This window comes from Falco peregrinus, chromosome Z, assembly GCF_023634155.1.
Source record: "Falco peregrinus isolate bFalPer1 chromosome Z, bFalPer1.pri, whole genome shotgun sequence".
Taxonomy (NCBI): Eukaryota; Metazoa; Chordata; class Aves; order Falconiformes; family Falconidae; genus Falco; species Falco peregrinus.
Window position 1 is genome coordinate 41,392,143 of NC_073739.1, and position 143,744 is coordinate 41,535,886.

At 40.8% G+C, this 143,744-nt stretch overlaps 4 protein-coding genes across 14 annotated transcripts in view; 3 read left to right on the forward strand and 1 right to left on the reverse strand.

The window, feature by feature from the left end:
- Positions 1–674: 674 nt before the first annotated feature.
- On the forward strand, positions 675–43,083 carry TUT7 (terminal uridylyl transferase 7). 6 transcript variants are annotated; one of them, XM_055790278.1, is made up of 29 exons: positions 675–772; positions 3,291–3,823; positions 8,284–8,456; positions 8,995–9,111; positions 10,121–10,298; positions 10,734–10,822; positions 11,846–11,897; positions 13,672–13,741; positions 14,610–14,736; positions 15,460–15,579; positions 16,564–16,695; positions 17,439–17,619; positions 17,993–19,128; positions 19,254–19,404; positions 20,100–20,186; positions 21,037–21,137; positions 21,642–21,699; positions 22,387–22,490; positions 23,435–23,524; positions 23,616–23,729; positions 23,832–23,909; positions 24,547–24,724; positions 25,436–25,483; positions 25,602–25,693; positions 26,128–26,243; positions 38,620–38,945; positions 40,769–40,845; positions 41,017–41,080; positions 42,142–43,083. In XM_055790278.1, exons 2-29 carry the CDS (start codon positions 3,328–3,330, stop codon positions 42,213–42,215), a joined length of 4,629 nt encoding a protein of 1,542 aa, XP_055646253.1. In that variant the 5' UTR covers positions 675–772; positions 3,291–3,327; the 3' UTR covers positions 42,216–43,083. The 6 variants fall into 6 exon arrangements, 5 of the variants coding, with proteins under 5 accessions (XP_055646253.1, XP_055646254.1, XP_055646255.1 ...); XM_055790279.1 differs by having other exon boundaries at positions 682–772; positions 3,284–3,823; XM_055790281.1 differs by lacking the exon at positions 675–772 and adding an exon at positions 7,234–7,365 and having other exon boundaries at positions 3,712–3,823.
- Positions 43,084–46,210: 3,127 nt separating this feature from the next.
- ISCA1 (iron-sulfur cluster assembly 1) lies at positions 46,211–52,982 on the forward strand. Its single transcript, XM_055790282.1, has 4 exons — positions 46,211–46,371; positions 47,980–48,033; positions 49,740–49,845; positions 52,548–52,982. The coding sequence occupies exons 1-4, from the start codon at positions 46,291–46,293 to the stop codon at positions 52,694–52,696; spliced, it is 390 nt and encodes a 129-aa protein (XP_055646257.1). The 5' UTR covers positions 46,211–46,290; the 3' UTR covers positions 52,697–52,982.
- A 35,069-nt stretch (positions 52,983–88,051) lies between these two features.
- Positions 88,052–120,831, forward strand: GOLM1 (golgi membrane protein 1). Of its 5 annotated transcripts, none has more exons than XM_055790288.1 (11): positions 88,052–88,293; positions 88,787–89,108; positions 95,271–95,447; positions 97,471–97,650; positions 103,553–103,607; positions 104,640–104,742; positions 111,398–111,536; positions 115,183–115,312; positions 116,550–116,834; positions 118,866–118,979; positions 119,306–120,831. In XM_055790288.1, exons 3-11 carry the CDS (start codon positions 95,319–95,321, stop codon positions 119,353–119,355), a joined length of 1,185 nt encoding a protein of 394 aa, XP_055646263.1. In that variant the 5' UTR covers positions 88,052–88,293; positions 88,787–89,108; positions 95,271–95,318; the 3' UTR covers positions 119,356–120,831. The 5 variants fall into 5 exon arrangements, with proteins under 5 accessions (XP_055646263.1, XP_055646260.1, XP_055646262.1 ...); XM_055790285.1 differs by having other exon boundaries at positions 95,326–95,447; XM_055790287.1 differs by having other exon boundaries at positions 88,787–88,848.
- A 481-nt stretch (positions 120,832–121,312) lies between these two features.
- The window catches only part of NAA35 (N-alpha-acetyltransferase 35, NatC auxiliary subunit), a 28,689-nt gene continuing 6,257 nt past the window's right edge, over positions 121,313–143,744 (reverse strand). For both annotated transcript variants that reach the window (XM_055790283.1, XM_055790284.1), the window contains exons 6-23: positions 143,270–143,437; positions 142,381–142,447; positions 141,572–141,615; positions 140,927–140,977; positions 140,039–140,122; positions 138,150–138,264; positions 137,599–137,777; positions 136,644–136,703; positions 135,565–135,671; positions 135,269–135,335; positions 133,890–133,988; positions 131,903–132,081; positions 130,010–130,146; positions 128,094–128,161; positions 127,715–127,855; positions 125,870–125,992; positions 124,377–124,457; positions 121,313–123,907 (exon numbers count right to left, since the gene is read on the reverse strand). In XM_055790283.1, coding sequence (XP_055646258.1) covers positions 123,848–123,907; positions 124,377–124,457; positions 125,870–125,992; positions 127,715–127,855; positions 128,094–128,161; positions 130,010–130,146; positions 131,903–132,081; positions 133,890–133,988; positions 135,269–135,335; positions 135,565–135,671; positions 136,644–136,703; positions 137,599–137,777; positions 138,150–138,264; positions 140,039–140,122; positions 140,927–140,977; positions 141,572–141,615; positions 142,381–142,447; positions 143,270–143,437 — 1,830 coding nt within the window. In that variant the 3' untranslated portion in view covers positions 121,313–123,847. The remainder of the gene's footprint in view (positions 123,908–124,376; positions 124,458–125,869; positions 125,993–127,714; positions 127,856–128,093; positions 128,162–130,009; positions 130,147–131,902; positions 132,082–133,889; positions 133,989–135,268; positions 135,336–135,564; positions 135,672–136,643; positions 136,704–137,598; positions 137,778–138,149; positions 138,265–140,038; positions 140,123–140,926; positions 140,978–141,571; positions 141,616–142,380; positions 142,448–143,269; positions 143,438–143,744) is intronic.

Here is a 143,744-nt window from a genome sequence, read left to right on the forward strand (position 1 = left end):
AGTATTCACAAAATACACTGGTTACTTAATCCAATAGTAAGAGGAGTACAAGCTTTTCCTCTAGAGGAAGCCAGGTCTGTGTCTGCTTCCCCACCTGCCCCGCCTTTTCCCACTTGCTGTAATTCGTGTGCTTGTCTATGGTGAATCAATTGCTCTGAACGTTAGTTAGCCGCTTCCACCGGGGCGGCTGGTGTGACACGGGGCTGGGCCCGGCACCCAGCGGCGCCCCAGCGGGCGGGGCGGGCGAGGGTCGCTCCGCAGCAGCCGCTCGCACCGCGCCGCGCCGCCTCCGCCATCGCTCACGCCGAACCCGTGCGTTCACCGCTGCGCTCCCGGGAGGGCCGCAGCGCACGAAGCAGCCTCACCAGCGTAGCCGGGCTCCACGGGACGCTGCTCGCCGCGTTCTCCCAGCTACGGCGAGGCGCTTCCCGCACCCCCCGAGGGACCCGCGCTGGCAGGGCCGGCCGCGGCATCACGCCCCCACCGCCGGCAGCCCGCCTGCCCGCCGACCCGCGCTGGGGATGGGGCTGCTGCGGGCCCCGCTCCCCGCGGGCGGACGCCGGCTCGGGCCCCTCCCGCCCGGCCAGCCCCGGCATGAGGCTTCCCCCGCCGGTCACGAAGGCCGGGCCGGGCCCACCACGCCCCGGCGGCGGGCGGGGCCGCGCTCCGGCTGCCGGAAGACCCGGGCGGATCGGCCGAGCGAAGGGATCGGAGTCGTTTCCGCCGCCGCACAATGGCCGGGTGACGGTGGCAGGCGGGCCTTCGGCAGCCGGTGAGTGCCCTTCTCTCGGCAGGTGGGGGCCAGGCGAGCCTGTCCCCGGCAGCCGGCGGCGCTCCCCGGCGTCCTCCCCCCTTCGCCTGGGCCTGGATCGCGGCCCGCCCGCTCCTGCGCCCGCGGGCTGTCGGGCTGCGCGGGGCGGGGGGCTGGTGTGCCGCAGTCCGGGCCGCGGCCCTGCAGCGGCCGCCTGGCTGCCCTTCCCTAGGCCGTTCCCTAGGGATAGTGCGGGGGGAGGCGGGAGCGGGGCGGGGGCCTCCGTCAGCCGGGGCGAGCGCCGAAGGAGGGGGCCGGGCGCTGCCGCGTGGGAGCAGGGCAGCCCCGGCCCGGGCAGCGCGTTTCCTGCGCGGCGGTGACGGAGGCGGGTGCCGTCACGCCGCCGCGGGGGTCCCGCCGGCGCGTTGGCCGGCGCTGCGGACCCTCGGGGTGCCGCAGGGCGCCGTGCGGGGTCCCGCCGCTGCCGCAGGCATTCCCCGCCAGGCAGAGCCCCCCGCCGCCGGGAGCCCCGCGGGGCGCCTGTCGCAGCCCGGGTGGTGGCGGGCCGGGGGCGCCGCGTCCGGGAGCGGCTCTGGAACGGGCTGGGCTTAGGCTGCTCTGAGACTCGGGTTTGACGAAGTTTCCCTCCTGGAATAGGAAGCAAGTTCACTCTGAGCGTTTGAAACTTCTTTCGGCTCGGCCGGAACGCTGCGGTGCCACGGCCGTGCGGCGTTCGGGCTCCTGAACTCGGTCTTCAGGACAGGAGCCCTGCCTGCTTTGTCACCCCTGCAAGAGCAGAAAACCTCTTCTCCTTAAGTGGGCCATAAACACCAAAAGCCTCAAGCCTATAGAAAGCAGCCACTGAGGTCCCCGAGGGTGCCTTTGGGGCTTGCAGAACTTTAAAAGAGATTTTAAGAAAATCAGGTAGCCTGTTTGCATATTCAAGGCAACAGAAGGGCATTTCCTGCAGTTTAAGTGCTTCTTGTAAATGCCCTACAGCCTTCACTGCACCCTTAAGCTCGGATATGCCTTTTGAAAGAGATAACCTTTTTGGGTTGGTTGTATGTGGCTGTATTTAGATCATACGATATTCAGTGTTGTGACCGCTGCTGCTTACTTGTGTTTAGCTGGATTCTTCCAGCTAACCCCCCCTTTCACAATCCACACGGGTTTATGCTAACATTGGAGTTACAGCTCCCTGGAAATGCTTTACACTACGAACATGGATGTGACTGGGGCAGGAGGGGCGCATTGGTACCCCAGATCTTTTGGAGAATAAGAGAATACTAAAATAGTTTGAAATACGAGTGCTTGATACTGAGTAACATGAGACCTCAGAATGCTGGTCTAAGTAAAACATTCGGAGTGCACTGGGAGTGCAGCATTGTTTCTTAATCATTGTATGATATTTGCCTGACAGACAGATTGCTACTCAGCTTTTACATCTCTATCTCTGATCACAATTTTCATTCTTAACAAGGTGAACGGTGTCTACTGTGCAGGAAGGGGAACATTCAGATGATGTAGAACGGTTTTGGGGCCATCCTTGTTATTGCTTCCTACATATTCTACATACTACAGAGTCCCCTCAGTCATTCTTTCAAAGCTTTCCTATACTGAGTGGAGACTCTGATGTGGACTTTGAATAGTTACTTGTCCTTATGCCCCGGTTTCAGCAGGCACAGAGTTAATTTTCTTCTTAGTAGCAGGCACGGTGCTGTGGTTTTGATTTGGTGTGAGAACAATGTTGATGGCACACGGATGGTTTTGGTTGTTGCTGGCTGATGTCTATACCAAGTCAAGGAGTTTTTGGTTTCTCAGGCCTTGCCAGCGAGAGGGCTGGAGGGGCACAAGAAGCTGGGAGGGGACACAGCTGACCCAAACTAGCCAAAGAGATATTCCACTCGATAGAACATAACATCATGCTAAGTATATAAACCGGGGCGAGCTGGCCAAGGCCAACCAATTGCTGCTTGAGGACTGGCTGAGCATTGACCAGCAGAAGGTGAACAAATTGTATTGTTCATCACTTGGTCTTTTCCCTTCTCCCCTTTGGATTTTTTTTCCTCTCCCCTTCTCCCTCCTTTTCATTACAGTTGTTGTTGTTACTATTATTATTATTATTGGGGTTTATTTATTTTCTTTTATTTCAATTATTAAACTGTTCTTGTCTGAACCCTCCAGTTTTATCTTTTCTAATTATTCTTCCCATCCCTTGGCAGGGGGTTGGGGGTGGGGGGGCAGTGGTGAGTGAGTGGCTGCATGGTACTAAGTTGCCATCTGGGGTTAAACTGCGACACCTTAATGTCCAAAAAAGACATAGGCTGTGTCTGCATTTTGTGATCCACCCATAGGTGTTAGACATTTTAAGAGAAGAAACCTAGCTGAGTTTGGTTGGAGCAAATTTTGCTTTCAACCAAGACTTGCTTGCCTTTATGGTATGCTGAACTAGGGCTTTGATTGTTGAGTTTTCCATAACAAACAATAACCAGTGTTTATCACTTGATGAATTTTAAAATACAACTTTTAAAGTTTTTAGTTTCTAGGTGGAATCGCTAAATTGAACAGCAATAACTATGGGAGAAGCTGCAAAACCTTGTTTTGCCAAACAAGGTAAAGAACAGGAAATTCCACATCAAGAAGAATTAAAAGGAAGTCCCTTGCAGAAAGTCTACCAAGTCATGGATGAATACGGAAATGGACGTAGCAATAAAAAGGATACTAGCCTGCAGAAGAAAAAGGGAACACCGGTTTATTGCGGAAACAGTACCAGGCGAGGGCTACATAGTTTTTTGAATAGCCCATATTCACTCAAAAACATGACTTGCAGTCAAGGGTCAAAGTCAAATGATACCCAAAGAGACCAAATGAAGAAGTGGGTATCTGATGACCATCATGGTACTTCTGACAGTTGGAGAGAGTACAAATCTGTTGCCTGGTTTCCTATGCATAGCAGGACAAGAAAGGACTCTTTGCATGAAGTTGAAGGTGCAGGAAACAGAAATGTAAGACGACAAGTTCAGGAAGACTTAATGAGTGAAGACGTGCCAGACACTCAGAAAGGAAACTCTGGTAATCAACATGCTTGGTTTTACGTAGCTGTCCAGTAAAGTAGCTTTATCTGTTACTGAAAAGTGAAATTTCAAGATTCACTGTTAAAGCAAAAAAAATCATTTTTGTTCTGTCCATATTGCAAACTATTGACTATACTGTAGCACTCTAAACAAGTTGTTACAGCAAATGATACAGAACTTGCTTTATAAATTTTGTTGCCTTTGTAAGTTAGTTTATGAGTGGTAGGAGTCAGTAGGTTTGCAACATCTGTGTAGTGTCCCTGTTTGCAGTTTTCTAGCTACAATTTGACTGAATATGTCAGGCTGGTAAGGGGTGTTTCAGTTAAGTTGATAACATGGTAAGATTTTTGAGTTGTGAGGTCTGTAACAACGTATCTTAATGAAGATTGAAAAGAATGCTCCATAGGTACTGCCAGAACTTAGTACTAGCAACAGTAATACAGCAGTACCACAAAACTAATTGTCCATGCATATTGAACTTCTCTATGGGCAATTGCTACTAATAATGAGACTAGAAGCCCTATGTATTGAAATGCAAGGGAGAACAGGCTAAAGGAGGATAAAGTGATCAGTGTCCTAAGATCTTCATTGCATGCGAGTACTAGAAGGAAATGTAAGTAGATCAAAGCAGAAAGAGGAAACTTTAAAGAAGAGAATAATTAGACAAACTAAGAAAGACTAAGGTGCAGATGAGGTGCTGCTAACATGGAACAACTGCCTGTTAACAAGAGGTCTGTCTTGTTTTAGTTCAGACTGAGGACCAAAGACAGTATTGCTCTGGCTACCCCCCAGCTGAGAAGTAAAGTTATTGCTGGTTGATGCCAGAAAATCCAGGAGTTAAATGTCCTTTCCCTTGATATTAGCTGTCACTAAAAAGGTAAACTGTGAGCAGGTGCCCAGTGTTTCTCACTGTTAGAAGTAAGTTGCACACTTAAGCTCAACCTCAGATGAGGAGAGAACAGAGTAGAATGCTTTTACAAGTTTTGTTCTTGAATTTGCTGGCTATAATGAACTTTTTTCTGTGAAACTTCAGGAACTCACTGAAGTAGGTTTTTTGGAACCACTGGCAAGCATACTTGCGAATTTATTCAGAAGTGAGCTACTGGCATATAGCAAAGGGCAAGTGCCTCTTAAAAATGGAATTAAAAAATGGTATGCAACTTTAATCTTGGGGAAACCATTCTCAAGCAAATAATGTAACCTGCTATAAGTATTTGAAAGGCAGCAAAGAGATAAGTAGCAGTAAACATAGTTTTATCAAGAAAAAAGTATGCCAAGTCCTTCTAAATAATTTCTTTAACATAGTGATCAATCCCCTGTAGACATGGGAGAAGCAGTTAGTAGATACTGCTAATAGTAGTACTGTAGTACTTTAGACACTGTTGTGTGACAGTTCTGTAAGTAAACTAGAGAAAAATTCTCTAGATAGAATTAATACAAGAGACTTGCAGAGATGATTAGATAATTATACTCAGAAAACGCTTACCAGAGATTTTGTCAAAATTATAGGAAGCATTGAGCAAGCATCTATGGGGATTCTGCTCTGTTCAATTCTACTGTTTGTTACACTGATGATGAGTGGACAGCATGGTTTTTAATTGTGTGCTCTTAAATTTTAAGATGCTATGGAGCTGGTAGGAATGGAATGCAGGAAAGCAGGAAGGTCAATTAATGTAACTTTGCACAATTGGAGAAATGACCTACGTATAGCATGAAATACAAAAGACACATGCAAATGCCATTGTTTAAGGAGGAATGTCAACTGTAAAAATAAAGAAGGAAAAGTTATTACAAAGTAGGATATCTGGCTTACAGCCTCATCTGTTGGAAAGATGCGTTGGGTCTGGCTAAGCCCCACAGCAGCCCTCAGTGCTGTGCTTGTGTCCATAGCTGTAAAGGCGGTGATAACACACCAGTGCTTTGGCTGCTGCTGAGCTGTGCTTGCACAGCATCAAGGCTGCCTCTCCAACCTCTACTACCACCACCAGCAGGCTGGGGGTGGGCAAGATCTTGGGGGGGACGCACAGCCAGGACAGCTGACCCAAAGTGAGCAATAGGATATTCCATACCATATGATGTCTGCTCAGATACAAAAGCTAAGAGAAAGGAGGAGGAAGGCAGGACATTCATTATTTACAATGTTTGTCTTCCAGAGCAACCACTATATAAGTGGCTAAACATGACCTGCTGATAAGTAGAGAATAACATCTTTTGTTTTCCTTTGCTTCTGCATGCACAATTTTTGCTGTTGCTTCATTAAACTACCTTTATCTTCACCCACCAAGCTGGGTTTTTTCCCCATCTTATTTTCTCACCACCCTGTTCTGCCGAGGAAGGGACCGATAGAGTGGCTTGGTGGTCACCTGGCATCCAGCCAAGATCAACCTACCACAGAGACACAAAGCAATGGGCCTAAAATTGAGCAAGAAAGGTTCAGATGAGGATTAAAGGGAAAGTTTTTAATGGTAAAGCTAGGGAAGTACTGGAGAGGTTGTCTAGGCAGCTCACGTAGTAGGTACCTGAAGGCCTGTAAGAACAGGTTGTGTGAGCATTGCTCAGGGCTGACCAAAGTTTATTTCATCCTGCTGCAAAGCACAGGTATGGCATAGCTTGCCTTCTTGAGGTCCCTTCAAAATCTCTAATTCTATGTTAAGTAGCAAACAATTACTGAAAATGTTTCTTTTAGCATTTCCTTTTACTTGAAATCGTCTGTGCAGTTGTCCCTTTCCTTTATGCCCTTTTACTGTAGCTCATAAGGAAGTTTACGGAATCTCCGAGACACTGATTTTTCTGCAGGAGCTTAAAATTTAACTTGCCTTTATTTAGTCATTAACCTATAATTAGATTGTCAGTGCTGTAAGTACTAAATATCGGAAGTATTGATTCACTTTGTAATTTTTAAGTTACTTAGTGTTAACAGAAATAATTGGTTAGTAGGTAGTTGTCACATGCTTTCCTACAAAGATATTCATTTAATACACACTTTTCTCCAAGTTCTATCTACACTGACCAGTAAAAATGTAGTCAAACAACTGTGGCTGGTTTTAGGATTTTGAACAGGATAGTGTGAAACATGGAAGGGATATGTAAAGCTCAGAAACTCAGACTTGTTTCTGCTCTTCAGAGCTTCCTTTGGAGTACTGTCCCTGCAACCTATTAAACCTTAGTGCTGTTTATTCCAGAATAAACTTGTGCTGCTGCTGAAAGAAATAGTAACATTCTTGTCCTGGTCCTGTTTATACCACCAGCACGTGCAGGTTGATCATTGAACTGGTTTCAACAACTGGTTGAAAATAGACAACCAGGTTGTTTCCCTTTGCCAATTACTAGAGACAAAAATAGTGGTCATGGAAAAGAAACTTTGTAAATGTATTTGGTAAAGCAGTTTTGATTTTTTTTTTTCCTAAGTGATTATTACAAATGAAAACATGCTATAATAAGGGGTTTGGAGCCTAAGGAAGTTGCATAAACTTTCTTGGAAGCAGGGAACTTTGGAAATTCTATGTATCTGGACATCCTGTATAGCTGTTCAGGTGAAAGGTAAGGTGTGACCTGAAGTAATGTGTGAAAATCTGTCCTGTGTATATTCATTCCTGAGGTGATTTTTACAGGTATTCTTTGGACCAGTAGCAATTTCTGCTTCAAAATGATGGCAGAGTAGAAGTGATATTTACATTAATTTGTTCCAGAACTGTTGCTGTAAACATGCAAGCTTTCTAAGCCTGTTTATTCTGCCAGTTTTACAGTTTTATTAAGCAATGTCTGAAGATACTTAACAAGTTCGTTATTTATTGACTTGTGTAGCCAATAGGGCTGGGTCTATTTAATAATGTGAAGGCAATACTGATCTATATTCTGATTTAATTGGAAGGCAAGTGACATTAACAGACAATTACTGCTGGTGATAATAAATTGTTCTGTGTCAGTTAAGATGTGGCAGTGCTACATCATAGTGCTGTTAGCTCTTACAAATCATTAAGATTGATCTACACTCACCAATTCTGTGATATTCATAGTGGTCTGTAGATCAGTTCACTTTCTAGCTTGTTCATCTACCTAAGCCTGACCAGGCATCCTGAAATCTTTGGATGTATTCTACCTGTTCGTTATAATGACATGCAGGTATGTCTCAACTAGGCAGTAAAACCTATTGCCTTTAGTTTTAAATTTTTGCCAAAAGAATTGTTTATCAAAGCTATCTAAATAACATCAATGCCTTCAATAGGACAGATTAGTGGTTTTTTTAGTAGTTTGAAACAAAGGTATTAGGTTATGACACAAGTACATGCTTTTGCTATTTTTAGACTTGCACAGAACAGATGATGAAACCATGCAGGAAAGATGATTTGTATCTTTAGGCTCCCACATTAGTGGAATGGTAATTAAAGAAAAAAAATCAAAATGCTGTGTGGTATCCTGAAGTTACTTGACATATTTGCTCTCATGACTCTTTATAAGAAATGAAGTTTAGGAAACCAAGAAGACTGAGAAGAACTAGAAAAGATGAGTGTGATCAAGATGAAGTGGATGGTCCAGTCATAGATGAATCTGTGCTGTCGGCAAAAGAACTTCTAGGGTTGCAGCAAGCTGAAGAACGATTGAAGCGAGACAGCATTTATAGACTGAAGAAGGTGCCACTGTCTTTACTTGTATAGACCTCTCCTTTTGTCTGTGAATACAATATAGAGGGTACACTTTGAGCAATTTCTGTAAGTAAGAAGTCCAGTTATAGAATTGACTTAATGTACAAAGTGGGTGCTGCTAATTGTCAAGAGAAGGCAGGTTATCCTTTGGAGTTTTTTTACTCTGGTAAATCTTAGTTTGGCAGCAATTTAAGCACAAGAAATGGCTGCTCCTTTAGTTAGCAGTATCATCAGATCACTAGATACTGAAGCAGTGAACCAAAAAAAAGTTTTATTGTATGTTTGTTCGGTTAATATATTCTTTCATGGGCACTGGGTATTTTTTACTGTAAAAGACAAGGCCTTGGGCTTGACTGACCCGATACAACCATTCTTCTGGCATTGTATTTGATATGTGAAGTTAGGAAAGCTAAAGTGAGTATTTCTAGATTTCAGAGTATTACGCATTCAACTTAGCAAAGGTATTGAATGAAATGAAGGTGATATCTTTCTGTATTTTAGAGGTTTTTTACTATCTTTATTTTAGCAGCCTCGAAGCTACCCATCAGCAAAATACACCTGCAAATTATGTGATGTTTTGATTGAGTCTGTGGCTTTTGCTCATAAGCATATTAAAGAGAAAAGACACAAGAAAAGCCTAAAGGTGAGTTAAGGACAAGAAAAAATATAAAATGCAGATTTATGAAACTGTCCTTACCCTACTAATAACAATGAAACTGCACTGCTTCTAAAATCATTACTCATTTAGTTTCTGCTGTGTTTGAATCTTATTAAAAATACCACTACTTGGTGATAGTGGTAGAAAGAGTAAACTCGTGACCAGGACTTTGCTTCACCCTCGGCTTCGGTATTTAATTTGTACTTGTTCATGCCTATTATTATTAAAAGAAGTCCTCATTTAAAGGATAACTCAGTAATATTCGGTTACTGTTGACTGAAGTATGATAAAAAATTTGTTCCAACTGACTCTTCTGTTTTGCTGTTCTGTAATTCTTGTAGACTAGTTGTGTATTCTTCTTAGAGTATATTTCATTGGCCTATTTCAACACTGAAGAGTTTTGATCAAGTCTAGAGCAATGAGGGGGTAGCAATAAGCAAATACAGTTGGTATAGCATATTAGAAATTATAATACATATGTTAGGGTAAAGATGTAAATTCAGAAATAGTGTAAAAGTTAAGAAGCTGTGCAGTATTACAGACTTGTTTATCTGTAAGGAAAATAGGTTTGTTTTGAACAATAACATGAAAATAACTTCCAGCATAATCTCAATTTTACTTTCTTGTTTTAATTAAATATCTTCTGTACCTTCTATTTAATCACCTTGAAGTGGACATAACTATTTGTCTTCTGTAGGTGTTCTGTTTCTTCCTCTTTAAATCCTGCTGTTTCCCAGTAAACAGATGATGAAAGAATTGGTGACTTTTTTTAATGTTCCAAATACATGTATATATATACACATTACTGAAGCCTCCTGGAATATCTGATTTTTTATACCTGTCACAATGTCATACTCGGTGTTCTTGCTTCGAATGACTTCCATTATCTGGAAAACCTGTGGTGGTGTTACTTGTGTTGAGTTGCAGGCATTAATTCTAGCACATTAAGCAACTCAAGAAAATCATTAAAACATCAGTCTTACTATCTTTAAAGGAAAAGCAAGAAGAACAGCTGCTGACTGCTCTGCCTCCTGCAACACCTTCCCAGATACAAGCGATTGGTGTTGCTATTGAAAATGTAGTGCAGGAGTTTGGCTTAAATAAGGAAGATCTAGAAGAAAGGCTCAGCATTAAAACAGTGATGGAAAATTTACTGCATCAGAAATTGCCAGGTATTATTTACAATTTGTTTTGGATGCTAGATATGCCAACTTCATGAGCTGTTTGGGGTTTTTTAAAGTGAAAATCTTGGCTAGCGAAGTTCTAAAACAGTGTATTTTGTTTCTAGTTTGTTGAATGACATGTGACAGTATAACCCTGTATCAGAGAATTAAATTACAATGGTGCTCATGACCCAAATGGACCTGTCGTAAAAGGTGAAGATGAACAGGACATGGGCATTTGACCTTCATGAAAGCCTTTACAAACAACAGCATGAAAGGCAGGATTTACTAACACAGTTCTGTGCTGTCAGAATACCCTTCTTCATTTCCTGTGGTTCTCAAAACTAGATGTAGGTTTAAGATCTAGTGACAATGGTGTGAAGTAGCTACTGCACATTTAAAATCAGGTATAGAGTAAATGCAGTATAATTCTTTTTGTTACAGAGTGCTCATTAAGATTGTATGGCTCCTCCTATAGCAGATTTGGTTTCAAAACTTCAGACATAAACATAGATATCCAGTTTCCTGCCAATGTAAGTAAGACCCTTTTATTAAGTAGGTCTAAATGGGTTTGAATGTTTGCAACTTTATGTAGATGATTGTTTAAATATAACTTGCAGTGTGGTGGTAGCACTTTTTATGAAAATGCATAAGGTAAAACAGAGCTAGCACATTAAAATGGTCTTAAAATAATATTCCTGGCTTCATACAGCAGTAGTGGTCAGGCAGTACAATACAGCTTTCTGTTTTATTGAATCTTTCTTCTGAAAAAAACACTCCAAACATCTGTATTCCTAGAAGTCCCATGAGGCAGGTCATTATTTAGCTTCTCTTATATCTGGAATAAATAGCACTTCCATGGTCTTGTTTCTGTATCGATATATGCACATTGGAGTTCGATTGCTAGGTTATTTTTCAGCCATGAACCCATCATGTCATTTCTATGTGAAGTAATTTAAAGTCTTGATTTGTATAGAAACAACTAGCATAACAACTTTGTGCTTGAACATGGAAAAGAAAGACTGTGAAGAAATTTTGATTCCGTACTCTAACTTATTCCTGCTGTAGTTGAATTGGCAGTCTTAGTTAGAATTTTGCATTTCCTCTAAGAAACAAAGATGGCAATGTTGCAGAGAAAAAAAGAATTATTCAAGTGCATATAACTTAGCAAAGCTATGATTCCAATCTTTGACATAAGGTAGATCCACTGTCAGAAGGCAGTCATATTTAAGCACAGTGAAACAGTATTTATGGTGGTGTGTTTTTCTCACAACAAAGTCTGTGATAGAGGTAAAAATAGCGTTACTTACAATTACTTCAGGATTTTATGTTTTTCTTAAAAATAAGCAGTTTGTGTTTCTTTTGATACAATTTAGGGATAGCCAAGGACTAAGAAGTTTTTTCTCAGATGCTGTAACTTTGTTTCCTTCTTGCTGCCTTCTCTGGAAGACAACAAAAGTGGCCTAATGGACGATGTTTTAAATTGTATTGTTTTTAATTGTGGGAAATCACCACTTTGACAGCTATGAAAACAGCTTTATTACTTGTATTGACAGATGACTCAACCAGATGTTCTCCTGCTTGTGCAAGAAAGTCTCCAGAACAGTGGTAAGAAAAAGTTGCTGCTTTCTCGATTGCATTAAACTGTTACTGCTTAGTATTGTTGAATTCCAACTCTGAACAGGTAAACCACATGCTCTTCTTTTTTTAGAAAGAAGTCAGACTTAAAAATACTGCAGGAAATAATACATTGACAGAACTATTTGATATTCAGTTTTATGATTATTGAAGTCCCATCATTTGTGTTGATATGAGAAATTCCTATTGGAAGGTTTTCTTCTACATTATAAGTGAAGATGTCATTAAACTTAAGGTAGACTGTGCTGCCTTTCTTCCCCAAGACTACTCTATTAGCTATGTATAGTACAGAAAGTAGCCTAAGTTCTTCTAACGTGATCAGAAACTTGGTAACATACTGTCAGGTTGTGGTCTCTCTTTGTATAATTATGGGCACATGCCCGTTAGTACAGTGAGACCATGTACAGATGGCTGCACACAGACACATGGGTTTTTTTCAGGTAATGAATACAACTCTATGCATTAATACAGGCAAGTAAAGTTTAAGACCTTTAAAAAAGAATGCACTTAAACAAATTCAATCACGTGCAGGCAAAAAAAATGAAAAGATGGAAAGCAAACTCTGTCTTTTTAAATGCAGATTGCAAAAAAATAGCTTTATTACTCTCTTGCCTTGCTTTATGCCTGCAGTTGGGAAATCAGACTGTATGGTTCCAAACGTGTATATAAAACGTGCATATATTTACTGACCTACATTTTTCTCATTGCCACCCCCACACCCATTGTATGTGCTGCTTCTGCTCTGGTCAAATGACCATTATTGTCTTTGAGAATGGGGTTATTGTTCAACCAGACTAGGAGAATGAAGACCCAGATCCCATAAGAAGTTAGGATCGCTAACATGTCTTGAAAGCAAGCAATTAACATTTAATGCAAAGCCTTTTTCTGTGTGTCAGAAGATAAAGGCACAGAGCATTAGGTGTTTGAGGTACCCCAGTGGTAGAAACAAGATGTTTTTCAAAGTAGCAAAGTGTTCAGCTGGTTAGGTAACATCAAGAAGACCTTGTCATTTCAGGATTTCTGACTTGAATATCTAAAATTGTTTCATAGTTTCCTTTCTACCTGGCTGAGTGAAACAATAAGGCCTCAAAAAAAAAAAAAGGCCAGTTTGGATCAGTAAACTTCGTTTGGCGAAGACTGCAGTGGCATCTCTACTTTTTAGAGTTAAGATAAAAATGTAGCTGAATTGTATTTGGAATACTATATAAAGAGTAAGAGGAAAATATAAAAAATTAAGCATCGCAAGAAGACATTACATTGTGCCAGTAAGCCTGTTCTGTGCTTACACAGAGCATTTTTAGATTGCCAGGGAAAATAAACTTCGATATTTTCTTTATGTGTAGTACTGACATAACGTTCTGTGTCTTTCATCTCTTACACTAATTTTTTTTTTTATAGATGTTATTGGTCTGTCTGTATGCCTGGATTACTGAAGCCAGCACTTCAACAAAATATACCTACTTAATTATACATACAGTGTATATGAATTTTGAGAAGTTCCTTTTTTCTCGAGTATTTTCTTACCAGTGCTTATCATAGAGTATAGACCATACTCATCACATGAAAAACTTGTTTTAAAAGTGACAGGATTAATTTATCAGATGTACTGTTATTTGTCTCAAAATTAGTCATTATATTAAGAAGTTGAGGTTCTAGCTATACTTCTCTAGTTGCATCCAGTTCAACATATTTTTTGTCACCACCATGCTTAACGTGGCTTCTTCTTTTTCTTTCTCCCACCTAGAATCCTTTACGGAAGTTGATGCAGATTTCCATGCTAGAATACCAGTGGTGGTGTGCAGAGAAAAGCAAAGGTCTCGGTTGTCACTTTGTGTGTTCTAATAGTATATAGCAATGTAAATTATATGTACCAGCATCAGAAAAATGACGTTTCTGTACTAAATTATTACATATCCATGGATCTTGAAACAAACTAACTCATGGGCAAGTCATTCCTAGCCTAGAATAAGAGGGTAAGGGTTGTTCTGTCCTCAGCTGTGTATTTCTCAATCCCTTCGACCATTATGGCTTCCAGCATGTACCCTTACCCACCCTTCCATTTGGGATAACTGCTTAATGCAGAAACTTTCCTTCCTTATAGGTAGTGTAGATACCATATTAAATTATGGATTTCTGTAAGGGCAAGATCAGCTTGCTTAGCGTCACTAGTATTTTGAGAACAAATGAAAGATGTTTTATTTTGCCCATTTAATGGATATCACTTAAGATAAATGAAAAATTCTATAAGCAGCCAGTGATACAGAAAACTTACCAGTTATTTGCTGCTACCTGGATCATTCAGTATTTGAAAATATTTCTTGTGTTGTGGAAACAGCATAGAAACTAGTTTTCTTATGGGAATGGTATGGGAAGATGGTTTTGATTCATGAAGGAAGTTGGTACTATAACTTTTTTAGTTCAGTGAATTAATGTGGTTAGAAACAAATACTTAAATTGTATTTGGAAACACTTTTACAGAGAATTATGATGCCTATCTTTTAAACCTAACCATAAATAAAATTGGTTTTCCACTCTTCTTTTAATGTAGATACGGTATCTTTGAGAGGCTGTTAAGTCTTTCCTTACAGCCTTCTGCTACACAGTTTTGTGAGATGTTACCTGACCTATGGCTGTTCTTACAAAACCTTCAAGATCTTTTACTTTGTTCTTTTTGGGTTTTAGTGGCCTTATTTGTAAAGTGAGTGCAAGGAATGAGAATGCTTGTCTGACAACAAACCATTTGGCTACACTTGGAAAACTGGAACCTACTGTAGTACCTTTAGTGGTTGCCTTCAGGTACTGGGCAAAGGTAAGTCTCATTTGGATTCCCCCAGCTTTAAGTAAATATTGAATCAACATTGATATTATGCTGGTAAGACTGTAGGTGTGGTTTAGGAAAAGTTGGAAAAAGGATATATAATCTTTTTTATAACTTGTAAATTTTATAAGTGATACAACTATCATTTGTGTTTTAAAAAGTTCCACTGAACTTCAGAAGTGGAATTTTGAGCTTCAGCCAGTGTTGTGCAGACCATAACTATCCTGCTCTGTTACCAAACAAGTCAGAGGGATGTATGTGAAATGGAATTACCAGTTTCCTGTAAACTTAATCAATCATGAAAAACATGAAAGGAAAAAGCTGCTTTGTTGCTATATGTAGATGAAAACTCTTGCAAATTGAAATAGCTTGCTTCAAAACTTTGTGTGCCTGCAATTAAAATAGGATTTGAGAAAAAGATTGAAAAACTTTTTACTTTTATTATAGCTATGTAAAATGAGTTGTCATTCTTTGCAAATGTGCTGTATGCTCTCTGCATCCTATGGTTCTTACACTGAAAATGCTATGGTAGTAACATCAGTCCAATAAATACACAAGCCTTCACAAAAAAGTCCATCTCATAAGAACTTAAAGATGTCTGAGTTTCTGTACTTAATATGACAGACTTCTGAACAGTAATGAAAAGAGTATTTTTCACAGTATCACTTGAAACCTTAATGACTTATTGACCTTAATGACACATTATTTTTACAGTTGTGCTGTGTTGATCGTCCTGAAGAGGGAGGCTTGTCACCTTATGTGTTTGCTTTAATGGTTATTTTCTTCCTACAACAGAGGAAAGAGCCTTTTCTACCTGTCTATTTGGGATCATGGGTATGTATTAATACACTGAATAGTATGAATGAGAGGACCAATCACTTGTGGTGTGTAACCTGTCAGCTTCTTGCTATTCTGAGCAAGCCATAAGCCAGACATTTCTGCAGGAATTCAGAAAGGAGCAATGCAGCCACACTACACCTAATGTTTGTATGCTTGGCTGTAAGCATGTGACTCACAGTCCTAGTCCTGGAATTAAGTGCTCTGTTGCCCCTTTTGTGAGTAAGGAGAGCTGGGCATTAAGTAAGGCATTTCATAGCAATGTACTTCGTCATTTCTTCAGCCTTTTTTTCAGGGTTATGAGAACTGTGAATTCACATATTACATCCTAAAACAACATCTTGGATTTTAACATCTAATTCTTCAAAATGTAGACCATAGTTGGGGAGCACACTGGTGTGATATCTGCCAGAAGTATCAGACTAGGGGTTTAGCGCATGTATTTCTTGGGTGTAGAAGCTGAAATGCATCTTAATATCAGAAACTGTATTACAGGCACAAATCCAGAACCCAGTTCTCTAGGACATCGTTCAGGTGTTATATTCATGATGCCCGTTTTTCTTCTTAGTCACCTATTATATTTAGTGTGCATGTTCCAGTTTCCATAACCAATTACATGGGCCTTGCAGTTAATAATTTCCTTCAGTATGTGACTGACTCATTCCCAAAGCCTCTCCACACTCTGCACTGAATGAGAGAAATGCCCTATACTACTATATGGCTGTATAATTAAAAAATACACATTTATGCTTGTGTTATGTGCAAAGACAAGGTTCAATACATATGAACACCCTTCGAGAAGCACTAAACTCCTGAAAGCTTTTTGTAAAGAAGAATAGGAAGAAGAGAGAAGCAGATTAGGGCATATTCTAGGCCTGGAACAGCTATTTTTGAACTCAGTAGTAATTTGGCCTACTACTATGGTGGGGGTGAGATTTAAAGTTCACATGATGTTTAGCTGTATGTTTCTGTTTCCTTTAGATTGGAGGATTCTCATTAAACAAATTAACTAATTTCCAGCTGAAAGAAGTTGAGAATGATTCTGTGGTTTGGGAGCATAACCCAACTGATGATCCTGATTTGCCACAAGAAACTTACCCTAGAAGGGGCAAGGTCTGAACTATTTAATTTACTTCTGTAGTAGTCTAGCAATCATTGCTGTTCTTGAAAAAAGAATCTTCTTCTACTTTAGTTTTGTGTTTGTTGCAAAACCGTGAGCTGAACGGAGAGATTGCATGACCGCTTGATACAAGGTTTACTATGCTTACATCTTGATGCTAAGATGCTAGCAGGAGACATTTCCAAATTTTTTATAAGATCCTGGGTTTAAATCTGTTAGAAGAGAATATAGCTTATAGACTTGAAGCAATTTTATCTCTGAATAAAGCTAAGCATATGAGAAATATTTCCTCTTAGCTTTGAACTGTTCTTACAAATTATTTTATAACAAATTGGCAAGAAACATACTATTATATGATTGCATATTATTATGACAGTTAACAATACTTACTGGGTTCTGCTAAAAAATAGGCTATATCACCTCTTCTGTCCCTTTAGATTAGATGTGATATTTTCTTGGAAATTTATAAACTATGGCACAAAGACTTAATTAAGCAGTTCTTATTAATCATTGTTTCTGTACATTACCATTGCTGCAGTCTTTCATTTTGAATTTTTATAATCTGAGTTGATACTATCTCTTCCAACTTCTTAATTGCAGTTTTTATTGCAATTGCGAGACTATAGAAGCAACTATATATTTTGTAATATTACACTACAGGTGAAATATGAGGAAGTGCAACAGCTAAACACCTGTGCATTAAATACTATTTCATCCTTTCTTCTGCAATTGACAGGTTCCCTTAGTGTTTGGTTCAGGACAGCAGTGTTCAGCACCTGCTGGTCAGCTATGGCTAGAACTACTTCGTTTCTATGCCTTGGAGTTCAATATGGCTGATTTGGTTATTAGCATACGACTCAAAGAAACAGTGTCTCGTGAATTGAAGGACTGGCCTAAAAAGCGCATTGCTGTAGAAGGTATATATATCAGCAAACTTCAAAGAACTCTTACTTCAGTTTTCTAGGGTACTGTCTTGGCTATTGGCATTGGGTGTAATAACTACTATGGAATTTTTCAATATTGGACTTGATTCCAAATAATATAGTAGAATATGTTTTGAAAAAAAATATCAATTTAAGTAATATTTCTCTTGGGTATTTTTTTAGTGTTATCAAAAGCAATTAAATGGATTTAAAAATAGTCTTCAGTGCAATTAATAGATATTATGTCCCTACACAATGTTTTAGAGTAACTAACAGTAGTATATTCAAATTTTGTAAGAATGTTAAGTGTATTTTTTTTAAAAAAAGTTAACTGCTGCACTGCTGGCTCACTTCTTCTTTCTACTAGACCCATATTCAGTCAAAAGGAATGTGGCAAGAACTCTGAACAGCCAGCTAGTGTATGAGTATATTCTTCACTGCCTGAGAGCAACTTACAAGTACTTTGCCTTGCCTCACAAAAAAAGTGCAAAATTGAGCAAGAAGTCCCCTCCAAATGCCGGTGAGGAGAAATCCCAAATGCTAGACCATGGAAAAAATGCTGTAAAGCATGAAAATTCTGAGTTGCAGAACTTGGATGGTAGAACAAACACAGCAGTAGTGGAAGACTGCATAACAGAGACCACAAGTATGACCCAGGTACATACAGCTGGTCCTTCAAAACTATGTGATGGCTCAGAATGTCTCACAGAAGAAGAACTGGCTGTTGATATAAGTCATTTGGGAATTGCCCATGAAGATTCAGACTGTATAATTGAGGAATTTATTTCTGGAGATAATGAGGATTTTAAACCAATTTGTGAAGAGTCAGAGAGTGGAAATGAAGAGGAGGAAGAGGAGGAAGATGACCATGAACACCAAAAAAGATGGACTAGTATCTTGGCTAGTGAGCATGGAATAGGTGAAGACAGTGATAGTGGAGATCTCCCTGTCACAGTGAGTGAGCATGACATAGAGACATGTAGCACTTCAGATTTAGAAGGTTTTCAAAATTCTGCACTTACAGAGAGTGATGAGTTTGGCTTAGAGTGCAGTGGTATAATGGATGACAAGATTGACATTGATGAGGAGAGCACTGAAGGTACTGATGAACTGGATGAATCCCCAGAGAAATTCCAACGTTCAGCACAGACACAAATATCCCAGATGATTAACTGGGATAAAAAGGAGGAAGAGGAAGGAGAACCAAGTCATCTAAACCAGAGAGAATGTGGTATTATGATAAGAGCTGGAGATGAACTGGGTGACACATACACTGGATCTGGAGACGATGATGCACTGTCAGAGGAGGAAGATTTTTCCATCCTAAATAAATATGAGAACAAACATTTCAAAAAAAATGTGGACGGACCTCTGAGGATCCATTTGAGTCAAGAAGATCTTACTGAGAAGGGAAGCCTTTTTGAAGAGAACACAGTGATAGAGCAGTGCTTAGAATCTGAACTTTTTTATGAATTCAGTAAATCAGCTTTTACAAAGGGCAAGGTAAGCAAGCTGTATCAGAACATAATCATACTGCTTTCATTCTGTTATCAGTTCTATGAAAGTGTTGCTCAAACTCATTTAAGTATTATAGTTTTTAAAACCAGTCTTGCTTTGTGTCCATTCAGTCTCCTACAGTTGTATGTACCTTGTGCAAACGGGAAGGTCATTTAAAGAGGGATTGTCCAGAAGACCTGAAAAAAATTGAGCTTGACCCACTGCCAGCACTGACACCCAAATTTTCAGTTATTCTAGATCAAGTTTGTGTCCAATGTTACCGTAAGTTGTTTTTTTTTTCTTTGACTATTTTGCGGTAGAAAAAGAATTGCAAAAAATAGTTAAATAAACACAGGCTTATGGTGTTAAAAAGGGGGGTGGTTTATTTGGTACACTGCATCCAACTCTTAGATACAATTCCAAGATTTATATGGGCTTTAATAGGACTGAGTAGCTTGTACCTAGAGAAGTACAAAATGCTTAGGCTTATCTTCCACATAGTGTCTGTCTGATTACTTATTTAGGCATCTTAATATACTTTCTAAGAGTTTAATTTTGGGTGGGCTTTTTGACTGATTTTCGTATTTCTACCTACTTTGAATTTTGTTACTGTTCCTTACCTTGTAAACAAAGACTTCAGGGCTCTAGAAAAAATGGCGTCAAAATACTGTTTGGTAACACTTCTCCACTTTTGCTCTTTTCAGAGTGACCCTCCTTTCTTTCTCACCATTTCTGACCAGACAAAATGCATTATTTGTCTAATTAATGTTTTTCTTTGAACAGGTATTTCTCTTCTACTTCCTCCTTGCTCTCTTGCCTTCACATGTGAATCTTCTCTTGCTTTTTATCTTCTCTCCCTGCCCCCCACCCCACCCCCCTGCTGTAAACCCCTCACTTTTCTAATTTGAATCTTTGCTGTTGACTCTTCCTGCAGATCAGTTTGCCTAATTTTTTATGTCGTCTGGTTTTTTTTTAAGATGATTTTGCTACAAATATTGTAGAAGACGAGGCTCGGGAATTTATAAGGCAAAACTTGGAAAACTTCATTAGACAGTATTTCCCAGGTAACTAGGCAGTTCTGGCTTTACATTTATACTTTGGTGTGCTCATACTTGAGTATTGTCCAAGAAAATTTATCATACCAGCATAATAAACACTTGAGTTTTGAACATTTAGCATATATTGTTGCTCAGCATTGCTATACTTCATTAATTAATTTCTATTTTAAGTCTTTTAAGGCTTTGGTGTAAGTCTTTTTTTACTTATTCATATATACAGCACAGTAGGAAGGAACAGTGGCAAGTTAAGGAGAAAACAATCAAAGTAGTAGTGGAATGGGTTTTTAATTGTTATTTTAGCCTTATTCATTAGCCATACTTTTTGTTGTTGTAAATGCTCTTACAAACAACAAATTTTGCTTAGTCATTCTTACTGAAACTTAATGGGTTTGGAATATTTTAAAATACAGGCATAACATCTCATGTCTCTGCAGAACCTAGCTATTTGAATGTTTTTTTCCTGTTTCTGGAGTTCTTAGCTGTAACACCTGGACTTCAGTGCATAGGCTTTTGAAATTAGCAAAAGAGTTGTTGGGGCAGATATCCCTTATACTGAAAATCTCTGTAGAGAGCAGTCTTTTTTTTTTTTTTAAATCAGATTTCAGCTCAGACCTGCATGCTGATGATTTATTTACTGGAAAACCCAAGTTGTATATGGATCTGTCAAACTGCTCATTTGAACCAATACAAGTAGAGCTTCTTTCCTTGTCAGAAAAGTTGATAAGAAAGTAAGTTTAGATGTACCATAGAAAGATAGTAATGTTTTCAAGCCTGTATTAAAAGACATGCAGTAGTTTGAAGCTACATACAATTTGAGATTCTGTGATAGTGTTATAACCCATCACATCTTTTACAGGAACCAAGCTGAATTTGTTTGGGTCTTCAAAAAATGGTTTTGGCTTCAAACAAAGTGACCTTGATATCTGTATGACGATAGATAGGCTGGAAACTGCTGAGGTAGATTGAAAAGATTTTTTTTTTTTTAAATAAATTAAAAATGTTATGGTTACATTGTGTATATAGTGTAACATCTATTATTTTATAAACACAAATAGGTGCCACAAAGGCAGATTATTTTAGGGGGTTTTGCTGTTTTAGGCATGAGTTTAAGAACTGCTCTCAGTAGCCATTTTTGTTCTGAGTTTTGCACTGCCATTACTTCTAGCATTGGCTGTGCAGATAAATAGCATGCTTTGTAGCATAAACAACTAGGAATGGGGGACAGTGGAAAAGGACACCAATCTCCTTTCATGCCTAGTATAAACTTTCTAAAAGCCTATGTTAAGATACTACCTAGTGTTGATTTTACAAGTGCTATGTGAATACCAGAAATTGTTTCAAAATAATTCTGTGTAATATGAAAACCGATTATACAGCTTTAAGCTTAATGGCAAGTCATAAAAGGTTTGCCTAAAACACTTAGAGTAGATACAACTTTCAACTTTTTTTTTAATGTCTTAGGGACTTGACTGCATCAGAATCATTGAAGATTTAGCAAAAATTCTCAAGAAGCAGTCAGGTAACTCTTGAAAATTAAAAGAAGCGGTTCTGTTTATGTGACTTCACTTGCTGTAGTGAGAATGATCTAGGGCACTGTAGATGAAAATCATTAAGATTAAACTGTACTGAAGAGCTTAATGCAAGAGTGATTTATATGTTGTGAACATGTGGATTTATTTTTCTTTGCATATGTGGGTTTATGAGGTTATAATATTACAGGATCACATCTGAATTGGACAGATAGAATATTTATAACCTACATGCATAAGAACAAATCTTAAGTTAAACATTGACGCTTCAAGTTAGTAGTTATGCTGTTTTTCTATGTTCAGTGCCCAATAAATTCATATAAAAGATAGACTGATTCAAATTTGCAATGGAAAATTACAATTTTATAGTGCTTGTTTTGGTGTCTCACATGAATTTAATATAATTGGAGTGAACTATCAAAGACCTCTTAAGCTTATTTCCTGTGACATTTAGACTGATCTTTGTTTTATTGGGGGGGCTAAATGTATGTTTGTATATATTATGTTTAGCAGATTCAACATGTTTGATAAATGCCTAAAATCAATAATGAAGTACAATTTTGGTATCAACTAAGATTTTATTTTGTAGCCTTTTTACTACAGTCTGGGTTTATCTGTAGGGCATTTGATAGTCACGACTGTTTGCAGTCATTCAGTAATCAAACATTTCATCCTAGGTTTAAGAAATATCTTGCCTATAACAACTGCTAAAGTCCCAATTGTCAAATTTTTCCATGTCAGAAGTGGTCTTGAAGTAGACATCAGTTTATATAATACTCTGGTAAGGTTATCTCCTTTTTTTATTTTTTTGTTAACAGAGAAATGTGGGTCTGCTTCTTGAGATTGAAGTGATTGTTTTGTTGAGGTTCAATAATCAATTGTTTCCAATTACCTTTTTTTTAATTTGACTATGAGTGGAGTCAGTTGCACAATTGTGACTTTAGAGTTGTCACTTCCCTAAGAATATATATTGTTCCTCAGTAATAGTAAGAAATAGTGGTTTAGGTGTTTTAAGTCTCTTTGTAAATGAGAGAGACAAAATAGAACTTCAGCTTTCCCACACTCCACTTGCCATCACAGCTCTTGCTTAGCACTGAGACCTAGAATAGTGATTTTGAGCTCAGCTTGCCTGAACTGGAACATGTACAAAAAAACCCCACAAGTTCTTGGCTAAATATTTTAAAAACAAGTTTAGGGTTTTTTTTTAATGTCTCTGAACTTCAAAAGCCAGTTCCTTGGAACACCTAAGGAAAGTAAGTTTTAGAGCCAAGTAATCCTGAAGTTCTTGTATGAGCTCAATGGGAGTCTAGAAGAAGACACCTCAACCACTAAGCAAGTCTGAAAGTTTTTCTCTTCAAGTTATGCATCCGTGCGAGTCAGTTGATAGGTCTCAACATTTCTGGGCTGAAATCTCTTAGTTATATGACCAAATATTTAAAAAATGCAGTATAAGATAATGCGTCCCTTGCGGAAGTACTGTTCTGTGAAGGCTGCTTGTAACACTTCTTCACAGATTAAGGATGTTGATCAGGTTTTTAACAGAGCAGGTGATAACCAACCTCATTTGCTAAATGCTTCCTTTCTCAGTATACATTCTACTATGCAGGACTTCACTTCTGCATTTCTAAGCACACAGCTAGAGGTTTTTGGTTTTCACGTTTTCAGATTATTCCTTCATTACTTCAGAGCTCTTGTATCTTCAGTGTGACTTCCTTATTTTTATAGGCCTTGCATAACACAAGACTCCTGTCGTCATATGCAGCCATTGATCCTAGAGTGAAATACCTGTGTTACACAATGAAAGTCTTTACGAAGGTAAGTATATCTCAGATGTTCTAGAAGTAGTAGTGCCTGCAGCAAGGCATGATAACCATAAAAGATACAAACGGAGTGTTTCTTTTTCTAGATATGTGACATTGGGGATGCATCTCGAGGTAGCCTTTCTTCTTATGCATATACTCTTATGGTGCTTTATTTTCTTCAACAGAGAAATCCACCTGTCATCCCTGTTCTTCAAGAGGTACAGTATGTTGAGAAACAAGTTATCTGTACACAGTATTGACCAGAATGTCAGTGCTGAATCTGAAGGGCTCTTGTAATGACTTTAATATTATGCTTTTAGATCTACAAAGAACCAAAGAAACCTGAAATTTTAGTTGATGGCTGGAATGTTTATTTCTTCGATAAGATAGAGGAGTTGGTGAGTAAATCAGGTTAATTTGAAATGGTGTTACCAGTAGATTTGCAAATGAAAAATAATTCCTTTTAAGAAACATTGTCCTCAGATACGGTGTCTGAATATAGAAACTGAAGTGGAGTAGCTATTGCTTTGAAAATCCTAATCCCATGCTGTAAAGCTTTAAGAATGTCGTCGGTTGTAATTAAACTGTGGGGAAAAAAAATCTGTAAAATCTGAAAAAATAGATTAAAAAAATTATTTTAAGATCTTAGTGAAGATTAATTGCTGTATGTGTCACATTACTGGGTGGAGATAACTCCTCCAAATACCAGCTGCATTTCTAGTTATAGCTGATTGATCCTGTTTAATGATTTTATGTTAAATAGGCACATAAAGGGAATTAATAGTTTTTTTATATAACAGGTAAAACCTGAAGGTCGAAGTTTTATTAATTCTTCACTTTGTAATATTTTTAAAAATATTACACAATTTTAAAATCAATATTGGATTATTAATACCCATTATGAATGGAAGTATTCTGGTGTAATTCAGTTGTGCTTCTTTATAAAACAGACTTACATTGTTTGAGTTTCCTAGTTATGAAAATTATTCTGTTTAATGTAAGTACTGGAAATAAAAATGTTTCTGTAATTTTCAGTCATCTGTTTGGCCAGACTGTGGCAAAAACACAGAATCTGTTGGGCAGCTGTGGCTGGGACTTCTCCGTTTCTACACAGAAGAATTTGATTTTAAAGAGCATGTTATCTGCATTAGGAGAAAAAATCTGCTTACAACTTTCAAGAAACAGTGGACCTCCAAATACATTGTAATTGAAGGTATAAGCACATGAAGTACTTGAATATGTGGCATTTCCTTAATGCCCACATGAAAAATTTGATCTTTCGACAAGACTTATTTATTTTTCTGCTACTAGATTATCAGTTATTTGCTCATGTTTTGAAATAATCGCAAAATTCCCATTGAGTCTCAGTAGGGCTAAAAATTATTCTTGGGTTCTTTTTCTCTCCTAAAAAGAAGCTGCAAAGCAGACTTCCTACTTTTCATGATGACAGTAACTGACAGAAAAATAGATTTAACCAGATCATTTGGAAAAGAAATCAGCTGTAATGCAACTGAGGTTTCTCATAAATACTAATTTTAGCTGTGTCCATATTTCCATGACCAATTTAACCCTGCATATGATTACACTGTTAAGTAATGCCATGGTCTTTAACAAGAAAATGCAGTGATGTGTTTTAGAAATGTTCCTTAAACCATTTTCTAGCCCATATGACTTCCATGGAAATGATTTCCACTCTCTTGCCTGCACATTCAACTTATTCTTTTACAATACTTCAGTCAGTTCAGAGCTGCACAGCTGTGTTCCCGCGTCCATGGTGTTAACTTATTTTCAATAAATTTGCAAAAGTTTGATTTCAGTATCTTAAATCTACATTGGGAATGGCTGCCTTGGGTTGTTCAGGGCAAAATCAGCAATGTATTCATACACATGGACTTGAGTAATGCTTGTAATGCTTTTTGTACAGACCCCTTCGATTTGAACCACAATCTTGGAGCTGGATTGTCAAGGAAAAGTAAGTCCTCTGTTAACAAAGCTGGTTACAAAGTGAAGAGCTTGTCTTAGATCTTGGTTTACTGGCTTGTCTGATGTTTGGATAATGTTTTCCCTTTTTTTTTTTTTTTCTTCCCCAGTGACAAATTTTATAATGAAGGCTTTTATCAATGGTAGAAGGGTATTTGGTACTCCTGTAAAAATATTTCCCAAAGAATATCCATCAAAAATGGTAAGTTGTTTCTAGGAGCAGTATGTGCATGCTGTGGGGTGTGTATACCTTACCACTTGCAGGGGTATGGTTGCACTCTTTTTAAGCACTTCTCTCAAATTTCAACAGTATTCAAAATCCTTACAGGAGTTATTGCTTCATGTTGTTTGCATGTAATATGTGGTGGCATGCAGAATACTTGTACTGGCTTACACATTTTAGTCCCTATCAAAACTGGCTTACCATTTCTTAAAACTGCAGCTTTAAAAATATCTTGCAGACACAGGCTGCCTGTAAAAGGAGGCCAGTGGCCAGTTAAATCTCATCAGGTCTTTCAGGAGTTCAGCTATGTGCACCAGGTTTATTCTTCTCTGTAACTCTTCTTGCTGTTTTAACACTTGCTTGATTCCCAAGTGTACGGGTTTTCACTTTTAAATGAACGATTTCTTCTTCAGGAATACTTTTTTGATCCAGAGGTATTAACAGAAGGAGAATTGGCACCAAACGATAGATGCTGCAGAAGCTGTGGTAAAATTGGCCATTTCATGAAAGATTGTCCCATGAGAAGAAAGTGAGTATAGTTTTGGCATCTGTGTGGAACTTCTTAGGTTTGTTTAGTAGAAAGATTAGGATGGTAATGCTAAAGCAAAACTAGATGCTGCAGGTTTTCTTTAAAGTGTATCACTACCAGTTTTGGCAGTGCTAGATGGTGTTAGTTTTTTACAATTTTGGTCTGTGTTGAGTCATGACATAACTTTTAAGAATCATCTGTAGTGGTTTTTAACAGAATCTCTTCATAGAAGGCTGCAAAACTACTTTAAGGTAGTAATGCTGATTCTGCACTTCATTATGTAGGAAGCAACAGTCAAAGAGAATCTAAATGCAGAGCTGAATAGCTGTGTGCTGTGAAAATCACTCGTGAGAGCATTTATGTATTTTCACTTAATAACTTCTACTTCATCAAGACACGTTTTTGGCATGAACTGTTTAGAGCGATGCAATTCATGTCAAAAATTGTTTTCTGTCAAAGATTCATTGTCAAACGACAGTGTCACAGCATTGTTTTTCTACAGCACACGCATATGAGAACAATGTCCTGTTTTACATCCAAGAGATTTCCTGATCCTGAGTAACTAGATGCCCAAAATTCAGCAACTGTCATCTTGTAACAAGTGAATGCTAAGCTGATCTTTCTGCTTTTCATATTATGAATGGTTTAAACTTAAAACTGATCCACTGATTATTTTTTTCCTAGTTAAGACAAAGCTCTTGAAAGACTTCATGTCTAAAATAGTGAAAATTGGCAAATAAAACTTCAAGAGGACAAAATCTTGAAAGCCTTTGTGCTTACTTGTAAGGTGAATGGAAAAATCTAACCTTTGTTTAGAGTATGTTAAAAGCTGTAACTAAAACTCACCTGCACTATTATTTAAGTGGGTAAAAAGCTACTTACATCAGATCAGATGAAGTAGCCTTTCTACTACACAACAGAAGATGGTGAACTTACATTGTTGAGACTGAATTTGGGAATTTATTCAACTTCAGCAAATGCAAATATAGTAGCTGATGACAGTTTGAAAATAAAGAATGCTGAAGATTATGTTAGTCTACTCAATGTCTGAGCTGCTGTCTCAGATGCAATGGATTTCTAATCTTATTCTGGAGTGAAACCCCAGTTCATGTGGTCCCCATGTTACCAAAATCTTGGAATGAAGAACTTATCGACACCAATGTGATGTAGATAAGCAGACACTTCTTTATTAACGGCCGGGTGCGTGAGTGAGTCCTCTCACGATCAACGCACACCATGGTTCAAAATCATACACCTCATATAGAACTCCTTCATACATATTCATTAAATATTCCTGCATAATCATAAGATTTCCCATAAATCATTAACATACTCTCCTCCCATATCCGATTCTGTGCAGTAAAGCTTAGAAAGGTCCGGAAATGGTTCTGGGGTACGATTTGGGTAGGTGGTATATGAGTCGGTGGTCTTGATCTCCCCCTGCTGGAATTACCTTTCACTTAAGGTAACTGTTTCTTGGCCGGCAACTATGGGTTGCTTCACTGGGCTCTCCCCAGTTCACACTAATGCTCATTTTGACATTTTAGTACATTCTCCTAGGTTACATATAAACAATCATCTCAAATCTTAAGTCTGTTATCTAAGTTCTAAACATTCCTACTAGGTGGTTCTGACCAATACCTCCGGCCTTAGTACGGGGCTGTACAGAGGATTTTTATCACAGCTTTTACTATAGAAGTTTCATTAAAATATATTTCTTATCCCTCTATATTTCTATTATATGATTGATTTTATAAAATCAAATAATCAATCAAATAAAGTCAATCAATCTTAACTTATTAGCAAATCTATAACATTTCCCCCCTTTGAAAGTGTTGAAAATTATTATTTCAATACTTTCACATTATTTACGTATCATTTGTTTCAACATATTTTGGTGGTGGGCTATACCTTGGTGGACTAGTTGGTACTTCTCTCCTGATCATACGATTGACTGCAATTCTATTGTTAAACTGCTTCTTCAAACATGCATATACTAGCATGATCATCAAAAAGACAATCAGTAACAAAAACAAAGTTTTGATTATGGATTGTATCCAAGAGCTCAAGTTCCATCCTAATTTGTTAAAAATTTTCCCTAACCAGTCTTCTGACATACCTTCTTGAATTGATTCTGTTTCTTTTTCAATTTTATCTTATCATGTTCCACATCTTGTGTGACATTTGGAATGTGGATACAACAGTGGTCCAGTTTATCTTTGAAATATCCACATACTCCATGTTCTTTAAGTAGGAGCATATCTAATGCCATTCTATTTTGTAAAGTCATTCTGGAGATCGCCTATAATTGTATATTCAATTCCTTAAACCCCTTTTTGGTAACGTTTGCTAATTTTTCCACTTGACCAGTTAACTTATAGAGCCATGCTCTGTTTCTATAGGAAGCTATAGGATTTAAAAGTGATTCAAGTGCCCAGCCAATTTTCACTCCTGTAGATGGTTCATTCCAAATATCATCATTTGTCTCAGATCTCTTTGTTCATTTCAGTTCTAAATTTTCTAGGGATCCTCTAAAAGGTGATTTCTTCCAAATTGGACACAATGTTGGCATGCCTAACGTAATTTGTTTCACTTTACCATCTAATGGTAGATGAGTTGTCCAGGTTGCATCTCTCAATGCCCAAATCAGATGTCCTGGACTTTGAATAGTAGATTTTCTACAACTAAACATACTTCCTTTTCTGGGTGTATAGGCGCTAGTTAGATTAAGAATATTCTTAAGACCTCGACAAAAACAGCCATATTTTAAAACAGCGGCCAAAGGAGGGATTCTTTGAATTAAGGCTATATTGCTACAATCATACACTTTTTCACATTTCCACCATGACACTATTTTATTTTCCTTCTCTCCCAATGAAGTTGATCTATCATTGACCCAGGGTAATACTAAAAAAACTTTTCCATCCCAGGTAAAACACCAAGAAGTTTTTGCCATATACTGAAAATGGGAATATAAGGTCATAGACCAAACTGAATCCCAAACTATTTCCTTTTCCTGTAGGGTTCAATTCTTTCTCACATTTTGTCTCGGTTATCCATACACTGGTGTTTGTTGTAGCCATTTTAGGGTAGTAACACCATCCCTTGTTCCCTAAATCTCCATATAATCCCGGTTTTGCTACAAATCATCCTTTACATTCCCAAATGGTTGAATATACTGGTGATTCTTCCCCAGCTTTAACCTTTTGCAATTCCCAAGTTTCCCTAGGTTCTTGTTTACAATTCATTGTCCCATTTTCATAGTCCAATTTGGTCAGATTCATGGTTAAGATTCCCCATGGAATAGATTCACCTACTGCCCTCGGTATTGGTAAACAAGCAGTGATCTGCATAACATTTTATAAATTGGCAAATCCTTTAATCAATACTACCATCAAATTTTCCTCAGCCATTTGTTTGGGAATGTCAATCACTTGTTCTGTTTCTACTTGTCTTTTGTTCCTGTCCACCAAGTCAGCCCATGATCCCACCAACACTACCGACCAAAATAAAATCCAATGTGAAAAATTAGACATGTTTCGGTGTCAATTTTAAAGTCTCTGGGTCATGATTGACAATTTTCCATGAAATGGGTGCTTTCTTCACGCGAATATAATGTATCCAAGCATCTGATTCTGCTATCTTGATAGCTGTAAAAGTGGTTAACAGTACCTGAAAAGGTCCTTTCCAACGTTCCTGTAAAGGTTCGGAGGTCCAGGTCGTCACATAGACATAATGTTCTGGTTGGAAATCATGCACTGAATTTTCCAGGGATAAAGGTCTATTCCAAATTACTGCACTCTGAATTGCAGCCAAAGTTTTTCCTAGAGAAAACAAATAGTTATATACATCCTGCTTTCCTTTTACATATATGTTTGGATTTGGTTCTGGAGACTCATATGGTTTTCCATATAATAATTCATAAAGACTGACTGAGGTTCCACTCTTCGGCTGTACCCTGATTCATAATGCCAATAAAAGTGCCTGAGGCCACTTTGGACTGGTTTCTTGACAAATTTTACTTATTTGTCATTTCAAAGTTTGATTCATCCTTTCCACTTGCCCACTAGATTGTGGTCTCCAAGACACATGTAAATCCCAATTAATACCCAGTATTTTGCTAACACTTTGGACTACTTCAGCAACAAAGTGTGGACCTCTGTCAGAAGAAATTCCAATAGGAACTCCAAATCTCGGAATTATTTCTTGTAATAACCACTTCACCACTTCTTTTGTTTGTGTGGTGCGACAGGGAAGGGCTTCTGGCCATCCTGTAAAAATATCAACCCCTACCAGGAGGTACCGGTACCCATTTTGTCTGGGTAGCTCTGAGAAATCTACTTGCCAATAATATCCAGGTTGTGTACCAGATTTCAGTCTACCCATTTGAACCTTTTTCTTAATCATTGGATTATTCTTCAAACATACTTCACACTTTGCAGTTACCATTTTAGCTATTCCAAACATCTTAACTGATATTACTTGTTTTCGTAAAGATGTTACTAAGGCTTCTGCCCCCCAGTGACATTCTTGATGTCCCGTTTGAATTATCTCTCTCATCAAAAGAGGTGGAATTACTACCTGTCCATTAGGAGTTATCCACCATCCAGCTAAGTTTTTCTTAGCATTTAATAACTGACTCAATTTGTCATCTTCCTCTAAATATCTCGGTTTTTCCCTAGGAAGGGTTACTGTTTTAAAAGGAATTATTGCCATTTGCAATGCTTGTTTCTTTGCTACCTTTTTTGCTGTTTTATCAGCTAAATTATTCCCAGCTATTATTTTTGTCTTCTCAATCTGATGTGCCTTACAGTGCATGATTGCTACTTGATCTGGCTTTTGAACTGCTTGCAATAATCGTAAAATTTCTGTTTGATATTTAATGTTTGATCCTTGAGAGGACAATAACCCCCTCTCTTTCCACAAAGCTCCATGGACATGCACTACCCCAAAGGCATATTTTGAATCAGTCCAGATATTTACTTTCTTGCCTTTACTTAATTCTAGGCTCGAATTAAAGTGGTAAGTTCCGCCTTTTGTGCTGATGTGGTACTAGCCAATGCTTCTGCTTCTATAACTGTAGTATCTGTTGTTACCACATATCCGGCGTATCGGACTCCTTGTTCCATAAAGCTGCTTCCATCAGTATACAATTCCCAGTCTGGTTGCTCCAATGGTACATCCTTCTGATCCTCACGACTGGAATAAACATACTCGATGGTAGCCAAGCAATCATGTTCCAGTTGTCCTTCTTCCTATATGGAACTTAAAAACACTGCAGGATTTACCAGGTTAGTTGTTTTTAGAATCACATCATCCTGTTCAGTCAATACCACCTGGTACTTCATCATTCGGCTGGGGGACAGCCAATGTCTCCCCTTCTGTTCTAGGACAGTTATCACCATGTGTGGAACATAGACTGTTATTGTTCTTCCCAAAGTCAGTTTCCGAGCTTCTTGTATGAGCATTACTGGTGCTGCCACTGCTCGAAGGCAGTTTGGCCACCCTTAACTCACTGTGTCCAGTTGTTTGGAGAAGTATCTGACTGGTCGTTTCCAGCTTCCTATTTTCTGAGTTAACATGCCCAGTGCAAGGTGGTGCCTTTCGTGAACAAACAACTGAAAATCTTTGGTTAAATCCGTAAGTCCCAAAGCAGGTGCAGACATTAAGGCACATTTTAACTCTACAGAAGCCTTTTGCTGTTGTGGGCCCCATACAAAGGGAGAATTCTTTTGGGCCTCATATAGCGGTTTAGCTATTAGCCCATAGTTCATGATCCAAAGGCGACACCACCCAGTCATTCCCAAAAATGCTCTGAGTTCATGAATATTTCTCGGCTCAGGTATACCACAAATAGCTTCTTTGTGATCTTTTCCTAATTGTCGCTGTCCTTTTGAAACCTCAAAGCCCAGATATATCACAGTCTGGCAGGCTATTTGGGCTTTCTTCCTGGATACCTTGTACCCATTTAGTCCAGAAAATTCAAGAGGACAATAGTCACCTGTATACAAGTAAACCTTTCTTCTGTAGCAATCAGTATGTCATCCACATATTGTAAGAGTAAATGTCCAGGTCTTGATTTATCCTGTTTCCAGATTTCAAGTTCCTTTGCTAACTGATTTCCAAAAATAGTTGGACTGTTTTTAAATCCTTGGGTAATCTAGTCCATGTCAGCTGCATCTTTCACCCAGTTTGAGGATTTTCCCATTCAAAAGCAAACAGTTTTCTGCTTTCCTTTTCCAAAGGTATACAAAAGAAAGCATCTTTTAAATCAAGCACTATAAACCACTGATAAGTCTCCCTTAACACTGTTAACAGTGTATAAGGGTTTGCTACTACAAGATAAATATCCTTAACTATTTGATTTACTGTTCTCAAGTCTTGCACCAGCCTATATTCACCTGAGGGTTTTCTGACTGGTAAAATAGGAGTATTATACTCAGATTCACATTCTTCCAAAATTTTATACTCCAAAAATTTATCAATCAATTTCTTCAATTCCTGTCTCACTTCTGATTTGATTGGATATTGTTTAATTCTCACTGTTCCTGCGCCTTCCTTCAAATCTATTTTAACAGGCTCTGCTAGTTTCGATTTACCAGGAATATCTGTTTCCCATACAGTAGGGATCACTGCCAAATCCACCTCCAATGGAATTTCTTGTTCCTTTACTCTTTCTTGTATCATCAAGATTTCTCCCGTTTTTGACTCTGGTCTTTTCAAGAAAAGTTCTCCTTCATCAAAAACAATTTGTGCATTTAATTTGGATAACAAATCTCTTCCTAACAAGGGTATCAGACATTCTGGTACATACAAAAATTCATGTATAATTATCTTATTTCCAAATTTCAAATCCAGGGGTTGCAGAAATGGCCTGGTTTTGTTCCAATTTTTCCTTTACAGGTATTTAATACAAAAAATGTTGCTCCTGTATCCACTCCCAATCTCACAGGTTGAGCAACATTTTTTTTTTTCCACTTTCTTATTATCAAAAGTTATAGCCATTACCAAATTATCTCTAATAGTTAGCTTACATTCATCCTGCCAATCCTTTCTTTGTCTTAAATAAAAGAACAAATCCACATTTGGCATTTTATTCCATTTCCCTTCTCTTTTACAATACAACATTAACTGCAAAATAGTGTTATAATTCAGTGTCCCATTCATGGGCCACTTTTCCTGATCATCCAATATATACAAAGGCCACCAATTATTACAATAGTCAAATTATTACAATACTCCATCATCTGGCTGTTTTGCAGATCATCTTGTAAATTTCCCCAATGTGCCAATAAACATCCCAAGAAAAAATTTTTTTTTTATTTACAGCAAGATTACCCATGCTTTTACTTTTAAACAACCGAGTTAACTTAGATGCCATGGTATAATCACTCACAGTACAATACACAATTATTCAACTCTGTCACTCCGATCCGCGGATCCACACTCCACACTCGCTTTTGTGCTCAATTGCACGTCTCACCCTTACAGCCACACTCACACTTTTCCACAATTGTTACTTTAAACAAAGACATAAAACACAATATTATACACTTCTTAATTTTCTTCTCAATACACAGACACAATAAACAATTCTGTATCAGAAGAAAAACCCCTCCTAACTTCTTGTTAGAGGCACTACCTTAGAGAACACTATAGCATATAGGTTCTCTTGTTTCCACTTTTGTCCAACCCTGCAATAGCTTTCGCTTATGTCTTACGGGCAGACGCCTAGGCTTCCATTTCCACAAGGATCCTTTTAGTCCAACCCTGCGCAGCTTTCACCGCGTCTGACAGGCAGACTTACTCAGTGGGACTCCAACCCACTGGTGGGTCTCCAACCCACTCCTTACCATACACTTATTATAGTGGGACTCCTACCCACTCCTTTAGTGCACTTGCTTTAGTGGGACTCTACCCCACTTACTACAATTACAAAAAGAAGGGTCTTACCAAAATCCAGGGAACGTCGCGAAGAGCCTTACGGATCGGGGATCGATGGGTATCCCCGAGAAATCCTCGGTGCTGGCTGGAACCGATCAGGTCCCCGACTCCTCCGGTCTCCTTCAGCGAGGTCCCATCTGGGTCGCCAAACTGTTACCGAAATCTCAGAATGAAGAACTTATCGACACCAATGTGATGTAGATAAGCAGACACTTCTTTATTAACGGCCGGGTGCGTGAGTGAGTCCTCTCACGATCAACGCACACCATGGTTCAAAATCATACACCTCATATAGAACTCCTTCATACATATTCATTAAATATTCCTGCATAATCATAAGATTTCCCATAAATCATTAACATACTCTCCTCCCATATCCGATTCTACGCAGTAAAGCTTAGAAAGGTCCGGAAATGGGTCTGGGGTACGATTTGGGTAGGTGGTATATGAGTCGGTGGTCTCGATCTCCCCCTGCCGGAATTACCTTTCACTTAAGGTAACTGTTTCTTGGCCGGCAACTATGGGTTGCTTCACTCGACTCTCCCCAGTTCACATTAATGCTCATTTTGACATTTTAGTACATTCTCCTAGGTTACATATAAACAATCATCTCAAATCTTAAGTCTGTTATCTACTAGGTGATTCTGACCAATACCTCCGGCCTTAGTACGGGGCTGTACAGAGGATTTTTATCGCAGCTTTTACTATAGAAGTTTCATTAAAATATATTTCTTATCCTTCTATATTTCTGTTACATGATTGATTTTATAAAATCAAATAATCAATCAAGTAAAGTCAATCAATCTTAACTTATTAGCAAATCTATAACACCCAGACCATAAATGCCTTACAGGTTAAGACTACTGATACATTTGAGTCCTTTGCCCAGCCACTGCAATAGGTGATGCTATCAGTGGAGGGCATCCATCGCCTATGCTCTGCATCATGTTAATTGTTGTCTAGACAAGCTCAAGCACATTACTTTCAGCTAACTGATTGCCACTTTATGGTCCTGATTTCCAGGCCCCCTCCTGCATCGCCCCCTTCTTGGTTTTGAGCAATCCAACATGCGTTCTCGTTGTAAGCATTGAAACAAACAAGGAACACATAATGCTAAAATCAACAATACTGTCAATACCATCAATGCGCCTTTGATTATATTTTGTAAGCAGCCCCCTAACCCAAGGCTTGAAAGCCAGTCCGTTAACCCGTTCTCAATCTTTATGGTCTGTTCATATTTTCTTAACGCGGCGAGCTGCTTATGAATAGAGTTAGAGTGATCAGTCAAATTCATGCAACGCTTTCCTTAGTGCTGTTCACTATAGGCTACTCTACTGTTCATGCTGCTTCCTTCTAGAGGCGAGAACATGTTCCTCCTTTGTTTCTGTCTCATCCTAGTTTCTTCTCATACTCCCTCAAAATTATTTACCTCTTTGCTGCAGGATCTCAGCTGCACTTCATCAAAGCAAGCCAAAACTGCACATCAATGTCAAAACAACCCACTGTCTCTGTTCTGTACAATTTTACAATTTCCCCTTTCTGTTTTTGAACAGCTAGTACCCGGTTTGCCATGTTCTGCAGGGCCCTTGCAAACGTGACAGCAACTAAGGTAACAGCAAACATACAATACTGCCGATTGAGTGAATGGATGCCAAAAAGGTTGAAATTTTCTCAGATTTTCGTAACATGTTGCTGCAATGGGGCGCCTAAAATCCACGCAGCACATACCATCAAAATCCTCACAGCCATGTCCTTGAACCAACAACAAAAAGCAGTGGCAATTTTGACTCACATTCTTAACTGCCTACCAAACAAGGTGATTTAACTCTTTAATGCTTTCCCTGCTGTTACTCCGGATAAGAGAAGAACCGCTGCAATACGTTCCCATCATAGCCTCCTACTACATTAGCATCTACAGAAAGACAATTATCGACATTCAAAGTGTAAACAATATCATCTTCTTTTGGATTAACATTATACATAGGTGGAAGGGCACACCAAACAAGAACTGCTTCAGTCAAAAAGCTGGAAACATAGCATGCCTTCTCTGAACATACCTCTGGGGTCATTCCCTTCATTCCCTCTTTTTTTATGCAAAGAGAAACACTTTTACCATAACAGAGAAGCCCCTATTTACCACAGCTGTATGCGCCACCAGGCTCAGGACAGGAATCATTCATGCAGTTACATAGCTATATATCACTACAAGCATGCAGACACCTATTAAACACTAGATAACCATGTTTATCTTTCCTATTCTCCTGCACGATACCTAGTTGTTCTCTCATTATGAATCCTCCCTTCCTGCACTGCTTTGCTTAACTCTTTAACAGCCTTGTATTGCACAGGCTGCCACTCTTGAGGTTCATCTGTCTGACAAAATACTGAACATGCCATAGCGACTCCCAAAACCCCTCACTTAAGTGCTTCACACTTGCATTCCTGCCACCAATCCCTCAGACCCCCTTTCACCCTCCCCAAAAATACAATCAATGCATCGGGAGAGACGAGGGGGTGGGGGAAAGGTCTAGCTCCTTTTCCAGATCTATAGGACCTGGATCAAAAGGTTTATCGGTGTCAATGAAATCATTTTCCGAGTTGTCCTGTTCCCGTGCTTGGTCCTGTGTTGCGAGGATCGCTGCAATCAGGGGCAGAAGCTTTGGGGGCAGAGGAGGTGTGGACAGAATCGCCATCGTTGACAGTGTGTTGAGAAGAGTCGCGCTGTCGGTGGAATTTACAGCCTCCTCTGGTTTTGCACCGTTAGTAGAATGAGTCCACCCTTGGCAAAGAGTAGTCAGAATTTGCCACCAAGATGTTAAGTGTATTCCTGAAACGGAGTTCCCCTCCGCGGCAGCATCATACAACTTTCTATTGACCACTTTCATTTCTTTCAAAGTCTCTATAAAGTTTCTTGACTGCTCGCCTGTCTCAATGAGTACAGGTTTCTAAAGCTTCTTAAAACTTCTTCAGATATTTAAAATCTCTAAAGTTTCTTGGCTGCTCACCAGTCTCGATGAATACAGGTGTTATCCTCAGGGTTTAGGTTGTCCGCCTGGTCCAGCCAGCCAGACGATCATTCAGCCAAGACGTCTCCTCTGGAACGCAGCCCTCTTCCATGAGCTGTCTTTTTTATCGACCAGTTCCGTCCTTATTCTTCCAAGGCTTCGGGACACCACCATAGGGGTCACCATTTGAGGAGACTGAGGCACGGACTCCCGGATCTGACTAGAAGACCCTTTATGAGTCCATAAACGTCTCTTTCTGGGGACGAAGCCAGATTCCCCATTACGGATTTCCCACAGCTCACCTCTCAACTCCGGAGGGATTTCAGGCCGGCCGGCTCCCGCCCCCTTTCAGCAGTTCATTCAAAGTTCTGTGGGACTCGCTGCATGTCGCTCAGTTAGGTGATTCGAGAGCGCTTCACGTTAGATCCTTAAACGCATCACGTCGGGGTCACCAATTTGTGGCGATGGAAAGACGGGACGCAGCTTGATGCAAGCAAATGTCAATTTACTGTGCAGAAGCACGAGTTTATATGCACTTTCAGAAGCTGCGCATTTTAAACAGATTGGTTCTTGAAGCTAAGCATTGCATACTAGGCAACCCCTGATTGGTGGTTAACTACCACCAATTAACAGCAAGGTGTTACCTTTCCTTGGCGCCATCTGTCCCCCACTTCCCTATGCTCTGTATCATGTTAATTGTTGTCTAGACAAGCTCGAGCACATTCCTTTCAGCTAACTGATTGCCACGCTATGGTCCTGATTTCCAGGCCCCCTCCTGCATGAGTCGTTTTCATTGCTATCAGCGCTGCATCTGACTGACCGAAGGAACCTTAGTATCATCTTCAGACTTGGAGGTTTTACTGATGTCTCCTCCTCTAGGTCATGTATAAAGAGAAGTTAGATAAAACCAGTCCAGCAGTGGTAGCCGTTTCTCCACTGCTAGATCATGTAGAACGTTAGAAGCTTTTCGCAGTAGAAGAGACTTTTAGAAATACTGTGAATATACACAGTTTCAGAAGGAAGAGACTGAGTTCTGACTGAATTGTACAAGTAGAAAAAAACCCCAGAACTATAGCCCTATTTTTTATTATTATTTTATTAGCATTTTGCTTGTGTTTTCTTTTCTTCCACTGTCTTTGCAACTCTAGCACCCAGAGTTTCTGTTGTGTTTCTATTTTTTGAGATATAATTATTAGAATTTAGGGCTCTATTGTGATCTTATCATGAAGTTAAATTGTTAGGTATGTTACATCAGTGTAGCAGTGTTTGGTAGGAGAGTCAAAGTACATTAATTCACTTTAACTCATTGAAGAAATACACGAAATGCATGTATTGTCTGTAGACAACACTGGTTTTGCATGGGTTTTTTTTCCACTATGCATGTATGTAAAACCTATCAATTCTGTAGCATTTTTCTGCTCCTGCAGACTAAGACAGAATCATGATTATGAAGACAGCAAAAACCAGAGGTACACAGAAAACAAGGAGAAAAGAAGCAAAGAGGACAAAGAAACACAAAATAAAACAACAGAAAAGGAAAGCTCAATCAAGGAGGGAAAGTTGCATCTATGTACACCTCAGAAGAAGAAACTAGCAAGGGTGATAGCAGAAACTGGAAGAGAAAAGACTCCCAGGCATTCAGCAGAGAAGTGGAAGCACCTGGAAGACAGAGACTTAAAAGAAAAACGTTGTTTTATCTGTGGAAGAGAAGGTCATATTAAAAAGGAATGCCCACAGTATAAAGGAGCTACAGGTATGAAAGTGGTTAAGCTGAGTAGCTTAAACAGAGCTTATGTTTTCTGGTATTTTTAAGAGAGCTGACTGATGGGTAAGGGTTTTGCTTTGAATGGCACCACGTAAATGCTGTCTTTGTTTTTACATGTAGTTGCATTTAGCCAGTTTTCCCTTCATCCTCACCTATCTTTCAGAACTTTGCTGTATCCCAAGATACTAGAGATGGTTTCTCTTAGCAGCTAAAATGCTTGTAATAGAAAGACTATGAGTGTCTAATACTTTGAAATTGCTTCCATTGTCCTCACTATATAAGAGTTTGCTAATGTTTCAAACTACAGCTTCTCTTTCAGGACATCATAACTGCAACAAAAGCTAGCCTTGTAGCTCTTCACAACACGTAAACCAGAATTATTCCATAATAATCAAGTCACTATGAAAGTGAACAGATTGCTCGCATATAATATTATGAAGGAAATAAAACAATGTTCCTGCCAGCTCAGCAGTCAGAGATATACAATAATTTGTCTTACTTTGCATGAAGTCAGTTTGCAACTTTGACTTTAAAAAAAAAACCAAACCTACCACAATGCCCCCAAATTCAGATCCTGACTAACAGATCTGAACAGAATAATGAAGTAGTTGCTTAGCAGTATCTAAGTCATTCTTCACATAAGACAGATCTTATCATCTGTGTTGTAAAGGAAAATTATTCTAAGATAAAACTGAGACTCTTTAAGACAGTCAATAGTACTTTTATTTGGCATCCAAAGGAACAAAGTATTATTGTTTCTCTGTAGGTAAACCTAGGAGCATTTAAATTCATGCTGGGAAAATTTGCTTTACAGGTTACTCATAACTTGACCTCTTAAAAGTAACAAATACAAATCCTTTTTATAAATGTAATTTCAAGCCAGCTCTTCTCTACTAGTAAAAATGTTCTGTCCAGTTAGATCAGGAGACTCTTCTTAATCAGATGTAATAAGTGGAAGACTGTGCTTACAAAGACTCCCACAAAGGAAGTGGAAGGACAATGGTGTAAATGTATTTGGAAGTGTTCTTAGTTTGTCAGACAACTAGAATTGTTGGGTGGACAGAAGAGGTGTTTAAAAAGTGAAGCCACATTTTATTCAGCTTCTGACCTTTTGAAGGTGTGTGTCAAGTCTAAATTTAACCTTTGATCTTTGACTTTGTCTCTTTGAGGTTTTCTAGCATTCCATTTGCCATGATACTGAGTTGGCTAAGGTGGAGTATGCCTGACTTTTGTAGTCAGTGACGTTATAACATTCATCATACGAGAGCTATGCTGAGGCTGTACAGTACATATGTCTAAAATCATGATTTCTGGAGTAGGTATTTTTGTCTATTATCTGTATTTTGGGAATTACGGTATTTTAATTCAAAGAGTATTGGTGTTGCTAGGGCTTTGTCTCGTTTTTTTGCTTGCTCAGTGCCTGGTGTTCTCTCTAGTTGAATAGAGGATAATGAACAACTGGATCTAAGAGATCAGACTTTGTTCTTTGGTGTGCTACATCTGGTGAGACTATGGACAATTCACTTATCACCATACCTTCATTCATCCTCTGAAGATCCCTGTCTCCCCCTGATTCTGGAGGAGGATACACAGCTTTATTGTAGGTTCCTAACTTCCATGCTTAACTATGGATGCATCACACCTCATTGTGACAGTTTTCCACATTATAAAATTGAGGAAAATAAGTGTCCTACTTTCTATGTATTCCTAAGGTAGATTGCAAATATTTTGTTATTTTTATACCTTATGATACCTGAAGTGGAAACTAGTTTCAAATTAGAAAAATCTTTGTTATATTATGATCTTTATAGGTGGTTCAAAACCGGAAGTGTTGTGTGGATCCCCTTCTTTACCCAGTGCTGCCAAACATGCTGTTAGATTAAATCAGGTAAACACCAAGTGTCCCTTTCCTTTGATCTTTTTGTTTTAAAATATTCTAAAGTCCAATTAAAGTAATTAAAAATAGCTTTACTTAAGCTTTCAAGGACAACCTTTTTATTTTATTGTGGAATGACATAATTAAATTCTGTTGGTTCATCAGTGTTTGTGTTGTTTATAGGGAGTGATTTTACATGAAGAAAAAAATAAACAAAAAGGAAAAGTATTTTTGAGTCCCCAGTCAGGTTTGTATATCTTTGTTTCAATTCAGAAATTCTGTGTAAAAGCATGGATTTTTCACTTGCTTTCTTCGTCAGTCCTTATAGAAAATCTACTTAATTTGGTGACCACAGCAGGAGTCTGGACAGGTTGCTAGATAATTCTGAAGTGCAGCCACATTGGTGGGTTTTCTTACTGTAAAAGCATGCAATTTTTCAGTTTTGTTTTGGATGCAAAACCTAGGCATGTCAGTTCTGGGCATTTTTTCTTTACTCCGGTAGGTTTATTTTGCAGAAGGATACCGTAGGTTTCTATCACTTTCTCTCCTGTTTGGGCATACATGGGGTTTGTTTCTTCAGGGACAACATGTTGCTCAGAGTGGCTGTCCAGAACTTTCCACATGATCAACTGAGGGGAGACTATCAAAACACATCCTTGGTCTGAGCTGCCAAAATGCAAGGAAGTTAAAATTACACTTACAAATAATAGTCAGATGATAATACAAAGGACTTCATGTACTTTTTCTGGATCAGAGATGTTTTATGAGAGATACGTCGTTACAAATACAGGTTCCTTACAGTAATTTCACACACCTGTTAACGGATATGATGAAGGTTTTAAAATAACCTGGTTTTTTAATTACTTTGAGTTTCTAGTGCCACTCTGCAAACCTTGTAGCAGCTTGGGTTTTTTCAGTATGTGTGTGTATATATATATATCTTACAGGACACCAGAAGGGGGACTTAAGTAGCCTTTACAAACTTTGGAAGACTATCTCAAATTAATTTCTGTTTTCACTGTAAGGCTTTTCCAAATCTAAATTTGGGGATTTTAAACACAAAGTCATTTGTTATCAGGTGTTCAGTTGAAAAAAAATGCCACTTCTCAATTTTGTGTTTTAATATTGCCTACTGTCCTTCAGTTTTTAATGATCTAAAGTTGATCTTGTGTGTGCCGCCTTTATAGTTTGACTGAACAGTAATTTTCTTCTGGGCAATTGTTTCAGTTGTTTTATATCTTGTCTTTTGTGTGTTGCTTTGTTTTTTAAACCTTTATTAAATAAAGTGCAATGCTTTCTTTCTCCCAGTCTTAGGCAGCCTTTCCAATAAATACATGACTCAGGGAAAAGCCTCACAGAAGAGGACCCAACAAGAATCTTGAGGAATATTAAGCACTGTTAAATTGCAATACAGGCACTTCATTCATTTAAAAAAAATTATTTAGCTAAAGCATCTGGATTCACAGGACAGCAGCATAGACAACCTTCGACTTAACTACGTTGTGTTTTATTTTAGATTGCTAGTACAAGTAACTGTGTCTTTTTCTTATGAACAGAAAAGGGCAGGTACTGAAAATGAACTGTTTTCACGGTTTTGTTGTTCCAGCTGACCATTCTAAAATGCACTAAAATTGTGTGCAAGCCAAATACATTATATTTTCTTCAAACATTGATTTTTTGAAGGCGCAAATAATATTTATTTATGTAGATTGTTTACCTTAATCCTTGTGTAAACGTGTTCTAAATGTTTGTAGACTGCCACATTATTTTTTTTATGTAGAGAACTGAAAACTTAGACACTAGTAAACATATGTAAAACAATCTTTGGACAAGCAGTGCCATTGATTTCTTGGGGTTTTTTCTGTTTTGTGATTTTATGGGAGTTCATTTGCTGCTGTGCTTGTGTACAAGAAGAAAGACTAAAAAACAGGTCAGTCCTGTTTGCTGCTGCTAAGAATTTTTTTCAAGGCCTTTGGGGATACAAACAAAAATGCTTTAAGGAGTAGAGGTATTATATTTGGCAACTAGGAAAATATATGTCAATTTTCATAAAATGTGCATAGGATCCTTGTACCAGCCAAGAATTTACTTAGTACTATTAATCTGAGCTTCACCTGAAGTCCTTCTGGCGCTGGTAATGTACTGTCTTATTTTGTTCAGGAAAGAATTAGTTACATGGTAAAGCTGAAACCACTGTTATTTATGACTTTGAAATAAATTGTAAAAATAAATAAATCGGACTTAAGTGTCTCTATTTCTTCTTAGGTTGTAATTTCAGGATTCTGGACTTAAATGTAAAATTAATGGTAACCTATTAGAATTACCTGGTTATAGACATGTCAGGTTTAATTTTTTCCTTACCCATCTATTTTTCTTAAAGTTGAAAGCTAGAATTGCCAAAGTGGTCTTAAGGAACTGGGATTCCAACTCCTGTTTTTGGTTTTCATCCATCTGTAGCCATCCACTTGTAAACTTTTAGATCAGCAACTTTCACAAATAATTTCTTTTGTATTCTTTCCTCAACATTTTCAAAGTAGTAGCAAGCAACAAACAGAAAATAATTCCAGCGTTGTCTTTATAGCATATTTCATCATATGAAACAGTCAGTTTTTCCCTCAGAAATAATTTAATTATTGTAGTTTTTCATATTGCAAAAGAAAAGTCTGGCTGACATGTCTTCTGTATGCCTTATTTGGCCCTCTCTTCAGTTACTTTTCAGTTTTGCCGATAGGAATGAAGAGTGTTAGCCTCTAAGGGACTTTGGCATAATCTCAAAGACTGAAGCTATTTTTTTAAAAAAAAAAAAAATCAGATTTATGCCTGCTCATCCAATTCAATTTGTGGTAATTTGTAGTTTAGCGGTGAAGTTTTCAGCTGTGAAACTTCTAAACTCACATCTGAATGAAAATTCATTCTGTAGATCCTCCAGGCTTCTCACTTCAGAGCTGCTTCTTCCTTATGCAACCACAAATTCTATATAGTTACAAGTATCTCATAGCCCTAAAATAAACCTCCCCTAATTTGGGATATATATCACAGGCATTAAACCACTAACACATCCTTTGCTTTAAAAGTAGTTAAAGCACAGTCATAACTAACAGAATGATACGACACAGAAGAAACACAGTTGAGGAGGCATATATACCTGCTGGATGAAGTTGTAAAATTTAGGAAATTGATTAGAAATTAAAATTTAAGAAAACCGAGTTGTTCTTAACAATTCTTAGATCCTATTTGCCTTACAGGAGTATACTCAAGGGAGCAGCCTTCCACATGCAAAGAAAAACTCTGAAAGGATACACTGCATCAAGTTTCTAGAAAAAGAACTGTATCAAAAATCACAGTAAAAATTTAAAATAATAGTTCACAACTAAATTCATACTAATAAAATGTAATAATAAATACTAATAAACTAATAGTTTAAAAGGCCTCTACTAAACTACCTGCATACTCAGTCCCTGTAATGACACAGAGAGACACTGTTACAGGACTTTGTACTGCTTTATTTTAAAAAAAGTGCTATTGCCATATTTCACGGGAATCTCGCATGCTTTTGATGTCCCCATTTCCAAAGTTGGAAAATGTTTTGTGCTATGAGTAGTTAGTAATCAGTGCTGAAAAATGGAGAAGGACAAAGTTTTTTCAGGTATGCGGCACAGCTGTCTGAGATGACTTAATCTCAAGTTAGCTATATAACTAACTGCTAGATTAATAACACTCATCATCTCCCCTAATTTAATTGTTCTGGTGAGATTTGTTTCATAGCTGTATTTAAAACCAGTTTCTCATCCATTAGAAATTTTATTTAAATGTATTTAATACACATTGTTTCTTTTATAACCCTTCTCACATTTTTGTAAGAACTGCAGAAGCCATATAAAAAATTATCTTCATTATTAACTTTTCTGGGCTTAAAATAGCTGCTTAGAATGGGAGCTTGCTAGCAAAGAGTATTTTTTTCCTATACTGATAACTTTATCAATAATATCTCTTGTTATTCACTATTTAGATTTTAATACTGACTTTTGCTTTTTTTTGGTAATATACCGAAGAGGCAAAGCACCTTAGAAAACCTGTTGTTTTAGCCCGTGCCGAGTCTTTCATGCTGAGATTCAGTGACAGTGACAGTGATAGGTGACAGTGATGGTTGGAAGCATCCTAAGGAAGTGCAAGAAGGCAAAACTCTTCATGCCTGCATGGCAGACTGATGAAGACAGATAGTAGCTGCATTCATACCTAAGCTTCCCTCCTCCAAGGATACGTATCAGTGACTTCAGCTTCAGGCTGACGGTGCATTCAGGCCCCCATGACCCATAAGTGGGTGTGTTTTAGCTGAAGGTCTGCACCCAAGTTGCACATACTGTGTATGAAAGACACATTTTGCATAGCTGAAGAAAACAGAACTTTTTTTTCATGCAGTTGCTATATTTACATTTGAGGTCGAAGTACCGTGCCTCATTAAAGAGTAGTGAGTAATTTACATAATTATCTATGTAAAAAATAAACCCCCCTGCTCATGCACTGTTGAGCTCTTCAAAGCTGCTAAGCCCAGACTCGCCAGGTGTAGTGACGAGGTGTGGACGTGTTGCTTGTGCTTGGACTTTGTCCGCGCTGGTTCAAGGTATTATCTACCGTATGCTGTCGGAGGAAATGGAAAACGAGGACTAGTTTTCCTTCTGGCGCAGGCGCCATGCGGTTCCAAGGCGCGGGATGAGCCCTCCCGTGCCAGGGCTGCCCCGCACGCGCCCCGCGGCTGCCACCAGCGGTGCGGGCAGGGCCGCGCAGCTCCCGCACTTCCCAGCCGCCCTCCCGCCGTGGCTGCGCACCGGGCGGGCGTCCCCCGACCGCCACACCGCCCTTCACCCGGCCCCGGCCGCAGCCCGGAGGGAGGAGGGGGGCGCGGGCGGCTGGGCGGCCGTTCGCGGTGCGGTGCCCGCGGCAGCCCGCACCGGCCGCCGCCTCCGCGTTCGCTGCGCGGTCTGTCCGACCCGGCTCCCCCACGCGTGGGTTCTGCCCGCCGTGCCACCGCTTCCCGTCGGATCGCCTCACGCGAGGCCGGTTTGTACGCGCCCGCCTGTGTGACCGTCAGCCCGCGCTCCCTCTGCCGGCCTTTCTCGTGGCGGGGACTACGTGGCTCGCGGGCCCGCGCGCACCCGCAGACAGCCGAGGGGGCCCGACGGGCGGGGCCTCCGCCCGCGGCTGCCCTGGCCAAGCCCGCCGCCGCCCGCTGCCAGCCGCCCCGCGGGGGCCGGGCCCCGCTCCCGCCGCCGGCGCCCGCAAGGCGGAGGCGCCGCTGCACCCCCGGCGCCGGGAGGGGGGGCGGGCCCGCCGCTGCCTGCGAGCGCCACCCGCTGCGCAGCCCGAGCTGGCGCCGGAAGCGCGCGGGGCGCCGTGGCGTCACGGCGTGACGTCGGTGGTGCCCATGGCACAGGGTAGAGGACGCGGCGGAGGGGGGCGATGGCCTCGTCCGTGGTGAGGGCCACCGTGCGCGCCGTCAGCAAGCGGAAGATCCAGGCTACGCGCGCCGCCCTCACCCTGGTCAGTGGCGCCGCCGCGGGCGGGAGCGCCGGGCCCACCGCCCCCGGGACCGAGCGGGAGCGGGAGCTGCGCCACGGGCGGGCCGGGCCGCCGGGCCTCCGCCGGCCCTGCCACCCGCCCCGCGGCCGGCCGCCCCTGCGCTGCCGGTGACAGCGGGGCGGGGAAGGAGGACGGGCCGCCCAGCCTCTCTGCGCGGTCGGCGGCGCTGGCCGCCCGGCCCGGCGGCGGGCGAGGCGCCGCGGTGGCGGGGGTGGGACGCGGCCGGGGCGGTGCTGCGGGCGCGGCCGGGCGCCGTTAACCCTCGGAGGCTGCCGGCTGGGCGCTGCTGCGCTCGGTAGGGAGGGTTTGCGGGGGGCCGGATGGGTCCCCTTCCCCCGTGAGCTCACTGCGGGGGAAGCTGCTGCCGCCTCCGGACCGCGCCCGGGTGCGCCCTGTGCGGGCCCCGCTGCGCAGAGCGGGGCCGCGGGGGGAGGGAAGAAGCGGTCGCTTCGCGGGGGCCTTTTTGCACAGTCACCCGAAGAACTGTATTTATCTAAAAAAAAAAAAAAAAAAAAAAAAATAAAAAATTGCCTACAGAAGCTGACGAGTAGATGGTTTCCAAGGAGGCTTTGTATTCTTTTGTGGATTGAGGAAGTGTATTTGGCTCTGTGCCCTTTTGTTAATTGAGGCGAATTGAGGAGGCGAATTTGCGATTAGCGGCGGCGCTGGGGAGGCCGTGCTGTGAGAGGGACATACTGCAGAGTGAAAAGTACGGTCAGTTCACTGCAGGAGCAGGGGCGGATGAAGTACTATAGGTCAGTCATTTGTCAGAGCAGGTGATTCCTGCTCGGTAGTGATTCTGTAACAAATTAAGAATAGTAGGTGTAATTAGGAAAGGTTTTCTGCTGTAAGTCTACTTGTGGTTTGCTTTGTGTACTTAATTCTGCTCATGGCCAGAACTTCACGTTGCTAATGCTTTTCCTCTTCTCAGTGTCTTAGAAACTTGTAAGGTTGCAATGGGATTTTGTATGTTTATGTTTCATTCTTGCATTTCTGCAGCAGCTAGATCTGTATGAACAGTGGAATTTATCTGCTGTAAAGTCACAGTTCCCCTCTGGGTTAGTGGGAAGAGAGGAGTAGGCCATAAACACTTCTGTGCCTAATTGATTTTTGTCTGTAATGCGTGTGTGACAAAAGTTTCACAAGAGCAGAACTATTAAATTGAATTCTGGTAGTGATTTTGGGGGGGGAAAAAACCCCAACCAAACACCCTAATATTAAGGACTGCGGTTCTTGAACTATCTGTTTGCTGCAGCATGGGTGAGGAGGGGAGTGAAGAGATACTGTGTTCTGCCTGGATTAGATTTAATAATTGTCTGTTTTACAGCAGATACAGCAGAGTGTGTATCTTCAGACGTTAGTTTCAAGTAGAACACAAGCTAGTCAGTACTGGCAGGTGGGTTACACTGAAGGAAACAAATGTCAACTGAGAACATTTGAGTGCATAGAGCTGGAACAGGATTTTTTTGTAATACAACTAAGTACTTTGCATGCTTCAGTACGTGCAAGTGCTACTGCAAATAAACCAGAAAAACCCATTTCAAATTGATGTGTATTTTTGTTTTTCAGACCCCATCAGCTGTTCAGAAGATAAAACAGCTTCTTAAAGATAAACCTGAGCATGTAAGTATGAACAGGGCTAACCTGTAGGTTGTGCTAAGGTACTAGCACAGCTCATAATTGCAAAGCATTTCTGCCTAGCTTAGAAATTTGAAATAAACACCGAGGCCTTTATTTGGAAGGGAATGCATAAGCTTGTTTATATACCAACCTCTGTTTTTTTATAAAATAAAAGGCAGGAAACAACTGACTGTAATGGTATTTCATGGTACAATGACTTTTGAGTTGGATAAAGTTAAAATCATAAGCTTCAAAATATTTTTAAGCTATATTTAAATGAAGCCTTTTAGTGTGGCATAGTGGTGACTTCTGGTAGGGGAAAGAGATCTTCAGCCGTTGATATTAAGATGCTATTAATGAAGTTCTTGTAGGAGTTCTTACTATGAAGTATATAATAATATAAAGTTAGATTCATACCCATTGGGAGACATTTCATTCTTGGGAAACTTGCCAGTGTATTTTTTTGAGTAATTGGCATTTTTCCAAGTAACTGATTGAGCTTGTCATCTTTCTTCTTGCGGGAAAAACACTAAAGTCTTGCTTTCTAAATGTTATAAAAACAAGAATTAGATTTTCTTCTCTACAGTAACTACTATTTCAAGAACAATATTTGTCTTTTAACTTCCTTATGAGGCTCATTGTTTCTTTTGCTTCCTGCACATCTGCAACTAACAAGACTCTTTATTCTAATGTTTTAAAACCATCCTAAGTGAGCGTTAAGCCCACAGCTTAACTGGTCAGTCATCCCCTTGCTATAATGGTGTTTGGATCTTCTAACCCATTATTTGTAGCAGTTCCTGTAGAGAAAGGTATTTAGTCTGAAGAGATCAAAGGCTGTTTGTCTCAGATACCACTTGAAGACAGGTTACATGTTTTGATACATTTTTATTGTAACATAAATTATGGAGATGGACAATATAATTTTCATCTTCAGTTACAAAACATTGGTATGTGCAGAGTGGTACAGGTACTTTTGAAAGATTGTTGTACACAGAGTTACCGTTTTCTAAACACTTTCTCAGATCTTCACTTACACAGATGCTCTGTTGGACTTCTGTGAATGTCACAAACATTGACTAGGTTGGCTTTTAAGGTTGCAAAAAACAGTAAGCAAATAAACATACTTGATTTAAGAAGGAAATTGGTTTTTAAGTGAGACTGGCAGTAGACGTAATGAAGGAGTCGAAGGACGCTTTTCAAAACTTTGAAGTAAGTTTTCTGGTAGTGTCTTTACAAGAGTTCTGTGAAAATCTAGTAACTGCCCTTGGCCTCACAGCTTCATAGTTATGTTACTGTCAGTAATTTTAAGAAAAAAATAATAAATATTGCATGAATTAACATCTGAGTAAACTTGAATGTGAAGTTACAAAAATAGCCATCTTTGAAATTGCACTAAACAAAATTTCAAAATAACATAATTCATGAGACCAGACACCTACAGGAGTGCCAACAGTTTATTACTTCAAAACTTTAGCCTTACTTTAGGACTTGATCCACAGTAGCGAACAGCTGATGTTTCTTAAACCTTGGCAGTCAATTTTGTAAAAGGAAGAAAATGTTAGCTCTTAATCCATTAAGATAACTCTGCTTTGAGACAGTGGAGAACAACATATGTCAGCATTTTGTTGGTTTGCATACTTCTTATCTTGGTGTTCCAGAATAGGTTTTAAAAAAGTCATGAACGTGGTGGTGGTGGGTTTTTTTTTCAGGTAGGCATGAAAGTGGGTGTTCGTACGAGAGGATGCAATGGACTTTCTTACACGTTAGAATATACAAAATCGAAAGGAGACTCTGATGAAGAAGTGGTTCAAGATGGTGAGTTTCTGATAACAGCAGAGCAAACTTCTCTGTGGTGGTGGGGAAGAATAACCTATTACGGGTTTGCCAAGGTACTGGTAAAGAGTAACAAGTCATAGCAAGACATCCTACTGTTCTTTTATGGGGATTGTGGTCACCTTAGTTTCTGTTTTGAAGTAACCAGTTAGTTAAAATCTGCAGCTTTGCGGTCTCTGTCTAGTCCATCATTCATGGCTTTGGAGGTAGCTAATAGCAGATATTTGGAAATACTTTATCAGCATACCTGAACCAAGGCTTGGCAAAGTAAAGATTTTATTTGCAAGGGATTTTCCAAGCTGTCTTCTCTAACTAGTCTTAGTCTTCATTGATTCATAATTTGGTTTTAACTTCTTTACACTTTTGACCTTTACATTGCTTTGTAACAATGGGTTCTGTGAGTATTTTAAAAATTATTTTCTATGCTGGAATTTAATCTTTCTGCCTGACAACTTCATTGAGTATTCCATGATAGATCTATTGCTAAAGTTACTGTGATGGTTGTAACTCCAGCTAGCAATTAAGCCCTACGCAGCTGCTTGCTCACTCTCCCGCTATGGGATGGGGGAAAAATCAACGGTAAAAGTGAGAAAACTCATAGGATGAGATATAGACAGTTTAATAGGTAAAGCAAAAGCCACACACACAAGCAAAGCAGAACAAGGAATTCATTCACTGCTTCCCATGGGCAGGCAGGTGTTTGGCCAGCTCCAGGAAAGCCGGGCTCCACTATGTGTAACGATTACTTGGAAAGACAAATGCATAATGCCAGACGCCCCCCCCTGCTTCCTCCTTCTTTCCCCAGCTTATATACTTAGCATGACGTCACATGGTATGGAATATCCCTTTGGTCAGCTGTCCTGGCTGTGTCCCCTGCCAACTGCTTGTGCTCCCCCAGCCTGCTGGCTGGTGGGGAGGGGTGAGGAGCAGAACAGCCCTGGCTCTGTGTAAGCGCTGCTCAGCGACAATGGAAACGTCCCTGTGTTCAGCACAAATCCAAAACATAGCCCTGTACTAGTTATTCTGGAGAAAATTGACTTTATCCCAGTCAAAACCAGCACAGTTCTATACATTTTCCAGTTTTTACGAAGATTTCTGTCAGTGGTCTTTTTGTCAAGTACAGATTTTTACAGAAGCATAATAGTGTTTGGTTTTGTTTCTTTTTCTAAAAGCTCCTAAAATTCCTTTGTGGGGGTATTTTTGGGGGTTTTAGACATTACTGAACTCCATTATGTTATGTTCAGGAATGTTACTTTTAATTTGTTGGCAAAGTTAGAGATTTAAATATAAGTGGGATATCACAATTACTTTGTTACAGAAGCTATGTTGGTAGACAGAGCCCATCTTCCAGCTGTCTTCAACTCATAAATTTTATTCTTTAACAGAGAATTAGTTAGAACTTAGAAAATTACTAAGTTGAACCAGATTGTGTGAGATAGGGACTGCCACCTAATTCTGCAGGTGCCTCGATTTCAAATTCAGCTGGTTTCTGTAGTTGCCTCTTATTGATTCAAGAGCTTCTCTAGCTTTACAGTGCTAAAAAACTGTTTTCAGAAGGTATTTCCTGGTTTGGGTCTTAAGGAAGATAAAAGTGGTTTCCCTCAGTCAGGTTGGAGACTTTTTAAGTTTCAAAGCCAGACAGTATTTCGAGCGTGCCTCTGTGCTTTCTGTTTTGCTTTGGTTGCTTCTAGACAGTTTTCCATTGAAGGCTCTGACTTCTAGCTCTGTATTGAGGGAGTCGGTGGCTTTGGATACCTGCAAAAATTTTCTGGCTTTTAGGCAGGAAGGACTGTTTCAAGATCAGGTCCATGAACTTCCATTAAGTTTAACCTTCACTGTCAGTTACTGTCCAGATTGACCCCCAAAATATGTAGATTCAACTCAGTTGCCCATAGACTTGAGTTGTGTTTTTCAATATCTACTATGATGAGAAGCAGCTTTCCAGCAATCTTTCATATTACTTCTTGACTTCTTGTTGCTGTTTATTGATACAATTTTACATTTTTATTTTTATTAATTCTAGTCTGTGGACAGCTAAAGCAGTCCATTCACACCTTTGTATCAGATCTGCAGTTTTGAAGTTCAGTAACTTTCCGGCAAGGAAGGTACTCTGTATACTTTAGAAAAGGGATCTCCTTCTAGTTCCTAAGATGAACTACTCATTCTTCATCCTTACAAGTTGTAGTATCTTTGAACATTCACACCTTTGCCTTATTATAGGATTCAGTATTGCTAGTAGTTAATGTAGACCTAGTTTTTTTGGCACAGTAAAAAAATAATTTTGAGAGAGGAACAGTTGCTTTTTCAAGGGTTTTAGGCATATTGTTGGATGTGCAGACTTCAAGAATGGCAGGAAATGGATTACTGACTAGTACATGGGAATTGTGAACGAATCGCAGATTCAGTATTTGTGTTCTACAGCTTATTTCCCTAGGTATTGTGTTTTTAAATAACCCCTCAAAAAATACATACATTGATGTGCACACAAAAACAGTTCTGTACTGTTGCTGGACTTTTGTGGGTGCAGTAAAAACAGCCCATGTTAGGCCAGGAAAACCAGGTTATACTGGTAGTCTTCATATTTAGCTTCTTGTATTATTTTTATCACTCATTGAAAGAGAATTTCAAAGTTGAGTTGTGGTTTTGCTTTATGTGATTTTTTTTTTTTCTTTGTTGTCTTCAAGGGGTTAGAGTGTTTATTGAGAAGAAGGCACAGCTGACGCTTTTAGGAACTGAAATGGACTATGTAGAAGACAAACTGTCCAGTGAATTTGTCTTCAATAATCCAAACATCAAAGGAACATGTGGCTGCGGAGAAAGCTTTAACATCTGAAGTCTCAGGACTGCTTTTTTGACTTTGAACAACACAAAATACTTAACTATTATGGCTTTCAGATGCAAATGCATTTTCTTTAGGTTCATACACTGCATAAAGTGTGGATACCATTAAGAAAAACAAAGCTAAATAATTTTGAAAACGCAAATTGTGTGTTAAATTATACCACTGATGTAGTTACGCTCTAATTTGTTATGAGTTGGGATCCAAAAGGTAAGAACAGGAAGTTCTGTAGTAACATCTCTGTACTTTCACATGCCAAGGAAATAAAATCTCACTGTTATTTTCCTTTGTCATTTTCTTTATTCACACTGCTCACAGTTCCCCATCCAAAACCCATTTGAAAGAATATATTGCCTATGTGTTCTACATTAATCGGGGGGTGGGGTGGGGTGGGTCGAGGCCCAGACATTTGTATGTGTTTTCTATAAAGATTTATAAACCCAGACACACAGTCCTCAGCCTCAGAATTCACTGTGATTGCGTAGATGCTTGCTTGGGTTTTTTTTTAGTTTTTTGATGTTTTCCTCTTTTTATGTGTGGGTTTTTTGGTGGTTTATTTTCCCATAAATCCAGGGAAGTTCATGTATTAATATAGCGGTAGGCTACCATACCGCTACTTTAGAAATACTTCAAAATGGGCTAACCCAGTTTTTTAGTTCTGTTCCTTGCCTTGTTGAAGCATAGTCTCTGCTGTATTTAGGAAGTAATTTTCAAGAACATGAAATGTATTCAGTCACTGGCGTACTAAAGCAGGATACACACAGGCCTTTTCTCACATTTTCTGTAGTTAATCTTTCTTGACTGGAATTGCAAAGTGATAAACTGCCTGCGGATTCTGATTCCCCATGTTCACAGAATGTGCTGTCTGTGCACTAAAAGCTATGAACACCTCTTTTTTTTTTTTTTTTTTTTTTTTTGAGAGAGAGAAATCTAATACATCTCATTACTTTTAGGTTTTTGTAGTCATGTCTGCTAATTTTGTTACAGCTTGAACTCTGCTTCATAACTCAGTGAAAAACCCTAGATTTTACCACAAAACCTTATGGTAACTTCTATTTAACTCCTGTCTTGAAGTTAACTTGGTAACAGGAGAAAAAGAATTTGTAGTTTAAAACTATAGTATTTCTTAATAATTTAAAATTAATCTAGACAGTGATTAAAATGTCATGCTTACAAGAGGCCATTTTTTCATGGGAATGTAAGCTCACTTGCTTCTAATCAGAATCCTGATTTTTGTAAACCAGTATTTTTTAGGCTTATGAACTCTTCAGCAGTTCTCTGCTGGTGCTTGGGCAGAAGTGTACGTGTCTCCAGGCCTTCCCAAAAACTGGTATGAGAGAATTACTCTTCCATCCTTTTATCTCCATGTTTCTCTGATCATCCAAAGATGACACTATGCAGCTAAGCTGCTCCTTTGTGCAAAAGAGAAGATAACGTGTCTGCCTGGGCAGCTGGTTGGAACAGCTGGTGAAAAGGGTGCGAATAAAAAGTAGGGGACAACAGGCCTGGGATCTTGCAATCAAGGACAAGAAGGTGTTGGGATGAAAGTGAGCTGAGAGCATTAGGGCTGCATGCTGAAAATCCATAGGTCGTTTTGGTCTGGTCAGTTGTACCCACATGCCTATTAACAACTTTGGAATAGTAATGTGCTGAAGATGTAAAATTGCAGCAATGTTTTTATTCTTCCCTCCACACCTTTTCCCACGTGCAGAGGGAGGAATAAAAATAAGTCTTGATTTGTTTTATGTAGTGCATAGGAGCAGAAGGTCAGAATTTACACACCTTTGGTTTAATATTAAATGCTTGAATTCTGGTTGTATACTGTATCATCTTTTGATGTAAAACCACTTTATTTCAACAGTCAACTGTCGTGCACGGTTACTTTATATAGTAATGCAGGAATTACTGGTAATACACTGGCTGTGTGCATTTATAGTGCCATCTTTCAGTCTTGTCAAACAAAAAAATGCAGTTAATGTGATACAGCTACATTAACATGTCTAAAACTCCAAGCTAAGGGCATTTCTTTAGAGTGTGTTTCTCTGCTGCCTGCTAGAGGGTAAGACTTTTAATGTGGCAGTGCTGGTGGTTGGCAAGAGTACTAATACTCATTTAACTTGATGTACTTTGGGGCAGCGTAGATTGGTTTGCATTATTTTTTTTAGACCTGTGGTATGTATAGCAATCCTTTTCATGTGTTTTGTGTGTATGCCTTGAATGAAAGTTGGCACTTTCATACTCCCATGAAATAATCCTCTAAACTGTCACTTTACTAAGACACCTATCACACAATGTGTTAAACTTCTGTTAAAGTGCTATTTACAGTTGCATAGGAACATGGTTTTGTTGGTTATCATTGTAATTCTGTGCAATACTGTATGCAGAGTTCTCAGTTATAATAATAATAAATATTGCCTGTTGGTAAACATGAAATATTCCTATCCTGAATGATTCTGTTTACAGTAATAAAGCACTGGTGGGAGAGAACAAGTTTGTATGCTGGGATTACAAAGTAGATAAAATAATACTGTTACCTATTACTGTTACCTGAGTTAGTATTTCGTAGAAATATTAAACATTTCCAAATATGAACAGCATTGGAATAGCACAGAAACATATGGCAAAAAAATTAACTATGTACAGAAAGGTATTTACAGAAATCAGAAGGGTGGGCTGTTAATGCGTAGACTTCTATTAAACTTTGTGATACACTGTTCTCAGGGTAAAACTGCTAACAAGCAAAACAGTTTGAAGGCTTCAACATGCAAAAAAATCATTGTGGTATGTTTTAATGCAGGATGATGATTCTTAATAAAGTAACTGTTGTCATAAAAGGTTTTTAACTGGCTGGGCAATTTCAGGGTAGGAGTCAAAGGGCATTCCTGGCCATTCCACTTCAGGGCTGTGTAATGGCACACATATGCCATAATGCACTATGCTTATGACCCATTCGGAGTTTTTTTTATATATACAGGCTTTCCACCTCCAAAACTGCTTATTTTCCTGTTATGTGAAGATGCTGAACAACGGAGAGTAAAGTCAAAGTAACAGGAAGTCTGAGGGCAATCAAGAGAGACCTCAGGGCACTGGGGTAACTGGTTGAGGGATCAGGAGCACAAGCAGAGTTTTCTTCTATCCTACCGGTTGTAGGGAATGATGTGGGATGTAGTCGGAAGATCACACGGATCAGTACCTGGCCCCAGGCCTGGTGTCACCAGCTAAATATTGGGGGTTTTGATCATGGATCAGTTTATACGGCACCAGGCCTGCTGGCAACAGATGGGGTTCACCGGCCTCAAAGGGGAAAAGGGATTCTGGGTCAGGAGTTAGCAGGGCTCACTGAGAGAGCTTGAAACTAGCTTTGGAGGGGGAAGGAAACAGAACCAAGCTCACTAGAGGTGAGCCAGAGGGCAGAATGCCAGTGCTGAAGTGAGATCGATGGCACAACCGAAGTGCATCTACACCAATGCCTGAAGCATGGGCAACCAACAGGAGGAGCTGGAACCCACTGTGCAGCAGGAAGATTATAACATAATCTCCATCACAGAAACGTGGTGGGATAACGGACATGACTGAGTAACATCCATGCTGGCAATGGGTGGCAACAAACTCTTCAGAAAGGGTAGGCAAGGGAGCAGAGGCGGTGGCGTAGCTCTGTAAGTCAGGGAGTATTTCCACTAGAGCTTAATGATGGTAACAACAAGGTCGCATGTTTATGGGTAAGGATCAGGGGAAGGCCAACAAGGTGGATATCCTGGTGGGACTCTGCTATAGACCACCCAACCAGGATGAAGAAGCAGATGAAACATTCTACAAGCAGCTGGGAAAAGTCTCACGATCGCTAGCCCTTGTTCTCATGGGGGACTTCAATTTACCAGATGTCTGCTGGCAATACGACACAGCAGAGAGGAAACAGTCTAGGAGGTTCCTGGAGTGTGGGAAGGACAGCTTCCTGACCCAGCTGGTGAGGGAGCCAGCCGGGGGAGATACCTCACTGGACCTGCTGTTGGCAAACAGGGACAGACTTGTGAGTGATGCAGTGGTCAGAGGACATCTTGGGCATAGCAATCACGGGATGGTAAGAGTTTTCAGTTCTCAGAGAAGTAAGGAGGGGGTTCAGTAGAACTGTTGCCTTGGAAGTTCCAGAGGGCCAACTCTGGCCTGTTGAGGAGCCTGGCTGTCAGTCCCTCGGGAGGCAGTCCTGAAGGGCCAAGGGGTCCAGGAAGGCTGGACAGTCTTCAACAACGATATCTTAAAGGTGCAGAGGCAGGCGGTCCCCACGTGCCAGAAGACAGGCTGGTGGGATAGAAGACCAGCCTGGCTGAACAGAGAGCTTTGGCTGGAACTCGGGGGAAAAAGGAGAGTTCACCACCTCTGGAGCAGGGGCAGCCAGCTCAGGAGGGCTGTAAGGATGACACGAGGTTATGCAGGGAGAAGATGAGAAAGGCGAAAGCCCAGCTAGAACTCACGCTGCCCACTGCTGTACATAATAACAAAAAATGTTACAAATACATTAGAAACGAAAGGGGGGCCAAGGATAATGTCCATCCCTTATTGGATGCACAGGGAACATGGCCACAAAGGACGGGGAAAAGGCTGAGGTACTTAATGCCTGCTTTGCCTCAGTCTTCAATAGCAAGGCCAGTACCCTCAGGTTACGCAGCCTCCTGAGCTGGAAGATGCGGACAAGGAGCAGAACACGGTCCCCACAGTCCACAAGGAAACGGTCAGTGACCTGCTGCAGCACCTGGACACGCACAAGTCTGTGGAGCTGGCTGGGATCCACCCGAGGGTACCGCGGGAGCTGGCGCAACAGCTCACCAACCTACTCTCCATCATTTATCAACAGTCCGGGCTAACTGGAGAGGCCCCAGCTGACTGGAGATTAGCCAGCGTGACACCCACATACAAGAAGGGCAGGAAGGAGGATCCAGGGAACTACAAGCCTGTCAGCCTGACCTCAGTGCCAGGGAAGGTTGTGCAGGAGATCACCCTCAAAGCCATCATGTGGCATGTACAGGACAAGCAGGGGATCAGGCCCAGCCAGCATGGGTTTATGGAAGGCAGGACAAGCCTTTGACACTGTTTCCCACAACATTCTCCTGGATCTGGGGGTGCTGGCTGAACATGAGCCACCCGTGGACCCAGGCGGTCAAGAAGGCCAACAGCATCCTGGCTTGTGTTCAAAATAATGTGGCCAGCAGGACAAGCAGTAACTTTGACCCCCTGTACTCGGTGCTGGTGAAGCTGCACCTTGAATACTGTGTTCAGTTTTGGGCCCCTCAGTTCAAGAGGAACGCTGAGGTGCTGGGTGCATCCAGAGAAGGGCAATGGAGCTGCTGAAGGACCCGGAGCACAAGTCTTATGAGGGGCAGCTGAGGGAACTGGGCTTGTTTTGCCTAGAGGACACTCGGGGGGGACCTTATTGCTCCCTACAACTACCTGGAAGGAGGCTGTAGGCAGATGGGGGCAGGTCTCTTCTCCCAGATCACAACCAACAGGACAAGATGAAACGGCCTCAAGTTGCACCAGGGGAGGTGTAGATTGGGTATTAGGGAAGATTTCTTCAATGAAGGGGTGGTGAATTGTTGGAACAAGCTGCCCAGAGAGGTGGTGGAATCACTGTCCCTGGAGGTGTTTAGAAAAAGCATAGATGCAGTGCTTAGGACATGGTTTAGTAATGGACTTGGCAGTCCTGTTTCACAGTTGGACTTGATGATCTTTATGGTCTTTTTCAACCTAAGTTCTCCTGTTATTCTCTCATTCTAAGTAATAAATTTCAGAAAAATGCTAAAAATTGTTGGTACAGTTTGTTAATACTCTTGCAGGGCTACAATGTTATAAGCATTATGGAGACATGGTGGAGTGACTTATGACTGGAGCGTCAGAATGAAGGATACAGGCTCTTAAGGGAGGACACTGAGTCGGTAATAGGAGGGGGTGCCGCCCCTTATGTTATCAACCAGCTGGAGGGCATGGAGCTCTGTCTAGGGATGGGTGAGGAGCCAAGCAAGAGCTCATGACTCAGGATTAAAGGGAGCATAGGGACAGATGGCATTTTATTAGTCCTCTGCTACACCTGGCCGTGAAGACCAAGTGAATGAGGCCCTTTATAGGCAGATAGGAGCCACCTTATGTTCATAAGCCCTGGTCCTCGTGGGATACTTCAGCCAACCTGATATTTGTGGAAAAGACAACACAACATGGCCTAGGAAATCCAGAAAGTTCTTGCAATGCATTGATGACAATGTCCTTCTCCAAGTGATAGAGGAGCCAACAAGGAGAGGCTGGTGGGGAAAGTGAAGCTCAAGAGCAGCCTTGGCTGCGTTGACCACAAAATGGTGCCATTCAAGATCCTTAGGACAGTGAAGGGGGTGTATAGCAAGATTACTGCCTTGGACTTCAGGAGAGCTGGCTTTGGCCTCTTCAGGGATCTGATTGTTAGAGTACCATGGTGTAGAGCTTGGGAGGGAAGAGGTGCCCAAGAAACTGGTTGATATTCAAGGATCACCTCTTCCAAGCACAGCAGCAATGCGTCCCAACAAAGACAAAGCTGGGCACAGACACCATGAGGCCTGCATGGATGAACAAGCTGCTCCTGGACAAAATAAAATACAAGAAGAAAGTGAGAAGGAAGCCTTACAGGGGATGTAAGGAAGGACAGGCAGCCTGGAAGGAATACAGAGAATTTTTCTGAGCAACCAGGGATCAGGTTAGGAAAACTGAAGTCCTGACAGAATTAAATCTGTCCAGGGATATCAAGAGCAACAGAAAAAGCTTCTATAGGTATGTCAGCGCTAAAGGGAAGACTACAGAAAATGTGGGCCCTCTCCAGAAGGAAATGGCAGACCTAGTTACCCAGCACTGGAGAAGGCTGAAGTACTCAACTTTTTCACCACTATCTTCACCAGCAAGTGCTCCAGCCACACTGCTGAAGTCCCAGAAAGCAAAGGCAGGGACTGGGAAAATGGACTGCCTGCTGTAAGTGAACATCTTGTTCGAGACCATCTAAGGAACCTGAAGATGCACAAGCCCATGGAACAATGCATCTGTGAGTCCTGAGGGAACTGGCACATGAAGTGACTAAGCCACTATCCATCACACCTGAGAAGTTGTGGCAGTCCAGTGAAGTTCCCATGCACTGGAAAAGAGGAAATGTAATGCCCATTTTTAAAAAGGGAAATAAGGAAGGCCCAGGGAACCACAGGCCAGTCAGCCTCACCTCAGTGCCTAGCAAGATCATGGAGCAGATCCTCCTGAAAACAATGCTAAGACATATGGAACATAAGGAGATGATTGGTGACAGCCAGCTTGACTTCACTAAGGGCAAGTCATGCCTGATCAATTTGACAGCCTTCTGTGACAGGGTTACAGCACTGATGGATCAGGGCAGAGCGACCGACATCATCTACCTGGACTTGTACAAAGCTTTTGACACTGTCCGCATTATATCCCTGTCTCTAAACTGGAGAGGCATGAATTTGACAGATGGACCACTCAGTGGATAAGGTATTGGCTGGATGGTGGCACTCAAAGAATTGTGGTCAACACTTCAATGCCTAAGTGGAAACTGGGAAAGAGTGGCATTCCTCAGGGGTCCATACTGGGACCAGTGCTGTTTAACATCTTTGTCAGTGACGTGGACAGTGGGATCGGGTGCACCCTCAGGAAGTTTACCAGTCACACCAAGCTGTGTGGTGCGGTTGACACACTGGAGGGAAGGGATGCCATCCAGAGGGACCATGAGACGCTTGAGAGGTGGGACCACGTGAACCTCATGAGGTTCAACAAGGCCAAGTGCAAGGTCCTGCACCTGGGTTGGGGCAACCCCCAGTATCCGTACAGGCTGCAGGACGAAGGGATTGAGAGCAGCCATGTGGAGAAAGGCTTGAAGGTACTAGTAGATGAAAAGCTGGACATGAGCTGGCAATGTGCATGCGCAGCACAGAAAGCCAACTGTATGCTGGGCTGCGTCAAAAGATGGTTGAGGGAGGTGATTCTCCCCCTCTACTCTGCACTGGTGAGACCTCCCTGCAGTCCTGCGTTCAGCTCTGGGACCCCCAACATAAGAAGGACATGGACCTGTTGGAGTGAGTCCAGAGGAGGGCCACAAAGATGATCAGAGAGGCTGGAGCACCTCCCCAGTGAAGACAGGCTGAAAGAGCTGGGCTTGTTGAGCCCGGAGGAGAGAAGGCTCCTGGGAGACCTTACTGCAGCCTTCCGCTACCTAAAGGGGGCTTATAAGAAAGATGAGGACAGACTTTTTAGTAGGTCCTGTAGTGATAGGACAGGGGGTAATGGTTTTAAACTGGAAGAAGGTAGATTCAGGATAGAAGTAAGGAAGAAATGGTTCACTGTGAGGGTGGTGAGATACTGGAGCCGGTTGCCCTGAGAAGCTGTGGATGCCCCATCCCTGGGAGTGCTTAAGGCCAGGCTGGATGGGGCTTTGAGCAACCTGATCTAGTGGAAGGTGTCGCTGCCCATGGCAGGGGGGTTGGAACTACAGGACCCTTAAGGTCTCTTCCAACCTGAACCTAGAATATATGACTTTATGAGTTGCACATTCATGATTCTGGAGAAAGAACCCAACCCTCATACAGTCAGGAGCCTGGAAATTCAATGGTTTCATACAGTCAGGAGCCTGGAAATGCAACAGTTACCCTTCTGTTGGATTTCTTACAGAATTAATAATACAGTATTAGTTATTATTATAAAAAATACAATAACAAACCACTTGCTTGCACCAGCAAGTCAGTATTCCTGATCCACCCCTTTTTATAGCACTCTTTGAATGGTCCAAGAACATATTGTTTAGGAAAACATTGAGCAGTTCAATATGCAGTCATCCTTACAACAGGTGATGGGACAAATTTAATTTGAACTGCAAAATATAACATAGCGTCGCTGTTGACACAGAGAATTGTGCAGAAAAACCGAAAGGCCAAAAGGCCCTGTTTATTGTTCTTACTAAGCCTTTTTATACTTTTCTTAAGAATATGTGTCTATACATGATTGGTTTAATTACAGACCACCAGCTCATGATTGGATGACCTTTTGTTTGATACATCTTTGATACACTTCTTCTACTTGTGCATCTGGCAGTTCCTTTCTCTCATTAGCTCAGCCCTTCTTGGGACTTTCCGGACTCTTCATGAATACACAGGTATCTGTTCAAGGCTAAGCTCACATTCTGATCCCTCGGACCAGCCGAGGTTTCCCACAATTCCCCCTTCTTGTATTTGTGTAACAAAAATTGCCAGAGTTGTCCGCTGCAGGGCCTTTTGCAGCAGAGATGCAAGACATGGCAACATCAATAACACAACTACAACAATGAACAAAATCAACAACCTGGTTTTCATCAGAGACAGCAACCACCCTGAGAGTCCCCATCCTTTAAACAAGTTATTCAAGCAATCCCATCCATCACCTACTTGTAATTCTTGAGTCCATCTTTTAGAAACTGAATACTTTTATGTAATGACTCAGAGTGATCCAATAAATTCATACAACACGTTCCCTCAAAGTCTTCACATCCATGTCCTTGTGCCGACAATAAAAAAATCAATAAAGCTCGATTTTGTAGCGATGCATGACGAGCAGAATCAATATCTTTTAATAAGCCAGAAAAAGCATTGCTTGTAGCATTACTTTCTTTAGCAAGCCAACAACCTAACTTGCTGAGTGAATTAGGAGCATGTCCTGTCCCTATAGAAGGGACTAAAAAAGCAAAAATGCACTGCACTGCATTCCAGAACTCAACCTGAGAATTACAGTCGGTTGAGAAATCTGCACTGCCCTCTTTCTGCGTGTGTTGTTTCCACATCCTAACCACTGAGTCATTGGGGTGAAAAAAGGAAAGTTTGCCAAATGTACAAGGTCCCCCTATTGCCCTACTCGGAATTCCCTTCTGAGCTCTGTCCTCACAAATCAAAAATGTGTTTTTCAAAAGGCCAGCAGGGACTGTACTGGATTTAACTGTTCTAGGGGCAGTATAATTGTACCATGCAGACTCATTTCAATAGATTGTCAAGGTACTAGTTAAGTCAATACCCATCGTTTCATTTGAGTCACTAGGTGACCTGGTAAACTTTAAATAAAAACACACGGGAGCTTTTATAGTTACTAATAATTTAAATTCTTGGGGCTCTAACGGAAGGGCTGGGAAGTTGCTAATTTTGTCAAGACCTGTTCCCGAATCATTCTTTCTATACCACCGAGCACTTTCACCCCCTGTTAACCGCCAGGAGGCGTCACACCACCATTTCGGTTCCCGAACGCCCGTACTGACGCAAGCCCCTTGTACAGTCTGATTATACAATGAATCCCATTCCATCTCAGTGAAAGCAATGCCCACCAGGCATGTTTGAAATGGATTTGCTGGGCTACTCATGGGAACACACAGTGTAAATTGAGTGGTTGCATTGGTGAGGGTGAGACAGACGTTGGTATCAGGTAGAGCAGGCAGATGTTAATAGCCATCACTTCTATAGATCATCCAGGGCAGGCCAAATGCAGCAAGCAGGAACCACCAGGGGCCACCATCCATGGAGACACCAGCATACCCTCTTCCCCAGGTTAATAAATCACATGGAAGTGACCATTGACCGCTCTGCAGGTCCTTCACCTTTACCTTAACAGTAGAGGAGACAGTGGTCATTTTACGTAGGGACTCAAAGTGGCGACCCATAGGTGATTCCTGCAAGTCCTCTGTTATATTAACAAAATGCAGCACATAGGTGGCTTTATTAAGCTGTGCTTCAGGGGATTCACCAGTTATTCCCCCTTCTTGTTTTTGAAGAAGGCGCTTGAGCGTGCCGTATGCACGTTCCACAATGCTCTGTCCGGTAGAAGAATGAGAGATACCAGTGACATGGTAACCCCCCAAAGCTGTAAAAAAGCTTTCACTTGACTGGAAACATAAACAGGACCATTATTGGTCTTAGTTTGATGCGGAACATCACATACAGCAAAAGTTTGTTGCCAATGTTGAATGACATTCCGAGCTGTTTCCCCTGTGTGCACAGTAGCTACCATGACTGATGAAAATGTGTCAATAGACACGTGCACATATTTTAATTTACCAAATTCTCCAATGCGGGTAACATCAGATTGCCAAATCTGCAAAGCCTGTAACCTCTGGGTATCATACCATAATATGTAGGTATGTGTTTTCTGAGGTTTCCCACAAAATAGCATGCAGGTAATGGGACAGTGAAATTTAATATTGAGGAAACACACTTTCTTTTTCTTTCAATTGAATCCTATCTGCCATAGGTTGCTTCTATTCAGTTGGGGGTTTTTTTAATCCTAATTATTATTCCTCCCATTTATTTCAACCAGTGCCTTCAGTGGAAAAATTCTCCAACTATACCACTATTGTGCTTGCACTGGCTGCCTGGCCAGTTATTAGACAATTTTTTTATGATGCTAGAATTGTGCGGTCTCTTTTGACAGAAGAATCCCAAAGTTATCTGATGTGGCAGAGTATGCACCCCTGTGTTCATCCAAAAAAAGCCCTCAAAAGAGTACTTGAAAAATTAGGTTTTGTCACAACCAGTACAGCTTTTTGCCTATGGAGGGATCTGTCAGACAGTGAGGAGTTTTAAAACCTATGAGACATGCTGCTTCAACTTGTTGAGCAAAAATGCAAGTACTTAGCACAATTCCACATGCATTTATTTGGGTTTGAGCAGCATTTGAATGGCAATTTTGTATGCAATGTCTGGCATTTTCTTTACAATGAGATACAGCAAGGGAAGATTAGCCACTGAATTGGAGCAACGTCTTTGCCCTTACGTTTAGGGTGCCCTTCAGTGGACCATTTTGCCAGCCAGTGCATGCCTTAGCTGGCAGCCGTCCTCCCCGAGCTTCTCACACGCCGGAACTCAGGGGTCCCATACCATGTCTGCCTCGGGGCTGGGTCTAACCTGCTTAAGGTTAGATCTAAAGGTCTAACCTGCTGTAGGTCTAACCCCTGCTTGCCTTCGTACACTCGACTCGAAATTCAGAGGATCTGGGAACAGACAACTACTGCCACTGCGTGGCAGCAAGTCTCCAGCCCACGCGTTTCGAAAGGCGAATCCCTTCTTCCCCGACACCCGTGTCCGAAGTTTCCTATAGCATTTCCTGAATACCGCAGTACTTTTGCTTACACGTATGAAAACTATCGTTCAGCTCTGCTGTTTGTCCTTCTTGTATTCTGTGCCATGCTTTTCACCTGTTCCTGAAGGATGGCAGATGACTGCAGAAATGCAAAATGCCAAGTACTTCAGACCTCCTGATACAAAAATAAGCAAAGGAGCAGGGTGGAGCTTTCTGACCAGCTTTGACTATTGAGGCATTGATTTTTTTTCCAGCATTCCTCCCTTTGCTAGTAGTGTGCTAATGTTGTGTCCAGCTCCAAATTATTGCAGATTTATTTCTGACTGTTAGCTTTAACCTCTAGGGTAACAGAAGTTTCTTGCTGGGTTAGTACAGTTCAGTGGGACAAAGAATCTCACAAAACAGTATAGTCTTCATTCATAACAGAAATATTCTCATCCCCTACACCTTACTTATCTGGGTCTTTTACTGATTGAATAATGATTTTCTTGCATATGCTTTTAATGAAAAATTCCTTCTGTAGCTTACTGAAGCTAAGTCCAGACAGCAGGAATAAGGTCTCCTTACCAGCTTGTAGGAGACCAACTGGAAAAACAATCAATCTAACACCAAGGAAAGGCATTGCACCCTCAGAAGGGTGCAAACAGCAGCAGGAGATGAAACTCGTTAAGGCAATAGGGCGTAGAGGTCCCCTGAGCCTGTCCAAGGAACGTCTCAAATACAAGATTCAAATGAAAGGTTACTTTGTATGAACTGAAGACTGAAAAGAGAGAACAGCCTGCCAAAGGGTGGATAAAGGCACAAGAAACAGCAGAGTTAGCAGATTTCTGCAGTAACTGGGGGAAAGGTAGATGCAGCAAAGGGGAGATTGCGACCACTGACCCAATTCAAGACCAGAAAGACTTGCCCCCTCCTTGATGCCTATAAGGAGCATGAGTGCTAGTTCTTTATATGGCAAGCAAGGCTGATTTTAATGGGATTGGCCCACATTGAAGGATAAGAATAGAAGATGAAGGTAAATGCTATTTTATGATTTTATTATTTAATTATGCAGTAAGAATAGGAATGAGAATGGGAATGGGAATGGGAATGGGAATGGGAATGGGAATGGGAATGGGAATGGGAAGAACAAGTAAAGAAGAAGAAAAGAAGAAGAAGAAGAGGAAGAAAGACGAAGGAACTTTGGATGAGTGCTTCTACAAGGAACACTCCCCATCAGCAGGCCAAACACTGGATCCAGGACTGGGGATCTGTCTCCCTTTCTCTCTCTCTCTTTCTCTTCCCCCCCCCCCCCCTCTTTTTCTCTTATAGTTTTACCTTTTTCTAGTAAGTAATGCAATGCATAAAATTTTATACACATGGCAAGTGATAAGCATTTCTGTTACCTGATTATTTACCAATGAGCTTGACTATGGAATAAAAGTCTTTGTTTACCTACAGACCTGGTATTATGTATACCCTATCCCAACCAAGGGAATCAGTGAATCTTAGTAACTCCGTCCTTCTTGGCGGGACATGACATAGCTAAACAAATGAGCTTCCAAAAATTTGAAATAACCTGAATAGCAGAATTCAGTTCATTCAGTTTTGCAGCTAGCCACTTCCTTTTTCAACCATGTGTTTTAATCTTTAATTTGTTCACGGTGAGTCATTCACATAGAACTTTCATTCCAAACACAGTCTTCCTTCTGATTGAGTACTGAATAGTTGTACGGAGTGTGGCAAAACTGTGTTTAAATTAGATTGCTGTTAATTATATTATTTCCTTCCTTGTGCTTGTTCCATATAAGAAGCTTAAATGAAAGCAAGTATTCAAATGAGGAGAAGAGGCAAAGTGTTAATGAATGTAATGTAGGATCTTACAAAGCACATAAGTGGTAGGGAACAGGAACCCATCCCTCCTGTCAATCTCCATTTTTACGAGGTATTTGCAGAGTGCAGTCCACCCATTGGCACATGAGAGCTAGCTGAAGTGTATAATCAACATTTATTTCTAGTGAATATCTAACAAATACTCCCCCCAAATAAATAAATTGAAAATCCAATACTTGAGTATAAAAAGTGATAACATAAAACTGCTGTTTGGAAACTTTGTTGAAAAGAGAAATCATATTGCTTTTCCTTGAGATACATCCTCTGAATTTCTTCCTTTACTATTTGAGCTATAAACTGTGATTCTACTAAATGAACATTGGCAAATATTGCTGAAGTGGTTTTAGAAGTTTCCTGTGTACTTGTCCCCTCTGAGGCTGCCACTCTTATGGCAGATCTGTGAAGCAAGTGCCTGAGTCTCAGCTGCTGATGGTGACTTTACATTAATGTGTTGCAGTGTGCATATAGTTGCTCCAAGAAAAGAACCTGTTTACTGTTGGTGAAATGGGGGAAAACCCGGAAAAGTGATAAATACTTATATAGTGAGTGCAGTTTACTTAAACTACCCTGTCAAGAATAATGGAGATCATCTGCTGATGTCTTAGGGAGCCTGAAATACCTTCTGCAAGGATTTTGTAAGCTGCATCCCACAGTATTCTTTTCATGAAGACTCTCTGGTTTCTACATATAATTTAGAACATTAAAATGCTCTTGCAACCCTTAAACCCAAAGCTTATTAAACATGTCACAGGGGTCTTTGCCATTCCCATTTGATGGACATGGCCCACTGCAGAACTGTGAGGCAGCTTGAAAAGACTCAGAAAAATGGTTTTAACTGCAGGTTTGGAAACTTTCAGAGAAAACTCTTCAGGTTAGATCTATACATTTGCCATCCTATGTCTCACTGAAATGTGCTGCCAGGGCTGTACTTAAACTGGTTAAAACATCCCTACATTATGAATAGGCCCATATGTCACAATAAAGAGCCTTTTGTATGCATGTGCTTCTAAAAATGGAATTCTTGGTTTATTATGAATTGAAAATTCGTTTTCTGGAAAACAGCAGTCAGGTGGTAACCCACTAGCACTAAGTTTTGCACAGGAGATACTTGGGTGCGCTGCAAAGGCTGTGGCTTTGTTTCTGCTCTGCTTGATACCTCTGGGCCAGCCAGCTGGAGAAGCTTCCCTCATAGCCACGCACTGTTTAAACCAAGCCTGCCACAGATCATGGCACTTTTAATTCAGGAAAGTGGCCTTTTGAGCAGGAGGTGAAAGGAGAGAGAAAATAGGCAGAAACTCAATGATTTTTCACCCAAGGTAAAGCATTTAGTAAAATACTTAGCCAAATAAATAAAACTTCCGTTCAAATCATGAAGTAGCCAGCCTGAGCTGCCACTTACTGACGCTCATTTGCACGGTCCAGAGGCCCCAGGAGTTACCCCATGACTGAGACCTGCCTTCCCCTCCAGCTATACCCAGTAATACAGAGCTAGGGAGCTGGGGGTTCCCCTCCCTTTGAGGTGTGAAAGAAGGACCAACCTTTCCCCTTCCCTCCTGCTGGGCAGCCAAACAGAGAAAACGAGGCATGGGGCAGATGAGGGGCCCTGCTGGTGGCAGACATGCTCCCCAACCCTGGCGCTGCTGCCTCCTGCCCCCCCCCGCCCCCCCCCCCCCCGGCACCTCCTGGCACACCCCACCACCACCACCCCCCACCCCCCCGAAAGTGTCCTGAGCTGCTATTGGCTAACTCATGCTCTGTTACCGCCCCATCCACCCAGCAAACCAATCGTGTTCTCCCTGGTCAGTTACTCCGCCCCCCTCAGTGAAGGTGCGAGGGCGGGGTGTGGCCATGGGCGTTCCTTGTGGTGGCGGGTCCCTCACAGGCCCCGGGGTGAGGGGCCAGTGGGTGTTTCCAGCACCCCTCCTTTTCCATCTCACCAAGAGCGTGGTGGTTTGTGCGTGGCACCTGGTGGGGCCTACCAGGAGCCGGGCTCACGGCGAGCAGGGTGTGCCCAGGTTGTCACCAGAATGAGCACCCATGGGCATCCCCCTGAGCAGGAGCCCCTTGGGGGTCTCCTCTGCTCCCCTCCTGGGGTGTGGAAGATTAATTCAGGGAGGATCACAGCAACAGTGGGAGGGCTGCTAGGGAAGCCCACAAAGTGATCTTAGAAGATAGTAGTGTGCCTTGGCAAAATGTACAGAAAGGAGAGAAAAATGCTGGTCTACCAGGATGTGTAGGCAGCAAGCAAGCAGGGGATTTGTCTACTGCAGGAAAAGGGAAACCAGGGGAAAAAAAGAATGATGCTAAGTAAGGAAAAGTTACGATGAGCTTTCTGCTGAAATCTCTTGGTCTGGGAATCATCTCACAAGGGAAGTGAGAAATCCTGCCATCTTTGAGGTTTTACACTCCAGTGGGTAAAGTACTGATGCATCATACAGAGGCACTGTGGTTAGCTCAACAGACACCAGGCAATAAAGGACTGACTCCCTCATGGGCATTTGTATTCTTCCTGTTCATCTTTTTACCTTTTAATACTGTTTCCCTACCATTTTCAAGTCTCTAAACTACTAATTAAAAGTAGTAAAATTGGTATAATTTTAACACAGTGAAGGCACAATGGATCAAAATGGGAAAGATAAACATAGGGGATGTGATACACCCATTCAATGCTGTGTTTCTTTGCCCAGAAATTTATTAAGTTATTTCGGAAATAAGTCCCATTATCTAATTCAACTCTTTCTGGGCTACCATGCCACCACAAAATTTGTCTTTCAAGGCACAAGATGGTGTTTTAGGCAGTGGCATGGTTTACAGGGTGTGTTTCTAGTCACCCAGTAGTTTATTCCATCATGGTGAGTATATAGCACTTGCCTTGGCAAGTTCTTGTTGGTGAGCCAGTGTAAGTCAATTTGCCAGGCCAAACCATACCAAAAAAGCAGCCAGTGCCCTCTGTTAGAGGGAGATTTTATTTGTATGGCTTGCTTGATTGCAGCATGTGTTTCACATTCATGAGTGACCTATGTGATGGCATCCACGGTCAAGTCCATCACTCGATCAGGAGCCTATCTGTATGTTCCATCTGTCCCTAGATGTCCTGAGGTTTCATGGGCCCATTGAGCTACAAATAGCTCACCCTTATGCTACCAGTACAGGTCCACCTGAGCTGCTTCAATTTCAGCAGCCTTGTCTACCAGTTCATTGTGTTAATATTATTCAGTAGCACAGCTTTTGAGCATATGAGCATCTACATTACATACCTTTAAAGCCATGTTTTTCACTCGGGCAGCAATGACCTGCCACAATGCAGCAGCCCAGACGAGTTAACCCGTGCACTGCCAACTGGTCTTCTTCCACTGTTGTAGCCACCCCCACAGGGCACTAGCCACCATCCAGGAGTCAGTACAGAGGTAGAGTACTGGCCACTTTTCTCATTCAGCAATGTCTAGTGCTAGTTGGATGGCTTTCATGTCTACAAACTGACTTGACTGCCCTTCTACTTCAGGGGCCTCAACAACTTGTCCTGTGGGACTCTACACAGCAGCTTTCCACTTCCAGTGGTTTCCTACCACACGATGGGATCCATCAGTTAACAAAGTGTAATGCCTTTCACCTGCTGCTAACTCATTATATGGTGGTGCCTCTTGGGCACGAGCCACCTCCTCAAGTAATGCTCCAAAATCTCTGCCTTCTGGAAAGTCCATGATCTCTTCCAAAATTCCTGGGTGACTGTGTTTCCCCAGTTGAGCTCATTGTGTGGTCAATGTTACCTACTTACTCAGTGTAGCACTGGTTGTGTGATGTGTGGAGGAGATGTTTCCTTTCAACAACCAGCGTAGGCTATTGCAGTGCAAAAAGGAGACATGCTTCTGTACCAACATCTTCTGAAGTGGCTCAAACCCCTGCATATGCTGCTAATATTTCTTTTTCAGTTGGTTTCTGGCGGGTTTCTGATGCTGACACCCTGGCTCCAAACCCTAATGGATGACCTCAAGTTTCTCCTATTCTCAAGTTTTCTGCCAGAGGCTCCAGGTGAGACCATGCTCCCCACCTGCAGTGTAGAGTACATTCTGCACAGCTGCTCCTGTCTGGACAGGCCCAAGAGCTGCTGCATGAGCTATTTCCTGTTTGATATGCTCAAGGGTTTGTTGTTGTTCAGGAACCCCCCCCCCCAAAAATAGTTCTTCTTTTGGGGTTACTCAATAGAGACAGTTCACAAGCTGACTATAACCTGGAATATGCGTTCTCCAGAGCCTCACAAGGCCTAGGAAAGCTTGTGCTTCCTTCTTGTTAGCTGGTGAAGACATAGTTGCTATCTTGCTGACCACATCCATATGCATATGACCACATCTATCTTGCCATTTTCTTCCCAGGAACTGAATCTCCTGTGCTTATCCCTTGACCTTGCTTTTCTTTTTGGCAAAACCAGCTTTCAGAAGAATCTGAATTACTCTCTTTTCTTTCTCAAATAATACTGCTTTTTTGTTTCACACAATGATCTTACTGATGTATTGTAGATGTTTGGGGCATCACCCTTTTCCAGTGCACTTTGGATGAGTCCATAACAAATGGTAGGGCAGTGCTTCCACCCCGGAGTGGTCGATTCTGGGTGTATTGGACACCCCTCCCTGTGAAAGCAAACTGGCCTGCACTGTGCTGCCAACAGGATTGAGAAAAATGTGTTGGCAATGTCAGTTGTAGCATACCATTTGGCTGCCTTCAACTCCAGTTCATACTGGAGCTCTAACATGTCTGGTACAGCAGCACTCAGTGCTGGCATCACTTAATTCAGGCCACAATAATCTACTGTTGTCCTTCACCCTCCATCAGACTTTTGCACTGTCCATATGGGACTATTAAAATGCGAGGGAGTCTTGCAGATCACTCCTTGGCTCTCCAGTTGATGAATTGGCTCATGGATGGGAGCCAGGGAGTCTTGATTTGTGTGATATTGCCACTGGTGCACTGTCCTGGTAGGAACTGGCAACTGCTGTTCCTCAACTTGCAGCAGCCCCGCAAGGAAGGGACCTTCTGAGAGGTCAGGCAGGCAGACAGCTGTTTGATCTTCTCTGTATTCACAGCGGCTACACCAAAAGCCCATCGGTACCCCTTTGGGTCCTTGAAGTACGCTCTCCTGAGGCAGTCTATGCCAAGGATACAAGGGGCCTCTGGGCCAGTCACAATGGAGTGTTTTTCCCACTTGTCCTATGTTAAGCTCACATCAGCCTCCAATATAAATTCTTGGCATCTCCCTGTCACTCCAGAGATCCAGAGGGGTTCTATGCCTCTATACCCTGATGGCAGCAGCATACACTGTGCACCAGTGTCTACCAAAGCCTGATACTTCTGTGGGTTTGATGTGCCAGGCCATCAAATCCACACGGTCCAGTATATCTGGTCATCCCTTTCCTCCTGATGGCCGGAGGCAGGGACTCTCTGTTCCTGATCCTGGTCAGAGTATTTACTGACCCTTGCAGTGCCAGACCAGAAGTCCCTCAGCAGGATCAAGGGAGATGATTTCAGTTCTTCTGTGCCTGTGGGAGTGTTGATTGCCTTCCTGTGTCTCTCCAGCCACTACACTGACAGCCTTCTTGGCTGACCCCTTCTTAACAGATGTCTTCCCTCTCAGTTTGCATACACAGGCCTTCAGCTTAAAAGTGGGTTCACCATCCCACTTCCTCATGTCCTCCCCCTGGTCACGCAGGAAGAACGACAGTGCCATGTGCCTGGGGCTCTCTTTCCCTCTGACTGGAGCAAAAGAGGACTGATTTCTTGGGACACCCCTGACAGCCAAGCTGCTGGCTGGGAGGGATAAGGAAGTACAGAGTTTTTCTTCAAAGTACTGGAGCCAAGAAGACACTTTCTCCATAATTGGAGTATCCATATCTGGACAATATATCATTGCCAAGATGTTAGAATATGACACTGGGGCATTTTGAATCACCTTCCTCCACATGGCTGGTATGCACAGGACATCCTCTTCTGGATCTTTGGAGACCTCATCATCGTCTAGATCACTGTAGATGACTTCCAGTACCACTAGTTCTCTCAGGTACTGGATGCCTTCATTTGCAGTAGTCCACTTCCCTAGGGAGTTCGCAAGATCTTCCTTGAATGGATATCTCACCCTCACACTTGAGAGGAGGCACCTCCAGAGACTGCAGATTGCTGCCTCTTCCAATTCCTCTCCCAATTCCCCAGCTTCTAGCAAGGGATCCCAGTTGTTGGGCTTCCTTGCCTTCCAGTTGCTGACTGTCGGCCCCGTTATTTCAGCATTGGAGCAGCCAGGCAGCAATCTGCTCACCTGGCTGGTGACTGTAATCTTTCTGCATATCTTGAAGTTCTGATGAGGTCAAGGACCAGGTGATTTCTGCTTTCTGTCTGAATTCTCTCATGCCTTCCTCCAATTTCTTGGTTGAAGGACTGGTCTCGATCAAATCTTTCTTCTTCTTCCTCCTCCCTTATAAATCTATGATCTGGACCCATTGTTCTTCCTGTCCACTGTATCTTTTTTACTACTGGGATATTTACTCCAGTTGTGATTGTGTCCCTGTCACAAGCATGGTGTCCTCAGATGCAGTTTGGGTCCCTACCTCAACCACAGTCCTCTGAGAGTGCTGAACTGTGGCTCAATAGGTACAGGCCAGGCCTCAGTACAGTGCTAGAAGCTACTGGTTTTCACTGGGGTAGGCAAGGCACCCTTCTATCAGGTGACATGTCTGTGTGCCAGGGTTGCTTGCCTGTTCAAATGTAAAGTCCAAGGCTATGGGAGGTGATAACCGTCCCAGGAATCTGCCCAGATCCTTCCACACACGCTGCCACCCCAGGACCAGCTGCCTTGGGACACATTTCAGTATTACCTCACCCAGAAGTTATCTTCTCTTACACCAGGATGAGGCCAAATTCCACAAAACCCATAATATGCCAACAGTATTAATTACTAGTATTAAACAGCTCACATAAGGGTGAACAAGGATCTCAGGAGCCTGCATAACAAAACCATCCACATCAGTCCTGGGCAGGAAGAGGCAGATGTATTCTCTCATCTTCCCACAAAATAGCTGCCCCAGCACAGCAAGGCCATCAATGCCTGGACAAAACGCATAGCCATTATTTCTATTAATGTGTTCGCAAGCTTAGAAAAATAGACATAAGCAGTTCAGCCAACAAGCTTTGTGATCCACACAGGAACTTGATGCTTAATAACTGCTATAGCTATAGCACACTTAACACAAGCTTGCTGTTGTCTTGCCCCACCTTGGGCGCGAAAAAGACTGTGGTAGATTGACCTTGGCTGTATGCCAGGTGCCTACCAAGCTGCTCTGTTACTCCCCTCTTCAGCGGAACAGAAGGGGTTGAAAATAAGATGGAAAAAACCTCACTTGTGGGTGAAGATAAAGGCAGTTTAATGAAGCAACAGCAAAAGTCATGTGCATGGAAGCGCAGCAAAACAGAAGATGTTATTCTCCACTTCCCGACAGCAGGCGATGTTTGGCCACTTCCTGGGAAGCGGAGTTTCAGTACCCATAGGGGTTGCTCCAAAAGACAATCGTAAATAATGAATGCCTCCCGTTTCCTCCTCCTTTCTCTAAGTGTTTATATCTGAGCAGACATTGTATGGTATGGAGTATCCCACTGTTCACTTTGGGCCAGCTGTCCTGGCTATGTCCCTCCCATCCCAAGATCTTGCCCACCCCCAGCCTGCTGGTGAGGGGGCCAGGGGGAAGGTTGGAGAGGCAGCCTTGATGCTGTGTGAGTGCTGCTCAGCAGTAGCAAAAACACTGGTGTGTTGTCACCACCTTTCTAGCTACTGATGCAAGCACAGCACTATGAGGGCTGCTCTGGGGGTCAGCCAGACCCAGTACACCCATTAGACTCTCCCGTTTTATGGCAGGATTCTTTCAGTCATTACAAAGGACATCTCTCTTCCAGACCTACAAACTTGTCTCCAAGTGTTAGCAACATCCTTGGCTCTCATGGTTGTCATTGCTAATCATCAGTCCAGTGGTGTCGCCTTGCCAAAAATCCTCCCTTCTTCCCAGGTGCCCAGAACAGCCACAACCATTCTTTTCAAGCTACTCAGGGGTCTCCACTGCTGGTAGCTGCCTGGTAACTATGCTCTTTTTCTGTCTTTGCCATGTAAATAAGTTATTCCCTGGAGGCACATGTGACTGTTAAACACAGCAGATGAAAACAGTCATCTCTTCAAGGATGACATACCAAGCATGGATGCAGTCAAGCTGTACCAGATGGTGTTTATCTGAAGAAAAATCACCTAAGCTGCCTTCCCCACCCACCACTAGCCATTTTCTCAGAAATCCCACTGGATGTAAGCTATGTAAAAATGTCAGGTTTACTCTAAAGCTGTAAAATATTCTTTTCAGATGCACAAGGGCTGTGGGAAGGATCTGAGTGAAAACCTCAGCTGGGTTCTACTTTGCTCAGTTTTAATTGTATCCCCACCCAGAGGCTGGCAGCTAGGTGGTGAAGTACTACTATGTGATTTTGGGGTTTTCTAGATTATCTGATCTGAAATTCATCAAAGTTAATGAAAACTTCCAGACTTCAATGAACTTTGAATTGGGACCACAAAGCATGAAATTGGCTTCTTCTGACATATGAAAGGTAACTATTCAGTGAGGATCCTTGCTATTTTCTGGTAACAGCTGTCCCCACTTTAGGATTCTAGTTTGAAAGAACGTGTAGCTTGATTCCCCAGACATGTACTGCTGGAAGAAAGCACTGCCTCTGAAAAACAGTGTGCAACAATGTTCTACCTGAAGGAGGGTAATGTAATTTTCCTGTAGAAATGATTCCTTTAAAAAATGAGGTGTTTTAATGCTGCACAAAGGGAAGACTATGCCTTAGCTTCTGAAGACTCTTGCCTGATGGTGGTGTCATACCGTAGTGTCCTTCCCTCACCAAGTGATCTACAGAATGACAAAGCAGACTCTATACCTCTGATTCCTTCTGCTCATAGAAACACGCTAAGAATGTGAATCTGACATTTATTTAGATGAATTCATAGTGCTAGAGTAGAATATGTGACACAAAGTTTGTGTAGATCTTAGAACAAGTGCCTATAAAGTAAAAGGAAGTTTGCGCTTCTGTTTCATTTGTAGCGCTAGCTTAATTGTTCACTGTCTGTAATTTGCAGGAAAGACATATTTCCTAGTATAAACCAAAGATTGCATAATGTCCAGGAGGTCCGCTTAGACTATACTTATTTATGATGCTTAAAACTCATGGACAGGCTAAAACAACTGCTTAAGAGCCTTTGGAGAAGTCTGAGGAGGGAAAGCGAATGAGAAGGAGGAGGGCACTGTGGTTTATATCAATGTATTTATTGACGTAGTTTTCACAGTGAGGAATTTAATTATCACAGTGAGGAATAAAAAAATTATTCTAACATCACTGTGAAACTAAGTAACCCAAAGCTGTGTAGGAGAAATATAATCTATTTTTCCAAGCTTTCAGTATCTGCTATGTCTTTTGAGGACTAATTGAGCTATTATCCCATATCTGTAGTTACCTTTATTTAATAAAGATGTGAGAGTCTAACTTTCAGTGATGGTTGTAATGTTGGATGTTTAATTCATTAATTAACATCCATTAATGTTGGATGTTAATAAATGAAGTCCTTTATTTCATGCAGGGTGTCGGAGCTGGCTCACCGTACGGTGCCTGTGCGTTCCAGTGGAAGCCTCACTGTCTTGATGTGGGTCTTTGAATCCTACTATGCAGCAAGATGATTAGAAGTTACATCTTTAAAGGTGATCTTAAACCTCTCCCCTCTCTTCCATATATCCCCAAGTTGTCCAATTAAGTTCTCTTTAGCTCTCTGTCATTTCAGGCTTACAGACACTGTATGGGCTCCCATGCAACAAACAGTATACATAAAACAAGGGGGAGTTTTGTCCTTTCAAGGCTGCTTCTTTCTCTGACCTAACAATGTGGCAACAAGTTTTCTTTGCCCTGTGATTAGTACTGTAACAGCTTGCATATTTAGGAATGGCTGTGTCACAGTGGGCTGTTTTTTCTTACATCTGAAGCACAGCCTCACCATACAATTATACTGTAGAGGTAACAGAAGACCAGGTTCTTTGGTGAATTACATGTAAAGCACAAAGAACCAGGGCCATTACATTGGAAAGAAGCGGTCCATCCCCACCAGAACTTTATAATCCTCACTGAAATCCTTTTTTATCATTATGTTTTAAGAGTAACATGCGGTGGTGGTATGATGAGAGCAGTTTTCCTCTGTTACGTAGTGGAGTAACTATTTGCCTTGTACAGATTTGCTATGATATCTAACAAATTACAATATGTAACAATTTAGTCTATCATTTAATAGGTTTCCACTAGTTGTTAGTTTGTGTGATTTTTTTAAGTAATGCTTGACAGTGACAGTATTATCCTGCATTCATGTACCCACTTAGAAATCTCAGTGGGTATTTCACTGGCTTTTCCCTAGCTCTCAGAAACAGGCACTTGGTGACTCAAGCTGTGAGCATGAACAGGGCAGCAAAGTTCAAAAACTCTTACAAGATAATATCCTTTTTTGGTTGCTTTCCCAGTGTACCAGTAAATATTCCTGTCTTTTTAGTTTTAGTTTGTTAATATACTTGTTTTGTTTTGTATGACATTGTAGCTTAACATTTCTGTTATGTTATATGCATGGTGCACATAAACACTGGACAGCTACTGAACTCACCAGCCAAAAAGCCTCAGAGCAACTAATGAACCAGCACATGTATGGAAACTTGAAAATATAAAGACTGCTTTCCCAAGGTCACACAGGCAAAGTAGCACATCTGGAAATAATACTCAAGAGCTATTGTCTTCAGCCTCTTCTATTATGCCTTGTAAATCATGCACTGCCCCAAAGCAAATATAAATTATCCTTCTCTTGATTGCAATAGTCCCTGTGTGTTGCCAGAGTAGCATGAAAGGGCTACATGCAAATGATTGTCACAACTGACAGTTATTAATTCCATGTAATGCAAGTGCAAGGCCCTGCTTGTGGTTTCTTGAGGGACTGCAGAGAACAGAGTAAAAGGCTGTCAGTGCTTTGCGGGGAAAAAAATGAAAACAGAAAAAATGCTAGAGCCTGAAGCATGGCAAGAGTTGGAGATGTGGAAGAAACCACAGCAGATACACTGAGATTCACAAAAGGACAGCTGCTAGGCTTTTCCAATTGCTTCATGGGGTTGCCTTCTGTACAGAGAAGGGAGGTGATTAAATTTGAATGGAGACACCTCAAGACAGCCTGGATCCTCTCTCCCACCTGGAATGACAATCACCCAGAAAGCACACATAGGAAAGTGTTACAAGTATAGCTAGGAAATCCATGTTTTCTTTAATGTTTGGGGTTGGTTTTTTTGGTATTTCTTTCCTGCTAAGGTTGTTTTATTATAAGGGAAGATTTTTTAAAGTTCCTTCTTTGTGAGATGGAAGAGTAATATTAGCAGGGTGAGTGGCACAGGTCATGCCCAACAGTAGTACTGCAGACTTGGAGCACTGCTGAGCAGCCACTGCAAAAAGTGAGAAAATGTTTGCTCTTTCCCTATGTCCCAGAGTGTTCTGGGGCAGGCATAAGTGTGTTTGCAGCAACAGCTTGTAAAAATGGTTCTCAGGTCTGTAATTGCTTGTACTTGCAGCTGATTTCAGGCTCTTAAAAATCACATTCATACAATCAGAGAAGAAAAATTATCAATGCAATTAGTCCCCACTTACTGATCCTCAGGCACCAAGAGAGACAGTCTGTGCTGAGCTATGTTCCAGTGGGCTGTCATATTCCTGCTTTGAGTATATTATTTCAAATGCATTATTTTTAGAGCCTTCAAGTCTATAAAGGTCGATGGATATTGGACAAGGGCCAGCTCTGACTGCACTCCTAAAAGTGCTGTCCACAAAGAGCTATTTAGGGTAGTGCCGTGGATAACGTGCAGATCTAATAAGCTCCTGGGCTGTGTTGGGCCAGCTGTGATTTTCTGTGCTGCAGAGCAGCTAGCTCATGGAAGGTGCTTATGTGCAGTTTATTGTCAGACCTAAGGCAGTCAGTCCCTGGCTATGCAAAGAGTATGAATTGACTTCAGGAGTTAGCCTTAGCATGCCATAAGCAGGCAAAAGGTAGAAGGGCCCCTACACATAGTTGCATTTCAACTGTTGCACAGCTTCCTCTTCATCACTGCTGCTCCAAATAGTCTTTTGTTGGCAGTTTCCTATACAAATTCAATGATAGAATTAGCCCTGATAGCACTACACTTTCCACCACTGCCACTGTCTGTATCAATAGTCCACATGAAATAATCCAATCTTCTAGGGGAAAGATGGAATGTAATAGTAAACAATATCTCTTCCCAATGGGAACTGTAGTCACTGGTGAAGAGGACAGGCACAGATATGCCTTAATTTCTGTCCTGTCAAGGAAGGTGGTAAAAGCAGGAGCAACAAATTATCTTTCCAGCTTCCACTACTGTGATCGTTGTTCAGAAAGCAACAAAGCAATCCACACAGAGCATTATTTAAAGTGGAGGCTCTGATGGGATCTTGTCAAGGAAGATAAATATTTCCGCAACAGCTCTACCAGCTGCCACTGCAGTATCAAGGGGAGAGACAGAGATGAGACCCAGAAGTGCATGAGGACCAAAAAGAACTTGGAGACGGCCAATTTACAGCAACTTACCCCTAAGTATAGAAACAAAACCTGATGTTTTTGCCTACCTTTAAAAGCAAAGGATCCAGAATTTTATCTCACGGTTCTGGTGCAAAACGTCAGTCACTTAGAGGCATGGATCACCTGACAAGCAAGGCAGCATTGCCAGCCTTTGTGCAGAGCTGGCAGAGACGTTGTGAACTCTTCAAAATCTAGCATCTTCTTTCTTGTCAATATCTCAACTCTTAAGCCAGGAAGCTCTAGAAACAAGAATTATTCTTACAGTGGTGATGGCATTGGATTCAAGTGCTGGCAAGAGGTTTTGGGTTGGTTTTTTTGCCACCTGGTAGTGATAACCCATGCAGATGTAAGCTTTTGTTCTTCACCCAGAAACTCCCAAAGGCCTAATGCACTCCCAAAAGGCCTAATACACTCTCCCTTACACACACACTCAGTTTTGGAAAGCCTTGTTTCCTAAACATTACGCTGTTTTGATGTCTGGGGAGACTGTGACTATAGAAGACTGATGCAGTCCCTGTAGCTGTGTAAATCAGGATCACCAGAAATATAGCATACTATGGTATTTGATTAGGAGTTCTGTATCTATTTATCTGTGGGACAGGACAGATTTTTATGTTTGCCTAGAACAGCCTAGAGGCCAAATCACTGTTGCTTTGGTGAACAGATGGTATTTGCATAAAGTAGTGGATGAAAATCCTGAAAAGGGTTCTTCCACTGCACACTGTTCACTTCTACAACGTTTATGCAGAAGCTATCAGGCCAAAGAGTTTAGTAAGCACCAAAGACTTCTTGACTTTAGATTGAGAATCAGGTTTGACAATGCAGCAACCAGTTGATTGAAGACTACTGTGAATCATATTGCTGATTTTTGTGAAAATCCTAATTTTGTCTCATCTGTTTGTTTGAAGGAACATAAAGGATGTGTTCTGCTAACAGGAGCAAACTGACCACAGAGGTTGTTTTTCATGGGTGTTTTTTGATGTAGAAAAGTTTGACCCATTGTTCATAATTTATGTAGTATTTTTGCAGGTCAGCCTGTTGAGCTCACATGTATAAACACATGCATGAGTTTTCATGGTTTCAAGAAATGTAGTATAACTGAGAAAATTCAAGATACCCATACTATGTGGTTTCTACCATCTGGTGGCTATCTCCATACACTGCATTTTTATTTGCTAATTATTTCTGTCCCTTTAAAGGATTCTGTTTTTAAAATGTATCTGTTGTGCAGTATCAATTCTTGCAGGTTTGCAGGTGAACAGTGTCACAGAGGCTGTGTCTAATCTGAACCTTCAGACTTCGCTGTGGTACCCATATTTTTGCCGCACAAAATCTGGAAATGCTGTTGATGTGACACATTCCAAAGGTGATGTGTTCTTATTCCTGCTATGTTGGGAGTGTAGAAACACCATTTGTTTAATTTCAGCAGTATTCTGTACATACCATCTTCAAACTACTGATGGCAAAAGGAGGTTTGACTGCTGTAGCCAGTGAGTTAGTGTTGGCAGCAGTCTCAGCCCACTTGTGGATAATTAGCTAGCAGCCCTAATGGAAACGCGTTGTTTTGTCTCAGTGCTAAATCACTTGTAAGGCTTTCATTCTTTATTAGCTCCCTGTTGTGACCCATGAGATGGCAAATCAAGTTCACACACAGGTACTTGTGCCTCACAGACATTAGTTCCAGAAAACACAGCATTGCCTTCACAGAAATAAATACCACTGTATGAAACTTGTACCCTGGAGAAAGCTTTTCATAACCTTTATCCTGGTTTATGTATTTACATTTTTATATATATAAATACATATATATATTTATAGCCACATACTGTCACTAATAAATTGAGCCTCTCAGTGTCCTTGTTAGGTGGAAAAAAGCATTCTTATTCTGACATATTGAAGAACGCAGAAGATTGACTTGTACTTTAACTATGCACAGCAGAGGTCAGGCTAGAACCTGCACTTTCTGAATTTCAGTCAAATATGCCTAAATTTTGCAAATGACAGCCCATGGTCTCAGGAAAACAGGTTTAGCCTGTGACCTGCGCATGTGACTGTGCAAATCTGCATCCTTTATTGCATATGCAATTGGTAGCACAGAAATCTGTCCATCAGTATAACATCCATAGAAAAGAACGTGTTGCATTCCTTTTACTGGCTTACACATACGGAAACTAAAAGGGTTGATAATAAGGGACTCAGTCTTTTATATTGTTTTGGAAAAGAATTACTTAATTCTGGCTACTTAGGTATTCAAGGTGAACCATCAAGAGTGAATACAGCCATTGCCTGCAGGTACTACTTTTCTAGAGAAAATGGCAGCAATCAATACTGAAGAGTAACATTAACCAATGAACCTTCTGAAGCAACCTTCAGAGATATCCTGAATGAAGAACGTATTTCCCAGTGCAGGACAAGGGAGCTGTCAACATACCAAAGACACAGAACTAAGGTGAACAGAAAGAAGTCACACAATGAAACTGACAGTTAATCTGGTAAGGATCCTGGACAGATATCCAGATGTCCAAGCCAACATGTCTTTGCTAAGGTGGCATTTTACTGCCTTTTCAGATGATAAGTAGATGTTGATTTTGTTCTGGCAAGACCAGCCCACCTAACTGTAATTCTTAGTTAGCCTGGAAGCTGTATGTTTTCATATCAGGGCATACTGGACATTTTCTCCAAACAAGGCCGTGCAATTAAGCAACAGAGTTGATACTTCGAGGCAATCTCTGCAGAGAGAGCTGAAGAAGCCAGAATGATGCTGCCATTTACAGACACTATGCCCAGGGCCAGCATCCAGGGTTACTCAGAGAGAGCATACAAAAGCTGGGAAAGGCAAAGGACATTTCATTGATCTGTGATAAGATGTCTGTACTTAAATAATGCAAGACTGCAGCCAGATTTCAGCTGATAGTTCTTCTGAGATCTGTTGTAGAGGAAAATGTACTGTTCCTTGTGTCCTAGGTATTGCTTTTTTTTGTGAATGCCTTGTTTCAATTTAACATGACAAAGTGATTACCTAAATAGGTGAGTTGGAATACAGATGAAGCTCTCAGAAGGGTTTCTTTTAAAATGGAAGTAGAAAATACCACCTAATACTAACACCTGTAAAAGGAATTAGTATTGTTATATGTGGACAGCCTACAGGCTTTTAAGATAAGAGATCAGCCCCTGAATGTGCATGTAAATCAGGATGCACTTAAAAAAAATACATGCACACCTATTGTGCAGAAGAAAAGACATGGTTCATACTACTTTTTTGTCTGCTACTGAGAAATGTGTTGCAAATGTGGTCTTTCATATCCTGCAATGTGCTCAGCACCTCTGAAGCACATAATGTGGATTTAAGATGCCCTCCCTTGAGAGCAGGAGACAGGAGGCAGGGGAGATGATCAATCTCCCAGCAGCTGCCTTCAGCACCCCATCCCTCTCTAGTTTTGGTGTATAGCCCTGACTTAATTAAAATATTTTTTGTTAATTCTTGTTGGTAATCGGTATTTTTATAAATCTTTTGAATGCTTAGATTACAAAACTTCATTTCTTCAGGTTAGATCAGATGTTCAAGAGAATCTCACCTTCAAAGGTAGAATCCTCAAACTCTATGACATTGCATGGATGAGACTTGTCAAGAGTAGAGACAGATGTCTGGCAATTTAAGTTAATGGTATATGGAAAAAAAGGAAGGTGTTAAACCTTTCATTTCATTGGATGCTGTGGGGAGTTAGACCTCTGTTGCTTGGGATCTTTAGGACTAATAGTATAGTCTGTCTTACTTACTGTGATCAATACATGACTAACACTTTTCTTGAGTAGTTTGAAGTTTTATGGCTCTGCTGGATGATAATGGTTTTCTGATAGTACTTTATCTATGGGTGTCCAGAGGGTTATATCATAACTGGTTTGGCACTTTTGTTCTACCAGAAAGTTTTCAGTAGCTTTCAGTAAGCAGAGTGATCATTTTGATTTTTCTTGTTTGATTACTCTTTTTTGTGAAAGGGTAATAACAGTCAGATTGGTTTACCTTATCATTTAGCAGAAAAAGCATGTTAGGAAATAACAAATTGTTCAAGGTAATCTATTGCTCTGCAAAATTTTGAGAGTCACTCCTTCTTTGTCATGTGATAGGAAAGCTAAAAAACAGAAAAAAGGATCTAACAGAAAAGAGTCTGAGATGTAGGACTGATAAGGAAGTCTGAAAAAGTTAGACCTATTTCAGTTGCAATTAGATGGTAGTAAACTTTTAGCTAAGACATATATGCATGCGGTTTATTTTGTTGACATAAAATCCCTCTCTCTCAGTTTGCTTTGGAGAGGAAGAAGTGACAGCAAGTCTGCCAGCGTCAAAAGTGCAGTCGACATATTTAACACTGTGAAGCACCAGTTTTTATGCTTGGTCTTTTAGGATTATTTTTTTCCCCTGTTGATCCTGAGAAGATGTTCTTACTAGAAAAGACACAAGATAAAAACTTGGACTTTAACAAGTGAGTGACTACACTTTTTTGTCTTTGAAAGGGACGGGATTTTACTGAAGGAAAAGTTAGCCCAGCTAACATCATATTTTCAGTCAAATTTCAGCATGGGTGTAGGGTCTGAAGATGAGGATCTACTTCAACACAGATGCTCTTACATTTGCTTCTTCTGTAACGTAATTCTTTTTCTTTGACTTGGTTTGTTGGGTTTTTTTAGGGGTGGAGAGATGAGGAGAGGGGCAGGAGGAAGCCTGTGCATAAGATGCATTCAACTTGGAGAGTCAGAACTACTGTTCTGACTGGAGAGTCTATTGTTATGGTGCTACTCTGAGTGATCTAAAAGGCGAATTAACAATAATGCCCTAAATCTTTCTTCATCTAGGCCAGAAGCTGGAGTTACACTTACAATTCTTCAGCATTTAGAAATCACTGTAAGTCTCTGTCTTTTCGCATTAGCTCTGGTAGCTGACCTTTTTATATGTATGTATTGTTTTCATAATGAGAAGAAAGAATACAAAGTTTCAACTACTAGTGCTGTGAAAGCTTCTATAAAAAACAATCCTTGTCACAGAATCACAGAATTGTCAGGGCTTCTATGATTCTAGATGAGGGTTCTTCACCCGGTGTGCAATAAGCCCATCAACACACAGCCGATACTTGCTTTCATTTCTAGTTCTGCAGAATCAGGTGCCAGGCATCTAATGCAGGCAGTACAGCCTCGTTCTGATTAATCGTTATGTTTACAGTACCAAAGTACAGCTGGTTGGTGCATAACAATTTCTTTTACTGCCCATAATTACACACAATCATGTTTATGCATTTAACTTTGTGTTTAAAATATTTAGGGAGGCATAATTAGCACACTCGTTATTCACAAAGGGGTGTGCATTTTAGTATTATAATTACCCAAAGTTAGTTAAGCATTCACTGTTATGTGAATGCTGTTCCAAATTCTTGCATGTGTATCTAAGTGAGTAGCCATAAGACAGCAAAGCAGAAATTTACAGCCTATCTTACCTTGGGGCTTTCCATGATGTTCTTCTTCAAGGTTAAATACCTTTCCATGGCTTAAACACTGGCCTACATGATCGCTCACTTTGGAACTCTTAACCCTATTCTTTTTACATCGTTGCGGGGTTTTAACATTAGTTTTGTTCATTCATACAGGTATCAGAAACACCACACAAAGCACAGACACATAGCACTGGGCTGGTAATATCTAAAAACTGTAGACTGTACAAGTCAAGCAATTATATGTTAGTCATCCCCTGGAAATGTAGGATGCCCACACTTCAGAATAATCTCCTGATTTATTTGTCCAGGAGTTCAAGAAAAAGCAAATGTACTATTTCCATAGCATCAACTGCAAAGTACTTTATACCTCAGATGTTTTCTTTTGATGGAAATTTCAACATCTGTGGAAACTACTGCTTATAACGAAGTCTCTGTGCAGAGAGGCCTCATAACATGGTAAAACTAATGTAATACAGGCACCTACAGAATGCTGTTATCTTTGATGGGATAACTCTCAATGTTATAAAAATGTGCACCACCATCAGTTTTAATGTTTCTGACACAGATAAACCAACATTTGTTCCTTTACCATTGACTAATTTGCTGACTTCAATTTTTGCACCAGAATGCATCCTGGTTTCAGTGCTATGCCAGCTATATAAATATATATGTTAATGATCACACATCTACTGTTGCATTTCCAGTTCATCTAATTATAAATAACCATTATTATACTAATTTGGGTGCTTTTAATACCTCTTTCTCAAAGCACATCGCATTTTCTTACTTCATTTAAACAGCAGTTTTGATTTTCAAAAATACCTCTGGAACAGATACAAATGATGCAGGTGATCCACCTCCAGCAGCTTTCTGTTAATTGTTTACTTCTAGACCAAGCTCTTCAGGCACAATATTTTGCCAGCAGTAAGTCACTAACACTCAGTCCTAGTATGTAGGGTTTTCTAGTACGAATCTGGCTTCCTTCTCAAGGCCAGCTCTCTCCAGGCTTGAAAGTCACATTGTCTTGTGAAGCCTATATAAATAATCCCTTATCAAGTGTATTGCTGTTAGTACTGGTCCCAAGACATCTTGCTGAGATTCTCAACTTTTCTACAGTTTAATGTATGTAGATGTGCATTCCTATTGGCTTCAAAGCAGTGTTAGGACACAGTTCTGAAAGACCACTGTAGGACTGTGAACATACAGCAAATAGGAAACCATGCCGAGTGGTCTGGCTGCTGTATGCCACCCATTTTGTTCTTCTAAACCAAAATAAGCGGTTTTCATTCAAGGATTCTTTGCTTTACTGTGTTTACATTTAAAGACAAAACTTGTGGTTTTGTTAGTTCTCTGTTTAAATACATGGCTATTAGTTTTAAAATAATGATACATTTTCATTAGTGTTGCATGTTCTACTAGTTTTTGTGCAAGATTGGTTATAGTTGTCATTTAAAGTATTAATTAATAGGGAAATAAATGTAGGCTATGATGATGAAATAGAGCAGTTGTTGGTTGGGGTTTTTTTTTTACATAGGAATTATTGCTCTGCAGCAACTGAGCTTTTCACAACTATCTTTCTGGCCGGTATCAATTACTGGTATTTTCTGAAACAATGGTGATGACTGCTGATAAACATTTTGAAGCAGTTCTGTCACTGCCAATGTGTTTAAGTCTTCTTCAAATCACTGTTTTCAGACTGCATAGTGCTGTATTTTTTTAACTTTAATTTTTTCGCTTTGGATCCATACTGCAGACAGTGCTGGCCTTAATAAAACATTCACTCTGCATATTATAAAGACAGGTTTTATGGTCAATAAGGTTTTGAGACTTGTCAGTCATTTCTGTTATCTAAATGATCCACGCCCCACCAATCTTCTGGACAGAACTGCCTCACCTGAAGACATCCTCATGAGGCAGGGAAAACAATGGGGTTATGTCTCCAGAATTTTTAGCTGCCTGTAAGCAAGAAGGGCAAAATCAGTCAATCAGTGGTTCCAGCTGCAGGCAGTCCTCATTTTCTTCTGCTTGCACAGTTATTCCTAATGAGTATTTTTATTGGTGTTTATTTTAAACATCTTCCTGTCTTCCTGACAAAAGATGAATGAGCTGTTTTCTGAGTCTCATTGTGATTTTATGGATCTCAACAAACAATTCAGTGCCCCAAACATTTGAAACCTGGTTTTAGTTAAATCACAACTCTAGACTTTGGCTGGGCTAGGCTGCTAATGAAGGATCCACTTTTCCTTAAAAACTGAAAAATAAGGGGAAAAAAGCTCCTACTTGGGAAATCATGTATCTTCCTAACTAGAAGGATGTGATCCGACATGGCTTTGAACTTGTAAGAAAAAATTCTCTTTCTGAGCTAGACAAAGCCATTGCATGTATTATTTAGAAAAAAAAAAATTAAAACCCCCTTGTTCTAGCCCATAGGAAAGCTAACATGGAAGTCTTACACTGCTTTTAAATGGTCTTCAAGGACTGGAAGAAAGGCTTATATTCAAAATTATCTTGTGACATGTGGAAGATCAATTTGGTTAACTTCGAGCTCTTTGTTCATTTAGAAATACTATGTTTTTGTTAAATCACCACATTGTTATGGAAATTGATCTCAAAATCGTAACTTCTACCAAAGATTAATAAATTCTTTTGCATTTTTCATAGCCTGCAACTGCTGTTGCAGCAATTTTTATAGTCTGCTTTCACTCTGATCGTGTATCTTCCACTTGCAAAAGCTAACTCGCAGAAACAGCAGGCAGGTCGCCGCCGTGGGCAGCGTTCAGCTGAGCTGATCGCCGTGGAAGACACGCTGCCTAACGCCGAAGTTTTTTTTTTTTTACTTCTGAACGAAGAAAACACCCGCTTCACCCATTTGGCTGTCAAAAATAATGTTCAAACGCCCTTCCAGAGTTTTATGCCGCTGGTTTCTGATTTCGCACACGCAGCTCTCCCCACGCGCCGCTTTCCAGACGCTCCATCGCCTGTGACCGCGACCGGGACCCGGGCCCTGCGCGGGGCCGCGGGTCGGGAGCTCCGCCCCGGCCGCTGGGGCGCGACGCGCGGGCTGAGGGGAGCGCGGCACCCGCTGCTGCCCGGCGGCTTCACCGCGGGCGGGCCCGAGAGCGCGGCGCTGCCGCCGCCAACCCCGCCGCAGCGTCCGGGCGCCCCTCGCCAGCAGGCGCCGGCGGGGCGGGGCGGGGCGGGGCGGGGCCGGGCGGGGCCGGGGGCGGGGCTGGCCGCGAGCGCCCGGTGTCGGGGCGCGCTCGCTGCCCCTGCGGCTGCCAGGCTTCGCCCGCGCCCGCCCTTCCTGCGCTGCCCGCCCTGCCGGCCGCGCCCCTTGCCGCTGCCACCGCTCTGCCTCGCGGCGGGCGCCGGGGGGCTGCGGGAGGCGCGGCACGGGCCGCCGCCTGCGGTCGCCTTCCTGTTCGGCGGGCGCGGCGCCGGCGGCACGGCGAGGTGAGGTGAGCGGCTGCGGCCCCCCGCCTTTGCCCGCGGGGCTGGGCCGGGGGCTGGCGCGGCCGGGCCTGCCGGGAGTCCCGTCCCCCTGCACCTCGGTCTCGGCGGCGGCTGAGGCGGCCGGCCGGCGGAGGCGGACCGGGCCAGGCGAGGGGTGGGCGGCGCGGCGTCAGAGACCCCGGGCCGCGGCCTGCCGCCCTTGGCTGGCGCTGCCCCGCCGGGCTCGCCTCGGCCGGCGGCAGCAGCCCGTGCCCGGCGGCGGGAGGCGGGCGGCGCGGGAGGCGCTGGGCTCGGCGGGAGGCGGGCGGTGAGGCCGGCGCACCCGGCCCGGGCTCCCAGTCCCGTCCCCCGGGAACTTCCCCCTTGCCGCGGGTGGATGCCTGCGGAGGCACTGGGGTGGCTCGTCAGGGCTTAGGTTGCATGCATACCTGACACTTAACAGCGGTTTATTGTATTAATTATTGTTTTTTTTTAATTTCATCAATCTTCCCTTTTTAGGTCTTCTGCACAGACGTTTCTGCGTGTTGAGCCCACGACAACTCTGAATATTCACAGCAGAGGTAGAAATAATGATGGTTAGAAATCAGAAAGGGTCATAACAAGGCGGGGTGTGAGATGATCTGCAGGCTCCCCTTCCCGGGAAGGACTGGACCAGATGGTCTTTCGAGGTCCCTTTCAGCCAAGTCTGTGGCCTGAAACTGTTCACCTTTCCTACTTCTGAGCCAGCCCTGCTTCAGCAAGTTCCCTGCTTTCCCTCCCCGTGGCCAGACAGAGCTGTGGAGGTCTTCTTGACTTCTGCTGGGGTGGCTGATGCCTTTTTGTAAGTTCGTGCCTCCAGAGGCCTTCCTGCTTCTGCTTGGAAAAGTGTTTCTTCCCCCACCTCCTCAGAAACTTTGGCTTAACTATTGAGTACACAGTAATAACTGGGTTTATTTCCTGCACTCCAAGAGGTTTACCTTTCTTCGCTTTGTTGTTTTCCCTTGTCAACTTGAAGATGGGAGTAGCTGATCAAGTTTTTAATTAACCTAGCTCTTGGGTTGAGTCTTATATCATCTTTTACGTTAACAGCACTTTGCTCCTATAGAGCTATTTGTAATGTTGATTTTTATTTTTTTCTCAGGGGAGGCTTGCATGTTTTACAGCGAAACTATTACGTGTTGTGTTACAGGGGTGGGAGGATGGTAGCAGTTTAGTGCAGAAGGGTGAGAGTGCAGTTGCTGAATGTGTTCAGCTGTAAATGCTTCTCTGCTTCCTGTTCTTGTATAAAGTGTAACTTCATAATTTGGGCAAATAGTGACTCAGTGACACATCCTGCAGCGTCTGTGTTTGAATTATCTTTTTTTTTTTTTTTTTTTTTTGGTGTTTGCTACTTTGTACTTTGGGCAACTGGCTCATTTCAGAAGTTTGAAAAGTGTTACTGAATGTTTCAGGAGTTTTTTGTTTGTTTTGTTCTCCTTTCAGCCTGCAGTTTGCGAATTGTTGTGGAAGGTATTTGGAAGGTTTGTGGTCAGCAGGTTTGAGTTCACTGTACAAAGTTTAAATCTGCATTGGAAGAATATTTGTTGACCTCTTTTTGACTTGCAAACTTGAAAAAAAACCACCCCTGAAAAGTGTTGTGGCAGAGGATAAGAAATCTGCGTGCTGTGTTTTGTGACAGTGTATTAGACCCAGTTTCTATCCTGTAGGCAGTCAGCGCACCCCTGAAAGCATGAAGGTTGCTTTTGGCGGTAGCTGGTTCTTGCTATGTGACTGTGAGTGATGGTACTTGTGGGTAACATCCAGCTGTGAGTGAACACCAACAACTGGATTTCTCTTCAAGGATGATCACTACTGTATGTTAACCACATATGAAACAAAAAATGAAAGCTTTTGACTCATTTTTTTCACCTCTCCATTTCCATTTGCCCCCAAACCATCCTGGTTTTTAAATATGTGCTTTTTGATTCACTTTTTTAATAATTACTTTTTAAAAGTTTTAGTTAGTTATTTTTAATAACACACCATTTCTGGTACCTTTAAGTCAGATTTAGTAAAGTCTGAGTATAACTGACTTGTCAGCGAAAGAGCTTGACTTGCTTGATGAACTGCTTGTTTGGTTAAGCTGATATATTTTTATTCAAGCAGTCAGGCATAGAAATTTGATGGCAGTAGCTCAAAAAACAGGTAATTCTTCCAGAATCTCACTGACAAACTGGAGAGGAATCTGCAAAAGGTGAGGCTAGCACTGTTGTCTTATCTGCGGGAGTCCCTTGATGGAAAGAAGTTACCCCAGCCTGGGCAGAGCAGTCACCTGTTGGCCAGTCTGATTGGGGTGGCATTGTGTATCCTCTCAGAGCTGTCTGGTAGCCCTCAGGTCCTTGTTGGATTTTTGCCTCTGGTTATCAACCTGCCTTTCTAAAGGGGTTTTCGTCAGTCTCTGTCCTTACTTGGAGGTGCAGAGCTCTGAGTAAGATGCACCTTCACACATGTTGCACATGTTCTTCACATGCTGCTTCAGCTTAGGATGGCTTTATACCATGTGTTGGCTGGGTGGTGGAGGAGGTAGTTGGTAGGCATGTGAGTGGGCCAGGGTATAAGGCACTCCTTTTGCTTCTGCTGTGGCTGTGCACTGCTTTTATTTAATGCTTCATCTGCTCAGCAGGTCTCACACAGATACAAAGAGCTGGACCTTGTGAGCAGAGGGGCTTGGCTTTCCTTCTGGGAGTCTGAAATGCACAAATTGTTTTGCTCTGGTTTTGCCTCTGTCTTAGTGTTGAGACTTAGTCAGTGCAGCTGTTAATTATCTGTAGTGGAAAACTGCTGGATACCAGCTATCCTACTTCAGCTGAGTACACTAAAAGAAGGAATTGCTCAGACTGATAGTATATTAATAGGGGAAATAAAAATGTGTTCTACGTTAACTCACTCGAATATCTCAGTCTAAAACATCTTCCTCTCCAGTGAAGCACTGCTTGGTTGGTAAAGCAGAAGGATGAAATGTGCTATTAAGAAGTCAGGAATTTTATGCTCTAGCAAATGTGGAGCATTATGCACATGATACACCACCTCATGTTCACATCTGTCATAAATATTCATGAAACACAGATTCCTTCAAGTTCAGTAAAATCACTTTTTTATCCATAAAATCAGAAACATATTTATTTTCAACTCAAACAGCTGTGACAAACCAGATGTTTCCTGTGAAACAGCATGTAAAAATACATTTCCATGTAAATGTACTTACAGAGCCGATTTGCTTATCGCTTCTCCAAAATGCATATGTGTGTGTGTATCCTTGACAGGAAGTTAAAGTTTTTATTTTTAAACTAATGAGAAGGGGAATATCAATATTGCAACTGAGGTAATGTTTTGGATCTGCGCTATTTGGAAGGAAGATCCTTCTGTGTTCTTCATCTCTTTCCTCTTCCTTTTGCCTTTCTTTCTGTTGAGTATAAAAATACGTTCCCAATTCACATGATTTATTTAAGGGTAAAAAACACTGGATTTTCTATAGAGAGAAATGTATTGAAGTCAAACAGGCTTCGGTGAAATCAATGCTTTCTTGCCTGCCTGCTTTTAATAGCTAAAACAACAGAAGAGTTGGTGAGGCTGCTGGGTTTGTGTACTCATGTAGTGGGTTTGCATGGCAAGGTTTTGGTAGCAGGGGTCTACAGGGGTGGCTTCTGTGAGAAGCTGCCAGAAACTTCCCCTGTGTCCAATGGAGCCAGTGCCACCCGGCTGCAAGACAGGCCTGCTGCCGGCCGAGGCCAAGCCCGTTGGCGACAGTGGAAGCACCTCTGTGGTAGCTTATTAAGAAGGGAGAAAGAGAAGGGGGAAAAAAGCAACATGCAACAGCAGAAGAGAGGAGTGAAACTGTGAGAGCAAGAACTCTGCAGGCACCAAGGTCAGTGAAGTAGGAGGGGGAGGAGTGCTCCAGGCGCTGGAGCAGAGACTTACCTGCAGTGTGAGGTGCAGCCCACGGTGAGGCAGGCTGTGCCCCTGCAGCCCATGGAGGCCCATGGTGGAGCAGATACCCACCTGAAGCTTCTGGAGGACCCTGTGTTGGAGCAGGTGGGTGCCCAAAGGAGGCTGTGATCCCATGGGAAGCCTGTGCTGAAGGAGGTTTGCTGGCAGGACCTGTGGACCCATGGAGAGAAGAGCCCAGGCTGGAGCAGGTTTGCTGGAAGGACTTGTGATCCTGTGAGGGACCCATGCTGGAGCAGTCTGTGCCTGAAGGACTGCACCCCGTGGAAGGACTCACACTGGAGCAGTGCGTGAAGAACTGCAGTGTGTGGGAAGGACTCACGTTGGGGACGTTCATGGAGAGCTGTGTCCCGTGGGAGGGACCCTCTGCTGGAGCAGGGGAAGAGTGTGAGGAGGAAGGAGCGGCAGAGACAATGTGTGATGAACTGTCTGTAACCCCCATTCCCCATCCCACTGCAGGGAGTGATGTTGAGCCTGGGAAGAAGGATGGGGTAAGGGGAAGGTGGTTTTTTATGTTATTTGAATGGTAATAAACTAATTTTCGCCAAGTCAAATCCATTTTGCCCATAATGGCAATTGCTGAGTGATGTCCCTGCCCTTATCTTGACGCACGAGCTTTGCATTGTATTTTCTCTCCTCTGTTCGGTTGAGGAAGGGAGTGACAGAACAGTTTTGGTGGGCACTTGACATTCAGCCGGGGTCAGACTGCCACAACTCGGTGGGTGTATTGGCGTTCCTTTAACATGGTTTTGTGCCCATGCTTTAAGCTACACAGTGAACTATTCGTTCTTCCTTTGAACAATATAGTTGCTTTGCATCTGAACCTTTTTTGAGCTTAACAGCTAGTCACAAATATTTGTACAGTAGTTAAATTCCAGTGCAAGTTGTTACTGCGGGTAATGTGGACTGCTTTCTCTACTTCTGACTGCTAGGAGGAAAATGCAGATTATTTTATTCAAGTAACATTTGGAATGATGCATTATGTCTTCCAGTGCTATGTTTAGTAATTTTTCCATGTTTTCAAGTATAGCGGCTAATATTCTAACATTGAAGAGCAGGATACAAATGGCTTCATGACAGATTGCTATATATATTTTTGGAAATGTAGTATTTTATTCCAGTAAGCAAAAGTAAATGAATTATCTCATTCTTAGCTGATGCAGCAGTGCTGATCATCCCCATTTTCCACCTCTCATTTTTGCTGTTCTGGAGATCTGTGGTTTGTGGTTTTCAGGGAATCTATGTAAGGCAAGGTCACTCTGTACTTCTCAGGCTCTGCTTGTAGGATGGCACAGAAGGAGCATAATGTGTGCAAAATGTAGTTGTTTCTGCAATTTTTGGCTTTGTGTTGGAAATTTGTGTGTATCTATGTGTGTGTTTTAGTCTACTGCATTTCTATTTTTCTGCCTGTTTTTCTGCTTTGCAGCTGTGTTGCATCTATCGGTTTGCTCTGTAGCTGAGGTTTTCTTAGGCAAGAAACTTGAGCCTTGGGTGTTGGACCTGTGCAGCTATGCACACTTTTTTTGGTTTGTTTTCAGTTTGGTTTTGGAGGGTTTTTTGTCTCTGTGTATGTAAATACATGAAGAGAGACCATTTTCAGGAAGCCATTTTTTACTCTTAGGCTCCATATATACCCCATCCCCACATTCACAAACTCTTCAAATGAACATGTAGACTTGAAGCCGTAACCAATCTGGTGAAGTATCATGCAGTCCCTGCTGAGAAAAGAGGAGGATGGTTTTATTTTATATTGCCTGTAAAGAGGGTTTTCTGCAGAGGGTGCCGTGTGCACAGTTATGTGTGAGCTGGACATACAGTAAAACTGGCATTTCTGGTACCTGCTAACTGCTGACATCACCTTCTTCCTCTGTGATTACAGTGTATGTCCATGTGTAAACCCTTTGAGAGTTGATACCATTTGTTAATTTTTAAATACATCACAACTTGTGAATTGCATCCATAGGAAAAAGGTTGGTTTATTTAAGAGCGTGCACCTTGAGAGACTACAATATATTAATAGGGAATGTACCCATTTTGGATTTAGTTAGTGTCTTGTGATGCATCGGTGTTTGCTGTCTGATTTTCTGGGCTCATTTTTGCTGGTTTTTCTTTGCAGGAGCACAAAAGGGGAAAAACAGTTGATCTCTCTCTGTTTACAAGAGAGCAATCTGTTACAAACCGTGCTCAAGATTCCCAGTGGATTTGAGGATTCATTGAGTTAGATGCTATTACACTCATTAAGAACAGATTTTACCATGTCATAGGATGAGTATGGCCTATTTCAAACAGCATTGGAACTGCCCTTTGCCTCTGCTTTTCTGCTAAGATAGGCTATTCCACAGAAACAACCCAAGTTCAATAGCAACCAGTAGTACCATTGGTACTGCTCATTCGTCAAAGCAAGGTTGTCTTCTGTTGGGAGCAGAGAAAGCAGCTGAGGATCAAACCAAACATCACATAGTACTAATTTACCATTGAAATCAATGGAGTGTCTGCTATTTTTTTTTTTCATTATTATTATCTTTAATTTGGTACAATCTGATTTATTTAACTTTCTGGTTCCAACACTGAAAATAAAATAGTATTATCAGAAGGAATAAGATGAAATGAGCCAAGTTTAGGAAGCAAAATGCAAATTACTCCTGAAACAGTGAGGCCAAGTGTATTTTCGGACTGAGGGAATTAACAAGAAATCTATCCTATCTGTAGACCATTGTTGTCTCATTAGCTTTTTGGGTGGCATGTATGATAAAAGGATGGCTGGTTTGTTCTGTTTATTGCAGATCTTCATCACATTGTTAGGAATATTCATGATTCCCTCTGAAGTCCTTGTGAAGCTTTATGTACAAGATTGCTGTTCTTTGTCCTTCAGATGAAAATACCTAGACAGTGGGCCTTCCTTGCTAGGTGTAGGTCCCTTCAGCTGACAGCTCTTGTGTTACTGCAATAAAAGTTTCATTGTGTATATAAAATAGCTGTAGCGAAGGATGCAATATAATTTGTCTGTTTTAATTTGCAGGTTTCCACACTGTTGTGGATTTTTGGGTTTGTTTTTTTTCTTCTTGAAATGGTAGGGCTAGGAAACAGCTGTAGAGGGATGAAGTCTCCACCCCTCCTCCTGGCTGCGCTTGTGGCATGCATCATTGTTTTGGGTTTCAATTACTGGATTGCAAGTTCTCGCAGCGTGGATCTGCAGGTAACTTTCCTATTGCTCTGCATGTCATCTTGTAAATGTGTGGTTAACAGGATGCAAGATGGATGTTTCCCCTGCCTGTGGTAGGCCAGGAGCTTCAGCTTGTTACAGGCATTTTCACAAGTTGTTGCTTACCAGTAGTGGGAGGTGGGGAGAAATGGGAGGAATGCCTTTTTGTACGTGGGTGGGACACAGAACTTGAAGACCTTCATGTATGGTACTTGTTACTTCTGCTCACACAAAGTGTTCAGCCATCTTGTGTTCTTTCAGTTACAGAGGTGGCAAATGCCATCCTCTTTTCTTCCTAATTGTACGTTGAGATGGGCACTCCATTTTTAATGTGAATGGGCATGTGCATTTTGCTCATCTCCCTAGATTTTTTTTCTTACATGACCTATAAGAACGTATGCATACTTCCCACCAAGTACAAGGAAACCTTGCTTGTTCAGAAACAGTGTCTAAAGATCTGTATTTGTGCTTCTTGGAAACCTTTCCTAAAGAGGGCACACAACTAACATGGAATAATTACCTTGTCTGTTATTTTTCTAACAGTAACTGTATTTGCTGTGACTGTTGAACTTTGTTTTTAATCCTTTCTGGAGTGTACTCTGAAGTTAGGTATGTGAATAAAGTTTCTAGTTTGTGACAATGTGTGCAGGATGGTTCATTTTTTTTCTTTGCCCTTTTTTTAACAAGCAAACATAAAAACTAATAAACTAGTGATTAAACATGGCTGATGAGAGCTCCATCCAAGTTTTTCCAGTGAATTTGTGTCCTCTTTGTAATTGAGCAAGATGTTAGTACTGAGTTGATAGCTGTAGCAATCGAACTGTTTCACCTCAGAGTGGGCACTGTTCAAACAGGATATGTGTCTCTGGCCATGTGGTTATGGGTATGCCTTAGCTTTCCTTTGGTGAGGTTATGATGCCCTGTCCTCTGGGACTCTGGTCATCCCTTGTTTTCCCTTAGTCAGTGGCCTCAGGGTGGTGGCTACCAGCAGTACTGCTGAAGCTTTGCTGCATGGCTGTAAGCCAGCTAATAGGGGGGAAAATAAAGCTTACTCTTTATCTCAATAAACTAGAGACACAAGGTCCTCTGTACTGTTAACTGATTTAGTATGTCATCATGTACATTTCTCCCAAGATTAGCTTGAAAATAGTTTCAGTTCTGCATAGTCATGTACTCTGAAGTAAAAGCGTAACTGAAGATGCAGACAGAGCTTCTAAAGCGCGCTGTCAACTCATTCGTTGGCAAGACTTTGCAGCTGTTATGACTGAAATGGAGTAAGTGCTTTTCTTTGCTCTTCCAGCTAAACTACAACTCAGCGCCTCACCCCATCCCTGCCACCTCTCCGTTCTCTCTCTCTCTGTGGCAGAGAAGCAGAGTAGGCGGGCAGTAGTATGTAGCATACTGTGGTGTGTGAATTTTCCTCTGATTGTCACTGCTCTTTGAGCAATCAAGAAGAATGACAATGTTCTGCTTATAAATGGGGTTTTCTCGTATGTGTCTTTGTGTAACAGCCATATGTCAGTGTTTTATGTTGGGCAGTGTTGTTGTTCCTCTACTCTTTCCCAAGTCTTTCAGGAAAATGTATTGATTTGAGAGATGAGTTTTCCTTCTGAATTAATTTAAGATCAACACTGGGAAGTGCAGTGATATCAGAATTGCCTGGATTAACTTATAAAAATTATTTGACCTTGTACTTCAGAAGAATTGTAGACTGCAGCCTTTTTTCGTGGGTTATTTTTGTGGGAGTGTTTTTGATTTTCTTCAAGCTCAAGTACTGAGGCAGCTTTGCATTTCCCTTAACTGAAATTTTGATTGTCTCGGACTATGCTGTACTGTTAATTTGTGTAAAACTGGGGTGGGTGTGTCTGTGTGTGGCAGGTATCCCCAGCTGACACTATACTTTGGTGACATTAGCATTGTTAGTTCTGTGAAATTTGGTATTCTTTGAGTATATTGGGGAAGAGTCTGGCAAGGGGGAAGCATTTCTGTTTGCTTTGACTAATTTGCTCATCCTCAGGGTCGGATCATGGATCTGGAAGGCAAAGTCCGCAGGGCGGCAGCAGAGAGAGGCGCTGTGGAGCTCAAAAAGAATGAATTCCAAGGGGAGCTAGAGAAGCAGCGACAGCAGATAGACAAAATCCAGTCCTTGCACAGCTTTCAGATGGAAAATGCGAACAGAGTACATCAGGAAGAAAAGGTAGGGCCTTTTCTAGCCAGTTTTCTGCGAGTCTGGTTTACCAAGACACTCTGCAACAGAAAAATATTGCTCATATGTTCTAGCCGATACAGTCAGTATTGGTGTAGCAAAATATTTATTTCAACTATTATTGCATAGTATATAGAAAATGGACATCGAATTCACATTATAGCATTCATTGTATGTTAAATATTAGAAGCTGAAAGTAACAGCACTTGTGAATAAAATCTTTACCCCCTCTATAAATTATTCTTACCAATCTTGGGTTGGCCTCTGGCTTTCTTTCCTGTATGCTGATGTTTTAAAACTTCATGAAAGGAAGAAACTGCACCAACAGATATATTCATATTCCCAAATACATTTGTATGTATTTGTAGGCATAAATGGTTGACATTTATTTCTAAATGCGTTACAAATTTTCTGGCACCTCGACCTTCTGTCTCCAAGACCCCATAGTGTTGGGAGACATGATAAGTTTAGACTAGCCTTTTGTGGCAGTGCTCCTGACAGTGCAGCATTGCCAGAGAAGTTGGGGTCCTTTGTGAAGAATGTGACCATACCTTCTTAAATAGCAGTGTGTGTAATTACTGCTGTGTAGTATCTTCAAAACTGTTTTGTTCTGTATTTTCCTCCTGTTGCTTATACCAGTCAGGTATGGCTGTTAGTCAATATCACTTTTCTCTTGGTTACTAGAAGTATTTAGCTGAGAATATTTATTAGTGGCTTATTGTTTCTCCTGTGGAGTCTCTTTCCAGGACTATTCTTTTCAGTGGGCTGAACAGATACAACTGATGATGGTAATAGGTGCTCTTCAGGTTAAGCGTTGATCATTAGGTGATGATTTGCGGCTCAGAACTTGTGGTGCATGAATAAAATATCGCCAGAATAATCTTAGAAAGACTTAAATGAAAAATGGAAGGTGCAATTGTTTCATTAATATACACATCAGTGGCATATATTCCTAATTTATTTTGAATCATTTTTATCCAAGGTCTTCAAAGAAATAATTCTTTTTACCTCTTGTCCTGGTTTTGGCCAAAAAGGACTGGTTTAACCCCAGCCAGTAATTAAGTGCCACACAGTAGCTTGATCATTCCCCCCTCCCACAGAGAGGTGGGAAGGAGAATCAAAAAGGATGCGAAACTCAAGGGCTGAGGTAAAACCAGCTTAATAATTGAGGTAGAATAAAACCATAAAAGCAATAATAGCAACAATAACAGTTACAATGAAAAGGAGGGGGAAGGGGAGAGGGATGAAATCCAAAGGGAAGGGAGAAAAGAAAACTGAGGCACAGTACGATTGCTCACCGCCCGCCAACTGATGGCCAGCCAGTCACTGAGCAATGATCAGTACCCCAGCCAGCCCACCCTCCCCCAGTTTATATACAGAGCATGATGTCCCGCGCATGGTATGGAATATCCCTTTGGCTAGTTCAGGTCAGCTGTGCTGGCTGTGTTCCCTCCCAGTTTCCTGTACCCCTCTAGCCTTCTTGTTGGCAAGGCCTGAGAAATGGAAAAGTCCCTGAATAGCCTGCTCCCACACCTAATCCACACACAGCACCGCACTAGCCACCAAGAAGAAAATGAACTCATACTTCAGCTGAAACCAGGACACCTCTTTTCATAGAACCGTAGAATCATTTAGGTTGAAAAAGACCTTGATCATCAAGTGCAACTATTAGCCCAGGACCATGAAATTTTCCACTAAACCATGTGGCTAAACATTGCATGTATGAATTTTTCAGACACCTCCAGGGAGGATGATTCTACCACCTCCCTGGGCAGCTTGTTCCAACAATTCACCACCCCTTCATTGAAGAAATCTTCCCTAATACCCAATCTACACCTCCCCTGGTGCAACTTGAGGCCGTTTCATCTTGTCCTGTTGGTTGTGATCTGGGAGAAGAGACCTGCCCCCATCTGCCTACAGCCTCCTTCCAGGTAGTTGTAGGGAGCAATAAGGTCCCCCCCGAGTGTCCTCTAGGCAAAACAAGCCCAGTTCCCTCAGCTGCCCCTCATAAGACTTGTGCTCCGGGTCCTTCAGCAGCTCCATTGCCCTTCTCTGGATGCACCCAGCACCTCAGCGTTCCTCTTGAACTGAGGGGCCCAAAACTGAACACAGTATTCAAGGTGCAGCTTCACCAGCACCGAGTACAGGGGGTCAAAGCTATTGCTTGTCCTGCTGGCCACATTATTTTGAACACAAGCCAGGATGCTGTTGGCCTTCTTGACCGCTTGGGTCCACAGGTGGCTCATGTTCAGCCAGCACCCCCAGATCCAGGAGAATGTTGTGGGAAACAGTGTCAAAGGCTTGTCCTGCCTTCCATAAACCCATGCTGGCTGGGCCTGATCCCCTGCTTGTCCTGTACATGCCACATGATGGCTTTGAGGGTGATCTCCTGCACAACCTTCCCTGGCACTGAGGTCAGGCTGACAGGCTTGTAGTTCCCTGGATCCTCCTTCCTGCCCTTCTTGTATGTGGGTGTCACGCTGGCTAATCTCCAGTCAGCTGGGGCCTCTCCAGTTAGCCCGGACTGTTGATAAATGATGGAGAGTAGGTTGGTGAGCTGTTGCGCCAGCTCCCGCGGTACCCTCGGGTGGATCCCAGCCAGCTCCACAGACTTGTGCGTGTCCAGGTGCTGCAGCAGGTCACTGGCCGTTTCCTTGTGGACTGTGGGGACCGTGTTCTGCTCCTTGTCCGCATCTTCCAGCTCAGGAGGCTGCGTAACCTGAGGGTACTGGCCTTGCTATTGAAGACTGAGGCAAAGCAGGCATTAAGTACCTCAGCCTTTTCCCCGTCCTTTGTGGCCATGTTCCCTGCACATCCAATAAGGGATGGACATTATCCTTGGCCCCCCTTTCGTTTCTAATGTATTTGTAACATTTTTTGTTATTATGTACAGCAGTGGGCAGCGTGAGTTCTAGCTGGGCTTTCGCCTTTCTCATCTTCTCCCTGCATAACCTCGTGTCATCCTTACAGCCCTCCTGAGCTGGCTGCCCCTGCTCCAGAGGTGGTGAACTCTCCTTTTTCCCCCGAGTTCCAGCCAAAGCTCTCTGTTCAGCCAGGCTGGTCTTCTATCCCACCAGCCTGTCTTCTGGCACGTGGGGACCGCCTGCCTCTGCACCTTTAAGATATCATTGTTGAAGACTGTCCAGCCTTCCTGGACCCCTTGGCCCTTCAGGACTGCCTCCCGAGGGACTGTCAGCCAGGCTCCTCAACAGGCTTTTGGGGCCAACCTAATATAGCTGTTTCTTCCTCTTAAGTGCTTTTCACTCCGTCGTCCTAAAACGCAGTTGTTCAGTGATGGGATAGTCTGTGAAGCTTGCTGTTGAAACCTCAGGAGCTGATGCTGTAGGAAGCATTTGATAAAAGCGATGCCATGAACTAATTTCCGGTCTTCTGCTTTTTTTGTACTGGGAAGAGCATGTCTCAGGAGCCTGAAGTGGTAGGACAAGCATGTGTGTGCCTGCGCTCCACTTCATGGCAAATACAAAATTTGCTCTTCTTGCGATGCATGAGTAAATACCCTGCACAAATAGATGTTGTTTTCTAACTGTGTGATTTCAGAGTAGGGAGAGCTGTTTTACTAGGAACCTGTGTGTATTTGTCAAAAGATGCCATCAGTCCAGTTGGCATAGATTCATCCACTCTTAAGTTAGGAATGCCCCTGGTATGGTGGTAGGGAAGAGAGGGAAAACTTAGTTCTCCTTACGAAGGATCTTGATCTGAAGAAGCTGTCCAGGATCAAAGGTTATTGCACAGAGAGATGTGGAATGTAAGAAAAGACTGTTTCTGAGTGATTTTCTTCATGTGTGTATGTATATCCGTGTGTGTGTGTTGTATATTCACATGTGTATACATACTTGTATACCTACACACACAGGCACACATTTATCCTTGTTTTTTGGCCTCACAGATTCTAGTGGAATCGAGGATTCCTGAGAGGCAAGTAATGCATTCACCCTTTCTGGTTATGGGAAACTTGGTCCTTGAACTGAACTTACTTACCCCACAGGGATTAGCACCAAGTATTTACCTAGTCACAAAGGATGAATGCGAATTTGAATCTCTGAGCTTCTCAACTTGCTTCAGAATGAATACAAACTGTCTGACTAACTAGACAGATCTCTGAGTGGGAAATGGGATCTTGTTTAGTTGTTGTTACTGTTTATAAAGAAAAATGAAAATGCTTTCAGGTGATGTGTAGGAGTGAATGATCCATCTCAAAAAACCCTTTTTCAGGGAGAAATGATGGTTCTTCTGGTTATAGAAAAAATCTGTACAGGAAAAAACTTTCACAATGTGGACTCCTTACCAAAAGCAGCTCTCAAATGACATTCAGGACTTACCTTAATTGCAGTTCGTATGTGTTCACTGTGTTTTACTTCTCTGTTGATAAAATACAGAATAATTATGTTCCTGATTTAGTTTCATACCAAATAGTACACCAGTAAAATACTTGCCACATTGAAGTCCATTGTCAGTGGCAGTGTGGTAACCACTTTGAGTTAAATCTGCCACCTTTTCTGATGGAACTGTCACTGTGCTGCTTAAAAGGACTAGGGCATAGAAGTTGGGAGGTGGTCAGAGTCTGACATACCCTGTGGGTTCACCATTCACTAAGGCAATGTAATCCTGGAAAACTGTTGTAATTATGACATAATTACCCTCTTAGGTGTGAGTATGTGTAAATCACTTCTGTGATCAGTCTTCTTTTAAAAAATCTGCTTGACTTTTTAAGGATTAATGTAAATTTAGAAAATATGTTCTGGAAATCCATACAGAAATAAACTGAAGAGATGAAGAAAGCTTACATGAATAGATAAGGAATCTGAAATGTAAAAGGGCTGTTTCTAATCCATAAGCAATTTTCTAAAGAACAATACTTTGTATGGTTGTTATTTAGAACTCATAGCTTTTGGGATATGTGCAGCAACAAGAATCTTTTTGAAGAGGAGAACAGTATGTGTAATGTCTCTTATTTGTAACTGCCAGAATGTGCTTTTGCACTTCGTAATTTTCTTTGGATTTCTGTAATTCTTCTGAGTCCACATTTTTTTACTGAGCAGGGACCCAAGCTTTGTATATTACATGTGAAGCATGTCACTGTCCTGTTGTTCAGTGTCTTTTAATACTGGCCACAGCTGCTCTCAGATCCCCTCCTTCTGGGAAAATTTGAATTCCCAGCACAGCCTTCTGAGACAGAGTACCTATTGGTATGCAGAGAGTCAGCTCTGCTCAAAAAAAATGACAGTGGACTGGGGTGGGGTGAGGGGAGAAGAAAGCCTGCTGTGAGAGGGAGAAGGTGCCTACATGTGTTTTGTTTCTGTTTTTTAAACCAGTGTTGCATTTTATAGTTTTGAAAAAGCTTTAATGAAAAGCAAGCACTGCCTCATGCACCACTCTACTTGCTATAGCATGGTGTTGCTAAATTAGCAAGAGAAATCAGTCTGCTCTGCTTATTCATGACTGGTACAGCAGAGGTCTGGAAGACTACCTCTGTTTAAAACGTATTTCCACATGGTGGAGAAAACAAAAAGGATGGTCTGGTACTAGCTGAAGTTGTAGGCACCCTAACAGTGGAAATTTAGAGTGTGTATAGCTTAAGAGTTATCTACTGGAACATTTCTACCTCTTCATACCAAAATGAATGGACAATAACAAAAGCAGAGGGTACATTATATGTACCTGTACAGGTTTTATGTTAAGAGTCTTACATCATAGGTTTCTGCTTTGTTTACACTGACCACTATTTGGGTTTTTCATTAACTATAACAGTGTTGTGAAGGTCCCCTAGCTGCACAGATCCTGTTACAAGTGCTTGGTTGGTGGTGTTTATAATATTAATGGTAACACAGGTCCTTTGCAATTAAAACATTGTCTTCTCTTCTGCTCCTTTCAGGCAGTGCTCATGAGTAACATCACAGTAAATGACCGACTGATCCAGAGTCTACGAGGTATGTTGTAGTACCTCTCTGCATCTCACTCATGCTGGTTTTTATCCCCCTGTTTTTAAGACTTGCATTTTTCTGGTGTCTTCTGAGAAAGCTGCCTTTCTTCAAGTCATGGGGATGCTGCAGGAGCTGTGGTGGCTTAGATCCTGCAGCTGGCCCAGTCCAGTGAAGTGTCTGGCTAATCTGCCTCAACAGTAGAAGGATTTGCCCCTGTAGCACTTAATGTAGGACTCTTGACCCTTATGATGCAAAATAATATGGAATAAACCTAGCTTCTCTATGTATTGTGAATAGATTTATTCTTCATTCTACCTTTTGCAGCATATTCTTGCAATTCTTCCCTGAGGTGTTTGGGCCATGCACTTAAGCTCTGGAGGAATTAAAGAACTCCTGTATTAAATAAGAAATATCTAACTAATTTCTGTTCATGCTGGTGCTTCAGAATTGTTGTTAGCAATTTATTCCTCAGGAAGTCTGAGTAATGGATCCTAAGTTCTATTAACAGGTCAGTATGCTGTGGTGCCTTCCTCTGGTGCCTTCACACACAGCTTTCTATCAGGAAGAAAACAAAATCATAGATGCCTCTGTTTTGGGGGAACATAACTGTAAATTGCATATTATTCAGGGAAGTATTGTAAACTTGTCTTCCGATGGCTAATAAACATGAATACCATTTCATGCTATGTTCTGATTAGTATTTAATAGACCTAAAGATTTTCTGGGCTGAAACCTAGCAGAGCAAGGGTTTGCAAACAAGTTAGCGTATTCCTTATGAAGAGAAGTAGGTAAAAAAAGCTGTTACACTGTTTTTGTTAATATGTTAGGCTGAAAAGCTATTCTCACCCAATCCTGTGCATCTTTGATGAATAAATTCAACAATTTCCTATGCATTTGTTTACAAAATGTAGTAAGCATGACAGATAGATGGAATTAGCATGCTTACCATGATCTGTCATTTGATACTTCTACTGTAATATATGTAGGTATATATATGTGTGTGTATTTTAATATACATTTTAATCCTGTTCTGGTCAGAACACTTGAAAGAATTGCAGACGGAATATGGAAAGCTACAGCTGGATGTTTACTGGTTTCAGAAGAACCAGACTAACCTTCAGAGGAAGTTCTCATATGACCTGTAAGTATGTTCTTTCTAAAAGGTGGCTGCTGGAGCTGTAGGTGACTTGGTTGTAACCCAGAGGATTCTGGTGATAGCTGTCGCACTGTTAGTAAATGTACGTTTTTAAGGAGAAAGTAACACCTGACACATGTAAAATTACAGTTGATCTTGGAGAAGAGCGTAGACCTTGTTATGCTTGGCATTTCAGAATCCACAGATTTCTCCCGCCCTCTTGATGTTCCTTCCATTGCAGGAGGAGAAAGGTAGCAATATTCTCATCTGAGAGTTGGAGGGGGGGGAAATTGAAACACAAAGAGGCTAAACTCTGAAGAAGTTTAAGAACTAAGATATGGGAATACCCTCACTGACCTGCCAGAGGTCTCAAAAAGTTTATGGTACAAGTTGTGGTCAGAGCCATGTGTTCTGCATTACAGTTCATAACTAGTCATGGTTTTTGTTGAAATTTCCCACTGAATTATGAGGCATGGGTAACTGAACACAAGTGCTTGTCAGTACCCTTACACTAAATACACATTTCTGGTATTCCTAGGAATTTATCCTGGATTCTTTGTAGTCAGTAATGTTCTTGTTCCCTCTACCAGTCTTCACATGCTTTTGTATCTTCCCTCTAGTATGTGGCTACGGAAAACCAACAGAATTTGCTGTTTGCATATTCTCGTAATGATTTTCCATCAAGAATATAATTGCTGAAGTGATGAGTATTTTTTCAGCAGCCACTGTTTAGCCAGATTTTGTAGGAATTACAAGTAAAAGTTCAACACAGCAATCAAAGAACTTGAATTATGCAGGCCAGACTTGAAATACGTTTTTTCTTTATTTTCCCTCTAAGAATTAAGGATTAGTATTAGTGTTTTGGGTGGGTTTTTTACTTTTTTTTCTTACAGATTACCAATTGGCTTTATACTTTTTTTTTTTTTTTTTAGAACACTATTACTCATTTAATAATGGTGACCCAGATAGATTGTGTTAGTGGTGTTCTAATAACTTAGGACTTCTAACAGGAAAAGTAGAAGGAAGTTGGAGAGTTAAGTTTTTACCAACCTTTTATTAAGACATACTGCACTTACATGTCCACTAAGATACATTTTCCTTCTTAAGCTTGTTGTGTACCACGGTTGTTAAGTGGCATGTCTTTGCTGTTTAGTTAAATGACAAGGCTGGGACTCATTAATAGTTCTTTGCAAGTTAAGAGTACCTGTTTGCCAGCATCTTCTTTGTAAGGCTGAGATTGGCAAGAATAAACAGATCTGTAGCTGTATGTATGTGCTGTACGGTCCTGCTCTATATGAGAAGTACATCCTTGAAGCACTGGATTGGTCCATGTGTGTGGGCAACTGATAGAAGGCAAACGTAGTGAGTCTAGCTTCTGAAAACTAAGGTTTATTGCCCATGTCTGGTTAAATGTTTTAAAGTACAGCTCCATCAAAGAAATCACATCTCTGCTCATGGGAGTATACTGTGAAGAGTCCCTCTTTGTTTATCAGAAGAGGAGAAGATCAGATTTGGAGGGCACAGCTCCAGGGTCAAGGCTTGGCTCAAGGTGAAGAGCTGAACAAGTTACAGTGGTGAAGATGGGTTTTCTTGTGTCTGGGTAGATGTAGAAACAGGCATGATAATTCCGCCGTGTGCTAGCTGAACAGGGACTTGCCTAGCTGGTCTGCCTCCAGCTGGTCCTGAGGTAGATGCTGCACTCTTTCCTGCAGTCTCTCCATGGGAGTCCATAAAAGCAGTTCTCTCAGTCAAGGACCTATACTTTCTTCAGTAGCTTTGCTATATAACACATAAGTGTTCATTTTCTATTTCTGGATTTTTTTGGTAGCTATGCAAGTGAGGAAAACAACTTGGCACTCAAATTTTCATGGAATGATTTATAGCTTGGACACCGTGTAGCATGCCCACGATTCTAGCAGGAACATATATAAATGTATTTTTTAAACGTTGCTTGTTGTGTACCTTTGGGGTGGGTGTGTTGGAACATTAATACTTCACTGTTGCAGTAAGTTACATTTGAGTTGTGTTGTGGTAGTTGTAGAAACAAACATCGGATTGTACTTGGTTACATACAGTCCTCTCTGCTATTACTAAACACTTACTTAATACTGTCATTTTAAATGCTTACAAACAACCTTTCCCCAGTATGATGATGGGCCTAGAAAAACAAGTATTACTAGAAAGACTCAAAGTGTTACTTTTAATCTGTCTTCCTTTGCTCAATATTAGGAGTAAACCAACATCTTCCCACTCTGTTCATCTTTAGTAAGCCTTTGCAGGAGGCGGCGTTAGACTTGCCTTTGTGCTGTGCCAGTGTTTCTCCCTTTGACATGGGTGGTTTTGCACCTTACGTATCAAGTAAACTTTGCCCAGTGGAAAACGGAGAGAGAGTATTATTATATAATTGAAAATGTTAGAAAAAGATGACAGAAGTCAAATGCTTTTTTTTTTTAACTGCATGTGGAATACATAAGTAACTTTGTTACTTAGAAGGCACAAAAATAACTATTTTTCTCATGCCCAAGTCTTAGTTTCATCTTCGCATTTTATTCTTTTTTTTTTTGAACAAGCTTAGTGTTTTCCATACAGAAGTCAGGAGAATTATGTGAGCTTACTTATGGTATTGTGTGCAAAAGGAGTGCATGTTCCTCAGCAATCCACTTAGCAAAATACCTCTGGTGCACACTGTGCCTAGTATTGTCTGCTCACATTAGAGCTTGGTCAGCAAAGACTGACTGTTGTGTCCTGCATCAACCAGAGAGAAATGGAAGACTCTAGACCGATCTTTTGAAGATATTTCAACATTAAGATGCATTTTGATTCCTAGGAGCTTTGTTTGTTACATAGCTGCTACTTTGGAAATTTTGCTACATGTAAAAAGGTCTGATAATTGGTGAATTTGGTATTTGCAGCCTTGGCAAGTGTAAGAGGGTGAGTGCACAAGTAATCTTTTTTGGCAGAGATGAAAGGAGCTGATGAGATATGCTGATGAGAGGAAAAAGGTGCCTGTTTCTCACCGTGGGGTTGAGGGCAACAGATCCAGCAGCCTGGGAGGGGAGAGGCTGCACATGCATTCTTGTGCATGCAGAGCACGCCTGTATGTAGCCAGGTGTGCGAGTTGACACGGAACCATGCAGCACTCACACAAGCACGAACACCAGTAGCTTCATCCAGGTTTCCTGAGGGTGGGGCGTTGCTACTGAAAAACGTGCTTGTGTACATAGGTACCGGCTGGCACTGGTCCCTGCACCGCCTCTGTGCAGCCCTCCCACCCCCATCTGACTCCACTTGCTGCACTCACCCTCCCGTACATGCGCACACACACAGTGAACAGAGTTCCTCACACAGGAAAGAGCTAAAAAGGCATTTAATAAGAAATGGGACAGACTGTGCTGGTAGGTTGCAGGGCAAGGCCAGAGAAGCACACCGACCAGCAATGTGTTTACATGCAACTGACTTCCTCAGCGCTTGTTCCTGTGGGAGATCTATCCCTTTCCCTGCCTTTGGTCCCATAATAAGTCTTGTGCGATCCTGACATCATCTATCCCTGCATCCCATAATGTGTCCCGCACCCTGGACAGGAAACACCTTGGTGCTGTTGACTCATGTTGATGTATTTCACCCCTGAACATGAGGGCTGAGGCTGACATGAGACAGCCCAGGGGCTATGGGGTGGTCTGGACAGGGTGTCCCTTCTTCTGAGTCCATAATTTAGGCTCCCCGCTGCCCTTGTGCCTCTGTGCTCATGGAGGTGGGCCTTGGATGGGCTGACAGCCCCTGTGATGGGCCTGGGAGAAGCTGCGCGGAGTATTACTTGGGCTTCCTTTGTGTGCACAAGTGAGCTGTGTATCACAGGAACTAACTCTATTTTGGAAAACACACCACAGAGACTGAATTTAAGAGCACTGGTTTGGTTGTCCAAAAAGCAGATTCGTGGCCTGGTGTGCTGTAAGACAGTTTTCACACACGCAGGGAGACATTGTTTATTTATTTCAGCTTTGCGCAGTCCTGGGTGGTTTCCCACAAATCAAGCAGACCAAACAGGGCTTCCCGTGATAAATTCATGTACTAATACTATTAAGTTAGTAAGTTTCCAAGTCCATCCTCTTTACACTGATGAGTTAGTAATTTGCATAACCTTATAATATAGTTACACAACCATTTCTACTATCATGCATGCTCAGGGGAGGGGTCTTCACCTGGGTCTTTTTGACCTGGGGGTGTGATTTTTAGTATTACAGTGAGGATAGTTCAGTTAAGGGTACATGGACCTTAAGTCTTACGGCCAACTTGGCAATGCTCGTGAAACATCCTCAAAGTATCCTGATTAAATGTCTCTTCAAGGACTAACTGTTCCAGAGTGTCCTTGCTCAAAGAATGGCTGTGTACTTTCCTGATGGCAGCCTAAACTTGTAACATACACGAAGTATATCTTGCACAAAGCAACCAGGCCATTCTGAATCCATGAGTTACCCCTCAACAGTTTTGCACATTTGAAGTATGTCAGGAGATGGGACGAGGTAGAGAAAACTAGTGCTGTTCTTGTGCTTCAGAAGTTGTATGCATGAGTATTCAAATCCCCACAAATCCCTTTTACAAGAAGGGAATTCCTTCACGGATAATAAATTAAAAATGATGAAGGTTTGCCACAGATGTTAAGTGAACTTTATTTTCGTGTGCGGTGTGGGATAAGAGCATTTGCGAAAAGTTGCTCTGTCTCCAGCTTCAGGTTGTCTGTGTACTGCATCTTTCTCAAGTTAGCAAACTGAGGTGCAGGCAATTCTGATGTCCTTTTATTTCCTAGAAATTGGTGAACAAGTGTATAACTGAAGCCTATGTTGTTGTCTCTGATGTTCATTGACTTAGGAAACACTGCTTATTTTGATGACTCTTCCATGTATTAGCATTAGCAAAATCAGGCTTTAGAATAATGTCTAGTCAAGAAGAGATTGTAATAATGGTAACTAATTTGTCAGTTCATAAAGATCATTAATTTGACAGTTCATGGCATATCCAGCCACTGTTCTTCCTTTCTGGGTGTGAACTACAGAAGAAATCTTTTGCTTTTAAGAATTGGGGCTGGAGGAGGATGAAGATGCAATAAAAATGAGTGACTTGCTGTTACAGAAGGCACACACCCTGAGAATTCCTCTGGATTAGGTAGTAGTTTATTTGCAGCTTGAGAAACTAAAACATGCCTGTCTGAACCAGCTGCTATACTAGGGCGGATTAACATTCTGCCAGAGCTAGGCTGAGAAGAAAACCATCTCCCTTCTTAGTGAGGGGGAGGTAAAACTTGCAGTATGTTGACTGTGTTGCTGTGCAAAGACTGCTGAGAGAGGTTTTGCATGCAGGAAGATGTGTTTGCAGGGTCTGTAGCTGATGGTATACATTGAACTCAAAAGTTACCTTAGAGTGGTAAAAAACGAAGGAGAAAGAAAGGAAAAAAGGGTTTAAAAACCCCAACAAACTGCTTTGCTGCTGGGGCCAGCAGGGAAGAGGAACAGTGTGGTCCCCAGCCAAACCTCTTCTTCGGACACATTCTCCAGTGCAGCAGGTGCTGACAACAATGGGGATTTTTCACTACATTTTCCTCTAGCGTGAGGCACTTCCCATCAGGATCCGTACAATCCTACTATTGCTTGCTGTCGTTCACAGTGGGATCAAAGCACACTTGGGGGTACTGTGATGACTGGTTTCTAAGCCTTCTACATGTGTGTTATGGGGTAATGCTTATCTGCTTTGTTATTCACTAGGTCTTGTTCTTCCTCTAATATAAAGTGAAAGTTACAAAACAGGTTATGAAGAGAGTGGGGGAGGAAGGGTGATCTTGCCCTGATGGCAGTCACTTCCCCTGAGTGACTGTACTGAAACCCAGCTGTACAACAACCCTGGGGTTTGCACGGGATCCTCAGCACAGCCACAAAAGGGGAAAACACTGCCCTGGAAGTTTCAGGAAAAATGCTGCCACAGGAGCCTGGGGCCTACCTAGAGGGTATGGAGCTGTGTGGGAGAGGCAAGCTACAGAACTGCAAAGTCCTCTGGTGTCATGAAGGTTAAGGCACTAATGGCACTGTGTAACTATTAAAAGTATATAAAAGGTACGCAGTACTTGCATTTTTAGGAAATACTCCTTTTGGAACTTATAATAGCTGTTGATGAACTCAATTTTTGTAACATGTTTTGTTATGTCTTGCAGCACAACTCTTTGGTGAAACACTGAGAAAGGGTGTTCAGTTTGCTCGCAGTACCTTATGCTTTTTTTTTTTGTTTCAGCTATGCTGTTTCCTCTCCCTAGCTAAAATCCAAATATGCATTTCTGTTATCATACAGAAATGCTACAAGGACCAAAATTGATTTTTACTGAACTGAAATTGGCTGGTTAGCAGAAGACAAGAAAATTAATGTAGTTTGTTGAGCTGGTCTAACAAAAGCAGTTTAAATTAATTTCTTCCAGTAGAACCTGGACCGTCTGCACCATGAGTTTTTCCTTAGGATTTAGGTTAATATCCCATTTTTTCCTACTGATTTCTGAAATGTAAGCACAGAACTAAGGAAATAATAAAATGGGAAAAAAAAGAAGTAATGATTTTACAAAAGAACATTTTAGAAGAGTGTGGACAAAAGTTAAGAACTGCTTTTTTGTTCATGTTTTCTCCAGGTCACAGTGCATCAACCAGATGAAAGAATTAAAAGAACAATGTGAAGAAAGGATAGATGAGATAACAAAAAAGGGCAGTGATGTACCACAAATCAGAGAAAACAAAGACTTCTCAGAAGATTCAAAAAAAAATAGCCAGGTATGGTTTCCTAAAAATCTTTTTCTTTGTAGTTCTTAAGCGGTTTTTCACCTTTCTGCTGTCTCCAGCTAACATTAGCCCATGTCATTAAGTTTTGGACAGCTTTCCTTCACATTCATTGAATGTTTCTGGCCTATGGGAAATAGACTGATTCCAAGGACAGAACAGGGAGAGGTCCTGCAAGAGACTCCACTATGTCTCTGAGACGGGCAGAATTTCAGAGGTGATACGGGGTATGGTGTCGAGTCCATTAAAGAATATTTAGCCTGCTGAGCTTTGGTTCACAGCTCCTTTTGACTTTGTTAAATGACTTAGTTGCTTTGTGTGTTGTAGATGTGTGTTGAAGATGAGGATACATTGTGAATCACTTCAGAGTAGCAGCAAGCCTTGAATATATTTTAGCCCAAGGGCCTTTGAGGTCCATCAGCTATAAATTTTCACAGAAACCCTAATGTCAGCCTTTTACTGTGGGCATAAGGGAAGGATCAGATGTCTTAGCTGTTTGCTTTTGGATATTTTGAGTCAAAGAACCACAAAAGGCATTGATGTATGTGACATGAGAAGGCTCTCTAGGCTAGGGCTGGCTTGCCACATAGGGTGGCTGCGTGCCAGTTGACTCTTCCTGGGGAGTCAGAGTGCGGGAGGAAATCCTGAGAAAAGGCAATTTCAGATCATCCTGTTGTCTTGGCATGTGAATTATTGATGCTTCTCCAGTGAAGCAGGATTTGGTCAGCAATAGCACTTGATTGGTTAAGCTTGACACAGATGTCCCTGGGAACACACAGTGAAGCTCCTGGGTGAGAGGGCCGCTAGTTTATTTCTAGGTACCGAAGAATCCCTTTCTTCAGGACTACAAGCACCAGTTGCAGAAGTTGTGTTTTTCACATGTGATTGCAGTCATGCTTTTCCCCCATACTGGGTGGCCAACTCTCATTGCAAAGGCAGTGAGGGTTTGGTGGTATATGCCTTTTTCTCTTTGGCTAGGAAAAGGCTGTTAGAAGAAACAATTTGATGACTTCAGAAGTGGAAGGGGTAAAGCAATGAATGTTTTGCAAATAGCTGGAAATAGGTGGGTGAAAATGGCTGAAACATCTGCCCAGAGACCCCAAGGTGTGCAGGTAATGATTCCAGTCTGCATCCAGTCCTTTATGTAAAATGGTGGGAGAGAGAACTGCTGAAGTTTGTGACCTTTTATCCTGGGAACCTGCATTGGATGACAGCTGCAAGATTGATCAAGGCATTAGAGACAGGAAATGCTAGCCAATTGTCCCTTTAAAAAAATGAAAGCTGTTGTTTGTCAGTAATTTTTATCAACAGTATCACATAAGTAAATAAAAAGCAATACTAGTAAAATATAGTAATAAGTAAATAAAAAGCCCACCATTTGGAGATGTCAAGATGTATAATACTATTTGGAAAGCTGATGTGGGGAAGACCATATTAGAGAGGTGGTCAACTTAATTTCTAATGTGGCTTTGCAGCAGATGGGGTTTTGGGGTTTTGTTTGGCGGTTTGGGTTGGGTTTTTTTTACCATTTCCAGTTTGGAAGGGAAATTATCCCCAGAGGGATCTGAGGAGTTTGGCTGAAGACCCTCTGCAGGACAATTTTGGTCTCCTGCAACAAATCCCATAGCTGGAGGCAATCTTTCCTCAAAGCAGGTAATAGGTTAGGCAAGGCTAAATAAATTCTGTCTGCTTGCGTTCCCTAGTATCTGTGACAGTATTTTTACATTAAACTGTAACCTTTACCAAAGAATTGCAACTATTTGCTTGTACAAAAGCCGAGTTATCCTTAGTGCAAGGTGATCCTGACAAAATCTATGTACATTTTCAGCCTGTGTTTTTAGCTGAAATAATTCCTTTTTGTAAGATGTACATGTTTATGTAAAGGAAAAGTCAGTGTTTCAATAAAACAGAGAAAGAAAAGGGTCTGTTGGTTGGTTAATAAATATACAGCTTTTCTTACAGCTCTGTATTTTAAGGAATGATATATTCTCAGTTGAGGAATATACAACATATTCCAATGATCATTTTTTCATCCAACCACTTCAGCTTCCAAAAGTTTCAGCATACACCCTTTTAATTTATTTGACACTGTCATTAAAAATAACTGAGCTAGAAATTTAAGATAAGGGCTTTTGCATGTTTAATTAAGAGGTAATTTCTTGCTGTTGAGTGCAGGCTTACTCAATACTCTGTAAAAATACCTTAATTCATGCCCAGCATAAAGTGAAAGATGGTTCTATGTTCAGTTTCTCATGATTCCCATTGTAGAGTGAGCTGAAGAGGCTGAACTATTTATAAAACAGAAGCATTTTTCAATACAGCATTTTTGTTTTAATGACTGAGGGAAAATGGAGTTCTGAGTATCCTTACTGCAATAACCAGATATTCTGTGGTAATATTTGCTTCGCAAACTTTCATAAGAGTTAGACGATCTGTTGTTGATGTGGGGACTCCATGGTGTTGACTCAACAAGGTCTTTAGTTCTGCCTGGCTTTGACTACAAATCCCCTACAACTCTGGCTTCTTGGTTATTTAACCACTTCTTTCTGCAGACATTTTTCCAAATGACTGTGTGAATACCTGACAACCTAGTGTTTTATTGACCTGCCGGGAACAATGGGTAGTTACATTCTTACCAACAATGGCAACAGAATACTTTCTGTTGACTGTATGACTTTCTATACCAAAAGGTTTCCTATTCATTTCTATAGTACCAGATAGGAACAGGTTTGTCTCTAAATGTCTGTATGCTTGTTCTTTCTCTGCATCTCTTGATTATTTTTCTTTAACAAAACAAAAACTCAACAAAAAATCCCCACGGAACAAGCAGTTTTGTAAATGTTTTTTTGCACCAAAGCTGGTACAGCACAGCACAAGCTCCAGGTGCACACTTCACATTCAGGGTTTGTATGAACTGAATTGACATAGCTCTCAGCCAATTAAATGCCACTGTGAGAAAAAACTGTACATAGAATTTTAATTGCTAAATTGGAAGATCTTCAAGGTGGTGTACATCTTAGCCATTAATCTTTAAGCAGGTCAGATGCTGAGAGCAGCCTAGTATTTAATACAGTCTTAAGTAAGCTCTCATCATGTTAAAGAGAGTTGTCTACATGGTTGATTTATGATTTCCCTTAATCCTGCAATCAGCATAGTATTAGACCAGTTCTGTTCAAGCTTGCTTAACTGAAGTCTGTTACGCTGAAGCTTGGTTTACCTGTCCCTCTAGATTACCAACAGCAGTTAATGCAGTCTGTTTTTTTGCTATGGTAGCTTTTTGACACAGTAGCAGGGCAACAATGGAGAAATGTGTGGTGTTACAGTTCTGTGACCCTCAGAGAGTAACACTGTTTCTTGTGAAACACTAACCCAGAATAGTAACCTCATCCTTAGCTGCAGTTAGATTAAAGGTGTTAAATTATCCCAGTGTTCTGCTGTTACGTAGAAACATCACTGCATAGTCGAGACTGTATGGTGCTTCCATCACCAAAAAAAATTTTGGTACAAATATTTCCGAGTGTGTTAGGATCTTTCTCCCCCATACTGAATTCCAATCTAACCTCTCCACTTCCCTTTCCAGATCCAGGAGTAGTTATATCCTTATCTGTTATATGCTTATCTGTTCACGTGCGCTTTATAGGTCAATATTGAACTGCCAGCCTTGAAGCAGACAGAGTTCAAGGCATCTGACTTCGAACAGCAGAAACCCAATGGAGATGTACCTAAAGCAGCACCTACTGTAAAAAAGCCAGACCCACCGCAGGATAAAGGTGAGGTGAAAATCACCATCTTACTAGCAGCTGGATAAGAACATTTGTAATTTAATTGAACATTCAAAAAAACATTTTTGTACACAAGATTAAGATGAAAAATGTTACACCAGAAGACAACTTTAATCAATTTTCCAGCTATGGAGAGGGATAATAATCTGTTCAAGCATTTTTATTACTAGCATTTCTACTGCTTCATTTTTGTTGTAACTCACATGTTGCATGTAAAGGAAAATACAAATATTTACAATTCTGGAGTCATATTCCTCATTTAATACAGAGAAAATACCCTACTTTTGGAAGCAGTGATTTTCAAGAACATTTACTATTTGCTTTCTTAGTAAGTTTGACACATCTGGTCTGCTACTTCTTCCTACAGAATAGCTGGAAGTTAGGCTTCAAACAAACCCACACACCCATGCTTCCCTTGCTGTCACGGAGCAAAATGCAAGTAAAGGAAATGATATGCATGATATCAGATTAGTTAACCTAATGGGTGCTTTTGGCACTACACTCTCAGAAACTATTAATTTGAATGGATGTATCCTCATGCATCAGTCTTGCATTATACTGTACGTGATAGAAAATCAGTTTCCTATTTAGTTTTTCTTACATGACGTTTTAAATTCGTCTTGGAAGCATGCAACTCATTTTAAAGAACTAGCAAGTGAAGACAACGTCTATATATAGTTTATTCAGGCAAATTTAATCTTTTTTTTTTTGTTAAAAATACAAATACACAGGAAGAAAGATATTGTAATGTCTGCTAAAAGTAATAGCCCTTCCATACTTCCTCTTCCTCTTTAAAAACAACAGCCTTGATTTACTTGCAGATCTGCCCACGTGACTGCTTTGTTCGGAGCTACGTTTGAACACCAATCATTTTTATTGTTGGTAACAAAATTAACTCAGAAAACTGATGCTTATATAGCACACTGACATTTTTATTTAAACTGCTGTGTTTCACCTGCCCAATTTATTAACTGCATATACCAAAATTTTAAGTAGGTAGAAGCATGAATCTGTTGACAGTAAACAATGTCTCATCCTTGTAGGAAAAACATGGGTTGGCTTCTTTTTATCTTTGGAACTGTTGTGGTTGAAAGCTACTCTTTCAGAGGAAAACCAAGATTTGAATGAGAAAGATAAAGCGTATTTATTAGAAGTTTTTTTTTAACTTGTGCCACCACTGAAAGGCATTAGGTTGTTTACTTACAATCATGTTTATTGTTTACAGAAAGAATAAATGGCCTAGCTGAAATCAGAAAACAGGAGCCTAAGGCAGAAGAGAAGCTTTCTAGTCAACTGAAAAACCCACAGGATTCACTCAAGGCTGCTGCAGGTCACAAGGAGATGCAGTCTGAGACAGAGAAGGAGCTGAATCAGTCTAAAGATGAAAAGCATGTAGCGGGGCAAGATGCGTTACAGCCAGCAGAAAAACAGGCTGCCAGTGAGGAAATTGAGAGGGAGCAGCTCCTAAATTATGATGCTAAGCAGGATGATTCGCCCCCCGGAAAGGCTGGTTGGTATCATGTCATGTATTATTAAGAACACTAACGAAACAAAACTCTGGAATAGGGCATGATTTCTGCAACAGTGGTGGCAGCTGGCTTGTTTCATAAAGGTTAGTGTGAGATGTAAGAGCTCAGTCGTTCCCAGCAGCCTTCTACAGTCTGTGGGTAAAGATTGAATCTTCTGTTTCTGCAACATGGGGCTACCAGGCTGAGTTCTCCATCACCACAGCAGCCTTCCTGTCTCTCTCTCTCCACTGGCTGTACAAGGCATTTGGGGAAATAGGGCCTGAAACTTCTGGGTGTTGAGGCTTTTTAAGAATATAATGTAAGTGAAGAGGACAAGATGTTATCTCTCTACTTGTAAATGCTTTGGATGGTTGCTACATCTTGATGTTTTGCAGATAGTCCTTATAGTGTCAACATGTAAATGCTAGCTACCCCTACTTCAAAATAAGCTAGCGTGAATAAAACTCAACCAAAGGCTTCAGGTATCTAAAGTTGCATTAGTGAGTCTGCAAAACTGCAGATCAGATGTTGCAAAGGTTCCAGTTTCTGGCATTGACTACACATGACCCTGAACCATGTGTCTCCACAGCATTAACCATAAGAGTATCGATGTTGTGCCTAAACCTGACCAGAATCTGGACACCCCACTGTCTGTCCTGAGGAACTCAGTCTCAGGTGGACACAGCAGCCCAGAGTAATCAAGCGGGAAGCTTTATGACAGTCAGAGCCAAAACTGATGCTCACAAAAGATGCTGTCTATGCTTTTCTAGTAAACACATTCATAGAATCATGAGTAATGATGTTAAGACTATTGATAACTTGGCAGAGATAAATAATCTCATCTGCATTGCTAAAGTATTATTCTTCCAGCCGCTCCAAAGATGCTGGCCAGAGCAGGCTGTCCCCCAAAGAGAAGTGAATAGAAGTTACCTAAACTGCTTCCATTTTAATGGAAATAAATAGTAGAAAGGTAAAAAAAATTATCCAACAACTAGTGCAAGAAAAAACTCTGACATGTAGCTTGTGAAAAGTGAGAGTTTCTGTGAGCTAGAAATACTAGCTTTTCAGGTTTGATTGTTCAACAAAAATACCATACCTCACTGCACAGGCTCTTTGTAGCCTAAGGAGTCTAAAGTAGACACAGATTTCTTCCCTATTCTCTGAGCATCCTCTGTCACTTAATAGAAGCCTCTTTTAAAAGTCTGAGACCTTTAGGTCTGTAACTGTAAAAATCTGCTTGATGTGGTGGTCTGAACAAGGACAACACTGAGGCTAAAAATTTTCAAGCCTGTTTCTATGCCAGTTACTAATTAGAGGGCTTGGTTTAAGAACGTTCAGAACCAGAGACTTATCTCTCTTAACTGGGGTATGCCTCTATGCTGTTATATTTTTTCCTGGCTGATTAACTGAAAAATAAGGGCATTTCTGATTTGACAATCAGAAATAATGTTTCCATTTACTTCTGAGCTCTCTATATAATAAAGAAATCCTAAGATAGTCATTAAAAGTTGCTTAAGATTACTTAATGACTGGGTGAAGAAAATCTTACAAAACATTGCTTTTGTTTCAGGTTAGCACATCATAAAATAACTCTTTTATTGCTATATTCACTGCTTTCAAACTAAAACAAGTGGACAAGCTAAAACAAGAAGGGGGAAGCTGAGATTCATTTTAGCAGTGGTGTTAATACATATAAAAGCAATCCCCCAGTCAAGTACTCAGTAGCGGCTTCAGGTTTTACTCTTCCTTAGGTGGTCCTTTAATGTATAATACTTTTTCTTTCTGAGTGTTGGCTGGATTTAATTATATTTTCCAAATTCCAAAAGATAGTCTTTTATCTAGTTCTTTATACAAGTTTTACAGCAAAAGCTGCTCTGAAATTTTAACAGTTCAGAAGGAAAAATATATTAAATGAATGAAAAAATTCATTCAGCAGCAAAGTAAATTCTGTGGAAGACTATTCCCGTAAGTGTTTCTTGTGCAGATGACCTTGTGGTATTGCATAAAACAAATTAATTTTAATGCTTTTGCAGAGAAACAACAACATGAAGCACTGAACCTGGACAAGGATGTTGATTACAATTTAGATGAAAATGAAGCTGAATCAGAAACAGACAAGCAAGCAGCACTTGCAGGGATTGAAAATGGTAAAAAAGAAAAAAACAAGTTTTAACCCAAGTACCACATGCTGAAAATTTTAAGATTATATTTTGAACAATATCCTGTAGCAGACATAGCTAGCTAGTTTCTGTTTGTTGTTTGAGCTTTCCCTCACGTTGACAGTGTGACCTATTTTCTGTATAGCATCACTGAAGTTACTGTTTAACTTGTGGTGGAGACAGTATCTGTAGCTTTACTATACAGTACTTAACAGTTGTTTCAGAATTCTCCTGCTGTGCTCTAGATTGTTTTCTAGATAAAGAACTATTACTTCTGCCTCTCACGGAGATTTCTGTACCTTTTTTTTCATTAGTTAAAAATCCTGAAGATCTGAACCACTTATCTGAGCATGCTGAAGAATGAGAGGTTGTGAATGAATGAGGTTCATAATGCAGCTTAGTCACCTCTTCATATAAATGCAGCAATGAAAACAAAATTATCTGAAAATGTTTTGATTATCTTCTCAAGGCTTCAATAAGAGGCCAAATGAAGTAGTATTTTCTTGTGAAGTTTTAGTACTGTTTCAGTGGTGAAAAAAAATCCCTTAAATCTGTGGAGGATTGTTTTAAAGCAGCTTGACCTCTGCAATGACTCTTTCCTTCCTACCAATTATAAAGCTGAAACCAGCTAGCAGTAAGTGCAGTAACTTTGAAATCAGCCAGCTTGCACAGTCATATTACAGTAACAATGTGTGGATTGGAGGTACATGAAAGAGTTCTCTACCAAGGATGGATCTCTCCCCTGAGAAATGCAGTAAAGAAATCCCCAGCCTAGTTTTAAGAGCAGCTTAACGGGACCTAACTTACCTTGACGAAACATGGGAAGGATGAAAAATGGCCCATGCTGCATCTACCCTCGTGTCTATTCTGGCACCTTTTTACTGCAATGTAGACAGAATCAGAAAGCCGGATTGTTGTCCTTAGATAGGACAGAATCATAGAATTATTTAGGTTGGGAAAGAACTTTAAGATCCTTGAGGCCAACCATTAACCTAGCACTGCCAGGTCCTCAGAATGATACATTTTTCTGGGCATCTTAAATGAAACTGCTGGCTTACACCATCTGTAACCAGGCTGAAACACTATCCTAGTTGTGTTCTGAGCTTTTAGATTATAATATTCTGACAATAGTGTCTTCTTAAAGAGATTAGCCAGGAAGATTTTTCTCTAAGCTTCGTTGGACTCCTGTTCACAAGGTCACTACTATGGTACGGTTCAGTTAGTTACACTTTGAACTTGTGCAAGTACAAATTAAAATTCCTGAACTTTAAATGACAAAAGCTATCTGAAGTGTTGTTAGAACTACCCTTTACTCCACTCAGCTGCTATCTTCTGCTAAAAAGTAGCAAGGCACATGCTTGCCTTGTAGAACAGCAATCATCTCAGCCATTCAAAGTGACTCATCTCTGCAGGATTTCTGAAGAAGGTCAACCAGACTATGCATTTACCAGACACCTCAGTGTCTCCCACAGGGAAAGCTGTACTTGTTGTGAAGGAAGTCCTGCATTATGCACAAAGTATCACGTTGTTAATGTTCTGTAGTCTTTGTCCTTTCTGTAACTTGTTGAATATAAACTGGAAATTATTCTACAATAATGTCGAAATACCCTCTGCTACCACTAAAGCACCCTTAACTGCAGTACAACCTGCATTGCGTGTAGCCAGCTGTTTTGAAGATTGTATTTGTGTCTATTCTCAAGACCGATACCTGTATTGGTTTGGAGCAATCTTTGAGTATGAACCAACCTGTCAAGAGAGCATGCGAGCAGACAGACATGACTGACTTCCCAACCACAAATTCCATTTAAGAAAATACAAATTTGTCTTGGCTTTCTGTTAATTCACTTCATTTTGTAACTGCCTTTGTGGTGTGTCATTCCTATTCCTCAGTGTACTAGTTTACAACTCCTGGACCTTAAGATGTCTAAATATGCAAGTGGAAAGTTTATTCTTTTTGTGTATGAAAAGAGTATTTGCTGTCATCAAGTTACAAGACAGAGCTCAAGTCAAGTGGTGACTATTAAGCCTAAATACGTAAACAATTCATTGGTAAGACTTGCCACATGGAACTTAGATTCTTCCAAGAAAACCATTAACTTCCATTACTGGGTTTTTGGTTACTCTAGGTTTTTTTCACCATTTCAGTCAGATTTCACTGGTCTGGGCTGCTACAGTCAATATAGCAGGGAAGACAAATGCTTGTAAGCAGAAGAGAAAAGAAGGTATAAGCATCTCTCCTAACTGACAAGTATTAGGAAGCTTGGACTACTAAGGTGGGGTTTTTTGCAAACAATGGCATGTTTTAACATCAAAATGTTTACTCATATTCTCCATAAAAGTGGCATTTTCGTAGGACTTAATCTGTAAACAATTACATAGCTGAGCTGATGTTAATCAGGAATTTAACAGTGATTGTTAAAGAGCGTATATATTCTAACAGTATAAAATGTACAGTGAAACACAGTATTCAACTTGATGCTGGTAAAATCCCAAACGAACAAAATCCTTAAGGTAATCAATGTATTGCCAGTACATCATTTAAAAGGAATTGTTTTGGCTACCCAAACCAGACTGGGCTTCTCGCTAACCAGCTACATATTGTCTGCTCCATGAACAAGACCACCTTTGTACAAACCACACTTGTTTCTTCTCTGACAGTAGGGGATCTGAAAACCTGTGTAAGAGCAATGTTCAAAAGCATAAAGGAATACAATCTTATTCTCAATTGCTTCAAGTGCTACCGGAATCTAACTAGGGTGGTAGATTTCAGGTAGACAAGGGGCCTGTATGTCTAATGTATAGAATTTTAAAATTAAAGGACTTCTAGTTGGAAAAAACCAAGAGATTCATTCTGAACTGTGGTTTACATAGTCTTCTCTATCACTAAATTTTTTAGTCGTGTGAGGCAGGGAAAGCTTTGCTGTAATCATCTCGGGGTTAACACTTGTCCTTGATTGATCTTTTTTTAAAAAAAACTTACACCTGATCCATTTTTGATAAGCATTTTAAAATAAAAATGTCTTCTCTAATAAGAATGTATTCTATTAATACTTCTCTAATAAGGTGTATTCACCTTGTTCTGTACAGTTCATCCATGTCTAATATTAATAGAAAAGATGATCATTCCTGTTTTCTTAAGTTCTATGCATTATGTGGAACTTGGTTTCTCTTTTCATTTGCAGCTTCCTTTGGAGAAATACCAAAGGCTGTCCTTGAGCTGCTGTCATGTAGTTCAAGATTTTTAAGACAGGGAAGATTTTTGTGATTGTTCACAAGAAGGCAGCAAAAGCCAGATGAATTTTCAGTGCCCTGCACTAGAAACAGTTTCCCAACTTTACAACTATGTTTTCCAAAATTTTCAATCCTGTGGCAACAACACAGAAGCATTCAAGTATATTTACCGTGACGACAAGCAAACATAAAATGGTATGCAACTTCCTTAGCAGAGAAATTAGGAAAAGCATGTCTTCAGGGCAGTACTTCTCCTTATTTCAAGAAGCTACAAATCGCTGGCAGAAAGTGGGTGTTGCACTTCACAGTTTCTTTTTTTTCCAGCTCTAGCTCAGCAGTGCTGCTGCTTAGGTGATGGAGCTCAAGTGGTATTATTCCACAGCACAACTGTGTTAGGAGAAACACAAATGTCTTGCATGGTCAGGAAGGAGCTACAAGCTCATCGCTATAGAGGAAGACATTCTGCACCAAAATGAAGAACTGTCCATCCAACATGGTCAGACCTGGAAGATTTGCTTGTATGGCCCAGGTAACGACTTGGCAGTATGGTTTATCAAAGAGCAACACAGCTTTTTATACTTTTTTTTTCCCCCTCTTGTAGCAGAAGGTTGCTCAACAACAGCTTATCTCTTATTTCACATCTGGAAGCACAGGAGGAAGAACTGTTCCAAGAAGGAAAAGGTAGGTTTGGGACTGCTCCTGTTCAGGACTTTTACCTGTATCAATCATTAGAGAAGGTGGTAGGATCCAGCAGCAGCATTGCAGTCAAAACAAGAGAATGAAGGGTCACCCAAGAGCTGACTGAGCAATGGAATAAATAGCAATCCCTTGGTTGCACTGGTACAGTAACAACAGGATTGAAATAAAGTTGCAGAGCAGTTAAAATACACTCCTAGTGTGCTGCGTTCCTGTGTTGCTAGTGACTTAACAGTGTGACAGCTATGCAGATTCTCCAGTACCATGAAGAATGAAGACGACAGCTAGAAATAACAGTCCCTTTCCCACTGTCTTCAAGTACTTATTCTATATTTGAGACAGAATACTCCTAGACAACTGACTTCAGTAAAACAAAAATCACTTCATTCAGTGCAGTAAGAGGAGCTAACTAACTAGTTTTCATCTGCTCTTGATTTCTACAAAGATTGTTTTAGCTTACAGGACTTGACAAGAAAAGAACCCAGTCTCTCTACTTGTAACAAGCAAATTTGATGCAATTTAGGCAAAAATAGTGAAATTCACAATCTCTCCAAGTGGCTTTGTTCAAGGTAGAATTTCAGAAGCTCAGCTGTGCCTGTCAAACATGAGGCATTATTTTTATGCAGTCCTCAACGAATTACTAAGTCCCTAAACTACCATATTCTGGCAGAGCTCATTCATAAAATTAGAACAGTCTCCAACAATACAGTTCATTAAAATTGGCTTCACCCGTAAGATTTTATACAAACCATTTGAAACAGCAATTACCATTCAGATGATGTAAAAGCAGCAGACTATAGATATTCCATATAACAGTACTTTTATCCTGGAGATCCCTCTCAGTCTGGGTATAGCACTAGATATTCAATCCTACAGCTGGTATCTGATGCATATATTATGCTTCAGGAATCCTAACAATCTCTCGTCTTTCAAACAAGCTTCACAACTGGAAAATATTTATGAGGGGAGAAGTCAAATTCTGGAGGAACCTAGAAAGAAAAAATTTAAAACATTTCACAGTGGTACTACTGAATTTAATACTCAAAAGGAGGGATACCCTGCAGAGTAAAACTTTTAAACAGCAAAAGATCGGAAAAAAAATCTAGCTTTTTTAATTAGTATCTGAAAAATATTCCAATCCATTTCTGGATATGCCAGTCATTCTCCAGTAGTGATGGGCACAAAGCTGTGGAGTGCTTTTGAGGAATACTTGTATTTGTACATGTCATTGCACATACACTCCCAATTTATTTTTCCAGAACATTTACAAATGAGTTTTCCATATTTAAATAGTTACAACAAACTATTTTCAAGGGAAAAATGGATTAAGCCACTTTCCCAGTCCTTTTAAGAGCTAGAGTAACTATGTCTGAATCTGCTCATTTAGCTGTAAGAGATCTGTGGTAGCACTGCATGTAATGCTCCATTTCACATTCAATTCAACTGGCAGTTTCTTACCTTAGAGTCTTTTTTGTGGCCGCCTGCCAGCAGCTTCATGACCACAATATTGGGTTTAGCAACTTTTAGAATTCGACTGACCTAAACACAAAACAGCAAGAAGTTTTCAAGTGAAAGCATAAGAGAGGGGATCTTATCAATATCAACACGTACAAATATCTTAAGGGGACATGTCAAGAGGCTGGGGCCAGGCTCTTTTTGGTGGTGCCAAGCACAAGGACAAGGGGTAACAGGTAAAAACTGAAACACAGAAAGCTCCATCTGAAATAAGGAAGAACTTGTGTACTTTGAGGGTGGCAAGGTTACCCAGAGAGGCTGTGCAGTCTCCTTCTCTGGAGATATTCAAAACCCGCCTAGACGTGATCCTGTGCAACCTGCTCCAGGGTAAACTGGCTGTAGCAGGGAGTTGGACGAGATGATGTCCAGAGGTCCCTTTCACCCTGGCAATTCTGTGACCTGAAAATTATTTCAAAACTAATACTCAAATGTTTACATACTCTTAACAATACAGAAGTCCTGTTATAGTATCAGTTTAAAAGTGATCAGGGTATTTTGGATTTGCTTTGAAGTATAACAACTGTCTTAATGAAATTTAATGAAGAGAACACTTACTTTAATAGTCACTTCTTAAATTCTGACTTAATATAAACTCTCCATACTTATTTTCAAAAATTGTTGAACTATGGCGGTTCTGAGGCACTCTATAAGGTTTTGACAGACTAGACATCTACGTCCAACATGATGAGAAGGGGAAACTCAAGTACCAAACTGGTGGCTTTTTGCATGAAGGTGTTCTGGGCACACTCAAACTACCTCTTAACTACCCCGCTTAGCCTCAGTCAGATAGCTCATGTACGAGTACCACCAGGATCCTGAGAACAGGCAGGGATTCCTAAATTCTCAGCAGAACCTAACCCTGTAACTGTTCTTAACCTGCTCAGGTGTAACAGAATAAGCACCCCCCTTGCTCCAAAATAGTCACAGACACTTAGTTTTAGGCTATGGCCAAGAGGGAGAAATTTCTACCTATGCTTACAGTCCAGTGCTGAGAAAACTGCTCCAGGAAACAAGTGCCAAACTCCATCCTCTTTTCAGCTTGATGACATTCAAACCTATTTTTCCCATCTCTCAGGAATACATGTGAATTACCAGATTCCAGGTAAGTGAGGCAGGTCTCTGTCACCTTCTTGTTAAAACTGACAGTCTTTTAGAATGGGGCTAGAAGGCAACGGCAAGAAGGCATCAGGTTGCCATCTAGCACCTAATATACTCAGCAGCAAGAAGTTTGTAACAGCACAACCCTGACTATGTCATCTAATGTACTGAAACACAGCACCTGTGTCCAATGCCACCGCCCTCCTCTGTCCACTCCTTAATGAAAACACTCCCCTTTGCTCAGCATTTTGACAAAGTACACTTGGGATCTCAAGCAGATCCAGCTGAAAACAAACACTTAATGAGCAAATACGCCTTTTTCAGTATTTTAGTCTTACCTCATAGTCTGGATTAGGAATATTCTCAAGAATCATTTTAGCTTGCTGGAAGTGTTTGCTAGCTGCCATGTAGAGATCTGATGACTGAGGAGGTGGGCTGTACTTATTTAAATCAGACATTTCCTAGCATGTTACAGAAATACATATTAAAATCAGTTGCCAACAAACTATTTTCATCACCTTAAATAAAAAAAATTACTATATTCATGGAAAAAGTTATGTCAACTAAGTAGTATTTTAGGAATAAATATTGAAGTGGAAAAGAACTATTTAAAATGGCAAATACCAAGGAGCAATATGGTGGTTGACAATTGTTCTACAGTGCCACAAAATGCAATGAACTTCTCACACTTTTTAATAAAAACAAACCCTCTCCTAAACAACTTGTTGTTCATTTGCTATGACTGCCATGCAGCAGGGTGTGAAAACTCAGGAAAAAATAGGAGGAAAAAATAAGTATGTGATATTGCTTACTCAAACCAAGTTTACAGCAAGTCAGATACATACTGAAACTGTTCAAAACTTAGTTTTATATAATTTTGATACTTCCAACTTTTTTTTTATTAGGGATAAAAACACTTCAGTGACGAGGAAGCTGTGACAGTGTAGAACACTACAACTCTTCATAATACTGAATTAGGGAGAATGACTTTCATACAAAATAATGCAGTGTCAGTTCAGAGTGACCTCTAGAAACTTAAGAAGTGGCTACCAGAAATTTAAGTTCAACAAGAAATGCCCAAATTTCTGCACCCGAAGCGGAATAACCCCACTGATCAGTAGAGGCTAATAACCAGTCGGATGAGTAGCAGTTACTGTCAATGTCAAGTTGAATGCAAGCCAACGAGGTGCTTTTATTACAAATTAGACAAGCCTCCTATGGGACTATACAAACAGCAGTATGGACAGCAGGTCAAGGAAGGTTATCATCCTATACTCAATATTTGAGCTGTAACATCTGAAATGTGGCATCCAGTGTTGGATCCACTCGGTTCAAGAAAGATGCTGACATGTGGAGAAGGCTGGAAGCCTAGAGCACATGACCCACAAGGAGAGCTCAATGGACCTGGACTTTTCCAGTTAGACAAGAAGGATGCTAATGGATAATCTTAATAGCAGCCTACAACTAGTTGCAAGGCGGCTGAAGAAGAGAAATATTCCTTGTTACTGGCAGAGAATATAACATGGAGGGAGAGACCACAAAGCATGGCTTGGATAATTCACACCAGTATTAGGAAAAAAGGTCAGTAGCGTGGCCCTCAATCAGGTTATCCAAAGGCTACACGGACCAGAGGAAGTAACTGGATCAAGTTAACCGAAGAGGTCTGAAAATCTCTGTTCTGATTTTTTCAGACTTGGCTAGGCAAAGACACAGCTGATGTGATATATAATGCTACTTCAAGGAGGAGACTGGACAAGACTAGTCCTTTCCACTAGTCCTTTCCAGCCAACACTTCTGTGATTTAACACTCAAAATTACTTTCGTTTAATTTTCCTGTTTGCTTGCTGCAGTAACGAAAACATGCTGCTATAGAAACCAGAGCCAAAAAGTCTGTCAACAGACTTTCAAGAGATTTTATTTTCATACAAACCAATAAAGTACCTCATAAATGGCCACGTCAGACCAGTTTTTAAACATCTAAGAGTCCTAATTTTAGGTAGAATTCAAAGCAATGTATTTTCTTTGCACAGAACTACAGCTAGAATTCCTTGCCATTTTGACTCATGCTTCCATATGAACTTTAAGATAGTAAAGGTTCTTTATGATGACAGCAATGTGTAAAGCAGGTGAGCAAATGACTTTTCATAAAAGCATGAATGGCACAACATTTTAAGATCACTCACTTTAAACTGCAAGTAGTGCACTGGGGGTGGTGTGATAACACTGTTGAATGGAGCAAACCTGTGCTCATATCTAACTTGTTCACTATCCAGTTCAAACTTAGGTTTTCTTACTTTGCCATCCATGTCAAATGCAATCATTGTCTAAAAAGGAAAGGATAAATACAGTGAACATTGTTAGCTCTGTGTCATATATTGCTGTGAGCAAAAAGAAAGTTAAGATTTAGCTACAACTGGAAGGATAAAAAAATAGTAGAGAATTTACCATACCACATGAACTTAATTTCCAGTCCCACTAATAACAAAGAAGGTATGCAATGCATGCGTGATTCCTATTACAAAAAAACCTGAAGCCATTATTCAGCAAGCACAAATAAATTACCTTGTACATGCCAGCACACATATTTTGGTATGCTTGACTCATGGTGATCTCTCTGCTGAGAGGGCGAACTGCAAATTTCACATAAAAATATTTTTGTTTAGTCAATGTAAGTACACGTTCATTTCAGATCAAAACAGTTCTTTCAAATTTTCAGAATATGACATAATTCTCAATTATATTTTAAAATAATGAAAGAAAGCATGGGCATGCATTTCTGCTCACCTGGCTCCTGATTACACAAAGCAACTCAAGACATATTTAAGTCACAGGAACACCATACCACTGCCAATGAAATAAACTGATCCAGTCAGTCAGTGATATTAGCATGTCACTATACAATGCTGGTCTGGAATTTAAAGCTTGTAGCCGAGAAGCCTGTTTGCTTAGTTCATGGATTTTTTTAAACTTCTAAGACTAAAAAGTTAAAGCGTTTTTACTATAGTAAGGAATATTGTCAGGATAAAAATCTTTCTTAAGTGCCCCGTGCCCCTTTAGCTTCCAGTGTTTTAATTGGTGCAAAACTGCCCCACGCTTGGCACCTTTTCAAAAAGCATAAAACAGTTGTAATTTTCCAAATTTCTAGAGACAAGGGAATGTCATTGATATGACCTTGAGCTTTTCATATCTAATTGTTTGTTCCCCTTGAAAAGAAGGCAAGGATAAACACACACAAAAGAAGGAATAGCAAAGAACGAATGATAGAATCATCACAGAATCGTTTGGGCTGGAAAAGACCTTAAGGGTCCTGTAGTTCCAACCCCCCTGCCATGGGCAGCGACACCTTCCACTAGATCAGGTTGCTCAAAGCCCCATCCAGCCTGGCCTTAAGCACTCCCAGGGATGGGGCACCCACAGCTTCTCAGGGCAACCGGCTCCAGTATCTCACCACCCTCACAGTGAACAATGTCTTCCTTACTTCTATCCTGAATCTACCTTCTTCCAGTTTAAAACCATTACCCCCTGTCCTATCACTACAGGACCTACTAAAAAGTCTGTCCTCATCTTTCTTATAAGCCCCCTTTAGGTAGCGGAAGGCTGCAGTAAGGTCTCCCAGGAGCCTTCTCTCCTCCGGGCTCAACAAGCCCAGCTCTTTCAGCCTGTCTTCACTGGGGAGGTGCTCCAGCCTCTCTGATCATCTTTGTGGCCCTCCTCTGGACTCACTCCAACAGGTCCATGTCCTTCTTATGTTGGGGGTCCCAGAGCTGAACGCAGGACTGCAGGGAGGTCTCACCAGTGCAGAGTAGAGGGGGAGAATCACCTCCCTCAACCATCTTTTGACGCAGCCCAGCATACAGTTGGCTTTCTGTGCTGCGCATGCACATTGCCAGCTCATGTCCAGCTTTTCATCTACTAGTACCTTCAAGCCTTTCTCCACATGGCTGCTCTCAATCCCTTCATCCTGCAGCCTGTACGGATACTGGGGGTTGCCCCAACCCAGGTGCAGGACCTTGCACTTGGCCTTATTGAACCTCATGAGGTTCACGTGGTCCCACCTCTCAAGCCTCTCATGGTCCCTCTGGATGGCATCCCTTCCCTCCAGTGTGTCAACCACACCACACAGCTTGGTGTTCAAGCTCTGACATACCACAATCTTAGTAGCCATTCAGGCATCCCATGTATCAAATGCTGTTCAGACACTGGGTTTGGATGCATTTTTTGGTAGTAGGCTTACAGTTCTGAACACAGAGCCAGACCACTACGATATAGGTAGGGAAGTTCTCATTTTCTCTCATGCATATACACTGGAGAAAGTATGAGTTTCTAAAGGATCTTTTGCACAACAGTACTACAACTGAATTGAAAAGGGCAACTCACCCTTGCAAAGTTAAGAAACATGCTACTTGTTTCTACAGTTCTACATGGCTGCATCAAGGGGTGTGTGTGTGGAGTCTGAGTTATGCTCTACATCTAGATACCTTTTTTCTTTTTCTTTGTTTTCTTACTACTACGTCCCTTCTGTTGTTCCTCCATTATTCTCTCTTCCGCCATTTGAGAGCTGTCAGCACGGCTCAGTGTTGACATCAGCCAGGCATAGAGGAACTCTGACAGATACCTACAGTAAAAACAGTATGTAGCTGTTACATACTACAGTGAAAGACATTCATAATCCACACATCCTCACTGAATGCCAAGTCATTTACTCAAAGTAGTAATAGTAAAGGGCAAGTCAGGGTATTTAGAACTCTGTGTTGCATGGCTGAAATCAGCAGATTAGTCTATGTTCTGTTTCGGTTTTTCTTGTTTTGTTTTAGACAAGATGCTGTACAGATTCAACCACAGGCAGCTCAAGGTATGCAAGTTACTTATACGTTTACTAAACAAAGTCTAAGGTTATTATTTCAAAACCTGTATAAGATCAAATTTTTCTAGAATTTTTCCTTCCCCCAGCAAATGAGACTTTTTAAAAAAATCACTATGTTAAGACCATTTCTACTTTTGTAGAATGTTTTGAGAACCAAGTTTAGTACTGATTTGTTTCAAGCATTACAAAGCCATGAATTATTAACTAAAAAGGTCAAGGAAGACTAGATCTATATGCAATTCTTAAGATTTAAGAGCAATTGTTAACAATTCTTCAAGAGTGATTTAGTAAGTGGAAGTGGGTCTAAAAAATCTCTTGACTGACTTCAAATCAAACAGAATAGGGAAAAAAGACAGTAGAAATTACATATTTGGAGCACATGAAGAAATAATACTTCCTTTATAAGAATGCATAATTCACAAGAAAATTTACTGAGAAATAATTATGAGTCCACTTGCATATTTCCCCTCAGAAATTTCCTCTTTTTGTTCTTCAGTTACAGTAAGGAGATAAAAGCAGTTGAAATTACAGTTCAGATTAAAAACCATTTTATTAAAACGGTGAGGGGAAATATGGGCACGTAGAAAATACTGTCTTACAGAAAACTTGGTATTACTTACTGGAAGTGTTACTAATTAATACTGACTATCTGGTAACTATCTGGAGTATTAATTTTCTCACTTAATGCTTAATCCACTAATGAGACAGCACAGAAACGTAGTAAGATGCACTGAAGTTGAAGTCATTTGAACCAGTCTAATCTCTCAGAAAGAAGGCTTGCAGTTTACCTAGTAAAAGTATATTACAGAAAAGCACCCCAAACCAAAACACAGAAGTACAGAAACACTTTAACACAGGAGATTTTTAATGCTGAGTCAAAAATGAACCATCTAAAATAATTTAATCTTTCAGACTAAGCTATCAACTACGAGAAATAATTAACGTGACGAAGTGGAAAAACAAAAAGTCTTTTGACTCCATATAGTGCAATAATTTTCACTAAAGGCAGATGTCTCTTCAAATATGGTTACAGAACAAGATGTTATTTTTACCTAGTCAACTTCCAGATTACAGTCACAACTTAAAACTCTGAAGATATTTTTAAAAATACTACTACAGTTCAACAAGACTATTGATCTTGGTACTACAATGACAGAAAAGAATAAGCAAAATTGCTTTCCTCCTGCATGTTCTTGTCTGCCAAAATCAGCATATTTTTCATTCATTGTCCTTAGAAGACACTATTTTAAAAGCTAAATGGAGAGCAAATTACTATTTCAGAGGGGGAAAAAAACTACACTAGCGAGTTTAGAAAAGACAACACCACATTTTTTTCTCCACTTGTAATTTTATGAGTAGGTTGACTAAACACTGTTTGAGTAAGCTTGAGATTAAAAAAAAAATATAAATATCTAAAAGCCAGTTGAAGTCCCTCCTTTAAATAGTTGCAGTTTAGCTCTGTGGGAGCATCCCTCCTCCAACAACTGTCAATAAAGCATCCTCTTACCAATATATGTAGTAATATTCATGCATACTGTAAAGTTCCAACTCAAAGCCACTCAGAAGATACTGTATCATAATACGAAGGTTATGATATAGGACCCAGGTGCCCAAGCAAGCCAAATGTTGCCTTTGTGGTTCCTGCTTCAGTAACATACTATGAAGTGCTGCATCTACTTTCTCTGCCTATTGAAAAAGAAAGCAAAGTAACAGGGGAGGAAGAACATTTGACTGAAACATCCAAGTTTTGCCAGAAATAAGTCTTAACAAAATCTGAATACATATTAGGTCAGTAAAGCCACGCTCCACATTAAAAGACAGAAATATGATTTTACAGATGCTGCAGCTCTATAGTCTAGAACTGTCAGAAAACTGTAAAGTTATTCACATAAGTAAATTCTGCCACACAGGAAAAAAATATTCTATACAGTAATACAACAGTAATATTAAAATTTTTTAAGAATTTTAAAAGCTGTTTATATATAGTTGGCAGTCATGTGAGCACTGAAACTCAAAACCCATTACAAGTTGTTATTCATCGTGCTATATTGGCAATAATTACTTTTTTTTGTTATTTGCTTGTTTGTTTTTTAAACCTAACTGCATTTGGAAAACTAAATTTAGAAGCTTAACACACAAGAAATAGACAGTGTCACACCAGAGAAACTAAGATATTGCTAAGACCAATTCAGTCTTAAAAAGTAATTGTATGGAAGACATGAAGTCTCCCACAGCTGGAATATTACCAGCAGTCCTGAATAAATTAATCCGTATAACCTGTTACAAAGGGAATAGTGTGTCTTAGCTGCAGTACCGCAACAAACTCTCAATCAAACCATCTCAAGGGAAGCTGGAACACACAAAATTTTGCCCCAACTCCCAAGTTCCTCAACTGTGCTTCTTAGCATGCACATGTGGGAAAATATTTTATTATTTCATGCCTCTCACTGCTTAAAGAAATAAATTTCCAATAAATGAAAACATACCTTTCCCTGTCATCTTTCACTCCTCATTCTTAAGAAATGTTCAAAATAAGTTGGAGCACATACTTTTAAGAGTTATTTCTTACTCTTATTATATATTATTATAATTATAAATAAATATAAATATAATAGTAATAATAATAATAGTTATTACAGCACCACCTGAGCCAGTGCTTAGGAGCATGGGAAAAGTGGAGATGGGTGCGCTGGACTGGCTCTTTCCCAGCTCTTTGGTACATCTCTGACAGCCAGATGCCATCATGTTCTTTTCATCTGACTTCCCTGCTGCTTTGGAGTTTAGTCCTTTCTAAGAAGCATTTCCCTAGCTTTCAAATGACTACCTTGACTGTAGGACCTGCTAACATTTTTCTTCTATTATGTATTTTAATACTCTTATGTTGGCTGAGCTGAAGAACCTAATATTCTGGATTTTGTTTTTAGGGCAACAGTAGTTTCATTGGAAGACTTTGAACAAAGGCTGAACCAAGCTAATGAGAGAAATGCGTTTTTAGAAAGTGAATATATAGAACATATGAAAAATAATATAAAAATATATTATAAATAATTATTATGTATTATTATAAAAACATTATAAAATTTCACCAATTATATCCTACATAACTGTAAGACTGAATTTTCAAAGGTGTCTTGTAAACATGGCTCATCCACCTCTCCCTGGTCACCTTCTGCAAACTGATAGCTACAAGTGGGATAGAGACTACAAGCAGTAGAATTACCGGAGTTACAGACATCACAGCAGGTTCCCCTGAAGTCTACTTATTGGATGAAGTTTTAAAAAATATAATACCTTCTTGCTCAACACAACTAATGGAAATTCTCTCAATGCATCCTACAGACTTCCTGAGCTGTACTTTAGGAATCCTTGTCCTGAAGATTTTAGGACAAACAGAGAAGTTGCTTCATTTATCTAGAATCTAACACCACATGCTCCAGCCTGGTAAGAATATACCTGTAAAGAAAACTTTGCTGGGCTGCTGCCTGGGACATTACCTCATCCTGGAGGGTGGCAAATTCTTCAAGAATGTGACCCAGTTTATCTCTCTGACGAGCTCTATTGTGTCCATGGATTTGAATTAGACTACAGAATGGCTGAAAGAAATTTAAGTTTTAAGTTTTCAACGTACTTTGAAACTACAGCAGTAGTACTATGATGTCTATTTAGGCATCTGTTTTATACATCTATATTAGGAGGCAAGTTCCTTAAGGCTCCCCCTTATGGAGTGCAAGCTAGCAGGCAAGCAGGCTCCCTAGAGTGATGCAAGAGTCCATTTTTCTGTACACAAGTCAACATGAAATTGCACCAGCTTCCTTTAGAAATCTGGTACAAACAAATTACTTAGGGTAAGAGAGAAGATATTTCTTATGCCTAATTCCATGCACCCAGGTGGCCAATACCATCCTGGCTTGTATCAGAAACAGTGTGGCCAGCAGGACCAGGGCAGCGATGGTCCCCCTGTACTGGGCACTGGTGAGGCCACACCTCAAATGATGTGTTCAGGTTTGGGCCCCTCACTGCAAGAGGGATGCTGAGGTGCTGCAGCGTGGCCAGAGAAGGGCAACAAAGCTGGTGCAGGATCTAGAGAGCAAGTCCTATGAGAAGCAGCTGAGGGAACTGGGGCTGTTTAACTTGGAAAAAAGGAGGCTCAGGGGGACCTTATTGCTCCCTACAAGTACCTGAAAAGAGGCTGTAGGCAGGTGGTGGCAGGTCACTCCTCCCAAGTAACAAGTGGTAGGAAATAGCCTCAAGTTACACCAGGGGAGGTTTACATTGGGTATTAGGAAAAATATCTTCACCGAAAGGGTGGTAAACCACTGGAACAGGCTGCCCATGGAATCGGTTGAGTCACTATCCCTGGAGGTATTTTAAAGATATGTAGATGTGGCATGTAGGGAAATGGTTTAGTGGTAGACTTGGTAGTGTTAGGTTAACAGTCAGACCAATGATCTTAAGGGTCTTTTCCAACAAAACGATCCTATGACTTTCTTCAATTTTAATTGTGCTGCATTCAGTAACTGAACCTTTTTAAAACAATTTTGTAGAATTTTTGAACTAGAGTGCAAAAACAATTTTGTTTTTTACTAGTGTTATGCATTTGTTTTGTGGTATGAAACTACTGTGTAAAGAGGCAGCAGGTGCAGGCCCCTAATAATTGAAATCTTAGTGAAAAATCTGGAAGTATAACACAGGAAACAAACAGCAAAAAATAATACTGGCTTTTTAAGAAGTGTTACATTTTAAGATGGCCAACTTCTGCAATTTTGCCTTCGTATCAGGTGTCTAAAAAAAAATGGTCTCATTTTCAAATGTAAGCAAATCTTTAAAGTGCTTATATATGCATAAACACACTGTAATTGGAAAGCACGCTTACCCGAACGCAATGTGTCACAAAGGAATCAATGTAGTCTTTCGCCTGATGATTATTATAGAGACAACACCTAAAAGGGAAATATTTGTGTACATACATATGCTTATAAGTGTCATCAGCCTATGTAACACAAAATTAAAAAAGAAACACAAGGGCAACCACAGCAACTGACTCTTTCACACCTAAGGACTGAGTACAAAATGTGTATGTTCTTTGTATGCCTTTCCTTGTTTTTATAAGCAGGAATATTTTTTCATCAGACATGTGAACATATGCAAGTAAACTCAAGATCCACTTACTTTGGAGAAAGTACTGGAGGACTGACAAAAGACCTTAAAGCATCTTTTACCATGTCTTGCATGAGGTGAGTGCCAAATACCTTCTTGTTATCTACCAGAAAAGTTGTCTGAAAGTGAAAATATATTTTTAAAAACATATTTTATGTTAAAAGAAATGTATGTTATTTAGAAATCACTCATAGAAAGCTCTTACAGTACCTGTAAATTGTATCAGAAATTTGCAAGATTGCTTTAAGAATTAAAATGGTTCAGCTAGGTACAAGCTTACAGACTCAGAGAGGCATACTGAGATCTGTCAATTCTGTGGCATTCCCATGACACAAAATACAGCTCTGTTACTTGCATAAGACAATGCATGCAAAATGATTTTATTTCTTGGACTTTAAAGATGATTAATCAGACAGGTGTTTATGAAGATTAACATAAAATAGGTTATGTGGTTTCCCTGGAGGCTGACAAAGGCAATAGCCTTCAGACTAATGCAGACTTTTTCTATGCCTACAGATACTACTGCTTTCATCGGTCATATCTGATGCCCATTCCACTTTCCTCCATGAGTTCTGCATCCCTTCCTTACACAGTTCTTGAGTGGGTGGAGATAAAGCTCCTCTGAGTTATGGAATATGTAATAACACTTTCAAGTTAAGTAAAACCATGAGAAGAAAAGTAGCAGCCTGTTCTGCTGGAACAGTAAAACTGATGGTTACGGCAATAGAGGCAGTATCTACATGAAATTCAGTCCGAACAGGGAGGACAAATACAAACATCAGCCCCAAACTCAGACAGCATAAAAATGCATATACAGGCCCCACTTTATGGCAAAGAAAAATTTTTAACACTTTCTGTTTTAATTAGCTTGTACTTACATGATCTAAACAACTGTATTTTAAAATGTTTTACAAAATGAGATCAGAAAGTAATCCTCCATATAACTAACCCTTAAAATATCTCCAGAAAAAATTTTACCATGTATATATGAAGTGATATGCAACTAATTTAATTATTTGAAACACAAAGATGAATCCATATTTATAATGAATGCAGAAGTATTTTATTCAAAGACATAGATTAGGACTTGCCTGTAACAGGGATCTTGAAAGAACACATGGTGACTGTTCGCTAAACTCACAGAAAAAATCCTAATTTACATTTAAGAAAAAAAAGATAGTTCAGGTTAATATGCCAAATTTTTAGAGATGGTAAGCATGAATGATTTAAATAAAACAGAAAATATTATGAAACTAAAATCTTTTTGCTACAATTACCTGTTACTTAACATACCAAGAAGTTTCTGCATTTTCTTCTTCAGATGCAACAATTAGGATGATAGTATTAAAAAAAGGTACTGTGAAACTGTTAAGATCACAATGCAAACCAATTATGTAACAAAACTGCAGTGTTTAACTGGTACAAAATGCTTCATGCAAACCCTGCTTTAATTAGTTTAACAGGAAACAGGAAGACAAAAGATTTTTGCTTGATCTTTGAACTGATGTAACTGTGACTCTTTTCTCCTTCCCTGAATGTGTGTATGGTAAGTGTTTTAAGCATTTAAGTGTCTTCTAATAAATGTAGGCAGTAACTTAGAATAACATCACTTAGTCAGGAAAGAATGTAAGCAGGTGCTTAGCTTTATGTCTGGGCAGGGAATTACATGCTTAAACAGATCCTAAGTGCTCTCTTGTGTTATAGGCACATATGTAGAATACCACTTTTTGCATCTAAAAAAATCAGGAATATAGCAGGGTATTATGTTCTCCTACTGCAGATGCAGCTCTTCAAGGAGTTCCAAGGAAATTAACTTGCTTGAGCTCTGCCACTAACGTGCATAATTGTTAACAGATTACAGGAAATGGGAGGTTTCAAAGGAGGAAATTTTGAAATTGTACACAACAATGAGAAACACCAAAACATTTATACATACAGCTCATTCTTTCCTCCAGTGAGCAACAGCATGTATATATGGAATGATTTTTTGCAAGTTACATTTTAAGATCTTATCTTTGGCTATAGATAGGAAATATTCATGCTTACCAGTATACAGTGCAAATTAGTTAAGTTGACTACTTCACACACAGTTTTTATTCGGTCTATTAGTTTGGAAAAATAATTGACCATTTCTTCCCTTTTTATTATTTTTGCATATCGAGGGAAAGTTGGTGGCAGCAATCTCTGATTAACAAGGGGCTCAAAGCCCATCATAATAGGATGATCTAATGAGGGAGGAGGGTAGAAAGAGAGAGAAAAAGCTGCGTGTAAGCTGTGTTTTCAGAACTCACTTAAAAGTATAATAGAAGTTATGAAATTACCCAAAATTAACTTTTTAACTGACAGTTAAATTCCAGAGACACTAAACACCCAACTGAAACAACTACTATTTAAAAAAAACCCAGCCCTCAACACCTCAGCATATACTTGTACAGACAGTGCAGTGGTGGTCCCTGTTTTAAAATGGCATATTTCACCGATGTGAAGTGCAATGCACTTAACCAAAAGTCCGTATTATCTCTGTCTTTGAAGTGAAAGTATCACTTTCAGGACAGCATATTTAAGAAAGGAATAAAATTATGAAATTCGATACATACCTCCTTTAGTGGTATCATTCTGTGCCTGTATACCATGATGCAGTGAATTGTGGATAGCAGAAAGCAAGTCAGATGCCTGAGTCATTAGTTTCTGAGCTTCTGCAACTGCACTCGTCTGAAAGGGAGGTAACAGTTACTCACATTATGAACAACGTATTTTGACCACAGAATTAATACTAGTATCATAATAAAGAATGATATTGGGATTCTAATGTTTGTACACAACTAGTTCTGGGGGAAAAAAACCCACAGAAAATCCCTACCACCCAACATATCTTTATGCAATAGCATTCTTTATATTTTATGTATCTATACATTTAATGCTGTATTTTTTTGCTGTATAAGATAAGCCTTAATAATAATTAGAACTGAAAGTCTAGTATACACTACATGCAAGTCCTATACTTCTGCTTCCGGCTGACTGGCAGGAGGTGTGGGGTGCAAAAGCCCCACAAAACACTTCTGCCCAATGAGGCAGAACTCCAAACTGCAAAGAGGAAAAAATCATTAGAAAATGCAGAATTCTTGAGAATACTGGAAAACCACAACCTATCAACTGAAATGAAATCACTACATAACATCAGAAGATTCCAGACGTCCATTAGAAATCTCGATTCATTATCTGCTGACATGCTGAATTTTCTGATATCCTATGAATCAAAATCTGTGAGCAAATGGGTACCATTAAAAATAGCTCTCTGTAAAACCTAAACTCTTGTTTTAAAAGTTCTGCACTAACAGTCCCTGATGGAACTTCAAGTATTTGAAATCTTAAGTCTAACTGAAACTCTACTTTTAGAAAAAAAAAGATGTTTAAAATGCCTCCAAGATCTAAAGAAGCTGCCTAAGATCTGCAGCTCTGCATAATGTATGTTCATGCATTATAGCATCCACAAATCCACTAAACAAATAAGCTGGTAAGCACACCTAATTCAAACCAGCATAGTCCATGACGTAAATAACTTCAAGTAATCACTTTAGTGACACTAAGGTAATCTGATTTTGCACAGATCATTAACACATAGCAGTTAACAGACAGAATTTGGCTGCACCTCAGTGCAGATCACTTCTATGTCACAGTTTGATTTCTGACATATATTGCACACAGAATGCACTTATTCTCAACCACTCAACACTGATATCTACCAATGATACTTGCACCTGAGTTTCAATTTAATCAAGGTCTTTAAAACTGTACAGTATGCAGCTGCTCCAACAGCAAAATATGTGGGAAAGGCTCCATGCCACTTAAGTAAGAAACTCACTTCTTTATGAAAACAGAAATAACAATAAGCAATAAGCAATACAGATATTTACCTTTAAATAAAGAAAAAACAATTAAAATAAAAAGCTTTGTCTTATTCTACCCCTTTGCCCTAACGCAACCAGTTCCTTCCCCCCTCAACCATTACAAAATCTTACATTCAAAAAAGTATGAAAAAAGCACAGAAAGCAGTTCTATTCCTTTTCTCAGACCCAGTAAGTTTAGATGCAAATTCAGTATCACATGGAAGGAAAAGCTTACAATTTTCTAGCAATGGAAAAAACACTGCCCAGTGTCAGTTAACTCCACAGAAGGGGACTGAACTCCAGAAAGAAAAGTTTTCCTCATGTATGTGAAAAGAGTAATCCAAAACTCGTATTTTCTTGAAGTGTTCTAGAGTGAATATTCTCTCTGCAACGCCACTACAATGTCAGCTACTAGCTTTCCCTGTGTTTTCTTTAAAAATGAATGAAAACTGAATGCTTGCCACTGTAAGGCCTTATCCAATGCTTTACCTGCAACAACATCAATTCATATCTACAGAATAATTACTCAACCTTAGAGAATAAAAGATTAGTATTTCACAGGATCACAACGTGAACACAAAAAACCCAAATGAACGTACCTCTTTTTTGGTAAAGGCTATTAGAACAGTCAGTAGTACCCGGGTAAACTTGACTCTGCTGAACACAGCTAAACACTGTTGGTGCTGTAATAAAAATGGCCTGCAAATTACTGAGCAATATGCATAAAATCCTCAAACTTTTACAGTTTTATTGAAGTATGCTCTCCAGTCTTAAAAATACAGCATGTAGTATGATTCTGACAAAAAGTTATAGAATTTATAGAAGAAATCTCTACTGCTGTTTGAAAAGCACTAACACAAAAAATACTAAGACACTTCAGGTAAAGCCCAACCTCTGTACAGCTATGTCCTATGCACACACGATTTGAATCTCAGCTTAAGTGAACAACCTCAAATTATTAAACCAATTTTACCTCCTTTTCACTGAAGATCTATGTTACAAGTAATTTCTGAAGAAAACATTACTGGGAAAAGAAACCCACACCCTTCCAAATCAACCACATCAACTGCCACTTTTAATGGAAGGAGCTACACTGCTTTCACCTTCTCTTCCTACTTTTTCCCTTGACAGTGAGGCTGCCAGCAGCAGTAAAAGCTGCTGGGAACGAACCAAGGGAAGAAAGTACAGCATAGGTAAGACCACCTTCTTTTCTAATGGCTTTTTCTTGAGGGATAGGTGCATAAATGGCAGATCTGCAGCAATAGCATCACTATTTTGCCATTCAGATCGATCCAGAACTCCACCCTCCAAAGCATAAAAGCCTAACTACTAGTCTGGGATTTGCTTAGGGTCACATTTAGAACAGCTCATATATGACAGCAGTAGCAACACTGGTCATACACATTTCTCACAAGCTGTTGACAATGATTGAAGTAATGTACTAATCCATGAAATCTAGAAAGAAAAGAAAAAAATATATTCATTACTTCAAGTTCAACTTCTGGATCTCTCTCCTCTCCTTGTCGACTTCGAGTACTCTAGAAGGTAAAGGAATTTCAAATAATTTACTAAAAATTGCAAAGGGAAGCTTTTGTAGTAAAATTCCTTTATCATCTCCAGAACATCCATCTGTTAAATAACACTAAAAATCAGTTCTCAAGTCCAAAACTTCTTAATATATAACCTAGGTACTTGAATGCTACAAGACTTTATAATAGTAATGAGATCTATCTCAGTCCACTCTGCAAACAGGCAAGGAAATTGTATGAACATTTTATATTTTAAACTGTGGTAAAGGAAGACTGACTTCTTTAACATCACATAATACATCTGTGTAAAAGCCAGAGGTCAAACACACACTTTCTGTGCCCCAACCCTGTGTTAAGTTCTAGATCATGATATACCTATTACCAGTGAAGCAATTAAAGAGTTTAGAAAAGTCTGAAGACTTCATCATCTTTAGAGCTGGAAGGCAAACTACCAGCATGTTACACAAACCATTATGGCAGTTCTTCAAAGAAACCCCATTTAATGACACAGAACTTCTGCATTCTTCATAATCCAACTCCTTCCCCCAAACCTATGTTAAGTACGCTGAAGACTAACCGATAAGGCAAACATGAGAAAAATACCTTCACTCGTCTTTGCATGTCATCTTCTACATCTTTTAGCATACCTGGAGAAGTCACAGTACAATTAAAAGCTGAGAAGCATTCCTAGGTACACCTACACCACTCAGGGGAAAAAAGTTTTGAGAGGAAATCAAATTTTGAAGAGCTTTACATAATCATTAGCCAAAGACAACAAAAAATATTCTTGTGAGGGATGATAGGGATGGCTTGCAACAACAAATAAATCAGAGACTGATCCAAAGCTAAAGTGTTTACAAATTTTCTAAAAATAAACGGAAAGCTCAAGTATGTATCAAAAACAATGCATCAAAAGGTTTTTACAAAATAGCATATGTATTCATAGCTTTAGAACACTGTTTTTTCCTCAAAAGCCATCTGTTTAGATCACAACAAATAGCGAGGCAGAGAAGCAGAATTCAAGTAGCGCACTTTCCAATGGTTTGCACCTATCTCAGTGCTGGGTAAGCTCGGGCTCAGTCACTTGGCTGGCACTTCTAAAAGTACTACTTCTGTTTCTCAGGCATGTAACAACGCTGAAAACAGCTGAATAAATAAACACATATTTTATTTAATAATAACAATATATATTGTATCATTATCTATAATAGATAATAATAAATAAACAATAAATAAATAGCTGAACCTTTTCAAGGAAAAATAATTTGACCTTTTTACCAAGCCACCAATTTTCACATGACTAATGAAAAAACTTAACATCTGAAGCTCCTACCAATTCATTAGGTTTGGTTGAGTGCAACCAGCATGCTCAAAAGGGAAAGAGACTGATGGACAGAAAGTACAAACTGTACCTGTAACTCTAAGATCTGTCACAGTGTTGGCCATTTTAAATCCGTAAGTCATTGACTGAAAATCTTCCTAAAAAATGAAATTCAAAGAAGCAGTATGCAGTGAAATATAAACAGCAGTAGTTACATTTTCAAGTTGAGGTTTGGGGCTTTCTTTTTGTTTTTTGGTTTGGGGTTGGTTTTTTTTGGGGGGGGGGGCAATGTTGTTGTGTTTTGTTGGTTTGTTTGTTGCAGGGTTTTTTGGGGTGTTTTTGTGTAACTACACAGAGTATAGAAGTCCAGTTTTATTCTGCACAACTGAATACACCCATGGTTTGGGTGACTTTCCTGCCCAAATCCAGCTTTGGGTAATTATTTGCTGCATAAAACCTTAACATTAGTATGCCCTTAACACCAGTGCCACCCCATCAAAATGTTATGAGAACTATGGATGCAAAGTACTATTTAGTCAATTTTAGGTATAGTCAGTAAGAAGTGACTTGTCCAAGCTCAGAGGAAACAAAAATTGCTGTGAGCACAGAACACTGGATTCTGATTCCATTGCTAGATGGACATTTCAGACAAAAGGCTAAAGTAGAAAACAGGAAGAAAACCACAAGTAAAACTGATTTTAAATGGTTAGCCACAAAGACTTGCATTGCTTCTTGAGTAAAATCTTTATGAGACTCCAATACTCAAGCAAAACACAGAAAAGCGTATGAAACACCTTCACTGAAGCAGACTGCATTTCAGACAGATCAAGTCTAACACTTTGGGTTTTTAGGAGGATGAACTGCCACTCCTACAGTATCTTCAAACAGCAGTAACTTTATCTGATGTACTGCTTTATTTGCATTATGGAGTGTATGTATAATGCTACATATTTAACCATGGGTCATACTGAAACACATACCTCCTCAAAAACAGCTGCTTTGTTAACTTTTTCTCTGGCAATATCACAGATTTTTAGGATCCCTAGTGCAAAAGCCTTCATGGCAGGATCTTCTATGAAGTCTGGATTATGAATGTAAAGGCACGTGAATACAGTCTGTGCCAAGGAATGTCCTTCTAACCATGTAATCTAGGGAAAGGAAAATAAAATGTTTCACTCACGACAGCAAAGTCCTCATTTTTACATCTCCAGTCTTTTTCCATTCTTACTATGCTTCAGTGAGTTGTAAGGAAGTCTATCATGGCAAACTTCCATTAGGCAAAAACAGAGAGAGTCTCTCAACCTTTAACCTTCATGCTTCTGCTGGCTGTGGCAGGCAGCAAGTTACTAAACCCCATAACACCGTGAAATTCTGGTGTTGGATAAACCTCTTCCACAAAGTTCAGGTCTAACCTCTGTGACCTAGCATGACATTAAGAGACCATCAGATTTATAA

What these genes read in the sequence shown, in the direction of transcription:
- TUT7 (XM_055790278.1), top strand. Translation starts at nt 3,328, where the DNA reads ATGGGAGAAGCTGCAAAACCTTGTTTTGCCAAACAAGGTAAAGAACAG. An exon ending in TCATCCCTGTTCTTCAAGAG is followed by an intron (nt 23,730 to 23,831) that starts GTACAGTATGTT and finishes TTATGCTTTTAG; the next exon opens with ATCTACAAAGAACCAAAGAA. An exon ending in TCGATAAGATAGAGGAGTTG is followed by an intron (nt 23,910 to 24,546) that starts GTGAGTAAATCA and finishes TGTAATTTTCAG; the next exon opens with TCATCTGTTTGGCCAGACTG.
- ISCA1 (XM_055790282.1), top strand. Translation starts at nt 46,291, where the DNA reads ATGGCCTCGTCCGTGGTGAGGGCCACCGTGCGCGCCGTCAGCAAGCGG. An exon ending in TTAAAGATAAACCTGAGCAT is followed by an intron (nt 48,034 to 49,739) that starts GTAAGTATGAAC and finishes TTTTTTTTTCAG; the next exon opens with GTAGGCATGAAAGTGGGTGT. An exon ending in TGAAGAAGTGGTTCAAGATG is followed by an intron (nt 49,846 to 52,547) that starts GTGAGTTTCTGA and finishes GTTGTCTTCAAG; the next exon opens with GGGTTAGAGTGTTTATTGAG.
- GOLM1 (XM_055790285.1), top strand. An exon ending in AGGAAGTTCTCATATGACCT is followed by an intron (nt 104,743 to 111,397) that starts GTAAGTATGTTC and finishes TGTTTTCTCCAG; the next exon opens with GTCACAGTGCATCAACCAGA. An exon ending in TTCGCCCCCCGGAAAGGCTG is followed by an intron (nt 116,835 to 118,865) that starts GTTGGTATCATG and finishes ATGCTTTTGCAG; the next exon opens with AGAAACAACAACATGAAGCA.